The following is a 141131-nucleotide window of genomic DNA, read 5'->3' as shown; positions in this document are numbered from 1 at the left end:
ATGTTTTAATTAATGAATACAAGCAAGACTCAGTAAAACATCCTATTCAAAGGATTCAGGATTGTTTTCAATCGTACGTCCAGGAAAAGAGCAAAAGAAACCATTTTTCTGACAATAGATTTTGGCTTCATCAATATCCACGCTTTTTCCCATCAGTGTTTCAAACCCAATCCTCTCTGTATGAATGATGTATGTAGTGGAGCGGAAACACGCCAAAACCCAACCAATTCCTCGTTGACCTGTGATTTTGCAGGGCCAATAAAATTCGAGCAAGTGCTGTACCATGGGACTTTGCCCAAGTTGCTGTTAAATCCCTATTCTTGGACTAAGGTAAACTCATCATCGAGTGTCTTTCTTCCTTGTTGGTCAAAAGATATCAATGATATACTGGTAGGGTAGACTCCTCTGAAGTAAAAATAGAAAGTTCATCGTACAGTAGATTACTGATCTATCACTAGTTCACTACTGATAGTGTTTGATAATGTTTCGATTTTCTGGTGTTTAGTTGAATGCTAGACTGACCATAATGTATCGTTACTTTTCAGGTGGCAAGCATAATATTTGTCGATTTGCCAGTGGCAAGTGGTTTTTCTTATGCAAGGACTGCAAAAGCTTCTCAGTCTACAGTTTTACAAGCCTGTAACCAAGCCTATGAATTTCTTAGAAAGGTACTCTCCTACCATTAAATGATCATTAGTCATCATTTTACACTGGAGAGTGCAATTGATCAAAAGCTAGAAAGTTTCCACTTTTATCTTGATGCCACTGAACCAGAGATTTGATCCCTGCCTACGTAGACCTGGACAAGACTCCAGTACCTTTGGACCAAACTGCCAGTTATAGATGTCACCTCTAATTACTACTCAGGAAAATGCCATATTCGTAGGCAAATCTTTTACTTTAAGTGACTGTGTATATCAATTTTCTCTGTTTATATGTCGTTATGTACTGCATAAGTATCCGTAAAAGAAGTTAACAACCGCGTCCATTATTTTGGTGATTGAGAATTCGTTACATCTTTACTGATTTAGATCATAAAATAAAGCTTGCTGGTGACCTAAGCTTTAATGATCCATGTATTGAAGCATGTAGACTTCTCAATGACATTAACATGAAAAGAGTGATGATAAATGATATTCATCTTTGCTAAGTGCCTCTCAACTGTTGATTGCTTTACAGTGGCTGGTTGATCATCCAGAGTTCATTTCCAGTCCAGTCTATATTGGTGGAGACTCATACTCGGGGATTACTGTGCCAATTGTCACTCAAATTATATCAAATGGTAGGACCTTAATTTGGTTCTTTATGCAGGCACCTCTTATTGATTAGGCTCTAGTACATTCCGATGATAACAGTTATTTACTAGCCTTTGTAAAAGACTTGAAGGTATTGCAAATGCTTTTGAAATTTTAGATATCCCAGGCATCTTTAGTAGACATACTGCCTGCTTACACTTGAAGTCAATGTTTAGCAATTTAATGACCGAGCTTTGAGAGAAATAGAAATAGAAAGTGCCTCCAGAATCTGCATACAGTTTATTTATCTTTGAAGCATTACTCTTTCGAGTTGCACTGTTCAATGTCCTTGCACTTGCTCATGTTGAAGAATTCTCTCAAAGGATTCAATGGCTCTAAAACTAATAATGTTCTGGTGTCTCTGCAGGAAATGAGGTCGGTATCGAGCCACATATCGATCTTAAGGTTTGTATTTTTCACAGTCTTCTCTCTTTCATCTAGGGATAGCAAGATAACTATTTTCCTGGACAAATTTTCCTCATAATGAGGTTGACCATTGTTTAAGAGATGCGCTTCATTTACCAATCTGGCGTATCAACACCATGTTTCAAAGGCTTGGCCGAGTCGTTACCGGAACGGGGCTTTCCATTCCAATACCGGGACGAGATGAATCCGAGATAATGGATCACCAAGAACTCGGGCTGAGACGTCTCTGAGACGGATAGAAACGGCCGAGTAGTCTCGAGTCATCTCGAGTCAACTTGATTTTTTATTATTTTTGCTAATTTTTTAATTATTTTTGTTTATCATATTTTTTTACAATTTTTAGAATATTAAATATTTCAAAAATTTGCGTCTCGCCGAGACCGATGTGGAACAGTCCGGACCACAACCGCAACTTTCAACCATTATCAACACTATACTCATATTTTGTTATTTATGCTTCACTGCTAACTTGTCGCAACCCTCAAATGGCTTCAGGGATACTTACTAGGAAATCCTACCACCACTCCAGGGGATGGAAACTATGCAATCCAATTTGCTCATGGGATGGGGCTAATTTCTGATGAGCTCTATGAGGTTGTTTATTCTTTGAATACCTGAGGTCTTTTAGAACTTTCTTACGTACTCAGTACTAAATAATTTCCATAGTTTTCTAATGGGCCAAGATAACTGTTGTACAGTCCTTGAAGCTTTCCTGTAAAGGAGAATATCAAAATATAGATCCCAGCAATGCCCTCTGCTTACAAAATATGCAGGCATACAATCAGGCAAGCAACCACTTTTCTGCAAGTTTTGTGCTTCTCTATTTTGAGAAATTAGTCACTATCCAAGTCCATATACTCAACTTCCCAAACCCCTCCCCCTCTCCAAGAAAAGGGGGATAACTAAAAAACTTGTCTTCAATTTCAAAATTAATGTAATCAATGCGTTTGTGCAGTTACTTACTAACATTGACACAGCACATATTCTGGAGCCTGACTGTCCTTATGCTTCCCCAAAGCCAAACAATTTATTCATTGGCAGGAGATCGGCCATTCAAGTGTTCTGTAAGAAGACTCGAGAGCTGAAAATTCAGGAACTTACTGCACCATTTACGTGTCGTGTAAGATAGTAATATCTTCATGAATTTCTGCATAAACCATTTGCAGCAACTCTTGTGGTTAATTTGAGTTCTCGCAGCAATTATGGATTTGTTTCTATGCTTGTTTTAGATGGATGGATATAGACTTGCTTATCATTGGGCTAATGACGAGAGTGTCCAAGAGGCCCTCCATGTCCGGAAGGTATGTCAACAGAAAACAAGCAGCTAAATATGCGTGTTGTGTTTGCTTGTCTCTGTGTATGTAATTTTGTGGAATCACATGGCAGGGGAGTATTGGAGAATGGATAAGATGCAACTGTCGCTACCCGTACATAAGGAATATAGGAACTAGTTTGCCATACCATGCAAACCTCAGCATTAGAGGCTACAGATCTCTCATATACAGGTTTGATGCCTATGCTTCACAAGTTCAAATATTAGCACTTAGTGCAACCATTGAGTAAACTTTCAATTCTGTTAATTGTTATTCTCTGATGAAAGTAAAAATTTGTGGTTCAGTGGTGACCATGATATGGTTGTGCCACATTTTGCAACTCAAGCATGGATAAAATCTCTTAATTATTCCATAATAGATGATTGGCGCCAATGGATTCTACAGGGCCAAGTTGCCGGGTTCGTTCACAAAATGGATCTTTTACTAATTTGAGATAAATCTGCAATAGAAACAACTCACATGGATTTATTTTTCTTGAAGTGCAGTTATACGAGGGCCTATGCAAATAAGATGACGTTTGCAACAGTAAAGGCAAGAAATTCTCATCTTCCTTTGCTTCAATGCACAATTTAACAGTAAAAATTGAGAAAATACCTGAACCAAGCATACTGAATTTTCACCAGGGAGGAGGCCATACTGCTCCTGAGTACAGGCCTGCTGAATGTCAAGCAATGTTTGAAAGGTGGATATCTTATCAGCCTCTATAAGCAAAAACTCCAGTCCTAAGTATGGCTGCAACTTGCATCCCAAAATTCGCTGTCTAAGTTATGTTTATTTTCAAGGGGCTGCTTTCTTATCAAAATAGTCTGAAAAAAGAACACAAGTAAAATGTAGTCGAAGCTCGAGTCAGCAAGAGGTGAGGTAGCGCGAGGTTGGAGTTCTAAGCTAAGCCAGCCCCTGCAATTCCTTTATAGATTAATTAATTAACAAGGCGTGGATATATGAAACACGTCTTATCTATGTAAAGAATTTCCAGATTGTGCTGATGATATACGTTGATTAACACACTGCTTTATTCAGCTAAATATTGCTTGTACTCGGTTACGGCTTGAAAGTTGGAACTGGGGATCATGCAATTTATATGATCAACTGCCAAGAGGGTTGTTTAGCATTTATATGTTCCGAAAGAAGGTTGGCATAGAGCAGCTGCTTTGTCCTTTATAAATAAATGGTCAGATGTTAGGGCCCAAGACTTTACAGTTTTACCTAATTCCATATTATGTGATATCCTGAACTTCAAAAATCGATAGCAATTACCATCCACCACCACCATCCCCGCCCTTTTTCTTTCTCCTCCCTCTCCCTCTCCTCTTCCTTCTCCCTCTCTTTCTCTCTTCCTCCTCCCTCTCCCTTCTCCTCTTCTCTTCCCCTTTCCTCTTCCTCGGAAAAGGGAAGAGGAGGAAGAAGAGAGAAGGGGAGAAGAAAGGAGGGAGGGGGTGGTGGTTATGGTGAGTAGGGGTGGTGGTTGTTGTAAGTGGCAGTATTAATTTTTAAAAGTAATTTATTTTTTTAAAAGTTATTCGAAATATATTTTCAAAAACGCTACAAAAGATATCTACAATAAAAACTTTTTATATATTCTGTTATAATAAAATATTTTAAAAATACTTTCAAAAACAGCTAATGCAAAAGGATGATGTTTTTTGGTGCGTGCCTTTGTATATGCAACTTATTTTTATGTGTTCCTTTGTATTTTGTCTAAATTTCATGACGGGAGTATTTAAGATTGGATCTGGTGCAACTATGGCCTGCCATACACAACATTAGTAATCTTAATCTTTATACGTATTCAAGGCAATTATATGTATTGAAAGTACAATATCTTGCAATTCAGTGGTGACCATGGCATGCTTGCACCGTACCTTGCAACTCAAGCGTGGATAAGATCTATAAATTACTCAATTGTTGATGATTGGAGACCATGGATGCTTCGAGGCCGAGTTGCTGGGTTCGTTCAAATATAATACATTCTGTTAATTACTATTGGCTTGAGATATAACTTAACAGAAACTCTGTTGGATTTATTCTTGTTTTCCCACGTGCGGTTATGCAAGGACTTGCGTGAATAAGATGTGACATTTGCAACAATGAAGGCAAGAAATGACAAATGACAATAGTGTATTACAAGCTCCTCATGGTCAGCTCGGTTGGTCTCAACAAACCTCCTTAGGAACTGGTGTTCAGTGCCCGCAAGGGTTCGAGTCCCGTGGTTACCGTGTTCGGGGGGATGGGGCCTCTCCTCTCGAATCGGAGTGGGATTAGTCGGGCTCCATAAGGATTGACTCGAACACCCACTCCGTCAGAAAAAAAAAAAAAGTATTATAAAAATGTTGACTTTTAACACATCTTTGTTTAGCGTGGCAAATGAAGGCCAAACTACGTTTAAGTTCAATTGCATGCTCCCAAAAGTACCATGTCAATCGTCAAGCAATATAAGCAGTGAGGTCATGTTAGGAATTGGGATCCGTTTTTCTTAAGGTCCGCCAACGAGAAGCATCCAAGCTAATTTACCTGTCTTATTTCACAGGAAAAAAAGGGAAGACAAGAGCACATTGTAAGGAGGCACATTTGGATTCTAGAGGAATCACTGCTAAGTAGGTAATTGTACAAGTTAGGGTTGCAAACGAATCGAATCGCTTGTGAACTAATTGTTAGTGGCTCGAGTACGAGTTCGGCAACATGAGTTCTAATCGAATTTGAGTTGACCAAATCAAACTCGAATTCGAAATCGAATTCAAAAATACTAAATTCGTTAGCTCGTGAGTCGGTTCGAATTCGATTACATTTATATATATATATTTTATTTTAATAGTAAAATGACATATATATCCTTAATATTTCATTATTTATTAAAAAATTATTATTTTATTCATTTTTAAAAAATAAAATAATAATTATTGAGCTCGAATTTGATACTTTGAACTCGTCGAGTTCGAGCTCGATTTCGAATTTCGTAAAATTATGTTGAGACTTACCTCAATTAGGGCGAAAATTGACTCAATTCAACTCGTTTGCATCCCTAGGATAGGCGCATTTGGACTTTGAAGAAGCCACTGTTTTTAGTGTTTGGATACCAAAATTATCTCAAATAATATTTCGCTTGCATCACAAACACATTTCCCAACCTACCTTTTTATATTCCCAACTACTTTTTATCTTACATACATCACATCACAAAAAGTGCTACAGTAATTATTCCAAATAATATTTCAAATAATACACTATCCAAACAAACTATTAGGGATAATTTTAGAAACCTCCCATGAAGTTTTTGATTATTGCAGAAAACTCCTCTCTAGTTTAAAAAATTACACCTACCTCCCTTATGATTAGTATTTCAGTAACAATATAGACTCAATATGCTAAATTTGTTCTTCAAAATTCTAAAATACCTCTTTGTTACTTAGAAGGGAGAAAACACACTAACTTAATCCCCACATTCTCACAATTTTGACAAACCTACCATTGCTGCTCCAAAGCTTCCCATGCAAATCAACTGTGACAATTAAAATTTGTATTCAACCTAATCTTTAGCCTCAATTTTTTTTGTCTAAATTTAATGTTTAAGTTGACCAATATCACTATCTAAACTCAATCTAAATGGCTGCAACCATGTTGATGCTAAAATAATCTAACCCACCAAAAATACCAATACGGAGCAACTAAAAGCAATACTAGAGACCATATCCCATGTCTCTAGGTAAATCGGATTGCAATTTTTATCCCAAAATTTTTTTTTTACATAATTGGCATAATAACATAACCTTTCTCAATCTAGGTTTCCATTTTAACTATCACTTTTATTTTCTTGTCTATGCTCTATATCACTACCATACTTTTCACCTTCATTTAGTTTGACAACAAATTTGATCCGATAACTTGACATTTGGCAATTTCAATTCAATAATACTTACAAAAAAAAAAGAAAAAAAAGATAGGAATTATTTTCATAATAATGAGAATTCGAGATGTATTAGATAGTTGTGTAAGATGCATGAGAAAGAAAGTAGGAGAAAAAAATAAGAGAGAGAGAGAATAAGAATTTAATTTATGTGGCAACCGTAACTTTAAAATGAAAGGGCAAAAGGCTAGTTGTAGTTGTAGGGTTTCTTTTTTCTGCAGGAATTTTATGGACAGTGCTACAGTGCCTATAGTTATGGTAACGATATTAGGGAAACCTGCTATTATAGGTTTCTATTACCTTTAGTGACAGATCAAATCTTTTAGCGACTTTTAAAATATTATAGTAAAATAATTAATATTAACTTTAGTAAGTTTTTAATTAAAACTAGTAAGTATATGCCTGAAAGATAAGTTTTAGTCAGAAACAGAAATTTAGACCTTGAGTAATTTAATTTACTTATTATTTGACAAAATTTACTTATGTTTAAATTAAACTTACTAATACTAAAAGTAAAAAATGTACATATTTAAGTAAAAAAAACAGTTTGGGTTCCTGAAAACGGTTTTGGGTATCACCTTTCTCTTTAAAGTCATCTACCTTCTTCTTATTCAGTTCTCAGTTCCAATGATACGATTGAATTCCTAGGCAATGGTTTCCACTTTGGTCCACACTTTCTCTTTGTTACAATTGAATAAATCTTCTCACTTCAAAATTTTCATCTTTAGTTCACACTTTCCCTCTATCCTTTCTCATTGTTCGGTTGGGTTTGAGTGCTGCCATATGCAGACACAACAAAAGGGTTAGCGACGGTGGTAGCCAGCCAAAGAGCATATGAAAAATAGCAGTGACGAAGTTAGATCATCATGTTCTCTTGAAATCGTTTGATTATATTGCTGTAATTTATTTATATTTCATTTGTTTTGTTTGTCAAGATTTTCTTGGGAAATCAAGGCTGAGAATTTGAAGATTTTATTGCAATTTTGGGGCCGAAAATGTCCGTTGAAACATCGAGGAAATGGTTGTAGTTTTGATTGTCTACGGGTAAAATATGCTTAATAGCCATGTGAAACATCTAGGAAAGGACTTGAGACCAGGCGTTTAAGTTAAATGTAATTAATTTGTGAATGCATGTAAGATGTTTGGTGAAATGTCAAAGAGAAATTTGTATGTTGTGATTGCTACTTTGTGCGGGTGAGAATTACTAATGTATTAGTAACTCAACATGAGCTTTATAACTTGAATTCTTCAGGCAAGAGAGATTTCTCCCGTTTTGGAATTCTAAGTTGATACGCTTGATGGAGCAAATGTTATTGAACTGAACTGATCTAGAATCATTGTTGTGAATATGTTGTTTCTATGGAAATTTATTATCAGCCTCTTGAATTTTTTACTCCATGTTAACGTCTGCAATGCCACGGAAATTTGGCCATCTATGGAAATTTATTATCAGCCTCTTGAATTTTTTACTCCATTGTAACGTCTACAATGCCACGGAAATTTGGCCATTATTACTCTTGTAAATCTGTGTTGCAGAAGCAATTCTTATTACCATCCTATGATACATGTAGATTTTGTAGAATCACATCTTCCCTCTTCTTCAGTCAGGAAAGGAGAGAAAATTCATAGAACAGTTTCCAAATGTAAGCAGTTAAGATTTCAAAAATAAGAGGGATCACTAAAAGGGAGATGATATTTCAAATACTAAAGGAGTATATGAATAAATTCAATCTTTTTGTTTATGGATTGTGCTTGGCAATTTTTTTCCCGCAGGTCATTTGGACATGATAGACGAAAAAGTACTAAGGTGTGCACAGATGCATATGAAACTCACAATTATGATCATGTTGGGGCACCCAATCATGTTGAGAATGTAAATTTGAATCTGATAGGATCATCCGATGGCCTATTGCAATCAGATTCACAGCATGGAAGCAATAAGGAATTAATGGATAGTAATTGGTTTCAGATCATTCCTCCTGGTCAGGTAATGTATAGCTTGCTTTTATTTATTTTTGTGTGAAGGCATGAAATATAATGGTGCTCTATTTGCATTTGTATAGGCATTAATGTGGGCATGCAATCCTTCATTAATCCAAAGTCATGTACAAAACACTAGCTTGTTAGGAGACGAAAAGTATTCAGGTACATTTTTCCTTCTTCACGCCTAAGTTTTATGTTATTTATTTGCTATGATTATGTGTTGTTGTGGCTTTTTTTTTAATACAAATCTTGTGATGGTTTTGTAGTGAATGAACCAGATTTCAGCCAAGACCATTAAGGAATTTTATTCTTGAGAGAGTACAAATGTTTTTGCACGTCTTTGCTCAAAGCTTTTAGGATGATTTTAGTTTCTTCGAAGATAGTTTAATGCGTTTTGATTGTAAATCTGAACATAATCTCCTTAGTTTGCAATTTCTGGTGTTTACTTGTTTTAATGTGAATAATTTCAGCTTGCTTGGAAAAAAGTTTGGTGATTAAATTTCAGATATTGTTAGCATCCAAGTGCTCTTGGGTTTGTAAACCAGAAATTTCAATCCAAACTGAAGCTTTTGATAGTGATATCAGAGCCCTTGATGCTGGTGATCAAATTCTCAAATCAAGTTACTAGCCTTTTGATTGCTTCAGATTTCTGAAGCCAAAGTCTTTGTGCTCTAAATTCAGTTCTTGGCCATGTAATCTTGTCATGCTTAGATAGCTATATCTAGTGTCCTGCCAGCTTAATTTTGATGCGTAAGTATCAATTATTAAAAGCTAGTAAATGATATTAAATCTCAGGTTGCTATTTTTGTTAGTGGTTAAACATTCAAACTACATGCATGAACCTGGACAAGCAATAGAGACATAAGCCGATGCAAGCATCAAATGATTGATTTTCCTTATGATGATATGCTCTGATTCTCTACCGGCTGTTGCTTCTTTCAGATTAATCTAGTTGCTGCAAGTGCGGTTCATTATAATTAGGCTGAAATTCCGATATTATAGGCCTTAGGTGGAAGAACACGTTGCATGGAAACTTTAAATCCAACATTGTATTTCAATGTAAGGAGGTGAAATCCTATTTTCTAGTGACTTGTTGGCCAATTTGAATTAGATGGACCTTTGTTTATTCCAAGTACTAAATAAATAGGTGAGTAGATTCATTCTGATGCTCAAAATGAGCTGTTTTCTCCTATTTTGAAATACCAATTTCATATCAAATGTCTTGTGCATGTAGATTTGGTTGTTTACTTCAAATTGGACTGGCTTACTTGATGAGCAGAACTCGAAAAGCAACTCAAATACTCCATGTTATACAATACTCAGCACACGGTTTTTAGGCTTTAAACTGGATAGATCTCAGAAAACTTGAAGATGTGTTGTGGAAGTGTTGTGACTGCTATGCTATACTAATAGTCTGCAATTTCCTTCTAAGAAATAAGCACGACATGAACTTTCCCGTGGAGTTTTTTGCTGTGTTAACCAAGTACCTGTGCGTTTATGTGATTTGCTTGTATCCATAAAGCAGGATTTTCGAAACTCTGGAGCTTTCGAAATGAGTTTTTGAGTTTGAAACCAAGCATATGGTTCGTTTCTAATTGTGATTTAAGTTCAGGAGGATGCCCTTACCACATTAATGGCGGTGTAACATACATTCTGTTGTAGGAGCACGTACTCTTATTTATTTCTGCGAGCATTAGAAGTTTTTACTCCTAAACGACAATCTGCCTTTCTATTTAATGACAATCTGCCAATTAGGAATAATGGGACAAACTTTTAGCTAGGCACCTGCCTCATATTAACAGTTAATTCCTGCATCCATGGACACAGAAGAACCAAGCAGGTCAACTTTCCAATCCCGCCGAAAAGAGGTGGATGGATCACTGTTCCCTTTAACTAGACCCATTTCGGGTTGGCAGGTTAAGTTCGGATCAGCGGGTTTTCTATTATACCCGATCTCAACCCGACACACCAATACGATTTGGACTCGATTGCCACCCCTAACTATATTGGTAAAAAAATAATATATTTTACAAATTGTTCCAATTAATTTAGAAAATGTTACTAATTTCATTACAAATTATGAAATGTAATCATGGTTTACTAATTTTGTACTAAACATAAATACTGCATACAAAAGGAAAAGATATTTGACTTTGTTTTACTTTGATTAGAAAAAACTTGTGGTAGTAATAACGAAATAGTGACTTTGGTGCAAATTTCAAATCAACAAACTAGTAAATTTATGCCACAAACTAGTAAGTTTTGATGATTAACCAAATTTACTATTCTTTCAACAAGATTTACTATTAATCTATAAAAACTTACTATTACTTGAACTAAACTTACTCCCCACAAAACTAAGTTTCGAATGTAGAGTAGTAATTTAATTTTTAAAAAAAGTAACTTTCATTCATTTTTATTTCGATTTACTTTTTGAAACATAAATAGGATAACACTTATATGACCATTTTTAATTTATTTTTTATTTACTTTTAGCGGCCATTTGATTATTTGATAGGCCTATCCACCTAAATAGGATAATACTTAAAAATAAAAAAGTAAGTTTTTCATCTAAAATAGTAAGTTAACAGTAATAAATTAGTAACTTTTATACTTCAAAATGTAAATTGGAATAAACATTAAACTTACTTTCTAAATAAATAAATTACTACTTTATATCCCAAACTTACTTTTTATAGTGTAAGTTTAATTCAAGTAATAGTAAGTTTTAATACATAAATAGTAATTCTTACTGATAACATGGTAAAAATGATTAATAATCAAAACTTACTGATTTATGAGACACATGTACTATTTTACTTTAAAACATATTTCAAACTAGTGTTAGGGAATTTATTTGAAATAACGATAAGATGTTTTATTAATGATTAATTTTTAGTACCTTAGTTAGTAAATACTCATAATATACCTGTATAATACAAGATTATAGTTATCATTTAAAAAAAATTTATTTACATATTTTAAAATACTATGGAAAAAAGTTTGACTTTTCACATAATCTCGTAAAATATGTAATAAAATTTTGTCCTATTATAAGTTTTTAATTATTTTCAATTTTTGAAAAGTTTGAAAGTTTGGATAATAATAACAACAAATCTTCCTAGTTATATATAGAATATTACTTGTTTATGTATCAAAATTTTTATAAATTAACACCTATGAATACAATAAGATGATAAAGTTTTAATAAATTTACATTTGAGACACAAGAAATAATAAGAGTAAAAGCCTAAACAAAATGAGAAATAATATAATAACAAAAATGATAAAATTAGTATAACAATTAATATAAGAAAATTAAATTAAATTTAGAAGGTAAATTAAATAACGATGTCAAGGTTAGAGGTCATGTTAATGTTACAAATTTTAGGAGAAATTATGTATTATAAAAATGGTTTAATTATTTTCTATTAAGCATAACTACTACATACAAAAGGAAAAGATATTTGATTTTATTTTGCTTTGATTAGAAGAACTTGTACTAGTAATAAAGGAAATTTCAATTCAACAATCAACGTGCACATTATTACAGTAATTTTTTAGTCATTTAGACTAATATGTGCCATAAAGTAGTCAGATTTAGTCGTTTGTGAATTCATAATTTTAACAGTTTACATAAAATTCATCTATTAAAAATTATGATTATTATAAAATGCCCTTTTATAATAATTTACTTACCATTTGCCAATAAAAAAAAAGTTTGATAGAAAACATATGGATACAAATCCATAATGTAAATGACACAAAGTATGTTTGAAAGTCACAGAACTTAACATATGGGTAATTTTACTATAATTTTCAAAGATTATGCTATGTTAATACAACTTTAATTTTTATACTTGTGACCCAGAAAATAAATTTATTAAGATTTTACCATTTTATTAAATTCATAGGCATTAATATATGAAAATTGCGTACCATTTTATTATATTCATCGGTGTCCATATATGGAAATTGTGATGTATAGATAAGTGCAATTCTATATATAACTCGAAAGATTTTTTTTTACTGTCATCCAAACTTTTTAACCTTTCACAAATTCAAAAATAATTCAAAATTTATAATATGACAAATTATTCTTACATATTTTATAAGGTCATATGCAAAAAAAAAGTTTTCATAGTTTATTTAAAATGCTTAAAACATATAACATTTATAAATGATACGTACAATTGTGTATCATACATTTACATTACGAGTAATTACTAACTATAATATTAAGTTTCAATTATTAATAAAAAATCTTAGCATTATTTCAAATAAACTTCCTAATACTTGTTCCATATAAGTTTCTTTAAGTAAAATAGTAAATTTATGCCATAAACTAGTAAGTTTTGATGATTAACTAAATTTACTATTCTATCAACAATATTTACTATTAGTCTATAAAAACTTACTATTATTTGAACTAAACTTACTCTCCAAAAAGTAAGTTTTAGATATAGAGTAGTTATTTACCTAAAAAAAAAAAAGTAAGTTCCATATTTCTTCAAATTTACTTTTTGAGACATAAAAGTTACTAATTTCTTGAGTTAATTTACTATTTTTAATGTAAAACTTACTAACCATATTTTTAGGTACTATTTTATTTAGATGACCAGTACAACAGGTAATCAAATGGTCGCTAAAAGTGTTTTTACCTGTTATATCAGGTCAAAACAGTTTCGTTTCGTTATCATAACGCTCGTTTCAAGTTTGGCCTCGTTTCAAGTTTTTTGATCAAATACTCTTCTTGATCTATAGTAAATATTCTGTACTCTTGACTCATTTTTCATTCTTCCATTTCTTTTTCTTTTTTGTTGCATATCCATTTTATTTCTACCCGCTTTACTTTTTTTTTTTCCAATGCATTTTCTCTCCACTAAATTTTCATTTTGTCTCCACGCAACTTATTTCCTTTTTTCCTTTATCCATCTCTTTAAAAATCAAATTTTAGCAGCATTTAAAAATCATATCTACTTTAGTTACTTAAGTGTACGAGTCTGTCAATTAGTTCAACATATATATTTATAGCTAATTGGTTTGGAGAAGAGAGTGTAAGTGAAAGGTTTTGGATTCGATCCCTCCTATTTATACTAAAAAATGTTAAAAAATGAATTGGAATATTATAAAAATTCTCACGGAGTGTTTTGTTTATATGAGTGAGAGCACAAACTTGTAAAAATTGGAGGTAAAGGCAAAGAAAAATTAAAGTAATTCAGCACCTAAACTAAATTGGCCGAGATTAGGGAGTTTTGTGAAGAACAAAAGGAAACAATAATAAAAAAGAAAATATAACAAAGTAAGGAAAGGATTTGATATGTTTTAGAGGTTTCTAATACAAGCATAACCACGAGATGAGAAATATAAAATTGAACTACTAATTCGCTTCAACTCAATATTTTTGCATCAAGATCGATAAATGAACTAAATAAGTTTTCGATTTATTGATCAATCGATTTAACCAAACACGACAGACTTTTAACTTTTTTAAATTTATTTGACTGTAAAAAAAACTAAATAAAACTGAATTTAATAAAATTAGTACTCAACTAGTACAGACATCCCAACTGGTAAATTAACCATATATTCTTAGTTAGTTCATTAATGTTTTTAAGTAACACTTTATTTCCATTTTTTGTTTCAAATAGCATTATAAATGACATAATTTACTCTTTTGTTTATATGACAAAATTTTTAGATAGATGTTAATCAATGGGAGGTTGTATGCCTATTAATTTTAAACAATAAATTTTACTTTTAGTCCTTATTTTTCAGTAAGAAAAATAAGCAAACCGACCTTTATTTTTCGACGAAAAAATTGTGCTCTCTTGACTCTTTCTTCTAATTTTATCTCAAAATATTTTGGAATTTTGAATTAGTTAAATAATGTAGCGTCATAATTTGATTCTCTATGAGTAAACTAATACATTTTTATTATGTAAATCACTAAGGCGAGCACATGTTTCATAAGATGACAAACATAACAATTGTCTATAATTTAATGATATAATATTTTTCAGATGAATTGCTACACTGACAAAATATATTAGAGCATCATAACTTGAATTTGAGTTTCACATTTTATATGCACGATATGTATCTAGACCCAATAGTTTGTATATATAGTCAGTACAAGACATATTTACCCATATTTTTTAACATAATAGATTTAAAAGACCAAATTTAAAAAATTTCTCACTTCTATGAGACTAACCTGAATTATTTAGTTCCATGCTTCAAATTGAGATTTTATGTTAGGGACCAAATTGATACTCGTTTGAATTAAGGGATTTGACAAATGATTTGACATCTTCTCAAATCTATCTAGTAGTTAAAATTATTTAGGAAGTATTTACATTTGTAAGCTACTAATTATTCTAATATTTAAAATATATTTTAATAATTAATGTATTACAAATCCAAATTCCTATTAAGCAATCTAAATAGTACTAGAGTATTTCAAAGGACCAAATTGAACTTTTCCAATTTGACTGACTGAATTAAAGTTTTGGAGTTCAAAGGACCAAATGAAGTTTACCAACCCCAAATAGCTGTCTTTTATTACTCCACTATTTTGGGTCCCTGACACAGCACCCGGGTGTGTAAATGCCACGTTCGCATCGTACATGAATCAATTGTGTCGGCTAGTTTCTACCGCTTTTTCTAGTTTCTGGCGAATGTGTGGTCTTAGACTTATCGATACTTTATCGTCCTTGTCATCCGGATGGTAAATCCTTAGCCGAGCTCCCCCGGCCCCTGTAATTCCCACCAGCCCCCCCGCTCGCCCACAAACATACCCCAGGCCCCGAGAAGCCCTGGGAAGCGATCCCGCAGAGGGCGGGGAGAATCCCCTCGGCGCGGGATTGAGACTATTCGTGGCAGGTCCCGAAACGTACGAAAGTCGGACTCACAAGCAGGTATAAATGGTAACGCACATCCACTGCACAAGGTACGCTCACTATTCGCCAATTACTCTGGACCATTTTACTTCCCGTGAACCTCATTCACCGGAAAACTAATTTGATCGTCGGAGTGCCTTCGGGGACGACCTCGGGGCTCCCCTGCGAGATCACTCTCTTGTTCACTTTGCAGGTTTGTGACACGCTCTTCTCATCAGCACGTCGAGCTCGTCAGGTCAGCTCGGTCCGGACAAGTTCAGTGCTTCTTCAATGGCTAAAAACGACGTTTAAACTCAATTGCATGCTGTCAAAGTACAATGTCAATTGTCAAGCAACCTAAGCAGTGAGGTCACGTTAGGGACTGGGACACGTTTTTCTCAAGGTCCGCCGACGAGAAGCGTCCAAGCTAATTTACCTGTCTTATTCACTGGGAAAAAAAAAAAAAGAAGAAGAGAAGAGCACCTCGTACTTCCTCCTACCTAGGTAATTGAATAGGCACGTTTGGACTCTGAAGGAGCCACAGTTTTTAATCTATTTATTATGGAAAGAAGATGTGAGAAGAAACAGCCAGAGTGAGCGTCAGTGCCGGGCATCAGCAGAATTGTAAGCATATCCATTGTTGGAGTTGGAAAACTACAGTTACTCCGCCAAGTAAAGAGATGACAGAACATGTTAGGCCAAGCTGCTCAACTGGGAAGCTGCGCATTCTCATTCGATCCTCTCTCTTCAGCTACCTGATTTTGCCGCTAGTTCTTGTGCAATTATGTTCAAACCTTGCTTCGGCTGGTTCCCCTGTTAAGTTTCTCCCAGGATTCGAAGGACCTCTGCCATTTGAACTCGAAACCGGGTGGGTAACTCAATATTTTTGTAACAGTAAGTTAATTTCTGGTGCATTAACTTGGGAAAGATTGAAGTAGTTTTGAGATTGTACAACCAGGTATATAGGAGTTGATGAATCAGAGGATGTGCAGCTTTTCTACTACTTTGTCAAGTCAGAGTCCAGTCCTGAAACAGACCCTCTTGTGCTCTGGTTGACTGGAGGCAATTGCTGCACCTCATTCTCTGGGCTTGCTTATGAGATAGGTAGATTTAGTGCACGCCGATAATAAGTATGGAGTGTGAATTAAGAGCATGGATTATACGTAATCCCTTTTCCTGATTTCTTCATAATTCCACCATACCCTTTCATCTTTGACTTTTGCACAAGCTTGAAATCTTGAAAGATCCCTTTTTGCCAGTTTCAGAAACTTAGCTTCATAAATTATGTACTCTGCGATTCTATATTAGGCCCCTGTATTTTTTTCTTCTTCCTTTTGGTTGTTTCACCAGACATATATCTAGTTGGGGAGGCCCGTATATTTGTATACATGTTTTAATTAATGAATACAAGCAAGACTCAGTAAAACATCCTTTTCACAGGATTCAGGATTGTTTTCAATCGTACGTCCAGGAAAAGAGCAAAAGAAACCATTTTTCTGACAATAGATTTTGGCTTCATCAATATCCACCCTTTTTCCCATCAGTGTTTCAAACCCAATCCTCTCTGTATGAATGATGTATTTAGTGGAGCGGAAACACGCCAAAACCCAACCAATTCCTCATTGACCTGTGATTTTGCAGGGCCAATAAAATTCGAGCAAGTGCTGTACCATGGGACTTTGCCCAAGTTGCTGTTAAATCCCTATTCTTGGACTAAGGTAAACTCATCATCGAGTGTCTTTCTTCCTTTTTGGTCAAAAGATATCAATGATATACTGGTAGGGTAGACTCTTAAGTCAAAACAGAAAGTTCATCGTACAGTAGATTACTGATCTATCACTAGTTCACTACTGATAGTGTTTGATAATGTTCAATTTTCTGGTGTTTAGTTGAATGCTAGACTGACCATAATGTGTCATTACTTTTCAGGTGGCAAGCATAATATTTGTCGATTTGCCAGTGGCAAGTGGTTTTTCTTATGCAAGGACTGCAAAAGCTTCTCAGTCCACAGTTTTACAAGCCTGTAACCAAGCCTACGAATTTCTTAGAAAGGTACACGCCTACCATTATATGATCATTAGCCATCATTTTGATGGAGCATGGAGACCATGTGCAATTGATCAAAAGCTAGAAAGTTGCCACTTTTATCTTGATGCCACTGAACCAGAGATTTGATCCCTGCCTACGTAGACCTGGACAAGACTCCAGTACCTTTGGACCAAACTGCCAGTTATAGATGTCACCTCTAATTACTACTCAGGAAAATGCCATATTTGTAGGCAAATCTTTTACTTTAAGTGAAAGTGTATATCAATTTTCTCTGTTTATATGTTGTTATGTACTGCATAAGTATCCATAAAAGAAGTTCACAACCGCGTCCATTATTTTGGTGATTGAGAATTCGTTACGTCTTTACCGATTTAGATCATAAAATAAAGCTTGCTGCTGACCTAAGCTTTAATGATCCATGTATTGAAGCATGTAGACTTCTCAATGACATTAACATGAAAAGAGTGATGATAAATGATATTCATCTTTTGCAAAGCGCCTCTCAACTGTTGATTGCTTTACAGTGGCTGGTTGATCATCCAGAGTTCATTTCCAGTCCAGTCTATATTGGTGGAGACTCGTACTCAGGGATTACTGTACCAATTGTCACTCAAATTATATCAGATGGTAGGCCCTTAATTTGGTTCTTTATGTAGGCACCTCCTATTGATTAGGCTCTAGTACATTCCGATGATAACAGTTATTTACTAGCCTTTGTAAAAGACTTGAAGGTATTGCAAATGCTTTTGAAATTTTAGATATCCCAAGCGTGTTTAGTAGACATACTGCCTGCTTACACTTGAAGTCAATGTTTACAATTTAATGACCGAGCTTTGAGAGAAATAGAAATAGAAAGTGCCTCCAGAATCTGCATACAGTTTATTTATCTTTGCAGCATTATTCTTTCGAGTTGGACCCTAATGACTCGAAGTTGCACTGTTCAATGTCCTTGCACTTGCTTATGTTGAAGAATTCTCTCAAAGGATTCAATGGCTCTAAAACTAATGTTCTGGTGCCTCTGCAGGAAATGAGGTCGGTATTGAGCCACATATCAATCTTAAGGTTTGTATTTTTCATAATCTTCTCTCTTTCATCTAGGGATAGCAAGATAACTAGATACCTGGACAAATTTTCTTCATACTGAGGTTGACCATTGTTTAAGAAATGCGCTTCATTTACTAATCTGGTGTATCAACACCATGGTTCAAAGACTCACCCGAGACTAAGATGACTCGGCCGAGTCGTCACCGGAATGGGGCTTTTCGTTCTGATACTGGGACGAGATGAATCCAACATAATGGATCGCCAAAAATTCGGCCGAGACGTCTCCGAGACGGATAGAAGCTGCCGAATCGCTCCGAGTCAACTTGAAATTTTATTATTTTTGCTAATTTTTTATTATTTTTGTTTATCATATTTTTTTACAATTTTTAGAATACTAAATGTTTCAAAAATTTGCGTCTCGCCAAGACCGCGACCGATATGCCAATACTGAAGTGGAACGGTCCGGGTCACACGACCGTGACTTTCAACCATGATTCAACACTATATTCGTATTTTCTTATTTATGCTTCACTGCTAACTTGTCACAACCCTCAAATGGCTTCAGGGATACATACTAGGAAATCCTTCCACCACTCCAGGTGATGGAAACTATGCAATCCAATTTGCTCATGGGATGGGGCTAATTTCTGATGAGCTCTATGAGGTTGTTTATTCTTTGAATACCTGAGGTCTTTTAGAACTTTCTTGCGTACTCAGTACTAAATAATTTCCATAGTTCTCTAATGGGCCAAGATAATTGTTTCACAGTCCTTGAAGCTTTCCTGTAAAGGAGAATATCGAAACATAGATCCCAGCAATGCCCCCTGCTTGCGAAATATGCAGGCATACAATCAGGCAAGCAACCACTTTTCTGCAAGTTCTGTGCTTTCTCTATTTTGAGAAATGAGTCACTATCCAAGTACATATACTCAACTTCCCAAACCCCTCCCCCTCTCCAAGAAAAGGGGGATAACTAAAAAACTTGTCTTCAATTTCAAAATTAATGTAATCAATACGTTTGTGCAGTTACTTAGTAACATTAACGAGGGACATATTCTGGAGCCTGACTGTCCTTATGCTTCCCCAAAGCCAAACAATTTATTCACTGGCAGGAGATCAACTATTCAAGTGTTCTGTAAGAAGACTCGAGAGCTGAAAATTCAGGAACTTTCTGCACGATTTACGTGTCGTGTAAGATAGCAATATCTACATGAACTCCTGCATAAACACATTGTGATTATTTGCAGCAACTCTTGTGGTTAATATGAGTTCTCGTAACAATCATGGATTTGTTTCTATGCTTGTTTTAGATGGATGGATATAGACTTGTTTATCATTGGGCTAATGACGAGAGTGTTCAAAAGGCCCTCCATGTCCGGAAGGTATGTCAACAGAAAACAAGCAGCTAAATATGCATGTTATGTTTACTTGTCTCTGTGCATGTAATTTTGTGAAATCACATGGCAGGGGAGTATTGGAGAATGGATAAGATGCAACTGTCGCTACCCGTATATAAGGAATATAGGAAATAGTTTGCCATACCATGCAAACCTCAGCATTAGAGGCTACAGATCTCTGATATACAGGTTTGATGCCTATGCTTCACAAGTTCAAATATTAGCACTTAGTGCAACCATTGAGTAAACTTTCAATTCTGTCAATTGTTATTCTCTGATGAAAGTAAAATTTTGTGGTTCAGTGGTGACCATGATATGCTTGTGCCACATTTTGCAACTCAAGCATGGATAAAATCTCTTAATTATTCCATAATAGATGATTGGCGCCAATGGATTCTACAGGGCCAAGTTGCCGGGTTCGTTCACAAAATGAATCTTTTACTAATTTGAGATAAAACTACAATAGAAACAACTCATATGGATTTATTTTTCTTGAAGTGCAGTTATACGAGGACCTACGCAAATAAGATGACGTTTGCAACAGTAAAGGCAAGAAATTCTCATTTTCTTTTGCTTCAATGCACAATTTAACTGCAAAAACTGAGAAAAACCTGAACCAACCATACTGAATTTTCACCAGGGAGGAGGCCATATTCCTCCTGAGTACAAGCCTGCTGAATGTCAAGCAATGTTTGAAAGGTGGATATCTCATCAGTCTCTATAAGCAAAAGGTCCAGTCCTAAGTATGGCTGCAACTTGCATCCCAAACTTCGCTGTCTAAGTTATGTTTATTTTCAAGGGGCTGCTTTCTTATCAAAATAGACTGAAAAAAGAACACAAATAAAATGTAGTCGAAGCTGGAGTCACCAAGAGGTGAGGTAGCGCGAGGTTGGAGTTCTAAACTAAGCAAGCCCTGCAATTCCTTTATAGATTAATTAACAAGACGTGGATATGAAGCACGTCTTATCTATGCAAAGAATTTCCAGATTGTGCTGATGATATTCGTTGATTAACGCTCTGCTTTATTCAGCCAAATATTGCTTGTAATCGGTTACGGCTTGAAAGTTGGAACTGGGGATCATGCAATTCATATGATCAACTGCCAAGAGGCTTGTTGAGCATTTATAATTTGCGAAAGAAGGTTGGTATAGAGCTGCTGCTTTGTCCTTTATCATTATCATTATCATTATCATTATCATTACTACTAGAGAGAAGGCCCATGCAAAGCATTGGAGTTTATACCTGTGGTGTTGTTAAATAATTTGGTAATGTTGGACAATTTGTTTTTACCTTAAGTAAGACATATTATTATGGTAGCCAAAAAATGTCATGCCATGTGTGGATAAAACATTGCATACTATTATAATAGATAATCAGTTGAGAGAATTATAGAAGTTTACGCAACCATAGTTAAGGGATAATAGACATGGTTGTAGTTTAGATTGAGAGTTGATGCTGAATGGTTCTTGATAGGGTGTAATTTTATCATTTATTTTATTATTAATTTTCCCTATTACCTGACCCGATGTGGATTAATTGCTGGATTCTACTCATTTTTAGTGTTTGGCATATATTTCAGGGAGTAGAACGAAAATATGATAACAAGTGCCAATTTGATAGAAAAGAAGTCTAAGGCACAGAGCTTATCCCAGGGACATTGTTGGCAAAGGCAAACTTGTGCCCATTTTAGTAATTGCCGAAGACAAAAGCATTAAAAAGAGGAACGAATGGCTGAAGTCAGGAGTCTTCTTCTTCCTCTCCGGAAGGGGAGCCGCCGCACAGGAGAGCGAAGGATTAGAACAGGCAAATTGTAATTGCAGAGAGAGGGCATTACCTTTTTCTCTTTTCGTCCTGTAGCGTAGTAGTTAGACTAGTGTTTAGCTTTAGCTCCAGTTCACGTAGGTGAGGAGCTTTCTTAGAGAGCTTTGACCTTTCTTTTGTCTCTTAGGAAGCTTCAGTCCACGCATGACAGGGACTCTTTGAAGAATTGAATCAATCATTGTTTTCCAAGCTTTTCTTTATTCAGTCGGTCAAGGTGAAGTCTCGTGAACAAGAATAATGGTTGGGATCGTTTCTTCACTTTCCTGTGGGATTTGTTCACGGAAAATGAACTAATTCCCTTTGTCTAGTCAAGGGACAACGGATGCTTTGGGTCATCTAAAATTGTGAGATCGATCTAATTTTATCTTTTTTTTTTATTTATTGGTATTCGCATATTTCTTGATTGCTATGCTTATGATTATTTAATTAATTAATTGTCTTGGATCCAGATAATTAGTTGATTGGATAATCTATTGTCAATTAGGGCATTAAATCCGTAATTGTTTAATTGCTCTAAAATAGTGACAACTGGCATGATTAGGTTTGTGTCAGGGGAATACGCGGGCTAATCTAAAATAACCCTGGTAGTGCGTTATTTGGTTAGAATAGGGCTCCTCTAATACGTAAGGCAATTGGGGAATTAAATTCTACGGGCGTACCTAGGATTATTTCTCAATTAGAGCAGTGATTAACGGGCGTACCTTGATCACCGACACAGTAAGGAGGGGTTGGCTGCCATCGCTTGTTTAGTAGTTATAACCTATTTATTAGTAAATAATTGGAATTGCCTTTGCTTATCGATGATCAATTGGGTGAACCATTGCTGAAGTTATTCCTTGGCTAGATCCTTAATTATCATTCATTTGATTTTGGTAATTTGTTATTTAATTTTTAGTAGCTTCTTAGATTTTATTTGCATTTATTTGATTGTCACTTTCTGCATAAAAACACCCCCCTTGTCACTGTGAACTTGAAAAGAAACAATTACTCCCAGTCCCTGTGGATTCGATCCTGCTCACCGCTATCTACAGAAATCACTTTTAGTTTGAGCAGGTATTTATTATTGCACAGGCTTCGACAACCTGTCAATTTTTGGCGCCGTTGCCGGGGACTGGTGTCAGATTAATTTGTTTCTTTTTGAGTTCACCTTGTTTTCATTTTTAATTCATTTTTTTTTCTCTTATTTTTTTTATGGCTTCTAACACTTCGTATTTTGGTGAAATACTGGATTTTCTTTCCGGAAAATGCGATGTGACTAGTTTTATTGCTGAGTCTGCATATGCAGAGGCAGTAAACTCTATTAGAAAAAGAATGGCTGCTGCAACTTGTAAAATTTGTTATGCCAGGGATCATTCAACAGGTATGTGCCCCGAATATCAAGATAATCAGAGTGTCCCATTCAATAATTACGGAGATTTTTCACCCTGGTCTCAAACGTGGTATGACCCTAATCCATACGGGTATGATCAAGGATGGTGGGAAAACTCCAATTATAATTATTCAACGGGGCCAATGAATTTTCAGCAGTATGAGTCTCAAGAATCGTCATCTATGTCAGGTATGTATCCTGAAGAAATAGTTGAACCAATAGCTACTAACACATACCAATTCCAACAGGAGACACAAATGGAGGATGAGATGATGAAGGATGCAATGAATTATCTGGCAGATCAACTATGTCTATTGACATCCAGAGTGAATCGATTGGCTTCTCAAAGGGAAGAATTGCCCTCGGAAACCATTGTTGATCTAGAAGAAGATGAGAGTGCAATTGTCCGGCCAAATGACATGGAACTGCAAGAGTTTCAAGAAAACGGATTTAAAGATGCAGTTGAAAAGGAAGCTGAAGTGCAAGAAATGAGACTCCAGGATCAACTCATTCAAGTGAACGATTCCAGTGAACAATCTCCAAATGCGGTGACATCTTCTCCACTCCTTAATCAATATTTTCCTGACTCCTATTCTTCAACTCCTGTTACTGAAATTGATTTTATTATACCAGAAAATTTAAAATTTCATGACAGGAATAAGTTAAGAGTGGAGATGGCAAAATATCTTGAACCAATGAATGCGTGTGATGGAGGAGTGAGTGGAGAATGCAGATCATTGTTGACTTGTTTAGCGCCATTTATTAGTCCATGGAAGCCCGTAACTCGTGTGCCCAAGAATTACTCCATCTACGAGGGTTATCAGGACTATATAGAGGATGAAACATTAAGACGAGCTACAAGATTTTATCCGCCATGAGCAAAACGTGATAATGTCTAGCCAAAGACATTAAAGAAAGGCGCTCATTGGGAGGCAACCCAATTGTTTCTTTTAGTTGTTTGTTGGTTTCGTGTCATAGTTTAAATTTGTTTTCCTTGAATTTGACTGATTTTTGGTGTTAATTTTCGTTTTTGCTGATTTGTAGGTGACCTTCAGTCATGACGCGCCCGCGTGGTGACGTGCATGAAGCTCACGATCAGAAACTTCTGGGAGCTCTCTTGCCCTCATGACGCGCCCGCGTGGTGATGTGCAGGAAGCTCACGATCAGAAACTTCTGAAACTTCTGGGAGCTCTCTTGCCCTCATGACGTGCCCGCGTGGTGATGTGCAGGAGCTCACGAACAGAAACTTCTGAAACTTCTGGGAGCTCTCTTGCCCTCATGACGTGCCCGCGTCACGTTCGCGGGAAAGGTAAGGATTCAAATAAAAAAAAAAAAAAGAAAAAATATAGGAAACTATTATTATTATTTCATTTATTCAATTAATTAAAAAAAAGAAAAAATTTTTATAATAATAAATCAATTAAATATAGAAAAACCAAAAAAAAAAAAGAAAAAAAAAGGAAAAAAACAAGAAGAAGAAAAATTTTCCTTCACCGTAGCTAGTTTTGACTAAAAAAAAAAAAAAAAAAAAAAAAATTTCCTTCTTTTCTTTTCTTTCTTTCTTTTTCTTTCTTTCTCCTTCTTTCTTTCTCTTTTCTTTCTGCTCCCTCTCTGTTGTCCGGATACCTTGACCAGCCGCCCGCCGCCGTCCACACGCCGCCACAGGCACGGGCTCGGCCCACTGCCGCACGCAACCCCACCGCTCCACTGCCGCACCTCACGTCAAGCAGACGACCAGCTGGTGCGCCGCCGCTTCTCTCCACCGCTCGTGCTGCCACCGGATTTCCTCCAGAGTCTCGGCCTCATGCCCACAGCCGCGCGCCACGAACTCGCGCGCAACTCAGACTCTCAATCGCACGCGACAGACAGCTCCCCATGCCGCCGCTGTCTGGTTTCCCCTCGCACAGCCGCGGCCCTCCTCACTTCCAGCTCCTCCGCGTCTCCGCCTGCTCGACCAACCTGCGCCGCTGTTCATCCTTGGCCGCCAACCCATCCGACAGGTTTGGAATCAATTGGGCTCCCATCTGCTGCTTTAATTATTGCATTAATTCGAATAGTTGTTAGAGATTGTTTGGGTTTCGATGACCCAGAGTTTCTGTGGCGCAGTTGGATTATCTCTGTGGTTGTGGGTTGAGTTGCGTGGCTTTTGTGCCACTTGAGCTGCTTGTTAAAATCGGGAAAATTTATTGCCATTGTTTGGGGTGTTCTATCCTTCGATTCCAGTTCGGATTTCACGGGAGTTTATTTCAATTGCCTGTTGATTTATATCATTGAGTTGGGACCAAGCTTTATCTGTAATTCTGTGCCTAATTATTTGTGCAAGCCTCTGCCTCCTAGCCGGATTGGTTTTGATTATTGACTTCAGTGCACTAGATTTCCACCTAAGGCCCCTTTGCTTGCTTTATTCCCTGGAATTTCCGTCCTCTGATGCCTTCCTTTAGGGGTTTAGCCTCTGTCTTGTGCCTGGGTTAGTACTTGAGGCCATTGCTTTACTACTACTTTGCTTTGCTATGGCAATTGGTGAAATTTCGGAGGACATTTGCTGACATTTTAGTTGAGCCAAGTTTTCTTTTGACTGTGAGTTGAGATTCTTATTACTTTGGGTCAGCCATTGGAATTGCTACGCTAGTAGCTTCTCCTCGATTTGTTCTGCCCCTGGACTACCTTTGCTGGATTTCGAATATTATTAGTGCACTAACTTTACTTCTCAATTGTGCGTTGGGGATCACTGGCGCCTACTGAATTGCATCTGCTGAGGTTTTGTGATTGGGTTGTGATTTTTCAATTTCTGAAATGCTATCACTGGTATGCCATATTATTGGGGCCCTTGTTACAATTTGACTCCATTGGGTGGCACATTCTCTTTCTTGGGGTTGGATTAACATTTGGGGCTATTACTTTACTACTGTTCTACTCTGCTATAATAATTTCATAGATTTTGGCCTACGTTTTGCACCAGTGGTACTAGTTGGGGTATTTTGACTAGCATTTGTTATTTTCAATTGGTTGGCTACCTGATTGTGATTGTGTGGTTGTTCTCCCATTTCTATACTGCTATTGCTGGCATTGCCGCTTTTGAGTTGAGAAATTAACTGTCTACTTGGAGGCTTTGTTGAGATCTTTGGGTGGACAGAGTTTTGCATTTGCTGGTTGAATTGATGTCTCACCGCCTCGATTCCCCTCCGCCATTCCCGCCGACCCCTTAGCTTCTCGAGAGGGAAGTTTCGTTGTCCTTTTCACTTTAATTGCTTTATTTCCTCCATTGAGGACAATGTAGGATCTAGGTGTGGGGGGGACAGCTATACTAGTTCTTTATTTTTAGTTTGTTATTTGTCCACCTCTCGTTCATTATTTTTTTTTTTTTTTTTTTTTAGTGATTGGCTCGTAAGTGCATGCCAAGGTTTGATGTTGGATTATTGCCTCTATTTCTACTATTGCCAATTTTAATAATAAAAGGGTATCAAGTTAATGTGGTTGAATCCAAAAACATCTCTTTGGTGAATATCGATGATTGTTTTACTCTTATAATTTTTGGTTAACTTTCCTAGGCATAGGGAATGATTATTGGCATTTTCATGTGAATTGGTCCGGTCATTAACTTTAGTTCTCCATGTTTGAAAATGAGGCTAGCTGATGCAAGTTTTCTTTTGGTTCTTGTGTTATATTGAGTTTTTGTGATTTTTAGCTATGCATAAACTTGACTGTACTCCGCTATTAGTTACTACTGAGTAACCGGGGATCTGCACCTAAAAGTGTCGATTCCCGCGTCAAAAAGTAGTAATTGCTATGAGTACGTGGTCACGTGGCGATAGAAGCTGAGTAACCGGGCTCCTTCATCTGGCCAATGTTGGAGTTCGCGTCAAAAGGCTCTAATGGCTAGCGACTAAGTCTTTTGTTACTATTCAAAAAAAAAAAAAAAAAAAGAGAGAGAGAAAAGTAGAAAAAAATGTGAAAAAAAGTGAAGGTTGTGTTAGTGTGTAATAAAAGTCAGCTTGCCGAATTATGGATTTAATGTTGAAGATTTTGGTTAATAGTTGGACCATTTGCTGATGAATGTTGTGTGTCATTCCTTTTTCTTATATTAGTTAACCTGAAATTAGAGGAGTTTGTGGTTTAGAAGCTAACCGAAGTGATATTTCTTGGACTTGATCATTGATGCTTGATTATTATTTTTCTTGATATCTTGGCAATTTGGTAGATAGAGCAATGGCCATTATCACATTTTGGTATCTGTTTACTATTCTTATGCTTGAGGACAAGCATGGTTTAGGTGTGGGGGGAATTGATAGGGTGTAATTTTATCATTTATTTTATTATTAATTTTCCCTATTACCTGACCCGATGTGGATTAATTGCTGGATTCTACTCATTTTTAGTGTTTGGCATATATTTCAGGGAGTAGAACGAAAATATGATAACAAGTGCCAATTTGATAGAAAAGAAGTCTAAGGCACAGAGCTTATCCCAGGGGCATTGTTGGCAAAGGCAAACTTGTGCCCATTTTAGTAATTGCCGAAGACAAAAGCATTAAAAAGAGGAACGAAGGGCTGAAGTCAGGAGTCTTCTTCTTCCTCTCCGGAAGGGGAGCCGCCGCACAGGAGAGCGAAGGATTAGAACAGGCAAATTGTAATTGCAGAGAGAGGGCATTACCTTTTTCTCTTTTCGTCCTGTAGCGTAGTAGTTAGACTAGTGTTTAGCTTTAGCTCCAGTTCACGTAGGTGAGGAGCTTTCTTAGAGAGCTTTGACCTTTCTTTTGTCTCTTAGGAAGCTTCAGTCCACGCATGACAGGGACTCTTTGAAGAATTGAATCAATCATTGTTTTCCAAGCTTTTCTTTATTCAGTCGGTCAAGGTGAAGTCTCGTGAACAAGAATAATGGTTGGGATCGTTTCTTCACTTTCCTGTGGGATTTGTTCACGGAAAATGAACTAATTCCCTTTGTCTAGTCAAGGGACAACGGATGCTTTGGGTCATCTAAAATTGTGAGATCGATCTAATTTTATCTTTTTTTTTTATTTATTGGTATTCGCATATTTCTTGATTGCTATGCTTATGATTATTTAATTAATTAATTGTCTTGGATCCAGATAATTAGTTGATTGGATAATCTATTGTCAATTAGGGCATTAAATCCGTAATTGTTTAATTGCTCTAAAATAGTGACAACTGGCATGATTAGGTTTGTGTCAGGGGAATACGCGGGCTAATCTAAAATAACCCTGGTAGTGCGTTATTTGGTTAGAATAGGGCTCCTCTAATACGTAAGGCAATTGGGGAATTAAATTCTACGGGCGTACCTAGGATTATTTCTCAATTAGAGCAGTGATTAACGGGCGTACCTTGATCACCGACACAGTAAGGAGGGGTTGGCTGCCATCGCTTGTTTAGTAGTTATAACCTATTTATTGATAAATAATTGGAATTGGCTTTGCATCGATGATCAATTAGGTGAACCATTGCTGAAGTTTTTCCTTGGCTAGATCCTTAATTATTACTCGTTTGGTTTTAGTAGTTTGTTATTTAATTTTTAGTAGTTTCTTAGATTTTATTCGCATTTATTTGATTGTCACTCTCTGCATAAAAACACCCCCTTGTTACTGTGTATTTGAAAAGAAACAATTACTCCCAGTCCCTGTGGATTCGACCCTACTCACCACTATCTACAGAAATCATTTTTAGTTTGAGCAGGTTTTATTATTGCACAGGCTTCGACACCCTGTCAGTTCTACTATTCAACCTCATATTATTCACATAGATAGATAGACAAAGTAGTAGTCCTGAGATGTAATTAGGTAAATAGCTGAGATAGCAGTCTCGCAATCCTTTCTATTGAAGAGTAGGTGATACAGGAATGAGAGAGGACACGATTAGATTTTTGCTTCTCTAGCTACGGTATTTCTTGGTTGGTGGCTAAGCAGCTTCTGCAGAGTTTTGAATTTTAGTAATTGTGGTCGGAGCTTGGTTTTGTGGTTACTTCTGAAGATTTATGTTTCATGAGTTCAGCTAAATTTAGTAAGAAAATAACATAACATATGAATATAGAGACTTGTCTATCCAAATAGCAATTTCAATCCACACACAGCGACTCATGCACTTAACTATTGATTAAAAAATTGCATCACCTGTAATGTAATTTTAAAATTGGATCAATCATTCACACACTTATTAATGACGCAACATAGTTGTAATCAATGCAATAAAATTGTAATTACATATAAACAACAGATGAAATGCAGTAAGTGGAAATACACAATTACCTTGTACCTTGAGGAACAAAATGCAATATAACAAGAAAATTTGCCTACACTTCACCCAATTGCAATAGTTATGACAAAAGCTAATTCAAGAATTTTATTGTGCAAACAAAGCTGTACAGTTCACGAAGCGAGAAGCACGAGTGAAAATGAGCATACCTCTGCAAATCTGACTCTGATGGTGTGAAAGAGAAACATCTAAACCCACAATTTTATATATTAATGACTACCATTACTGCCACTTAGTTCAAAAACTAATTTCCAAATGGTGGAGAAGATAGGGGGTCTTCAGTTACAGTTGTAATGTTGAGTTCAAATGATTGTTAATCTCCCACACTTTAATGGACTCTTCAACATGCTGCAATTACTGGTCCAAATGAATGTGTTATGTTGGAAGAACTCAATTAATGTTTCTTGAGCTTTAACGATGAAGAGCACAAAACTGCCTACGATTACAATTCACAAGTCGTCTTCAAATGGTCCTTTTCCTTTAGCCCATTAATATTGTCTTAAACACATTCAATTCAATGGGATGGCTTTACCCCAATTCACCCTACTTCCTTTCTGTCTTACCATTGTACTCAATAGGTAGTTAAAAGGGTGAAACTATCACTAATAACACATAAGTACCATTTGCGAATGTAATCATCATCTCACAAGGGATATTTTTAGTAAACTCATACTCCAATAAGGATGGCTTGCTTGTATTCTAAGATGGATTACTTGTATGATACTTATACAATCCCCAAATTGCCCTTAAAATGTCAGATGTAAACCACCCAACAGACAAATTATATAATATATATATATATATAGGATATAAAGAGTATGAATTTTGGTATTAGAAAGTGCAAGTGCAAGTATGTTTTTATCTTAATATTTGTTATCCCTAAATTACTCTTGTGTTTTTTAATTAGAATTATTGCATTTTAATGTGGTACTAATTAAAAGAAATAAAACATTCCAATTGATTACATCTTAATAGTATTGGTAATTATAATTAAAAATTGCTCACTAAAAACTATTTACCTACCATTGGACTCCATCTCCAATTATTATACGTATCAAAATTTCTTAATTGAATTATAAAAAAAATCAATTTCAAAAAATAGATACTCTCTAGAAAATGGAGCAACATACAAGGAGAAATTTTGCATACAATTAGGGACATACAACTATGCTCTTTTTACCAATATAAAGAATTTTTCATGTTGCACCCAATGGAATTTCAATATACAAAAAATGATGATACTTTTATAACTAAAATAGCAATATTAAAATGGAAAAAAGAAATCCAAAATAGTATCATACAAACCACTATTATCATTAATAGTAACCAATCAAAACAAGAAAAACTGAAAAAAAAAATTGAACACTCTTTATAAAATGACATAAAGTAAATAACTGATGAATTAAAAAGTTAGAATCCAATTCAAATAATACCAAAAATAACATCCACATCATTGATATCTAGAAGAAGATAAACATCTTATCGACAATAATATAGTTATGCTTCAGCTGTATTGGTTTAAGCAAACCAAATCCATCCATCAAGTTAGAAGCCCTCTCCAATGACAAAATAAGAATTATAATAAGAGTAAATTTAAAATGAAGAATGATATCCAAATTATTTTTGGTGATGTGCAAAATACCCTTATGTTTCTAATGATTACATATATTTATTGTATTGCAATATTAGTGAATAACGGAAGTTGTTATGAAATGAAAATATTTAAAATTAAGTAAATTTCATTTATAGTGACAATTGTAATTAGACAGATTTAGTGCATTTCAATAATTAATAATAATGATAGTGGTTATGGATTAAAAGTTGCCAATTAAAAAATAAAACACTGTAATATACAAAAAATTAATATTAAAGTTGTTAATTAGCCACAATTCTCATTCCAATTCTATGATCATAAAAAAACTAGTACTAAAACGAAAAATATTGTGCTCATATGAAAAAGTAGACTTTGCTTTTGTTTTGCATTGGATTGTGCTAAAAATATGAATAAAAGAAAAGAAAAATAGAAAAACTCCAACTATCTCTATCTATAAAATTTTAATTGTCAGGATGTACAAGCCAAAAAAACTTTAAGTGGTGGATCATTTATACTCCATTATTGACAAAAATAGAATTAACATAAATTATGATTAAAATTCAGATATAAACAGGTTTTAATGCATGCTGCCTGAGACCTTAACATGTCCTTTAGATTGCTATACGTACAGATTGGATAGAATCTGATCAAAATATTGACTACAGACAAAGATAATGGTTTTTAATCTATTTCTAAAAATTCTTTTTTTTTTTCCCTTCTCTAGTTATCTATTTCTTGACTTGAACAGCACTTACCTGAAGTTGAAGAAACACCATATAATTATTACGTGTTATAGACACCGAATTCCGCCTAACTTTACGGGTGATTTTTGAAATTAGTCATACATAAGAGGTTAACAAACCAATAATAGTCCGACCTAGACTAGGAGATCATGCATATCAGGACATGTTATATATCGACATTAATTGTCCATGAAAAAAATACCTCCCAGCCAATTTATTGTCCAAACGAGAAAAATAAACGACCAGTCTTATTGACCAAAATCATAGAAAAGAGCTACCCGTCTCTTTCTCCCATCTAATACTCGCACGTTCAGCGGACCCACAATTTTTACATATAAAAATTGCTCGTCAGTATACTAAAATATTTTCCAAATGAACCTATCTAGGTCCATGCACTGTTCCCACCGTCCATCCCAGCCTCAATTTTCTTTTTGCTTGTTAGGTTGCTACAAGTCGATCACCGTGGCCAAGACATTTATGCACCTTCATCCTCACTCACTGTTGCACGAGTAGATATAAGTTTTCTTGTGTTCTGACAGCAAAAGATGTCAGAACAGAAATGGAAAGGAAGGCCGTTTTTCATGTTCTTCCATCAGCCTCTTTACTTCCACTTGTTCTTTATTCTGATGTTATTACAAGGTTGTTCCAAGTTTGCTGTTGCGGGTTCAGCAGTGAAGTTTCTTCCAGGATTTGAGGGACCGCTTCCTTTCGAACTTGAGACTGGGTAAGTACTGATACTGATCATAGAAACATGTATGTGGTTCATAGTTTCTGAATTTTCATGATCAGACAAGCTGGTGGCGATTGAATTAATGCGTGATCAGGTATATAGGAGTGGGTGAATCAGAGGATGTGCAGCTGTTCTACTACTTTGTTAAGTCAGAATCAAACCCTGAGGTAGACCCTCTGGTGCTTTGGCTAACTGGAGGCCCTGGCTGCTCTACATTGACTGCACTGCTGTATGAATTTGGTAAAAGCTCACATCTTGTTGAAGTCGTTGTTTCAGCTCTGCAAAACATTGGTTGGTGTGGCAATCTAGTTAGTCAAAGCAATAATTTCAATAGTAGAGAATGCAGTGACGCTCATGGTTTTGTTTTGACTTTCCTTCCCAATATTAACTACTACTTGTCTGAATTTTTGGCATGATAAATATTAAAAAAATATATAGTGAAGGCAAGACTGGCATGTTGGAGTTTTTGCACACAAAAAAAAAAAAGAAGAAAGAAAGAAAAGGTTAAGAACTCAGCAATAAAAAATAGATGACTTTGATGTTAATTTTTAATACTAATTTAGCTACTTTTACAAAACTAACTTTACATTTTACACAAGTAAATTATGTCAATACACATGAACAGATAATATGAATAATATGATTATATACCGCTCCCGAAATCAAATAAATAACTCGTGGTTTTTTTTTTTTTTTTGGGCACATCAATTTTTTGGCATAATAGGGAAAACGAAAATTAGCGCTCCAAGAAAAGTAATAATTTTACCAAATTGTTTAGACAGTTTTGTACCAAAGCTCCAAAAGGGGATTTTTCTTTTTAATTTCTTTTTCAATTTTCTTCCTTAAGTATCCGCCAAAAAGTTGCTCAGAGGACACTGAGACAACTGTTAACAGTCAACCTCTTCAGGACCCATAAAGTTCGAGGAAGTTGAGTACAATGGCAGCTTACCCAGATTAATTCTGAATACCAACTCATGGACTGAGGTAAGTGTCTTCTGAATCATAGAACTTTTCACCTTATGCATTGTCATGGGAACTGAATTATACTTGGAAGTGCCAATAAACTTTTAGGTGGCAAGCTTTATTTTTCTTGATTTCCCAGTTGGTACTGGATTCTCCTATGCAAGAACTCCAGATGCTCTACAATCTAATACTCTGCAAGCATGTAATCAAGCTCTCGAGTTTCTCAGGAAGGTAAACCTCTTGACTGCACGTCCGTAATTATGTGAGGATCATTTCAGACTAAATTTTCTACTATGTATTATCTAAGCAAACCCCAACATCCCCTGTTCCCAAAAAAGAGAAAAAAAAAACAATCTTTTTTGTTTTTTTTTTCTTTGTTTCTCTTGTGGCCAACAGGCATTAGTTTTGTGTGTTTTTTGCTGTCTGGAATTTGAATGTAGCTTTTTTAATATACCTAATGCTAGATTTCACCATACAATCATATCTGTGACAACAATTGAATTGAAACATTTTGACCCTAATGTTTCCACGATTCAGTAATCAGTTTATCATCCTTCAATGCATTTTGGCAGTTCCTGATTGATCATCCAGAGTTCATCTCGAATCCTTTCTATGTTGGTGGAGACTCCTTTTCGGGTCTTATTGTTCCAATCATTACCGAATTAATATCCGAGGGTAAGAATTTTAAGAGGTTATTTTCACAAATTGTGCGGCCAAAATCAGTTGATCCCAGGCATGTAAAAGAATTCTTGCCTCTTTGGTCTGATATGCATTATAATGTGTATTACCATCATGGATTGTGAGATATTGTGCCTTTTCCTGTGTCAGTAATCTTCTTGCATTCCTGGGAAAAAAATCTGCTCATACCAATTGGCAATCTCTTTCAACTGCTACTGTGGAGAATTTGCTTTCGTATTGTTTGCACACGTTCTGAGCTTTTAACACGTTATCTGGCTTCTCCTGTTTGATTATTTTTGATACAATGGACAAATAAGTAGACAACAGACTGCATCAATTGGAAAAGCAGGTCTTTGAAGGGAGTGACAAAGAATTAGTTGTTGGTGCAAGATTAAATCCAGTTTACTTCCTCTGAGTGAGGAACTTGCTATCAGCGCATAAATGTCGAAAAAATATTGAGCACAACTGTTGTACTTGGAACCAGTTTCCATATGTTTCCCATATGTATCCAGCTATACCCCATTTTAGGTATTCCAAGGGACTTTATGGGATGTGGACTAAGTCAACCTGTTGCTCATTCATGACACTTGGAAAACCAATAATATCAGATTCTAATTCTTTCTGTTTACAATTTGACATTGCATTCTGATGGTGCTGTCAGTTTCCTTTTCTCCTTTTAGCGTGAGTCATAAAATTTTATTAGTAGAGGCACTAGCATTGGAATGTTCTCATGCTTTTGTTTTTTTGATAATGCAGGGAATGAAAATGGAATTGAGCCATCAATTGATCTTAAGGTCCTAATTTTATTATCTTTATCACTTTATCTTTAAATGTCTAGAATTTTATCATGCCTTGGTCCTTTAAATAGCACTTTTAGATTGGAAGGTCATCCGTTAAGCAAGTTTCATCCTGTCAAACCAATTGACTAAATGAGTCCATGTTTGGATTTGCTAGTTTCAAAAACACTGCCATATTTCCTTGCCTTAAAAGATAAGGAGACCACAAAAAAGCTTCAATTTTGCTGTTTGTGCTTTTTACCTAATTTCTCTAATGTGGCATAGGAACACAATTTCCATGTCTGATCAAAGTATTCTTCTGAAAGTTTCTAATGTGGGCCTCAAATATCTCCAGGGATACCTAATTGGCAACCCAGTAACAACTCCAACTGATGACAACTATAGAGTGCCGTTTGCTCATGGGATGGGACTAATTTCTGATGAACTATACGAGGTAGCATTTTGATTAATTTCCCTCATTGTTTCTCCTATGGTGTTTTCATTTTGGATGTTAAGTAGCTTATGAGTCTATGATTGTCTTGAACAGTCCCTGAAGAGGAATTGTAAAGGTAAGTACCAAGACATAGATCCCAGCAACTTTCCATGCTCACAGGATTTGCAGGTTTTTAATAAGGCCGGTATTTTTCCTTTTGGATACCTTTTCTCTACTTTCCCTTTGTCGTTTCTGTATATTTATTTTATTGAAACCAATCCTGCACTTATTTTGCAGTTACTTGACAATATACAAACTGCAAATATTTTGGAACCAACGTGTGATTTTTGGGCACCAAATCCACTAAATCTCTTCTTAGAAGGATCTCTTGATAAAACGTTCCTGGGGCTGAACAGATTTGAGAGATTTCTTGCATTTAGGTGTCGTGTAAGACCTTACTGAAGATTCTAAGAAGCTAAATCAGTGGTTTATTTTACTTCTGTGGAGCCTGATAATTCATATAATTCAATCAACTATAACATATTCATTGTTCTGCCTACATTATTAGGCTGACGGTTACAAGCTATCCTACGCATGGGCAAATGATGATAATGTCCATGAGGCTTTGCAGATTCACAAGGTACATAATGCTTCTTGAGAATTACATACTAACTAACAGAAAACGTAGACATTCTGCTCTCAGTTACTCTATGGGAAAGGTTGAATGCTAGTGGTGCTTCTCCTTTTGCTCTCTTGTTGAAAGTGGCCATTGATAGATATAGTTAACACTTAGGATTTGTTTTAACTTCCATGACCTGTTGGGAAAAGTAAGAGAACAAGCATCTATTGTTCCAGCCTTCCAGGTGTATTTGGCTGCTATCAGGGAAGATGTTCAGTAGGATTCCTGCCCAAATAGCACTCGAAGTTGAGGGAGTAGGGGCAATAGGTTTATATATTGGTTTCAAAAGATACCTACCAAATGCTAGTGGTGCATCTCCTTTTTCTGCCTTGTTGAAAGTGGCTATCTTTAGATATAACTAACACTTTGGATTTGTTCCATGAAATACTGGGAGAAGTAAGAGAACTAGCATTTATTATTCCAAATGTAGTTAGCTGCTATCAGGAAAAATGTTGGTTAGTGGGATTTCTGCCCAAATACCATTCAATGTTAAGGGAGCAGGGACAACCGATTCATACGATGATATGGGAAGATACCTACAGATTGAGACACTTCATCAACATTTTGATAAAGGAAGCAAAAACTCTATTTGCTAGTTAGAATACACAAAACTGAGTTGGATCACGAATTAAGGGACTTTGCATGTCCTACCTTGGATATGTACAACCTAAAATCATGGCTTCTGAGCTCTTCGCGTGAGAACTTCCTAAATTTGGTTAAATTTAGAAATTTAATTTTGCAGCTGGATTTGGTAATGCTGGTCGAATGCAGAGTATCAAACACGGAGTGTGTTCCACTTTAAATCATAGTACTGATTATGCAAATGCATCATTGTCCTTTTGTTCAAGCATACGTGTCAGTGTAGTTGTTTTAAGGCTGTGACTGTTTGCAGGAAAGCATTGGGTATTGGCGACGATGCAACAATGGTTTGCCTTACACCACAACTGTTCGGGACTGTGTACCGTATCATGCAAACCTCAGCAGTAAAGGTTATAGATCACTGATGTACAGGTTGAGTAACTTTGGTCCACGCCTACTAAACAAACAAGCTCATTAGTCTATTGACAGAACTGAATTAGCAATTCAACCTTTTCCTGAGAGTATCAATTTTGTGATTCAGTGGTGACCATGACTTCATTGTTCCATTCTTTGCAACTCAAGCTTGGATTAGGTCTCTAAACTACCCTATCATTGATGACTGGCGACAATGGGTGGTTGAAGGGCAGGTTGCAGGGTTGGTTGCAAAACTTTTTTTTTTTTTTTCAAAAATTAACTTTAGACATTAGCCCTTTTAAAGTTAAACTGATTAACATGAAATATCTATCCTTGTAAATGTGATAGTTATACGAGGAGTTATGCCAACCGGATGACATTTGCCACAGTGAAGGCAAGAGACTTGCTCCTGTTAATTTGCTGATTAGTGGTATGACCTGAATCATGATTGAGGTCTAACCTGCACTGCTGATTGCAGGGAGGAGGCCACACGGCTCCAGAGTACAGACCAGCAGAATGCAAGGCCATGTTCAAAAGGTGGATATCTCATGAACCTCTGTAGGGTGTAATCAATTGGTGAATTTTCACACATCTAATCCATCCCTCAAATGTCCTGTGCTTTTAATCGTGTATAGGCGACCAATATGTACTTTTTTTTGTGTAAGATTGCTTACAGATACTTGTCCAACAACAAATACTTAATTTACCTAATATTGGTGAAAATGTCTTAGCCATGCTGTGGAATACATCAAAATAAAAAAAAAATTTCTTGTTACTTGTTTTTTTTGGAGAGTGCATACTTTTATATTTTAGAATTCTTAACTTATTTCAAGGGCCTTTGACCATAACGTCTTAGTTCTAGCTTGGATAGACTGTCCACTGATGGTTGTCACATTTTTACCTAGTCAACCCCGCATAGAATGAGGCAGCCACTGGGCTTTCTTTGTGCTGCTCTCTGTTTTGTCCACCTTCTTGCGTACAATACATGTCTATTTTGATAGGTAGACAAGAAAAATGTAATGCGTGTATATACTTTAGTAAAACCCAACTCGACTTAGGTGATTCGGCCATCAGACAAAACAATGCATACGATGCAATTCAGAACCAATACTGTTGCAGTTAAATTTACAGTGCGTGTAGTAGTAGCACCCTTGGTTCAGGTGACTCTCTTCCTAAATAGATTAGCAAGGTGTCAAGTAGATGTTATCAATTGACATTAAAAAAAAAAAAAGAGTTATCTTATAATAAATCCTAGGATGGAGTGGGGGAGGAGGGGAGGGCGAGAGGGTTGGATTGGATAGTATAGTGAGAGAAATTGTAGATAGGAAATCTTAAATTTAAAACCTCCCACTTACTAAAAAAAAAAAAAGTTTTTTAAGATGGACTGGATATATAATGAACTTGAAACAAGGTCCGTAAGTTGGGAGCGACAGCATTATGTCATCGGGCCATGGCCATAAATATATTACTTATCATAAGATATGGTATCACAAAAGTATATTATTTTATCATAAAAAATGATTATATATTATCAACAAACAGTAATTGATCCCCAATACATAATTTATTAAGGACTTTAATCAGATGACGACAGATTCTTCCCCTTTGCTGCAGGACTTAGAATCTCCTTTAAATAATAATAATAATACCCAAAACAATTTGAAAAAGCTCTCATCTTTTTCCGTTTCCCTGGTAAGATTTAAAATATAAACACAAAGGTTAAACAATAGTTTGTTGTGAAAAAGCCATTAAAAGTCATGTTTAGCAATAGTTAGGAACAATAACTTCTACATACTTCATTTATCAATAAGAAGGGGGAAAATGCAACTTTAACTTCATTTTGAATTTGAATACTTGTCATTGACACGAGGATTGCCAGCCAAGCTCTCACATACTTCCCTATAGCTCATCAAAATGTCATTAAACAGAAAATACGAGTTCTACTTGTGGAGAAAATAGAAAATTTTTGCAATAATCTATTCTAAACCTAACGCTGTGTAGATAAGCAACGATTTGTAAACAGGCTTCTCCTCAGTCCTCACCACGGCTATGAAATTTCGTCCATCTGACACGTCACACATATTTAGTCGCTATATATATTAGATTAATTGGAGTAGAAATATTTGTTGTAATTTAAAGCTCAAGTTCATACTTCATTACAGTCCTTTATCACAAAAACAAAATTTGGAGCTGGACTGTTAAAACAAAAATTTTTAAGCCAGCGCCAAATGGTTGCTTTAACTAGTTAGTGCATATAATCTTATATCTAGTTTAGCACTTAAATGCAAAAAGACACATTTATTCTCATGTTATATTCAAGGGAAAATTGCACTCACCTCCCCTCTGGTTCAAGAAATTGTATTGACCACCCCTGAACTTAAAGAACCCGTTGCAAATTCGGTTCAAGCTAGAAAGAGTCCCATTAAAGAATTGTATTAAAGATTGAGACGAGAAATTTATGCCAGATTTGCCCTTCATCTTGCTTGCCTAATAGTATTAGCAAAGGAAAGACAAAAGTTATTAAGGATCAACAAACTTCAGAAGGTATAAGTGCAAACCATTTCAAATGCACCTGTAACAGTTTAAGTATCATGTGAAAGTAATGGCCAGTTAAATGGCTAAATGAGGTTTGAATTTGCACCAGCTTATAAATGAGATCTGGTTTAGCAATCCACTACTCAAAACACAGCTGGTTTCCTTGACTTTAATTTGGTAGTTGGAGGTGAAGTGTTTGACTTTAATTTCTGAAAACGTTACAAGTTAGACTTATTTATAGCCTTACAAGATACAAAAATCTAATCCAAGATGGAAACAATGCAAGTTCCCTAATTGGATTTGACAACTTTACTTGACACAATTTTCTAAACTTTAACAAGACTCAATTAACGTGCTACATAGATTAGATATGCCTTAGTAGACTTACAAGATCCAAACAGACACTAGAAAGTAGAAAATAACTTAAAATACAAAAATCGTTTAAAATTAAAACAACGAAGCCCAACACATAATGGATTCTGCATTTTCTCCACTGATTTCATCAACCACTTACAATCCGTTCTATGGTTAGCTCGGATTGATCCACCAGATTTGTCCAATGGTTTAGGATCAGAATATTGGTTACTCGGTGGATTTTCCTATAATCAGTAACTGGCCGACGGATTGAACACTTTGTCCCCCAGTTAGGTCCATTGGTTACATTTCTTCCAAACTTGGATTCGTCCACATTTTTTAAAGGGTAATACTAAACAATTTGTTTAAGTTACTAAACATTTTTTAAAGGGTAATACTAAACAACTAGTTACTCAATTTGTTTAATTAGTAATTAATTAGCTTATTTACTCCCTTAATTCGTTCACAAGCAACATTCATTCTTTTGTAAAATTCGTTCATCAGATAACCACAAATAATTGGGGATAGCTAGGTTAATTCACACACTCTTTTGACAACAATAAGGCCCAGTTAGTTCCTAGAGGAGGTCAGTGCTATTTTGTAAATCATAGGGGAGGTGAGTGCTACTCAAAGAAATCTCAAGGGAAGTTTCTGCAATTATCCCTTGTAAAATTCCTTCATCACATAACTACAAATAATTGGGGATTGCTAGGTAAATTCACACACTCTTTTGACAGCAACAGGCCACAATTAGTTCCTAGGGAGGTCAGTGCTATTTTGTAAATCATAGGGGAGGTGGGTGCTACTCAAAGAAACCTCGGGTGTGGTTTCTGCAATCACCTTTTCAACGCGGCCGCCGAAACAAGAAAAAAAAGTTACGAGGGCCCGAGACGATGACAAAAAATGTACTTCGTCGTGTGAACTGACACGCGTCTGCACCCTAACTCTGCATTATGACTGAATCAATGATTGTCGGCTGAAGCCCGGAAGCTCAGATAGATATTTGTGCCCGTAAGCCGCACTGCAAATGTAATTGACAAGCAAAAATGGCGGAACCGAAACGGAAGTCGAAGGGAGAGTTTGTTGATTTCATAGTGCTGCTGCTTTCGCTTGTATTGCAAGTTTGTTTCAACTCAAACTCGAAGCTTCAAGTATGGGCCGGTTCTGAACTCGAGTTTCTTCCGGGTTTTGATGGAAAACTGCCTTTTCATCTGGAAACAGGGTCAGTGCGTACGTGTTACTTGTAATGATAGATCTTTTTTTCTTCTTTTTTGTAGCTCCTTCTGTATACCCTGCTCATTGCTAATCTATGATGGCTCTGTGATAATTGGATGATATATATATATATATACTTCGGCTACTTGTGAGCATCAATACAAGCAGATTAGAATTCAATATCATTATAATGAACTAAAATACAGTGAAATATACACTAACAATTAATTAAGCTAAACTTAGTACGACTTCTAAATTCCGAAACTCCAATCATGCGAGTTTTTAGTCTCTAAATATTAAGGGGTAGAGATATGTCTGAACTCAAGACATGTTACTAATGTGTGAGAATGCTTACATCAAGTTGTTAGATTGAACTTTACATATCTTTTTATAGTTTTAGAATATTTTTGTTAATTCCTATCTGGAATGGTTGATCATTATAAATCCTGGAACTTTACGATTGTTCTATCACATGATGGAGCCTAATTAGCAGTAGTTATGTTAGCCTTTCTTTGCAGTTTAAAGATGAGAGTTTGAATCTTACTCCTTCCCTCACCTTATCCCTTGCCGTTTTTTTTCCGAAGTTTGTAGGATCAGCGCATATTTTACTTGGTCAAACTAACAGGGTGAATTTTTAAAGCTCAGGTACATAGGTGTGGACGAATCAGAGGATGTGCAGCTCTTCTACTACTTCATTAAGTCCCAATCAAATCCAGAAATGGACCCTCTGGTCCTTTGGCTTACCGGAGGCCCTGGTTGCAGTTCAATTTCCGGTCTCGTCTATGAAATAGGTATACAATCTTTAACTGAGAGTGAATTTGTGTATGTAGGGAAGTTCAGTATTGGAGTTTATGTATGTCTTGCAATACACGCAATGTTTTGAAAACCGGACCGGACCGGCCGGTTGAACCGCGAACCGGCCATGACACCGGTCCGGTTCTATGCTCTGGTTGACTTTGCCAGAACCGGTGAACCGGATTGAACCGGATTGAACCGATTTTTGAGTTTTCCTTTTTTTTTTTTTTACTTTTTGCAAAATGCTTCTATCAAGATTCGAACTCAAAACCTTTGTAATAAAAGACCAATGTAGTAACCATTGCACCATCACATCTTATTTGCTTTTTTTGATAACTTATTTATATAAAACAAACATCTATATTTCATTTTTCCATTTTTCTTACAAAATCTCATCCTCTCATACTCTTTCTTTTTAATCTTCAACTCTTTCTTTTCTCTCTCATCTTTTCTTTTGTCACTCCATTTTTAATCAAACCTCATTAGTTTTAATTTATTGATGTTTTCTTCTATCTTTTAATTTTGTTTTTACCCATTAAATTGGAAAAAGTTAAAAAAGAATTATTTTTCTTTAACCCAAATTATTTAATGCCACAACCACTCACTTTTATCTCATTTTTTGTTTCTTATCAAGTTTGCATTTCTATTTTCAATTCTCTTAACTTCTTTCGAACTCCAAACTTTCTTTTTTAAATTACAATCTTTAAATCTCAAAGACGTAAATTAAAATTTAAGTTCACAATATCAAATTCTCATAGACGTGAATTTGTATAATTTCAAAATATTGTGATATTTTTGGGTTGGATTTAAGATTTTTTTGGTAGATATAATTGAAATTGAGATGAAATTTATTTGTTTTAACTTATAATTTAAATAATTTATTTTTGAAAATCCAAATTATTCAAAAATAGTGAACTTTTCATCATATAAAGTTTTAAATTAGTCCATTGCATGTCTTATTTTGTGCATATATATATTTATATAAATTATTTTTAAAAAAATTCATTGAACCGAGGTTGAACCGGTCCGACCGGTTGAACCTCGACCCTTTCACCTCACCGGTTCAATTGACGGTCCGGGTTTTAAAACATTGCTTGCAACTGATAATTTGCTTTTGTATAATCAGAATGTTTAATTCATAATGCTCCCTTCAACCATTCATGATTGGCTTTCAAACTGCCTTTTCCACATTCAAAAATGACGTGAATATAAAAACTCTTTTGCCATTCTTCAGAATAACTCCAGCAACCTGTCATGGCTGTCCACATCTCAGCTTTTCCTTATTCAGATGGTTACACTGTACGCTGTTCATCATAATAGGAATTAAAACTCGATGAGATAACATCATTGTAAATTTCATTTTCTGTATGTTGCATTATGTCTTCAACTGCAGAATCAGTATGGGGGTATTTTTCTCAGTCATTTAAATTACTACTACATGCTAATTACCTACCAAAAAATTGACAGGACCATTTACTTTTGAGGCAGTGGAGTACAGTGGCAGTTTACCCAGATTGGTCTTGAAACCTTATTCCTGGACAGAGGTTTGATGTGTTTCCTTGAAAGGAAATCAGATACATATATGTATAATAGTAGTATAACTTTGTATAAATCATGACATTGAGATTGGCGGATTTCATGTTTAGGTGGCAAGCATAATTTTTTTGGACTGGCCAGTAGGTACTGGATTTTCCTACGCAAGAAATCCAGAGGCTCTTGAATCTACTACTTTGCAAGCAAGCAATCAAGCTTACCAGTTTCTTAGGAAGGTGAGCCTCTTTTACTGTCAATTCTTCTGGTACAACATCCACCATTATAAGGAATTCGTAAGGTTATGGTCTCCCAAAACAAATGATGCAAATATTTTTAAAGAAATCTTCCATCACTTTGTAATTCGGGTTCCAACTTGGATTCACAACTCAATAATTATAAAACATGTGGGATTGCATACCATCAAGGTGGAAAGAATGCTTATGATATTGAAATTGCCTGCATAATATATTTTATTTCTGATGTTACTGGTTCTATTTAATTTCCAGTTTCTGATTGATCACCCGGAGCACTTGTCAAATTCTTTCTACATTGGTGGAGACTCGTATTCAGGTCTTCCTGTTCCAGTCATAGCACAATTAATATCAGATGGTAAGAACTTTTGACGGATCAATATTAATCAGTTGAAAGACCGAAATCACCTAAAATTTGGCCCTGGTTTTGCGAGTGGTTTATAACTTGCTTCAGTTTTATACTTGCTTGACTGCAACTATTATGTCAGTTCTCTCCCACTGTGAAATATGATACTTTTTGCCTAAGCCATAGTGGTTTGTCTACCTCCTCCTTTTAATAACTTCTGCTAATTTTCTACAGTAAAAGAAACTTTCAACTGGATAACAAATGAAAAATGTTGCGAGCATGAGATGAAATTTTTGTCATGCTGCTCAAAGATTGTAAGGGAGATTTAGATTATTGATGGTGTACATTACATCAGCTGCATTTACTAGAGGATCGAATGTCATGTTCCTACTTGGAAGTCAATCCCTAAAAGTTCTCTCAAGACATTGCATCTTTGCAGCCTTTTAAATATGAGATATGAAGGGAGTCTTTTGTGGAAATCATCTCTGTTGATATGATATGTCATGGTGCAGCCAGTCTCTATATGTATCATGAGTTAATTTAGATCTCATTTTCATGAGTGGAGGTGGTTGCTTTAGACGGTTCAAACACTTCGTTTTCTTGGCACTGCAGGGAATGAAAATGGAAATCAGCCACTGATTGATCTTAAGGTATCAAATATTCATATGCCAATCATTGATAGAGTGATGATGGCATTCAACAAGATAACGTAACCAGTGTCATAGTAATTTATCGGAATGGTTTTCAGGGATACTTACTTGGCAATCCAGGAGCAACTCCATTGGATCACAACTATCGAGTGCAATTTGCTCATGGAATGGGGCTTATCCCTGATGACCTCCATGAGGTGGCATATTTCTTGATTTCCTTGATCATCTTTTCTCTTGTACTCCTCCTGTTGATCATAATATTCATCATTCTTAAACAGTCCTTGATCAGGAATTGTAAAGGAATGTACATAACTATAGATCCTGAAAACTTTCTGTGTATGAAGGATATGCAGAACTTTAATCAGGTACTAGCAACTGTTACCTTTTACGAGTCTTCAACTACTACATACTTGTAATATTCGATATCAAGATAATGATGTCAATTATGGACCTCTGCAGTTAGTTGAGAGCATCAAATTTTCGAACATTTTGGAAAATTATTGTGGTTTACGAGCGCCAAAGCCTCAAAAAACCTATGCTCAGAGAAGAGATCTGGATGAAACATCCCAAGAACTTAGTGGACATGACCTACTCCTTGCATTCAAATGTCGTGTAAGATCTTGTCATCTGCCACAACTCCCATAGCAATAGCTTCATATTCACCAGTTAGTTTTCTGGATCCTTACGATTCATTTTAACCCATTTTTTGGAAGGAACAAGCATTTGTGCTGGCTGAAATTTGGGCTAATGACCAAAGTGTCCGGGAAGCCCTCGACATCCCGAAGGTACTTTCAATCACCTTAACTTTAGATGCAGTATGCTTGCTCACTCAAGCTAATGCTTCTCCCTTTTCACTTCAGTCTTGACGACATTATGCATGCGGATGCAGGTTTTACTTTTACTGGGCTACTGTATTGAGTGAGAATTTGACATAATGTTTTGTGGTTATTTACAACATCACAGGAAAATAAATTCACGGCAAATGGAGCACTCTAGTTTCCTAATAATGAAAGATATCCATGTTGGCTTATTAGAACGTAATCCATGTTGAGACATATTTTTCTTACGCAGAGAGGAAAGAACGAGTGAAAGTGCATCTCAGTAGAAGAAACAAAAACAAAAAAGAATCTTCCGAAAAAGAGCATGACGACATTAGCTATCCACTGTTGGAGATTGATACAGCATGTGGAATAAATCCGATTGCTGTCTCATTGCTCCTAATTTCTGGTGATGTGAAACTTTCAACCATTAGTAAGTAAACTAGGCTGCAAAAATATGTGATGAAATTTGGCGAGGAAATAAAATCTGTAAATGCAGGATGCAATAAAAGAAATGGGCAACAGGTACTATAATGGAAAAATTGCAGTGCCAAACAGCTTTGGCTCCTAAAATTATTGCTCTTACACAATTCCGCTCCTTCTAGTCCATGAACCAGATTTCCTCTGATATCGCATCACAAACTTTTGTACACTTCACGCAGAAGCATGTTGGATATTGGCATCGATGCAACGACAACTTGCTTTATACAAAGACAATCCACAGCAGCGTACCTTATCATGCAAATCTCAGCACCTTAGGCTACAGGTCACTCGTTTACAGGTAGAGCAATTTTATTTCCACAGATGCCTTAATCATGACTATATTTAGAAGTGAATCCTTATAAGTTAAGTTAGCCAGCAGAGCAGTACTGCTATATGCCATGAAAATTCTTTTTTTTTTTTTTTGTAAATCAGTGGTGACCATGACATGGTTTTGCCGCATTTTGGAACTCAAGACTGGATAAGATCTCTAAACTACAGCATTGTAGATGAATGGCGACCTTGGTTTGTTGAAGGTCAAGTTGCTGGGTAGGTTCCAAGAATTAGCTTCTTATGCATTTTTAACTCGACGTTAAGCTCTTAACAAAACCCTAAATTTGAGGCTTTCATAATATATCCTGTGATTGTGTAGATATACGAGAACTTATGCCAACCGGATGACATTCGCGACAGTCAAGGCAAGAAATGGACTCTCTCTTTATCCCTCCCTTTTAACTAGAATAAAAATTCCCTGGGGACAACATAAAACTTTGGAATGCACATCTCATTACATTTGATTTGAGGTCTTATATGCTCGAGTTCTTACTCAGTCTTGCGTCTGCCTACAGGGAGCTGGGCACACGGCACCAGAGTACAAGCCAGTTCAGTGCAGAGCCATGTTCCAAAGGTGGATATCCTACGAACCTTTATGATTGACCCCAGTGGAGGAAAGGAAACTAAACTATAATAAAATCTCCTGTCGTCCGACTCCAACTCTGCGATGATGGTCAGACCGACGGCTATGGTGGTCGTCCTCTTCTGAGTTGAATGAATTTTATTTTGTTTTGTTAAAAATAATAAGAGAAGCTGACGAGCAGTCCGCCGCCTTTTCTCACTTTTATTTGGGTTGATAATTTAATAACGGGTCGGGGCGTTCTTGATTTTCATTTCTCTTTTCCTTTTTTTTCTTTCCTCAAAGTAAAAGATATTTTAAACTAATGTAAATATTAAATGTATCCGTATACTCCAAATAGACATACGTAGTAATGATTTTTATACTCCACTTACGGATTCACATACATAAACCTTCTCTTAGTTAGGCAAAAAGTTTGGAAGAATATTTATTGTTTACGCTCGCCAATTGATTATTATTAGTTCATATGACAACTTCTAACCTGCTTCAATACCATGTGGATGAAGAAGACGCAAAAAGAGTCGCTACGGCATTTTACGTTGCCAGGGACCCAATACCCAGAAGGGCTTTCGAATCCTCACTGGTGGCAGCTGAATTGCATATGAAAAGTTGAAAAGTTTAGAACTCATGGGCAGTTTAGTTTTTTTACATAGTAAAAAAAAAAAAAAGGAATTATATGAAGCTAAATGTGGAATTGTACGAAAAAATTTTAAAAATGTGGAATTAATAAATGATTTTTCTCTACATGTCCAATTTGTATTCTCAGAAAATAATCATGGATAAGGAATACTTGAAACTCCCCAAAAGGGAAGGAAGAATGAATAACGCTTTATAACTTCGAAAATTATTGTGCCATCAGTAATTTTGCTAGTTCCGAGATATAATTACAATCAATTCGCTCCGATCCCTGGAGCGGTCACCCACCAAAACAGTCAACTTCTTCCGTAACTGGTCAAAATTGATGCGGAGAAGTGTAGCTTTTCCAGCTCTCCTCTTTGTGGTTACAAAACTACAGGGCTTTCGAACCATTAAAACTACAGTATAATGGATATCCAGAGCTCAGATGAAATCCCTTGCAATACATAATGCAAATTCCAATTCGCCTGCAGATGAGAACATAAGCAAGTCATGTATCTGAGATTAGATCATACGCACTCACAGCTGTATGCAACAGAAAAGATGCAAAATACCTCCATCAGAAAACTTAGGAGTTGGCCAGCACTCTTTGTTACTTGTCACGCAACTCCTTTTTTGGAAGTAAATCTCCTCTCCGAAATCTAAAGGTGAACCTTAAGCCTGAACCAATCGAAACAACAGGAGGAATACGAAAAATATTAATGATGTATCAAGAATAATACCCTACCATAGAAAATTATATCTCAGTCATTAGGGAAGACAGAAAAAGAAAAAAAAAGAAAAACGTGAAAACAATACTACCAGAATTTCTTGAGAAGAACTTCAGTATCTCATCAATTATTATAACCTGAACCAGAGGGAAACTCTCATTAAAAATGTGGAATGCATGTAAACTGATAGCAAACTTGCGTTTTTACGTTTGTGAAAGGTTTACACTAGTCTAATATACAGTTTCTAGCACTTTCTTAGTAAGTGAATCTTATATCAACTGTTACCACTAATATGACATCAGAGTAAATGATGTTAGCCAGGCAACAAAAGTCGCAAGGAATTTGTTGTAAGCCAATGAAGAGGTTCTGTTCAGATGCAAATTGAATAAGGATGACTTAAGACCCCCTTTCTTCTCTTATCTTTCCAAATTGATGCCATCCCCCTCTCCCATAGAATGCTAGTAAAAACACAACTCTGCTTCATATGTACAAAGCATCAAACTAACTCAATTCACGCTATTCATTTGTCCCTGGAATCATGCATCTCTAATTGCTTTTTTTAATTATAATTAAGAAACTGAGCTTGAAAGGAACTGTTAAAGCATACATGTCCAGTCAATTTTTGTACAATTCCAGAAACTATGCAAATTGGTGCTTCTTCTTGTCTACACTCTGTATGGTGTGAAGGAAAACTAAGGGCATTAACATGTAGTACCCAAGAGCTAACACAGCTAAGAAGACTTTTTGTTGATCCACGGACAGACTTAACAATCAGTAATTAATTTAGTGAATCTGTTCTAACCTTGTGGCCATTGAGGACAAGGAATTACATGATTAGTTTTACTACTTCTGAGATATTCTTTACCGAAAAAAAAAAAGGAGATCAACGTTCATCCAGTTTATAAGATCATAAGCGAAGGTGGAAGTTCGTAATATACATAATTTTTGCATTCCCATCTATATAAAGAAATTAACCATTCATGCATAAATATTTTCAAGGTATGATTGCTCACAGGAAATGAAAGGTACAACACAACTGTCCACTCTGACCAACTTAATGGTGTAACCTGCAAATAGAACGGGTAAAAATTAGAATATCAAAAGCCTGCATGAAAATGGAGGAGCATCATCAGTTATAAATCACTTGAAATTGTTGGAATAAGAAAAAAATCGACTTACAGAGAAAAGGACTGCTAATGGCTGCACATATAGAATAAGCATGTGGAGGAGTATTGTCAGGACAATCGAAGCAACTAGCCACAAGTTACTCCAGGGAGGAATGACACTGACAATCATAAACAGCATTTGAGCCTCCATTGCAACCAGCGAAACGAAAATGCATTACAAGATCAAGAAACAGAAAGAGAGTACCATTCGAAACAAAGGCAGCTCAGAACTGAAGGTAAATATAAGTTCATATAACAAAACAAACTTTCACATATTTCAGCGAACTCACAGGAGGGACTGATTTTCACTAAGATTATTCAAGGCATTGAACATCTCGACCACAACAAGCACTGTCATTGAAACAGTTGATGGATGCCGATCGCCAAATATGCTGCATGGATAAGCAGTTTCCCTTGTTGAACAGCTATCAAAATTCATCTGAAATAATCAGATACAACAAAGAAGTGTCAGTCAAACAATTTTTGGACTTAGTACATACTACATACCAGAGTCTCCTAGTTTTAGCAAATAATTGTAAAACATACGATGTGCACAATCAGAATGGATAAGCAAAGCTTAAAGAAGAACACTAGTGAAAGTGATAAATGCAACAATTATGAAGATATTAGGAGATAAAAAATGCTTGTACACAAAATAGGAAAATAAAGTATACAGGTCTGCTTTAGTGTCTATGATACTTCACACTTCACATTTTGAAAACAAAAAATCTCAAATAGAAAGCTTACCAATTCACTGTATGGAATTTTAGGCCCACTATCAGAGTACACAAACCACCATATGAATCCAGCAATAGTAGCAAGTCCAACATATGCTGCAGTAACAAAGATCTCAATAACAACAAATAGGACGAATAAGGATAAAGTTTAGAATTTAAAAAATGCATCATCTGTCACATACTATGACTTACATATACAGCTTGACTTTAATGCAAGTTATTTGGATTCTTTCTACAAGAAAACATTATATATGACATTCCAAAATCTATCAATGTGGTACTGAGTTGGACCTAGAGAATGGGCTAGGTGCATGGCAACTCTGGGTGAATTCTAATCCAAGTTGCATAATTTAATGAGTAAACTGGTCAGATGAAAACATTAGTGTACATGTTATTGGAGTAAACTCCCAGATTTAGGACTTAGGACCTCTCTGAGGGCAGATCCCGACCACTCAGAAAAGGAGGATGGAACGGAGGTAAGGACAATGATCTCTCTCCTACCTAAACCTGTTTCGTCTCTTCTAATTGCTCATTCTTAGTTACTATAAAACTATCAAAGACAAGAACTAACCTGACATACAGGTCAAGTAATGCAGTAAATTAGGAAAACTGTCCCCAAGCAGCACTTGGTAACTTGCAGTATACTAGGAAAACTGTGCCCAAGCAGCAATTTGTAAAAATATTTTTTAGCAGCAAAAATATCTGGAAAAGATGTTAACCAATAGCACACCATAAGGGGACACAAGGAAGAGGATTTTAGATTATTTCACCAGAAAGTCCAATAGACAGCTGATAGTAAACCTCATGTGCTAGCAATTTGAAACATAACTAATCTCCTAGGTTTATATGTAAGAATATCATCTGCAAAATGCTAACAACTTGAAACACAAGCAAGCACAAGCTATGAACACTGACAAACAAAATGCATAAACAAAGACTTGTTAAGCTATTTATTTCTACCTCCAATAACCAAATAACGAAAGAACAGCCATCCAGACACCACTGCTTCATTGACCTGCCATACAAACAAAGTTGAGATGAACCTCCGATGCTCATAAAGAATAAAAAGAAAAGATAACAAAACATAAGATAATAACATCGGAAACGTGATCTCTCATCCTTCACAAATCAGAGGAGTAAAAATTAATTTCCGTCGCTTCTCCTACATAAGGAGTGATTTACCCTTTTTTTGGGATACTAAAGTTTTTGCCACACATCAATAGGCGAGATGTTAATTAAATATCTTGAACATTGCAAAAATTCCAAAAAGAAAAAACAAAACACACATACTGCACTGACAGCATATTTACATCTGATCTTGAAAGAAAAGTGAAGATTGGGATCTCATTGGTTACAATAAATATTCGACAAAATTAACCTGTTTGCAAAAGCAAATTAAATATTCGACAAAATTGTGCCTTTTCTATTGGCCAAAAAAAGGAAAAAGCATTTCTGGATAGACATCCTCAATTAAACAGCTCAAGTAACTAAATCATACTTGATATGATCCTTGCACCACAAAAGGGTAATACCATGCTAATTACTATACAGACAATGGCCAATCAATCTTTACCCAGTGCAAATAACCATCAACTAGAGTAATACTTCAAAAATGAAAAGAGAGGAGAGATAAAGCTACCCCAACGAGCTTAAATTTTGTAACATACTCATTAGAAAAGATATAACCTAAATTCATAACCCCCCCCCCCCCAAAAAAAAAAAAAACCTAAAAGGACCCAAACAAGAAAATATGAAGCCCCCTTGCCCCATGCATAGGCCCATGACCAAACAGGAATCTAGACCAAAGAACTTATTTTTAAGCAAACTCATTGTAAATACCTTACGGGGTTTAGCCTTCATAACATCCGAGTCTTGCTTATTGAATCCAATTGCTGTTGCAGGCAGCCCATCAGTGACCAAATTTACCCAAAGCAGCTGGACCTGCAAGATAATGAGCCATCCAAAAAATGATTTAGCACAAGTTTCAAACTTTTGTTACTTTTTACAAATGCAAACTGAACAATGACAAATGAACACCAAATGATCATTCAATATTCCATGAATTTTGCCAGTAAAAGAACAGTCTCAACTTTCAGATACTATTAAACAGCCCACTCGCCAAAATACTTGTTTGCCTTTAGGATACATTTAAGAATACTGATAAATGAAATATCACAAATTAATGAATCTGTAGAATTCTCTCAGCTGACATTCCATCTAGGATCAATTTGAGAAATACATCAGTCAATGTCGGCTTTATTAGGTCCATTTCAATACCCAAACCATCTTAAAAGATCTCTACTTTTCTGTTATAGGTGCTATTTGCGACATATGGTTGTCCCCATCTTTTCTAGCTTCACAATCCAATTTTAAAACCTTAAATTCAGCTGCACCATCTCCGTCAATGCATTGTTTCTTAGTTTCTCAGTGCTTTTTGTAATCTAGAATCTTAATTTCTGTTTACAGATATGTCTTGAACAAAATCCGCTCACACTTCTCTACCTGCTTTAGTCCTGTTAGTGAACACTTTTTTCATCTGCCACAGTGCATAGAAGAATCACGAATTATGAACAGGGTGTCCAACAAATGTCAAGAAAGCATTGTAACGTGAAACAGACATTTAAGCGTGTAAGGCAAGTCATCTTTGTTATTTGTCACAAGCCCAAAGTGCAGCACCATGATCATCAACTGGTCAAGGACAAACTACTGTAACCATGCCAGAGAGAGAGAGCGAGAGAGAGAGAGAGAGATTGGTACAACAGAAAGCAAGTTTTGAGGAGATAAACCAGGGGGGTGGGGGAGCATTTTCCTTGACTTATATATAAAACTCAATAGAAACATGAACATGCACTTGACCAACTATTGAATCAAAAGCAAGGGCTTAGCAAAGTGATAATCTATTTAAAAAGCTGGAAAAAAGGAACTTAAGAACAATTGCTATGAAAACTTAAAAAATGTAGCAACCAATTGAACTCACAGGCATAAGGGTATCAGGTATCCCAAGTACTGCTGCAAAGAAAATACAAACTACTTCACCAATATTTGAAGATATCATGTATCTGATGAACTGCTTTGTGTTGTTATAAATAGCCCTTCCCTCTGCAACAGCCTACCAATGAATAAAAAAGGTTAAATAGATAATCAAATTTATGGTGTAAGTTTTGCAATATTAACTTATGTCTAAAATCATTCAGTACGCAAAGCATAAAACCGCGAGTCTATTAAAAAAACCGTGAAAAGCAAGGAAAGAAAAACTCACTGCAATGATTGTTGCAAAATTATCATCAGCCAAAACCATATCTGATGCACTCTGAAAGGCAACCATAGAAGCAAATCTGACTTAATGACAAAGGTCTCTGAAGATGCACTCAGAATGTGCAATGCTGTTGTACAAAATAAAGCTTGGCCAATTGCAAGTAAATCCGGTTAAGTAGAAGTATCAAACTAACCAGACATCATCCAAGTTTCAGTAAGGCAATTGTAATAAGCACATGTTGATGTGCTTATTACAATTGCCTTACTGAAACTTGGATGTTCCCCTGCAAGCCCCAAAAAAAAAAAAAAAAAAAGTTCCCGTACAAGGGCACCTACTCAGACCATCAGGTTTATATGAGTTTCGTCGTTCGAGTAGCTGTGAATTTCAAACTGAACTTGGTTTACTATGATGGGTATATAAAACACAGTTCGAAAAATTTTGAACTTCAGATAATTAATGCTGCAGCAAAGCCAATTTTGATATTTGAGACAGGACTAGTGGTGCAATTATGAAACAGAAATCCAGCAAGAAAGAGAAGCATTTAGGTCATGGAAAGTAATAAAGCAGAGGTAGAAAAACAGAAAGCCATTTTGTATTTTTTAGAATTGGAAATGGAGAGAAAAGCTTGAATTTGGCTACAGAAAGAGGCCCACTACTATATTAGCTTCCAAATAAAAAATAAAAGAAACTACACTAGAACAGTCCAATTTTCATTCTGTAGGATTGCACTGACAAACTGGCAAGGTTAGTCTGTTTAAGGACATTGAAGAAATCTGAAGCAGGATATGTAGCACATTCTGCTTCAGAAACCTAAACACTTAAAGGATTGCTTGTTTTGTAGTGAATAAAAATAGTAGAACAGGATAGGCAGTCAAATCAAAAGCAAGTAGCAACAGCAAGTATAGGCCAAAACAGATATTGCCATTACTCTTGCTCTCTGTAAAGGGATATGCCATTAGTCTTATTCACTCTCCGGAGAGGGATATTATACGCTAAAATTTCCATCGCTGCCAGCAACTTCTACAGCTGGAAATCTAGTTGCTATTTCTCCATCAGGACATAGCCAAATCATTAGGTCCACACAGATGGTAGCAAGAAGTAAATAAGCATAACAGTTACTTCAATTTTCTTCATTTCTCATATAGACAGCTAAAAGTCAAGTACCTTGGCAACAGCTGTTCCTGATCCCATTGCAATTCCAATGTCTGCTTTCTTCAGTGCAGGGGCATCATTGACTCCGTCACCAGTCATAGCAACCTTAAAAATTATGGTTTAGTTCGTTTTGCACAGGATAAATATTCAGAAAGATATGTTGAAGTGCAACTAGTGTCTGCTTTCTACACTGCAGGTGCATCATTTACTCTGTCAACCAGTCTGCCAACTTAAACTTCAGGGCTTAATTTCTTTTGCACAAGATAAAGATTCAGAAGACATCGTAGCACAATTAGTTTCACATGCTCACATTCATGTGTTCACTAACTCTACTAAGGCCAAATCTGTGATACTTTATTTGTCATATTCCTAAATTAAAGTGACTATGCAAAGGAGACAGGAAACTTAATCCACTAGAGAAGGCGGAAAGGTTGAATGGAAGAAAATTAAGCCTGCAAGGAAAACCAAGTGCTCTTAAACAGGTTTGAACAACTACATGCTTTACTCTAAACAACCTGATTGGGCCAGTTAGTCAAAAGTCATGATAAACTCAACTCACAACCACTACAATCACGGTAGTAGTGATGGTAGAATGCCTTGTAAACATCATCTTTTCCCTACTAATCAGAAATCACAGAAAAAAAATTACCACAATAGAACTCTTCTATCATGTTATTGGAAAATATCATGCATTAACAGTTGCACTAATCGACCATCCAAAATGGGTGGCTGCAATAAATGCCATATCAAAGAGTTTGGTCAAGGCATTAAATTCGAGACCCGATTCCCAACTAAAAAGTCGCCTCAATGACATGAACGTTTTTTTATATGTACAACCCAAACCACCCCCCTCCCCTCACTGGAAAAGGACAAATGAAAGCGAGAAAGATCCTATATGGTTAATCAAAAAATGCAGGACTCAGGAGACTACCAAGCTTTATATTAAGAGCCGAAAAAACAAAATCAAATATATAAAATAAAACAAAACTGAATTCCACAAGCAACAATTTCTTGATGAAGTCCAAACTAACATGGTAGCAGTGAAACTTTAACCTCCCAAGCTATAAAGAGGCCAGTGACTCTCAAGCATTATGACCATGACAAGTAGTAACTTCCTTTGTTCAATTCATGAAAACAAAACTTCACTGAAGTAGTCATAGTAGTCATGTGCATTACAGGATACTAACCACCTCATTTTGATGTTGCAAAGCTTCAACAAGTATCCTTTTGTGAGATGGTTCAACCCTGACAAGGAAACAAATCAGAAAATGTCAGTTAAACATATTAAACCCCAACTAGTACTCTCTTCAAACAGATTTTAAAGAAGATGCAGCTCAAGATAAAATCTGAGAGGACCTGGTAAAAAGTGACATTCGTTGCAATGCCATGGTTTTTTGCAATGCTGGAAGTTGTTCAAACTCAGAAGCAGTGTAAGAGTGCCCTGCAAAATCTTCTAAGTGATTGAAGGCACCAATTTTTTGGCACACAGATTCTGCAGTGGTCTAACATTGCATCCCAAATTAAAATCAGTTCAAAAACATATGACCTAGCTCAAAGACATCCAAAATAAAACCAACACAGTGGAAATAGAATTACCTTATTATCTCCAGTGACAACAATAACACGTATACCAGCAGTCATGCATGAAGCTATAGCATTTCTTACTTCCTCTCTTGGTGGATCAAGCATTCCAACCTTCATTTTAACAAGAAAATCAAAGATGAATCTTGTAGAGGGAATATACTGTTCGAAAGGGAAAAACAGTGAGCAATAGAAGCATCTTAACCATCCAGCTAATGCTGTTACTCCTGTCAATTTGTATGCTAATAAAGCAAGAAACACAAAAAACAGGAGGGTGGGAAAAGAGAGAGAGAGAGAGAGAGAGAGATGCATCTTGTAAGTTAACAAGAATGGAGAAATGGTGATATGACTAGACATAATGACTGTTGGAAACCTATGCCCCTATTTCTCCACACCTAATATAACATTTACATAGAATCTAGAAGAACAGACTCATTGAGTTTGCAACCATCCTGAATTTTCAAATTATTTACATAACAGATGGCATATACAGATGCTATAGCTTTTATCACAAAAAATTACAAAATTACTGATTTCCCTAGGATGTAACAAGTGCAGTTGATCACAAAGTTGACTACATCACAACCAGTTGATAAGCAAGAGACACCAACATCTGGTCTTACAGCATTGCGAGTGGTACCAACAATTCACATTTTCAAAGCAAACATTTCTAATTTTTTTCCAGCAAAAATATCAGGATAGTGAACAAAAAGTCTGGTTATCAGGTCAGTTTATTGACATGAGAGTTGAGATATTCTAGTCTAGAGATTAGTAGTATATGACGAAGACTGGAAGAAATGTTAAAGACATTACTGAACAGAAAGCATACCAACCCAATAAATGTAAGTTCCTTTTCATCATGAAACGAGAGAGCCTGTTGACCCGTAGGCATCTTTTTCCAGGCCAGAGCCAAGCATCTTAAGGTTTCTTTCCCTGCAAAACTGGTTGAAAGAAAATCTCTCAGCACCAGGCCAAGGTTAAGGTAGAGTACTTAAAATAACTAGTACCCCACTTATAAACGGGTCCTAGTACAACAGAGTAAACTATAAACAGGTAGAAGATCAAGAAAATCAAACATGACTCCAACATTTACAGTATATCCCAAAGTTCATTATTCATTTCCAGACCACAAGACAAAACTCATATTCATTGCCGGACACATTTTACTATTGAGGCAATTCAATAGAGCCACTTAACAATGAGTTTAAACTCAGGTTTAATGCAAATTTCCACTCTTACTGATTTAGTCAAATTCTCAAGTTTATTTGTTAAGATCATTAGTAAATCAAATGTTAGTGCAATATGGACTAGTTACAAAGACCAACATATTAGACTATCATATAGACTAGTATATTCACGAAGCAGCCTGATTTAGTGCAGCACATCTGGATGGATTCACAGTTGACGAGGGCTGTACGTCATTGTGTACAAAAAATCCATTCAGAAGTTAAAAAAGTTGGCTGTTGAAGTATAGTCTATCATCTTTGGCAACAGAACCAAGAGATTTACAATTCACAGAATGTTATTCTTTAGTATGACATGCAGCACACTCATCATCAGATACAATGTAGGAGTGGAGAAGGAACAAGGAAAACCAGATCTTAGTGACTGGTCTTGATCTTAGGAAAACCGGAGCTTTAAAATTCCCTCCCTCGATGCACTAGGATAACTGGGTGTGTGCCTTTCTTGTCTGCCAAATTTGCTTTCCTATCAGTAAACTAGAGCCAGTTTATATAAAAAGAAACAATTGTGGCAAAATAGCAACAACAAATTTATTCAACCATGTGTCATTTATTCCGGGGTAGTTCTAAGTTGTTTTCTCAATGTATAAACAAGAAGACTCAGATAGGTGAGAAAGCCTATGGCCCTAACCTATGGAATCTTGATTCCAGCTCGGCTCTTATTGCTGCGGTTAGAGGAACAGTGGAACCATCATCATTGCATAGGATAGTTGTACATCGAGGAAGTATACTCTCTGGAGCACCTTTAGTGAGCATGATATCCATCTGCTTCCGGCTACAAAGGGCACTCATCATCTTGCGATCACGAGAAAATTCCAACACAGATATCTGAAGAAATATCCCAAAGAATCACTCCCTAGAAGTGCATCCAATGGCAAATCACAAAGGCATGCTTTAGGAACTAATGGTAAACAGTGTGTATACCATATACAACTGACCAAACATCAACTGAGAAAGGAGAATTGGTATTCTATGAAACATGTAATCATTCTCAGTTGGCCAATCCCTTGTCCACTAATTTATGATCAAATAAAAAGGTATTAGCTGACCAAATGGCTTTAAAAGAAAGCAAAAATCAACTAGAGTAAAAAATTATGTCTCTGAGATAGCATACCAACAGGCAAGAGGTAGGAAGTAAGTAATAGCGATTTTTCAAAGCTTTCAACTGAACATTAGTCATTGGGAAGATGGATAGGCACAATTATAGTCAGGATATTCCACTTGCCTTTTTACCCCCCTCCGGGGGGAGACTTTTGACCTGGAAAATTCATCAATGGCATTTTGAAGAATTTTACCCTTACATTTAATTATACTTAATCCTCTTGAACCCACCCTAGTATCACTTTACCTGCTCAATTTTTTCAGAGAAAATTTACCATATATTTTTGTTTGAAGATGCATTTCATGCCATATTTGCTGAATTTTGACTCACTGTATCCGAAACCAACAGTTAGAATTGGTGAACGAAACTTTTCGTGTAGTTGGCAACAACATGGTATTTTCTTCTTAGAGTATATGAGGCAGTAGTTAAGGGTTTTTTATACATGATCTAGAATGAGGGGAAGCATGAAACCAGGAAGGGAGAATGAAGACTTTGACAACCAGTTCTAAATCCTAATACAATGAAACAATGCTCCTGACTACTTTATATTTAAATCTCATATTAAAACAATATGAAAACTAGAAGTACGGGTGAAGCCTTCAAGGTAGAAACAACAAGAGTTGGCCAAGCATATAACTGCAGTTCATGATTGAGCAAAATTGCAAAAAAATAAAATCTCTATCTTCAATGGTCAAACTATTGATCTAAATTTTTACAAGGCAGATAAGTGGCTAGTATAGTTTATAAAAATTACTATTTACTTAAACACTATAGGATGAATTTGCAAGCATACACTGGATTGCCTCAGAATAACTTGACAAATTCCAGACAAGTCAGCACTAAACATCTCGGCCCCAATCCTCACAGACTCAAAATAAAGTAATCCATATCAATGCAACATGTTCACCAAAGACATCAGTTGGAGAAATAAAAAAATCCACAAAACTCAAGGAAATAATGACTATCAAGTAAAACATTGTATTGTTTGAGGTAACTTAACAATTTCCATGAAAATAAGAGCTACACATTTTCCCCCTAATGCCATAAAGACTCCGAGTTTGGTAACTACTAGCAATGCTACATATTCACCAAAGATGCCAGTGGAGAAACTAAAAGACACATAAAAGTCAACCAAATAATTGTTATCATGCAGTAAAACAGTATATTGTTACCGGAATAAGCTTTCAATGCCACAAACATGATATAAGATGGCACAACATCAACAAAATGAGTCCAAACCTTTTTGAATTGGTTCTCCCAATAACGGTTACAATAAGATGCCCTTTCATGCTTGCTTAGCATATTCAAAGCAGAAGGCATGGAATCAAACCCAGGAAGACCAATCTGATGCCAGGATAAACAAAGTTCAAACTCAATATGGAGTTCAACAGAAGATACAGCTGCAGGTTTTGGAAAAACAAAGAGAACAACCTTTTCTGCTAATACCCGGAGGGCGACTTCGGTTGATTCACCAATTTTTTCATAGTTCCTCTTTTCAGGATTGTATTGTATCACAGACTCATTACAAAGAGCTGAACACATTGCTATGTGGAGGAGACAATGATACTGGGCGGGAATCTCAAGCTGCAGAACAATATAAATGAGTAAATCCAACAGTAAACAACAGATCCTAGAAGAGCCACAATTCCCCCAATGACAGTTCCAAAGAAAAATCCAAAGTCCACTGCTTGCTAATAAAAATAAACATTGTCATGTTCTTTCAGTATTGTCAACAGAATATTGACTCAAAAAAAAGTAATCTTGGCAGACATGATACATACAATAAAGTTGGGTGCTGAGATGAAACCTACTTGCGCTTTTACAAAGTTGCACGCGAGATGATCAGTGAGGGCAATAGATATTTCATTTTTACCTTTTTACAAGATAAATCCTGAATTTGTAATTTAATAAAGAAATTGGTGCCTCTCCAATTTGCTAAACAGCATTCATCCAACGAGCATATGCCTCCCACTACTCCAAATTTCTGCTGCAGACTCAGCAGAGTTTTTAGTTTACATGAGATAGTCCTCAGCTAAATGAAACTCTACTCCAACATTCAACTGTCTTGTGTTATCTGTAAATTAATAGGCATTGATATTCTTCTTCACCACTCAATTTGGTCATTTATGTTTCCCTGAAGTACAAACACTAAAGAAGGACAACTCTTTCTCAATAGCTCAATACACCAGCTAACCTTTGTCTCGTTTTGGTGCCACACTACATCCAAGTTTGTTCCTGTTCTTAGATGCACCTTACTTGTACAATCGATAGCAACTAAAAGATTGCCCCAGTAGTACTTAATATTTTTTTAAACTGTATCAGATATATGCATTGCTAAAATCAGAAAGTCAACAAGCTCTCTGACAAACATTTAACAGATGAAAGACTATATTACAATAAAAGAGCGATATGGCCCTAAAGATATGTGAACATTAAAGCCAAAGTGAAGCATTGTTTATAATAACATTTACCTGAATACCATTGCTGTCAAAGATAAAACCTTCTGGGGCATAGGTTGTGCCACTCACACTATACTGGGCAGCAATGGGACCATGATTTACAGACTGAAGTACACATATCTGAAAAGGAAATTGACTCAATACCATGTTTGCTACATTTCATTCTCATTAGCATATATACATTAAAAAGAAAAAAGAAAGCTGGCTTCAATCTTAAAAATGTGAAACATATTTTAGCAAATAATCAGCAATAGCTAGAACAGCTAGGTTGTTTGGTGGACTGTTGAATCACTCTAAATTCAGATAGAGATCACACAGATTTCTCTCCCCCATATCAAGTACACTGGGCATTTGGTTAAAACTAAGATTCAAGTTACTCTACAGGCTGTTCAAGACATACACCTCCAATTGCTTCACAGGTTGGGTAAGTGTACTAACAAACCAAGAACGTAGTCTTCATTCTTCAAGGGGGTGGTGAGTGCTAGCAGGGGAATGAACTGGTCTTAAACTAAAGCAGATACATAAATTTGATAACTTATGCAAAAACAGAATATGCAATGCCATAATGGAGCACTAAAGAAATGCATTCATCTAATAGGAAAGCCAAAATGCCATCTGGTATCCTGTTTATGAAATGTAACATGTTACTCTCACTGGAAATGCAGAACAAGCAACTGCCAAGAATACACCACTAAACAAATTTACCAGTATGACTAGATAAGTACTTCTAAAGCATCTATTTTGCTGATATTGTCAGCTTAAGGAAAAAATAACAGGCAGAAATACAAAACTGACGAAAAAAGACATGATGTTCACCTTTGAGACGGACATCATATTGGTAGTCAGGGTACCAGTCTTGTCACTGCATATAACTGTTGTGCAGCCCAAGGTCTCTACAGATGGCAAGGATCTTACTATAGCATTTAAGCGAGCCATTCGCTTCGTTCCAAGTGCTAAACACCTATGGAAGTTAGTAGGGAAACCATGAGAATAGTAGACAAGCTGCAGAAAGTTAATTCTAAAGGAGATTAGCTTATGGCAAGAAACTTTTACACAGTAAATATATGTGTCCTCAGAACGAAATATCAGAAGCATTACAAATAACTTAAATAGGAACTGAATATCATTTCAGGCCTACACTACCTGCGATAAACCAATGCAGGCATGTGATCCTATGATTGCACGAAAATGAAAACTAAAATTAAATCTATGCATTCACGATATCATAAACTACGTGAAACTGTCCTGCTTTTAAAAAGAAAAAAAAAGTAAAGTTTATAGAAGTCATTTACTCCCACAGACGTTAAAACCAGTTTCAGGCTTTAACAGAAAATGCAAAGGTTCATTTCTTTTATCCATATTAACAGTGCTTACACCAATTCTATTAAGTACATTTATGAGTATCAACACAGACAAGACATGTAAAGCATCATAAATATCTTCAAAAACTCAAATAGGAAGCCATGATAACTCAGACCTAATACAGTCTTACATTAAACAATGCCTATGATGATAGAAGTGCATCAACAGTTCAACAAACTCATACAAAATCTCACAACTAAAAAGGTCCTAGACTTCAATTTTTATCGATGAATTTCAATGCAAAATGTGGATGAAGCAGAAAGTAAAAAGATTTAGGGTAATTAAAATTTAGCCCCCTGTGGTTTAGTGCTTTTTCACATGACCATTCTATGGTTTCTAAAAGCTATACATAACTCCCTTGTGCTTTGAACTAAAGTGTCAAAGTGATGGATATCGTCCTCCAAAAAGGCACCAGCTATAATGTCAATGTCCCCCTATTTAAAAACTGAAATGACTACAGTGGTCAAGATATATAAATTGTGTGAATTACATTTTAGCCCCCTCTGGTTTAACTCTTCTTCACCAGACCTTCCTATGGTTTTAAAAACTATACATAAACCCCCAAGCTTAACAAAAATTTTCTATCCTGACCTGAGGGTACTGTTAACATCAGCTGGCTCGGTTACAGAGAATGATTTCTGTAATTTTGAAACTTAAATCTAACATATGGGGAGGTTATGAAAAGCCATAAGAGGGCTATGTTAAAAAGCGCTAAACCACAGAGTGCCACATTGTAATTTTCCCAAAGATTAATATTCCATAATAATTGCAATTTGCAGTACTAACATTTTACATGGAATAAACATAACAAAAAGGTCTACCCATAAAAATGAGTATACCTGTTCAGATGAAGACGGCATTGTATGAACAGTGGTATCAAGTAGAGTAATTTATCAAGCTTTATGATCGGAAAATATGCCAAAAGTTTTCAAATTAAGCACTCACGTTGTAACAACAGCAGGAAGCCCTTCAGGAATTGCAGCCACTGCAAGTGCAACAGCAATCTGTGCAGTCCAGATGTGTGAAAAACAAAATGTAAGTGACATGAATCATAACTTTAGACAGAATGTGATCATTTTAAAAAAAGAAACTCATCCACAAATATTACCTTAAAGTAATGTATAGCACCTCTCAAAAGACCGCCATGGGCAGGATCCCGAAAATGACCAATGTTCACAATCCAAACCAATAAACATATACCAGCAATAACCTAAAAGAAGAGAAAAGAGCAAATCTTGGACAAACTCAAAGAAAAAATGACATAAAGAAAGTTCAAAGATAAGCTTTCATTTCTCTCATACAAGAAACAAGTCATACGATTTTAGAAGATACTCTAATCTAATTTTCATAGTCTAAGGCATGGGAGCAAGACTAGTCAAGATAACGGATTCTGTATGTCTACGAGCAATAATGTAAAAAAAGTTGATACATTGTAAATATGCTCAAACCAGAGTACATGTAGATTATATGATCCCCTGATACATTGCATATATGCTCAAACCACACCATTTGTAATCCGAATATGAATTAACACGCCATTGAAATGATAAGCACATACCATTTGTATCCCGATTATGAAATGACACGCCATTGAAATGATAAGCACATACCATTGGTCATGTTTACTAAGATTTGTCTATTGAATTTCATTGTATTCCCTACTTTAAAATATTAACTGACATAAATCAAGGCAAAGTAAATAATTTCAAATAAAAAAAAGTGCATTTTCTTGTTCCAAAGCTGAAATCAGAAAGAGAAAAGTTTTGCTGATTATATGGTTTGAAGTTAAAAAAAAAATTATGTCCTGCGAATTTCAAAGGAAAATGTAGTTCAGGAAAGATATCTAACAGGTGCAGTGGTCTAAATAGCTCTATGGAGATTTTTAAATCTGAAAGTAAAGTCAAGTGGGAACACAGCAGCTTTTCTTAAAGAAAATCTACAGCAAATTGAACTGATACAAACAGATATAACAAAGAAAACACTGAAAGCCAACTAATAAAAACTACTGGAAGGGGTAAGAAGCAACTGGAAATTCCATTGCAACAAGGTGATAAAAAAAGAGCACATATGTTCAGTCCAAATTGGTATTTAAATGTTCAATGTGCTAACACAACAAATACAAACAACATTTGGACCATCTCTACTCGTGACTCTGGTTGCTGCAGACATTTTCAGACAGTCATTCGCAATAAATCTTTAGATGCTACCAAAATTTTAAAGATAGGCGATTTTAGCTTCAAGATGATATTGTTCTGAAACTTCAAAAGAAAATTAAAAAAAAAAAGGAAAATATAGCCTGTAGCTCCAACATTATACCAAAATTCCAGAAAACTCTCTAGTCATTCCAGAAAACTACAACATAGTACTGTAAAGGCTTAGGCAGTAAGACAAGGAAACAAAAAATCAATGTTTATGCAAGTTTTGTATTCTAGTTACAGGCAGGAGGTACAATCTGCAGAAAGAAAGAGAAACAAAGACAGGCAAGAGATGCACAATCACCTTGGCCAAAAAAGTTCCAAATTCATCCAACTTCTTCTTCAATGGTGTCACTTCCTGCACCAAATAAAAGATTTTTTCAAAACATTCATCATAACACATCCTACAAGAATAACTACATGAGAAACAACTGACATCCTCAGTTCTCAACATGGAATCACGTATGCTTCCCATCGCAGTATTAGAGCCAACACCAACTACAACAGCCTTTGCCCTGCCAGCAACAACAACTGTTCCCTGGCCAGCAAAAACCTTGGATTCAGTTCTTCTGGCAGTATAAAAGGGGCTTTCGAAATGAATATGTTTGGAAGCCAAAGATCTTCGAACAGTCTTAATTCATGAATTGTCAAAATTAGTGTAAAGTCATGAACACTAGTGACCATGTGCAACAAATCACAGGCACATTGAATAAATCCAGGAGCATTTTAAGTCCCCATAACACTAAAATGATAAAGAGTTCAAGCGTTATATCAGAAATTCCAAAATAAGCTCCAGCCAGAAAACTTCTGCAGTGCATATACTTTCTGTTCTACTATGTATTTGATCCAGTCATGTTCATATGAACAGAATAGGAAGTCTCAGACTACCTATACAAGTCACATCAGAGTGCAAAAAACTTGACAGAACACCAGGAATCAAATGGAACAAATCTTCATATTATCCAAGCAAAGTTGATCTATCCACCATTTTGTACAGCTGAAGTAGGTAGTGAAGTTAAAAAATGTATCCATTGAGAACCCAGGCTGGTTGCAACGCAGGAATTTGCAGTTGAAAAAAGGTTGAACTGTTTTGCATGTGCTGTAACATCTAAGATACGTTGATTCAGTTTCTCTATTGGTGCAGGAGTTTTTACTCATATGAAACTTCAACATGCAGCACATCCTGTCTACCATGCACAATGTGTGAATCATCATGCTACTGTACATGATGTAAGAGCACAGCTTGCTCTGGCATTCTGGCCATGCATGTTTTAACTACATCTTTTTGAGGAAACAGAAATTTCTGAAGTATTAGCATCACCATGGTTTTGGAAAAACAAAAAAAAACTACCCATAGATCTTGTTACTTACTAATGGCATTTTACCTTGTAAAGAATTCAAAATTTGAAAGTCAAGAATGTATGGTAGTTGTACAAATATATACTTTAACAAAACCAACACACCACAGGTCTGCCCATCTTACTAGAAAGTACTGCACTAAATCTCCTCAGACTACAGTATATAGTGCAATTTAAAGTAGCTTCAGAATGTACCGAGAAAAGGATGTTTGTCTTATCCTGGTATACAGCATTTGTAGCAATTGTAGAATCAAGCTCTTTCTCCACAGAACAGCTCTCACCTGTAATGAACCACTACAAGTATTCATTGCCTGTCATCAGAAAGAAAATGCAGGAGGAAAAGGAAGCAGCAAGGCAGATACAGACTGAAATCTTAGTAACTATGCAAAACCATTGGTACAAAAACACAAAGGAATCTACATATAACAGCACTTGTAACAAATCCAATCATTGGATACAACAATAAGGCAGCCAAGAGCTACAGGAGAAGACTCCAGTAAACTAGCTAGAAGAATGTACCCTGATGGTCTTGCAAACATCATCAATATAGAACACGGAAGAATCATGATTGATTTGAAGCACAAGTTTGACAAGGAAAAAATTGAAAGCTTGAAGAGACAGCAGTAGGTAGATAATAAACAGCCCATATCCACCAGATGGAAAAATGATGTATCAAAACAAGGAACAATTCGGCAAAGAACCACAGGAACCACAACAGTTTACTAAGCAATATGCTTCTAATGTACTCCTTCACAATACAACAAATAGCAATGCATAAAAGCTCGATTTGACATGACTTTAATGGATATATACCTGTCAGAATAGCTTGATCAACACGTAGATGATCACTAAGCATCTTTATCATTCTCATATCTGCTGGAATTTTGCATCCAACTGCTCTTCCAACAGAGAAAAAAGGGAAAAAAGGATATTTACTTCATAGAGAACATTGAAACAGAAAATCTCCTCTACAGTTAACTGAATTACTACTTAAGCTGCGAATATACCACAAACTTCCACAATATCTCCAGGAACAAGGTCTGTTGCAGGTAATATTGAAAAGCAACCTGATAACATCATTGCCATAAAAAGTTCAAAGAATTAGTAGATTCAAAGTCTCCTACAATAAAACACAAAAATGTGATTACCAAGACAAAGCATTCCATGAATTGCAAATGATTTGAGAAAGAAGCTTGATAACCAAGGGTGTCAGATGCATTACTTCACAATTTTACTAGGAATGTAGCATGGTGGTTTTAAAACAGGCCACACAAGCTTGAGATCGTAATTCAATATCAAAAGGAAAAGTGGAAACAAGTAAAGATAAAGTTGTGATTGAGTGGATGGAAGATATGTCAATCTATACACATTAGGAAGTACCTTCCACCAACTTCTTGCTTATAATGGATAATCTAGAATTTTATCTTGCTTTGGTGTGGAACTAGTTTTAATCAAACATGCCAACAAAATAAAGCCACTGAATATACTAATATTAGATACTCATAGTGGAGTCAAAACAGGACCTCTTAAACCGTACCAACGGATAGTTTTGGCAACACAAAGGAGGCAAAATTTTTCTCATTTTCTTCTCTCCTCACATTAGAGGTCAGGAACCTAGTTTCATCTGCACTTAAATAAAAACCCTACCCTTCTTGAGCATCATTTATTTTTCGTAAATAAAAATTATTTGCAAAACAACAACAGCAGCAGCAGCTACTAATACTACATGAAAGTTTTCCATCTTCAAATCAGCCACCAGATTGAAATGTCAAAATGGTAAATCCAAGGGCAGTCTTCTCATTGTCAACAATTCAATATGTAAAACCATGCTCGGATATTACGGATGTTGCAAAGTTAATGTCTGCAAAGACACAATTCATGTCATTCAAATTAACAACTCAATATGAAAGACAAAATAACAACTCAATATATCCATTACTGCCTATCAATCTGAACCAAGACCTATTAGCTAAATCATAACAGCCTAGCTAATGAGTACACCCAAGCCAACCTATGGTGGTCCTTAAGCGTTTACCCCCTTGTGTTCTTATCTCTATCTAAGGAACTAAAGCAAACAGCACCTGATTGGGGTAAAAAGAAGTGAAAGTAATCAAAAGGAAAATAAAAAAGCACAAGCTGGTTAAATAAATTAATCCTTATTTATTCTCATTCATGAATTCTTTTACAGGTATAAACTGGAAATAGAATAATTAAAGCTATCCAACCAACAAGAATTCATCAACATGGCAGATTAAAAAGAAAAACATCAGACTAGCTACAACTACTTCTCAAGAAAATTAAACGTTGTAGCAAAACCAGCATTCAACATTTTTGTGGGAGTTTTACAAATGCTTTCTTTTACCATTTCGCAGGACAGTGGCAACATCAGCTTGGTAAGCACGCAGTTCCTGCATCCAATTTTTTAAGCAATGAGCAAAAAGCAGGAAAGATGAACAGATTTGAACATCCAGTAAAATAAGCATATAATGTCCACAATGGAGAGATAGAGAGAGCTCATCCACCAAAGATAAAACAACAGTATTTTTAAACTTTATATGCACCTTTGCACATGGACTTCAACACCTTTGCTTTAATATTACATAAAATTTCTTGAATTATGAAATATTCCAGATACTCCAAAACTTTCTACTCTATCCATCAATAGGACAATGTTTAAAAAGTCCCAAGAAGGTTAGTAGTGAAAATAAAAGGCTAAAACAACACTCTTACAACGAATATGCAATGCCCTAAATGCAGAGTACAAGACTGCCAAAGGAACAGAGAGAGTGAATACATTACGAACAGAATATCCAACTTCAAATGATTTCCAGAACAGAAACAGGTAATTCCCTACAATAAACTTGCATATCTTGAAAAATGTAGATGATAATAGGTGAGAATATGACATTTTTTGTCATAATTTATTACCATTAGATGCTTAAAAAAACAAATCTCTTGCGAAGTAAGGTAAGTCTTTCACAAGCATTCGTTAATTTAGCATGCTTTGTAGTTCAGAAGACTTGTACAAGGGCAACAAAAGGCAAAACTTAACATCATCCACAACGAACTTATGCAAAAACCACTTCTTTCATAAAAAATAAACAAAACTAACAACTTGCGTCACAACCAATTGTCTATACATGCAGTAATATTTGCATCAGACAACTGGTTTTCCACCATCTAAGGTTTCAAACCACGAGGGCCGAACAACACAATCCAGAAATATTAAAACAGTAAAACTTCAGTAAAAGGTCAACGATTCAAAGTACATCAAGCAAAAATGATAGAATAAAAATGAAACCCAGAAATGAAAACAGCAAAGAATGAGAAGGAACTAAAGCTCAACACTCCAACCACCAGTCTTTCCCATCCCAAGAAACTGCTCCATTTCTTTTCCAGATATCAACTGGTGAGACTTTTAAAAGATAACAATGCAATCCAACATGGAAATGTACTACCACAGGAATCAACAAATGAAGCAATATCAACCTTCAGGTACCTTTTCTATTTGCTACAGAGATGTTTCAGAATTATTCCTCCCTGCTTAACCACCCCCCCCCCCTCCCAAGGCACTGAAAACTACAAACTAAGCAAGCAATATATTTGAAATGGCAGAAAGAAAACCAAACCCACTCTGATGTTTCAATGATCATTCCTTCCGGCAAGTAAGAAACCTCACTCAGCTACCATGTTTAGCAGATATGACCTTCCACAACCTAAAGTTCATCAATATCTGTTCCTTGGAGCTTTAGCAAGCACCAAGAAAGCTTAGAAAATGCAGAACCTACTAACTTTATGACAAAGAACTTATGCAAGGAAATTCATATTCTATGTGGGGATGCAACATATGCATTGAAATCTGCTCTATGGAGAAAATGACTCATTAACAATAGCAGCTGGAAAGTCACTAGGCACAACAGATCAATGAAGTTAATATAAGCAAAAACCAAAGGTTGAGCTGAAATACATGCCGAGCAAAGAAAAAACAAAGAAACCATGATGACATTTAAGTAGTACATGCAAAAGACAAATTTGTAACAGTCCAACTCAATGTATCTGTCCAAACTTCTCTATGTTTATGACAGTGATCAAATACTCAAAGATGAAAAATGACCTCAAGAGCCTTTTCAGCATTTGTTTCTGTAATTACTCCTACAGCAGCATTTGCAGCCAATATCATCAGTATCACCTAAAAGACGAAATTGTTAGATCACAAAATGCAACAAGGTGTAGCAGAGCATGATAATCCGATCCATAGAAGCATATGTAAAATATGACATAACCTAAACATCGAATTTCAACAGGAATATTGCAGCCCTAGAATATAGGTAACAGGATCCTCAGCAAGCATTGTCTTTGTTATAGAAGCAAATAAAAAATGAGAACTGTAAAACATTTTGCAATCAAACAACAGCATGAATATCATGCTTAATATCGAAGGGGAAAATGGTAGGAAACTGAGTAGCTGGAAAGTTCAAGAAAAATGAATGCAAAATAGATAGAGAAGGTATATCTTATGTAGAGTGGACGCAAAGTTCAAGCAAAATAAATCAAAACCCATAAAGAAGCTTCATCTTACAGAGGGCTCCACAAAGGCTGATAACCCTGTCTCTCCATTCATCAATGCCAAAAGGAAGGATACAGCAGCAGATGCAATTAATATTTTAACCAGCAAATCGTCAAACTGCTTCAGCACTAATCTCCAAAAAGGAGTGCCTGGAAAAAAAATGGATACACATGAGAAGGTATTACCAAGAGTGATTTACCCTTTTTTCAATAAAATAAGGACGGCAATAACTAACTGGCAATGGAAACATTGAAACAGATGGTTTAATTCTCAATGACAGTCATGCACTTATACCTTCCATATGGTAGAAGCCTAAGAAATAAGCATCAACCCATCAAAAACCTAAAAACCTATCAGTGAATCAAGTACCTAAAAGAGTTTATCAGTAGTGGCAAAAACTAAAGATGCTGCAGAATTGCAAATGAATATGTGCAGCTTTTGAGGATACAATTTTATTTTCAATTATGGCGCTTATCTTTTTCTTCCCAGTAAATATTATGGATGATGAGGAATACCCAGCCTTGCTATACTAGACAGTTCATATTATTGCTCAATGGAAGTGTTTACAAGAAAAGATGGGGCCTTACAGGCTGAGCCAGCCAAATATTCATGCTAAAACTATGGGGGTTAAGACACTGAAATATTCTGGGAATGACTGAATCATGAACAAAAAGTGACGTCCAACATCTCTTTCAACAAATGAGACAGCTATTAAGCATTATTGGGAGTCTGCTCGTTAACTGTCTCTCTCACTCTCCCTCTCTTACCAGCCCCTCTTTCCTACATTGATAGGATTATAATTGATAATTTAAAAACCTTGAATGCTATTGGAAGCACAATTGGGATGCACACATCCTGACGAGAAGAAAAATATGCTAAAGCCAAAAAGTCAGAATGACCTGCAGAATCTCCTTCCAGATTTCATAGATATGATTCTATAACAGGTATTGGTCATTTTTCTTTTTGACAAAGTGACATGAAGGATATATTTCTGACACTACGTGTGAAAAAACTAGTATTTACTTCAAATATACAAGATTTTAACATAGTAACAGGCTTTATTGTATAAGATATGTTTTTGCGTGACGTATATGTTTCTTTTTAAGGAATAGCTTTTCAAGCCAACTTTTGAACCACGGCAAGATATAGCTTCTAAGATAATAACAGAAGTGCCAAGATGAGCCATTATACAAAATAATTTTTAACTTAAGGGGAAAAAAAAGAATAACAAGGGAGAACTCCTGCACTACATTCAGACTATTGCAAGAGCATTGCTCGAACTTACTTTGTTCTTGAGGCAGCACTGGACCATCCATGACATGTCAAAAAGTGAAACATGCGTCAGAATATATTTATTAGAAATAATAAAAATTTGGCAAGAAATACTCTAATGAAAACAGTATGAAGCAAACAAATGTGCATTTTGCAAACACCATTTGAGGAACGAGCACCTCCACCACTTCATGACTCCAATAAAAATCATTTGCAAAAAAAAAATGTAAATGTGGTTGGTTCTCAATGTACCTGGTATCTAAAACAGTATTTGAAGAAAGAGGAAGAGTATGCAGCTATGCTTTTCATTTCTTTGTTAGGGAAATTGAGTTTTAGTCTAACAGCAAATATCAAGTATGTATCAATCCATGCTTTTCATTTCTTCATTAGGGAAATCAGGTTTTAGTCCAACAGCTAATATCAAGCATGTATCAATCCAACCCATACCACCCTACATGTCCAAGTAAACCCGAGTCCCTTCTTTAGCTCATAGTGCACATCAAACAATTAATTTTCTTTTTTTTTTAACTTCATTAACCGAATTGCCAATCATGCACTTGTATTCAACAACGATCCCAGGAAAAATTCGAACTTTATATCCAGCAAAAACAAAGCAAAAATGAAAAAAAAAAAAAGTCTCAATTAATATAACACAGCCTACCATTTCGACCATATAATCTGGCATGCTCTGCAACCTATAGAACCAAATAATTTAAAAAAAAAAAAAGTAAGCAAAGTGAAGTAAAATATACTTAATCACCTATATTTAAAGCAAGAATTGAACTTTGAATTACAAAAAAATTGACAATTGAACTTCACATTTTCCAAAAGAGTGCTACTAGTAATTAACTGAAATACCTGAGAATCCGTAAGACCTTTGCTTGGGTCCACTGCAAAGAACTCCAGAACCTGCAGAAGCAATCAATCACAAGCTTCCTTATTAAATCAAGAACATCAAAAAAAACCGACACAACACAATACGAATGCAAGGAATGCTTAAGAACCTCGGAGACGGATCTAGCGAAGGCGTCCTCCATTGAGGAGGAGAGTGCAGGTTATAGAGGGAGAAAGTATGCACTTGATTGAGCCAATTAAACGACAACTCAATACAATTAGGTGATGAATTTGGAGCCTTCCTTCGTCTTCGTCTGTCTATCTCTCAAATTTGGTGCTAGTAGTGCTCTTGAAGAAGCGTTTTGTGATTACGAGCTTCTAGAGAAGAGAAACTGATGAATATATATACAAGCCGTTTAGTCGTACTTTACTGGCAACTGGCAGAATTCGGATCTGATGTTGAAGTCTTGTGCGTGCTTCTTGTGTAAGTGTCACGTTTGTCCTCGTAGTAACTGGTTGAAGAGAGCGTGTTACGGTTTTATTTTTCTTTCGTTTTTTTACTATTAACTAATATTGTACAATATGTTTTTATTTTGGGGGTTAATAACTCAGATTAACATTTGAATTAGCTGCTTACTAGATTATTGTGTGTGATGACTAGCCTGTCATTATCTTGGTATTCCCGTTTGGGATAGTCGATTAAAAAAGTAATTCTCTCTGTATTTAATTTGAATATTCTTAGGCACTTAAAAGCATTTACCAATTTGACAATTTTCATTGTATCAATTGCTCAAATAAAATATTCTTTGTGAAAGCTTAAAAGGTTCGTATATTAGTCCACAATCAAATGAATTAAGACTGTGATGAAGACTTATGGTCTTGTTTGGTTTGTAGTTTTTAAAGAAAAATTTTTACGGATTTCATAAACATATTTTTATTTCACATATATTAAATCAATGCAGTATGTTTTTATATGAAAATTCCAAAAAATAACAATCAAAATAGGGTCAACACCATGTATATATTTTTCTATCTACCCAACAAATGAAATCTGTGAAGTGATTATTGCTTGGTCAAATTATATATACTTGCCCTGGCTACAAATGCACGTAGGTTTAATGGCATGAAAATAATTGGTCAAATTAAATATTGATAGCTAAGGTGATTATTCAAATTTACAAGATGCACATTTGATCCATGACCCCGTTTGGCAAGTGAATTTTTTGGGTGTTTGTCTAAAATTTTACTGTAGTTTATTGTAGAAGTTGTAGAAAATTTTTTTGAAGTGTGTAAATTTTTTAATATTTTAAAGTGTATAGTTTAAAAATTTTTAAAAGTTTTTTGAGATTACTGTAACTACAGTTATTAAAAAAACTTGTAACAGACAAATTTGACAAAAAACTTGTTTACCAAATAAGGCCCATATGTTTGATAATATCCATGATAGATTAGATTTCACATTTCACATAAAAATAAAACACCGAGTATTGTAGTTTCATCCCTTAAATGTTAGTCTGAATACTATTGAAGTTTGCACTATTTGAACTCCAGTGGAATTTGTGACATTTATGAATTGAAAGCATCAAGATTCTTAAGGCTTTTATGACGTCACTCCATAAATTTATAAAATTTTCACATTCATTGAAACATTGACCAGAATAGTTACCATAAGTTAAATATGAGAATATATTCATAAGAAAGTAAGAAGTGTTAAACCTTAAATTCATGTTTTTGTACTCTTTTTAGGGAGAGATCATTGTTGAAGCTGCCATACAAAAGAATATAAAATAAAACAATTTACAGCATAAATATGTCTACGGCCTTTCGTTGCTCAAGTCATGCACAAATACGATCTCAGTTAAAAGAATTTGATTTAATGATATCTCATATAAATTACAACTGCAATTGTATTGTTCATTATTCTTAAGTCAAAACAAAAAGGGAAAAAAAGTTATAGCATTCAGATTTGTATATAGAATCTCTAAATAGATGTAAAAAAGTTCCTTTTTGCAAAGATAATAAATTTATTACATGGTAGATTATACGAAATAAGCGGCATTTGAAAATAGCAGAAACGTATAATTATAGTGAGTTCGTTCAGTATATAATTTTTTCATGTTGAATTGTGATGATTAGTATACTAGAAATACGATGTAATGTTTTTCTGTTGAATTGTAATGATTAGTATACTATAAGTATATTGATTTTAGTTGCATGAATTAGCTTTTTAAACTGAATTAAATAACAAACAAAGAGGACTTGTTATCAATCATCCTCCATTGCACTTTATAGGATTTTTTTGGATTTATAGGACTAAACTTGCTATTTTTTTTTAATTTAAATTCAACAAAATTCTAATCCTTACCAAAAAAAAAAAAAAAAGGAAATGGAGAAATGAGTGAGATCGAGCAAATGTAGGGCTTTGGCTTGGGCTCCCGGTTCAGATTACACAAACAGGAGCGGTCCAGATATTGGCCATCTGGATCCAGGATCGCTCCATGATCCAGGGGAATCGTCTTCACGCACAGTCACACACCCATACCCGAACCAAAAACCCGCAGGGAGCAAAGATAGCGCTTAAACCCTCGTCTCCAGTTCTATTATATTCCCGAAAAATACCTAACCCTTCTCTCAATCGCCTACCTTTTTTTTCATATGCCTCCTTCATCCCCTTTTTCTTCCTCCGCCGCGTTCCCTTCACTTGTTTCTCCCTCTACTTCCCCCTTTCTCTCTCCCTTTGACACCCTAGGAGAGAGTTTAGTTGAGCCACCGAGATGCCGGAAGTCTATCGGTGCAGCTCGGTAGAGTGGCGGCCGTCGCCAGTGGTAGCTTTGGCCACCAGTGCCGATGATTCTCAGGTGGCCGCGGCTCGGGAAGACGGAACTGTTGAGATTTGGCTTGTCTCTCCTGGCTCCGTTGGCTGGCACTGTCAGCTGGTACTTTCATTTCTTGTTTACTGTTCATTTTCTAATTCTTTCTTCTGTTGAAGAAGGAGAATTTAGTTGTTTATTAATTTGATTGAGGTTGCCACAGACGATACATGGAAGTCCGAATTTGAGGGTATCGTCTTTGGTTTGGTGTCGGCCGGGGTCGGAAGGTGCACAGTCTGGACGGTTGTTTTCGTCAAGTATCGATGGATCAGTTTCAGAATGGGACCTTTATGACTTACGGCAAAAGGTGATACTAGTTTGATTCAGGCCCTGAATATTCTAAGATGTAAATGTGTTGTTTTGAATGTCCCTGCTTCTTACATATGTTTGGTGTTTATTTAATTCTATGGGTGGGTTTTCAGATGTTCTTGTCTTAACACTTAGTGCCACGTATGTTTCTTGTCTAAGAAGGTTTTATTGAAGTATTTGTGAGGAAATAAGAGGCTATTGCAGTAATTGCTTAGCTGGTAGGTCTAGAATAGAATGGGAAGATGTGTAAATGCTGGTGATTATCTGTTATTGTGATTAGTTTAGACTTTAATAATATAGCTGGAAATGATGCATACTTCACTTTACTATTTTGTTGTCTATCGAATAATCAGTCATTTATGGATGATCATGATTTGCTGGGAGTCAATGTTTAAAATACAATACACACTTTGCTCTTGGCGGTGACACGTGTAATAAATAAACCATTCATGGATGGTAATGATTTGCTGGGCTTAATTGTTCGCTGAACAGAATATAGAAATTCGTTCGTTCTTATGGCACGTGGCCTTAACCTTGTATATTGGTGCTTCTCATAAATGCAGCTGCTACTTAAATATGAGTTCTTTTAGATATCTCATGCGCAATTAGTTTGCACATCTTTGTAGGTTTCAATGTATTGCTTAATATAGTGGTACGTCTTCTAATGATAAGTAATGCATATGTTGTTTTATTTTGTCTGCAGACTGTGCTAGATTCTATTGGCGTCTCAATTTGGCAGATGGCAGCTGAGCCTTGTAATAATCTGAAGCTTCAGTTAAAGCAGGACTCTGGTTCTCATGAAAATGGCCATGTTAACGATATGACTAATGGTGTTGATGATGATCGAAGCAGTGACAGTGAAGAGGATGATGATGATGATTCGGTGAACCTTCATGAGCAACCAGTTTCTGACAATACACGTCTTGCAGTTGCTTGTGATGATGGGTGCGTGCGGATCTACACTGTTTCAAGCGCAGATAGACTTACTTATAGTAGATCATTACCAAGGGTCAGTGGTGAGACAGCTGCCCTTGCTGAAACTTTATGCTCACTATTTCTGCTTTGACAATGAGAATATTAATTTGCATTTGATATGGCTAGGGCGTGTTTTGAGTGTAACATGGAGTCCTGATGCTAGCAGGATATATTCCGGGAGTAGTGACGGGTATGTCTTATTCTTGAGATGGTAGAACTTTTCATTGAGTATTTTAAACTTCTTCTGGTTGCTTTATGGGAATCTTAAAGAGTCTTTCAAATGTTGAAGCTTTATATATGCTTTTTAGTTTTTGAGACACAGTCATGTTTTTTGCAGATATATTAGATGTTGGGATGCTAAATTGTATCATGAAATGTATCGTATAACAGTTGGCCTTGGAGGATTGGGCAGTGGACCTGAACTCTGCATATTGTCATTACTTGCCTTGAGGTAGATGCCTGGTGTTTTACCTATTATGATGTCAGAATGAAGGAGTTGCCGTTGCTCTGGTGAAATAATGGTTTTTTAATCCTATTTCTTGTTTTGCTTTTCATTTTGCTTCAGATGTGGGACCCTTGTTAGTGCAGATAGTACTGGCAGCGTTCAGTTTTGGGACATTAAGCATGGGACTCTTCTCCAAGCACATTCCTACCATAAGGGAGACGTGAATGCTTTAGCTGCAGCTCCTAGTCATAACAGGGTGTTTTCTGCTGGATCAGATGGTCAGGTAGTGTCTCTCCACTCAGTCTTACAGCAGATACACTGAATTGGGTATTAAATGGGAAGAAATTGTGCTCTTGCTTCATATTATCCCAATTTGTTTAAGACGTGGGATGACACATTGAGAAGTATTTTAGCCTTGTGACGATGTAAGCATTAGTAATTGAATAAGTAGGATTCATGTTGGTGGGCGTATAGGTTTAGGAGTTCAGGGATTCTTATTTTGGTTTGCTTATTGTGAAGCCTAGATTACTATTTTCTTGATTAGTATTGATAGAAATTGCTAGTAAAGTGAGTGTAAGAAGGCAAGTAGATGGGCCAATTAATCTGACCTTTACCGACTAGATAAGGGGAAGTTGCTCATTTGTTCGATGCAGACTTCAAGATGTGTAGGGCAAGGCTCGGTGTTCTTGTTTGTGCTAGACCCTTTAGCAGTTTAAGCCTCTTTGGCTTTGTCCCAATATGATACTTAATAGACAGCAACTTTGGTGTCACAGCCTTGAAGTCTTTTGAATGCATGGTTTAGCAGAAGAAGTGAATTAATTCTTCTTGGGCTGAAGCAGATCAATGTATCTCTTAGTCCTCTAAATTCTATAGGTTCTTTTTTGCACTCTGGAGTTGATCTTTTGATTGCAAAATTGAGGTGTTTGATTAAATGCTTTTCATTTTTGGGTATTATAGAGACTATATGCGGGTTGGACAACTGAGGTAATGCTAATAATCATGTACTCTTGGAAACAGGTTATTTTGTATAAGCTCTCTGGTGAAGTAGTTGGTTCTGGTGAAGTGATGAAGAAGTGGGTCTATGTTGGTTATGTAAGGGCCCATACGCATGATGTGAGGGCCTTGACCATTGCAGTACCCATTAGTCGTGAAGGTAGTTCATCTTTGTTTCTCTTTTTGTTTTTTGGTTTTTCCCCCTTCCTGTGTTGCTTGGCCCATTGGGAAAGTTTTGCTCAACTCTCCTTTGTTGGTTGCTAGGTTAAATTGATGTTTCTCACATTCTAATGGCAATCTTCCTATTGACAGATGCATCTCCTGATGAAAAGTTGAAGAGACCTCGTGGTAAGGAGAAGCCACTTGAATTTAGTTACCATAAATGGGCTCACTTGGGTGTCCCAATGCTTATATCAGCTGCTGATGACACGAAGCTTTTTGCATATTCTGTCAAGGAGTTTACAAAGTTTTCTCCACATGATATATGTCCTGCACCGCAGAGAGTACAAATACAGTTAGTGCAAGATACGGTTTTCAATCAAACTTCTTTCCTTTTGGTTCAGGCTTCTGAGTGGTTGGATATTCTTTCTGTTCGTCCGAAAAATGGTACTGTTTCTGACATTGGATTTGGGCCTTCTAGTGGACCTACACCAACCGATCTGGTGGCCCGAGTTAAGTGTAGGGCTTCCAGAAAAATCATATGCAGTACAATTGCTTTTTCAGGCTCGTTATTTGCTTATTCTGACCACGTGAAACCAAGCCTATTTGAATTGAAAAGGACGAAATCTGGAAATCAAGCATGGACTGTCAGCAAAAGGCAGCTACCCTTGGATTTACCATATGCTCATTCTTTGGCTTTTAGTTCCGATTCTTCTCGGTTGATGATTGCTGGGAATGACAGAAAGATTTATGTAAGCTGTGATATTTTTCTCTTTTAGCTTAAATTTTTTGCTGGCGTTCCTCCTGTGCGTCTTCGCTGTCTTCTGTTTCATTTCAATTATTCTTGCAAAGGTCTCATGTGGTGCTTTGATTTCAATATCTTGAGATCTGCCTAACTAGATGCATAGAAGTATCTTCTTCTGCACAAGGGTATGCACATGACCAGGTTTTGAAAGTTTCAGTCTATATAGAGAGCGTAATTGTATGGAACTGTGATGAAAGCACATTAATAGGTTCTTGAGATTGACCAAGTTGAGGATGTTATCTCCTTTGTTTGGGAGATAGAAATACTAATGTACCAAATTGTACCTATACAGAGATACAACTTTGTTGTGACAAGTTAAGACCTGAGTCAGTAGCAGTTCAGTGCCTTGATTCTGTTACATGATGACCAGTTGAATTAGATGGAAAGTTTGTGTAGAAGTCTTGGTGTTACCTGTTTTGAAAAGTTGTACTGCAGGTCATGGAATATCTCCATTAAAGAGAAATGGGGTGTTATTGGATCTAAGGGAGTTTAAACTAGTGGGGTGGTGATTACTTGTCAAAATTTTTGCTGCAGATTGTATCTTTTGCTAGATATTAGTTTCATTTTATTGATTATCCTCTTTCCTTGATGCTGTTGGTTAGTTTCTGTAGCATAGATTTGATCTTTGGCTTCTATGATCTTTTTCCTTTTTTCTTTTCTCTTTTCATATCAATCCTATGTTCTTGGTGTCTGTGAAGTAAAATGTTATGCCTCTTTTCAGCCACAATTAGAGAGTTGCATAATTTGTTGAATTTTCTGCTATAAGAGGACTAACTGTTGAATCATAATGTTGCATTTCGTGTGATGTATGCATCCTCCCATTGTTTACTTTTCCATGATTTTACGTATATTGCATTCGTCTCACTCTGATGAGTCAGATATTTCTGGGGTTAATTTAGCTATATAAGATATTTAAAATTTTACTAGAGTTCTTCCTTGAGAATGCCTAATATTGGGTACACAAGTGTACTCCTTTTTGGATTCGTTCCCTCCCTCCCTCCCTCCCTCCCTCCCTCCCTTGGAACTTTCATATAATTTCTTCCATGTCTGCTGCAGGTTGCGGACATTGAAAGTTCGAAGCTGGTTCACACCTTTGTACCTTGTCGTAAAGAGTGTGGAGATGGATTGCCCCCAAGTGAACCTCCCATTACAAGGATGTTTACCAGTTGTGATGGGCAATGGCTCGCTGCTGTCAACTGCTTTGGAGATGTATATATATTCAATTTAGAGCTTCAAAGGTGGGAAACACCACTATACAATTTGCATATAATTAAATTTTATGGTATACATGATTTTAAAATGCTAGTGTACCCTAAGTTTCAGAATGTGAGTTACGTGTTTGTCTGCTTCTTTGCATGTACCCTATGTACCTTCTTTTAGGTAGCTATGGATAGCTTAGTTGTGTTATTCTAGTTTTGACCGTTGAAGTTGAAATATTTGTGCTATTGCTGTCAGTTACCTTTAATTCTGGATTTATTTTTGGTTACCAGGCAGCATTGGTTCATAGCAAGACTGGACGGTGCTTCTGTCACAGCTGGTGGTTTTACCCCACGAAGCAGCAACGTGCTAATAATTTCAACTTCTTCTAACCAAGTTTATGCATTTGATGTGGAAGCTAAGCAACTGGGTGAATGGTCTATGAGGCATACATTTTCACTACCAAGGAGGTATCAAGAATTCCCTGGAGAGGTTATTGGGCTTTCATTCCCGCCTTCCCGTAGTTCATCATCGGTTGTTGTTTACAGTCCCAGGTACTAATATGAGAGAGACTATTTTTTCTTGTTCCTTGTTTCTCTCTTTTTTTTTTTTTTTTTACTCATTTTCATGATTATTTATTGGAGTGCTAAATGTACAAGGTTTTTGCCAAAACAAGGGGAAAACATAGACACAAAACACACAGAAAGAAACATCAGTTGAGGGTTGTTATGTAGAAGACTGAATTACATAGAAATGGTTTCATCTTTGATAGTTGTTGAATCCCTGAAGATTAATCACATAGAAATAATATGTAGGACCACCTGCAAAAGTGTTTGCAGGGTGCAGGAATTGACGTGAGAACATGTGTTAAGTGCAACTGTAAGTGTACCGTGTCAAACTAAAAGCTGACGTCTTTGCATTGTTTGGATTCAGGGCAATGTGCTTGATTGACTTTGGGATGCCAATAGATGGAGATGATGATACCGATCTGGCAAATGGCCAGGACATAGCGTTAAGGAAGTTGCAAATTGGAAAATTAAAGCGGAAGTTGAAAGGCCATGAATCAGAAACTAAGTCGAATGGTAGAAAGAATTTCGAGTTCTACGCTTTTAGAGATCCCGTTTTATTTGTTGGACATCTGTCAAAACACTCTCTCTTGATCATAGACAAACCGTGGATGCAAGTGGTCAAGACACTTGAAGCTCCACCTGTGCACAGACATATATATGGAACATAACTGCTTTTTTTATTTTTATTTTTTATCCTGGCCTTGAGGAAAAGTTCCAACATGGCTGAGGTTTGAAGCATGTTGTGCAATGTATTCCCAAATTAATTTTGTAGCCCGTGAGAGTAATGTTTTTTAAATGTTTTTTTTTATTTATAATTTATATTTTTTTTCTCCGTGTATGTTGTTTTTTCTGTAGTAAACGTTACATGAAAAATGGAATCCTGCGTAGTTACATTTCGAGTACACTGAAGTTTGCTAGGGGCTCTAATTTCCTACTATTTTTTTTTTTTGGCCCAAAGGCGTTTAAGGTAAGTTGTCGTTTGTCATTACACACTTGCTGGTAGCATTCCTTTCTCTAAGGATAACGGTACCGTGAAAATGATTTTCAATACGAAGTTATTTGTTCCTAGACTTAATCAATGCTACGGTGTTGGCTGTACTGGTAGTTGACGAATGAACGAATAAGAATGCTAAAGACGTGTATTTGTTTTATTGTTTTTTTTTTTCCTGTTCCCCCTTTCTTCTTCCATGTTCCTTTCCTCTTCATGAATCTCGAGTTGAAGAAAAGACGTCTTGTGGAATTTTGCGTGCGAACTAATTTAATATATATGGTGGTGAAATTGATTTAACGACAAAGCCGGCCGAGGCCAGTGACTGTGAAGACTTCGTTGCCTGTCCGTTTTCAACATTGGCTGTCTTGCCCCGGGGATAGGATATGGGGTCTAACTGATCCGTCTAATACTCAGAAAGTGAGAAGCGAATACATTCCGTTCGAGGGAGAAGTCATTGTGTCCACTAAAAAGTTAGTAAAACAAATGGAAACCAATCATGACATCCGGGTGGAGATCTACAGGTTTTTTAGTAAGGTCCACCTCCAGCCTTCAACGTCTTTCTTTCCTACGAGGCAACTTCAAAACTTTGTGGGACTATCTTTTTCAACTACGCCTGAATGTCCTGGGCTATTTTAGTTTACAAAGGAGGAGTATTTAAAGAATGCCCTTTTCTGGAACATTATTTTTCAGCTGGAACATCGAATGGGACAATTTTTTACCATGCCATCCATCCGTTGGAGTCTATTTTGTATTGCATGTCTTTTGTCTTTGTCGAATTTGTTTTCCAGCTCTCCCGGATGTGGTTGATGTGGAAACATCATCAATTTCGGATCATACAATTCATAGTCGTATCTTTCTGGACTTAAATGGTCTATCAAGTTGGCTTTCTAATTTCCGCGGGCCACTGCTAGATCTGCAACCAAATTAAAAGACCACTGCTTGAAGAAGTTACTTGGACGAATTTATTGTGAGATTTTGTCTCGCTGAATCTGATCGCTAGTCTCAGATAAAGCCCCCCTTTTTCTTATGCATATTCTTTTTCTGTGAGAAGAGATAAAAATGGAAAGATGATTACGACCTAAACTTTCCTATACTGTTGCATCACCAGAAAGACTTGCAACTTATAACGGACTTACACTTGAGAGTCCTTACAATGGTAGTTTATATGTGCTCTTTATTCTTTCCTTTTTGTTTTTTTAATCTCCCACCCTTCCCCACAGTCTTCCTGTTCCCGACTGCTAAATATAGAATTCGAACCCTGAACCTAACTGTGAGAAAATTTTAAAAGCCTCCCTTAGTCACTGGACCAACCCCAATGATTAGTTTACGTGTATGGAGTTTTTTGTTGCTTAGGCAACGTATGGGTATATTTTTTAGCAACGTATAGGTATTTCAGTTTATGCATGCTGCAAATCATATGAATAAATGGGCCCTTATTCCAGAGCCAGAGACGTAGGTAGATGTAACAGTGTTAGAAAGGACGGATTGTTTTTCTTTGTCAAAACCACCTTCATCCAAGTCAAAGTTTCATATTTGTTTCGTTCTGAAACCGTGAGCTTATTATTGATTGGCTTTTCAATCATTCAGTTGATGATGAAAACGAACAAAAGCAGATGATAAAGAGATGTGACCTGAATGATCTGATGGGGAAAAAAATGCCTGATGAAGCATGTGAAGAAAGTTAGAAAAGGATTGTAGTTAGAATGCAGTCAAGAATGACGACGACGACAAAGTGATTAAGATATCAGCTGCATACGAGTTGACTGCAGTAATTCACTAATTTGTCAAGAAAAATAAGAGCTTCCTTTACTGGGGAGATGGCCGATATTTCAGTCCTTAGCTCTGCAGGTCTAATGTCTTGAAGAACTAAGACATCAGTATAGCACATGAGGAGGGTCCATGTCCAATTCCGTTAGCATCTTTAGGACCAATTGTAGTACTATCCTACAACTTCTCCATTCACGTTAGAATCTGCAGAATCAGATAACAACTGGACAGCAATATTTTTTTTTTTTTTTGTCGATGTTGTATTCTGAATTTTCAATTTTATGCATATGAAATAAAAAATAACTACTGTTGAAAATGTAAATATATTTTGGTTCCCTTTGATCAGAACAGAGATTAAAAAGAAAAAGCATTAGGCCCTTCAAAGCTTTCTACAATTTATTCAATAAATTGTTAGGATTGAGAGCATTGGGATTGGTATTTGGTAATGCAGAGTTCAGATTTGATGCTTCTTCTAGCTTGTACAGCTTTTGATTTGAGAAATTAATGTGATGACCTAATGTACGTAATATCTTCAACGGTCCTGTGCGGATGTAGAATTTAGACATCTTCCACCAATTAGCATAGACGGGGGACGCAGTCCGAAGATTCCTTGCATGGGATCTCCAAACCCGCCCTAATGTGCGGATGTAAAGGGCACAAGTATGTTCTGCAACTAACTATTGGCAATGAATTTTAATCTATTTCTTCTTCTCAATTTCCATAAGATACTTAACGGCGGCTATAGAATTGTGAAAGATGTTGCAGCATAATACTCTCGGGAGCCTAACCTTCATGTTTTAGCTTAAACAGTGACAAAAGTACTATCCTCCCTTTCTCACTGTCTGCCTTTGTGAGCGCACAATTTAAATGCACGTGTGCTCATGGAATTATTCAATTATTGATCCCAGAAAAAGGAGAAAAGACTAATATGTGGAGTTATTGGTGAGACCGAGCTCTTATATTTTAACAGAATGTGGACAAAGATTTCTGTCAGTGTGGAAACATGGTTTGACTTAACAGGAAATATCAATAAATTATCCATTCAAGTGCTTGATTTACTTAGGTTAGGCTAATTACAGGCTAAAAGCTGTAGTTACAAAGCGGACGGACATAAAATAATGTACGACTCTAGCTTATAGGGTTTTAGACTGCGTCGGAATGGTAACATTTTTTTTGATTAATACTTTTCAATACGTTTCTGGTTTTGAACATCAATCTCATGCATGCAACTTTGCAAGATTAGGAAGATTAGTTTTGCCTGCAATGAGTAATGGCTCTAAGGAGGAAAAGGATAAAAATTATGGGCTTTTGGTAATGCTTATCAATAAATTAACTCAGAACCCTTTTTTTTTTTTTTCCAAATTCATGGGCTTTTATTTGATGCCGGTATATCTTCCTAGGTATATCTTACTGTTGCATCCTAAATTGCCATTCAAGGTGATTCTTTTGGAGGAATTATTCTCTAAGGTAATCACAATTACTACTGTACTAGAAAAAAGAGTGTCAGGACACAGGACACATAGCTGGAGGGCTCGTCTTTTTCTTGGAATGGGTGTAACTCTCTGAGATATGGGTTCATTCTAAGGATGGTAAGATCTTCAATGAAGATTTGAAAGAAATCCCACAAGAACAAATTCAATAATTTGGACTCCTTTAACATATATGTGTCTTATTTTATTGAGTAGCTGTCACAAGAGGTGGGGTCTTATTTTTGGTCCGTTTGCTAGAAATCAAGAATAAAACATCAGTTTTCATCATAGATATTGTCCTCTTTGAGATTGAAGAGATTATGTTACCGGATTCATCCATCTCACTCCACCTCATGGAGTTTTCTCTAGGCTGGCGATCCTCAGGAGTATAGCATTGTTGTGGCTTCCTTAATGTCCCTTGAGCTTTGTCTGTGCTCGATGATGGCCCTCCACTGGCCCCTTTTTTTTGTTGTTTGTGGGTGCTTGTCCTTGTACACAGCTTAAAGTCGCGAATTAATATCTGCATGTGGCCCTATAAAAGGCATTAAGCCTTTAGCTAAATCGGGTTTTCAGTGGTAATAGTACGACCTGGATCTGTTATTTACTCCGAGCCGGTTCCCTAATAATAACTTTGGCATTTACAAAATCACATGATTATAGCTTTTCTAAAGCTATAAGCTGTGATTCTTTGTCATGATAATATCCCTGCTTGATCACTATGGATTCTGACCATTGGAGCCCCGCAAACTTTTTGTTGTATCAAGCAATCAATTAATTCTTGGCTACGGAATGAAGTTCCACTATTGCAATTAAATCCAATGTAACAATATCTTGTTCAGACAGGAAACAAACTCTATGTGCTTTGATTTCTCTGTGCATGTATTCTTAGGATAATAATCTGTAGGATCAAATAATGCACGAAATTGTTAGATTTCTAACCGTTCAAATTGCGTTAATAATTAACGGATCTGCTGGAGGCTGATTAATTATATTTGGGTGCTGTCATTATCCAGAGCAAATGAAAAATAGATAGAAAGAAAAACTACTATTGACATTTATGTTCTGAGGTTGTTTCCCACTGCATAGACAGGAAGAAATAACGAAAAGAAGAGTAAATAAAGGTGGGTAAATACAAGATCTGCAGATATATTCTGTCTTTTACTTTTACACGGAGAAATTCTGTCTTGGTAACTCTTGCTTCACATACAGAAAACATACTTTGCCTCCTCCTTCCTTTCGAATCTCCTGTTTACTCCCACAAAGATAAACAGGCACAATTAGGATTAAAGCAGGCATGAAATCAAGAGGTTGACTGTATATAAGATGACTTACTGGATTCTTCTTAATCATCTTTTTCAGTTATAGATGGCTTAAAAAATCCAAAGTGCTTGCTCAGAACAGATTTTCCCTGAAAGAACATAGAATATGCAGAAACACTTGAAAAGAGAGAGGAAAAAAATTGAGGAAGAAAAAGAGAATTCAATAAGGAAGATCACGGATTGTTTTTATTTTTCAGAAACTAAACAAGCAAGAACCTTGAAATGTGTTGCAGAAAAGCCTTGAGACAAGCATGAATCATGCTCCGTCGAATAGTTGTCGTTATAATTAAGAGCTGCATTATTGTTCTCAAAGAAAGTCCCATGAGAAGCCTGGAACATGAGAATTCAAGTCAACTCAGTTATACTAGCATCAAAATGAACTAGCATAGGTCCATTACCTGTGCTTTGGACTTCTGTGGAACATATGCGCTGAAGAAAATTAAAAGGGGCTTCTAACTCTACCACATTATTGTTTTGTTATATGTACTACTTGCCTTCGAGAAGCTCAGTACTGGGGAGCTAGCAGTATCATCGAGATGAAGATTCTGTTGCTTCTTCCTCTGCTGTTTTGCTTTCTTTTTATGCTTGCTCTTTTTTGGTTCTGAAACTGAAATACCGCTAGCATATCTGGTCTCTTCAGAGCTGTCTTCATCCTGATGGATATGTGGAGGTCCAGACGATGCATCTGACAGCATGGACAAATCTTCATCTTCTTCATCCTCATACAGGTATGCCCCTTTGCCTAGAGAATAATCATTAAATGGAAAACTTCTGTTGCATTGATCTGCAGAACTTGAAAATGGATCCAAATACCTAGTCCATCCAGACGCACATCCATTACTATATTCAGAAGCTGATAAGTTCATGCTTAACAGGCCTTTTGGAAACACAGTTGGCGATTTAATACAGATTTTTATGATGAAGAAGAGCCAGTAACACTCAGAGAATGACCTTTCTGTTCTTCCTTTGTTGGTTCGATATATATTAAGTAAGAGAGTAGAAAGTATAGAGTGATGTTAATCCAAACAAAACGTGTATTCAAATCCTAGACCATTTTTGTCCTATGCTCCATCCTTTTGCCTTTATTTTTTTATCTGATTTTGTGGAGAATCAAATTGCCAGTTGGCTTGTCATTTATTTGGTAGGGTGGGGAAGGACTCGAGGGGGAAGGGGGAAGGGTGGGGGATTGATTATTGGCAATTGGTAGTGGTAAATTATGGTAAGGTCTGTTACATTTTTTCTTTCACACCTCTATAGACGATACCAAGAAATCTTTCGCGTTTTAGGGGAAGGCAAATTGTAAAGAACCCCAGTTGTCAGGAAGCCATCGTCTCTTCCTGAACAAGTCCACAGACAGTTTTCCACCAGCCAGCACCAAACCACTTTTCAATGATATTATGTCAACCTTAAAATAGTTTTAAGCGAATTAGTACTCATCACTCATTTTAAAACTTTGATCGACAGTGTACGTGAATGTTAAACTCTGAATGCATCAGATACGGCTAATTAGTTCCCCACTTTTTTAGCATTTATCTACATTGGCCTCACTGACTGACTGTCTGAAATCCCTCATAAAATGCTAAAAAAATGTGAAATTTTTGGTACATTTTTAGGTATTCTGACAGTGCAAGTACTTCTCTGACTAGTCAATTCAGTTTAAGATTGCTTTAAACGTCTTGCATGAGAGCATGGATTAGCTTAAAAAAATCTATCTCTTCATCTACAAAATAGGATTGTATAGTTCAAAAAACCGACAGTGTCTTCCCTTAGTTGCTAAAGGAATTTACCCGTTCAAACTCTTGACTGTGTCTAGTGTCTTTCTCAAAAGGGTTTTGAACGCAGCAATCTGTCCACTCAAAAACTGCATCATATCTGTCCGTCTGGATAAATGGCCATAAAGAACACCAATAGAAGAGCTTGGATTCACCAACTACTCTTGTAGCAATCTGGAATCTAAAAGTCATGCAGTTTTCTTGATTGTGCATTTCTGATGTTTGGTCTTCTAAATTCTAATGCGTGTTTTCTTGATTGTGCAAAGAAAGCTTTTCTCTGTCGAACATAATATACAACCTACAACAAGTGCTATGCAGTATAAATTACCACAGCTCAAAATTCGGTTGGTGGTATTACGAGGCAAAAAAGTAGATGATACATTGTAGGCCGAAATTGGGGAGTGCAAGTCTCAGTAGTTGAGTGCTTCATGGGGCGGTAGTAGGTTATATTTCCGAGTCAGCTGGTCCCAGACCCTAAAATCATATGCACATGCCCTTTTGCTGGCTTTGTTGTAATGCTGAAAGCCGTTCCCATTCGTCATATGTACAGTGAAACCTTAGTCTGTCATGATACATGATTGGAATATTTGTGATGAAGATATTCCAATAGTCATTTTACGAAAGTATAAATCAACACAGCTAATTGATGGACTGTAAAGTGAAAAATTGCCAACTTGATGATCATAGAGATGAATGATGACAAAGTTGGGAAATTTGGTTTAATTTTCCTTTAGGCAAGTAATTATTTTCTACATTTTTGTGGAATATTGACTATTGAGTATGCTGTTTCGAAATGGAAAGTCCTACCCTAAGCTACATATGGTTTAAATACATAAACTAAAAAATTACTAACTTACTTCATGGTTTATTTCTTGATTTTTATGAGTTTCAGTACTTGCATTCGTGGCATAAGCATATCATGTTTTGAAAGTCGTTTTTTATAGGTGAATTTATGTGAGGTTAATTCCTTGCAGGACTAATTCCACTTGACTTGGCAATGAAATCACTGGTTTAACTGATAACCTGTTGATACAGTGGCCTTCATGGGTCATTGTCCGCCGGGTTTTTATTAAATATTATAACTACTATATGGTTTTTGACGAGAATACCAGGAAATTGTCGCTTCGCCTTGAGTTGGAACTTGGATGCCCGTTGACGTCCCTAACGCTTGGCAGACTGAGAAGTTCTGATATGACAACTGAAGAAATTTAGGTTGTCAACTTGGCTTTATCCGGACAAAAGCACAGACCGGGGGATTGGGATAAGATTCGTTGCAGTTTGTCAAGAAAGAACTGAAATCCTGTCTTCATTTTAACATCCAAAAAGCTAGGAAAACCTCCATTTGACTGTGAAATTTTAGAATTGCATGTATCACTTCCTAGGGCAAGAAAGTCAACCGCCGTTTGGTACCCATTCCACCGTCTTGTAAAGTGTTCAGTGTTGGCTCATCTCTGCTGTAAACATGTCTGTACACTAGCAATCTTCAACTTGACCTTAGCTTGCTGCAGCTAATTGGGATTTGGGACTACACTAGAAGAGAGTACTCGCTCCATAATTAGGGTGGTGCAGAGATCTGCAGTCATGAACTTGCCAACGTGGTCCCTTTGCATGCACAGGTAAGGTTGAATTTGGCTGTTTGTTTGTTTACTTCGTCATGAGTTCAAACTTCAAACCTGTGGAAGAGTCCCCTCTCTCACAAGAAGACATCTTGAGTTGAATCTTGATGTCTTTCGCATTCAACACTATTTAAGACCACATCATTTAGTCAAATCTCCATTCCCCACTGTTTATGTCAGAAGAAAAACACGTCCCTCTTGTAAATTAATGTAGCTGCTGCTAATTTTCCATGCTTTACGTATCAGCGAGGCCCAAAATGTTTCCTCCATGTAAGAACTAAGAACATGCATATTGGTTAATATAACGGTCATTAGAATAAAAGAATTTGCTTTACATTGGTGAAGTTAAAAGCAATTTATCATCAGCGAAGAAGCGCCAAAATGCCCAGTATATATGAAACAGGCAGATGTGTAATGGGATGAATTGGTCGCTCAATAATGCAAGCCATCTGAATGGACGACGAGCGGTATTATTAATATTTGAGTGGACCAAACAGAAGAGAAAGGACTACCGTTCTCTCTCTGTGACAGCCGATCTCGTGTCCCGTTCCGTTTATTGTCCATACAAATGCCCAGAGAAATGTTCATTCATTTGTGATCACGTCAACGTCAAACTGACACTTCCATACAAGCATCAAATTTGCTAGCAAACCCTGTATAGCTCATTTCACCTGGACAATGGTTGTCATTGTTCGGCATTAAATGGTTCTAACTTTTACACTTTTTAGGTGAAAAAAAAACACAGAAAGAAGAAAAAGATTCAAGAAACTGTCTCATGAGGTACAACATGGATCTTAACTTTCCGAATAAAGAGCTAAATATTAAGTTAGCCCGTCATCACTTTAGCTTAATTAAAGAATCCATGACAGAATGATTGAGGAAGAGGAAGACAACATCCAAGAATCATTAACGTGTGGTGTGGGGAGAAGTTGGACTAGAAACAGCTAGCAGCTCTTTTGGGGCTTTTATTCTGACAGCAGTAAGAGCATTTACATACAATCTGGGGCATTGTCCTCCTGCATTCTTCTTAATTTGTCCTTTAATTTTGACTTGTTCTAGAGATCACGTGAAAACTTTTTATGGGTTTCGATTGGATTTCTGATTTTAATTTGACAATTGTAAGCAGCAGCAAAAGGGCGCGGCATGATTAATTGTGCGTCTGATTTGTATATGTCAAAAAACTCACGAGGACAGTGGACCAGCATCGTACTGGGCTACTAAACTCGTCTTAGTCAAGCGCCACACGTGCGCTGTTTGAAAGCCGTGTGCCCTACAATTATGTCTCGTTGCTTCTCAATCAACCCTTGCTGCTGCATCTGCAATTTGCTCACAAAAACTGAAAAGTAAAATGAAGAAAGAAAGGATTTCAAGGTTGCTGCTGCAGAGAAGTTGTTGGGTACAAAAGCACATTCATGGTCTGCATAATTTCACAAAGCAAAACCTCAGATTCCGGCCCGAGTACCCCATTTTTATGACAAAGTTACTGAATTCAAGCGTTCCTACTCAGGAATGATTGGTGGATATCAACTTTTTCTGGTGACAATTGAATCCATCATGTTCATCCATGATCCAATTATCGATCATGTTTGCCTTTTCAGTTTTCTCCCATGCCTTTCTTTTTTTTTTGGGGGGGTAGATTATAGACCACAGCTTGTTCAGAAGTAATGCAGGAACATATAATTTGTGTTACGTGAATTATTTTAGAAAGCAAGAGCATGACAAAATGTTGAAAGAGGTTTCTAAGCTACATAATTATATGTTCTTTTCAAGAACTAATCACACACATCTCATGAAATTCGAGCTACCTTCTTTGATAAAAAGAACTAAAAGTAGAAACTTTAAATTCTATATTGTCGCGAGAGTTTTGTGCAAAATGTGTTGCATCGAGGCATTAAGCTCACGTATTTATCAGTAAATCTCCTCATAGGAATCGCATGAGAGTTCTCCTCCATTTTTCATTAGAGCTTTCGATTATGGTTGTGATTGTTATTCACCCAACAGTCAAATTCTCAAAGCTGGTTTAACAACACTTATACCATAACTTAATTCATATATTTGTTCTCGCCCAAGTAAAAATTGATCCAAATGATAGTTCTTATTCTCATCGCTAGTATTGCAACCCACAATTCCAGAATTCCCTTTTCTTTTTTTTTTTTTTATTTCAACGGACACTGTATAGTGAATCAGTTATGTAATACTTGGAATAAATCTTATATATATTGTTAATGTATACACTACCCCCGTTAGATCCATAACACATGTACAAAAGTTAGATTTAAAATTCAAAATTTGCATAATTGTCATTGATTTAAAATTAATAATGTTACACTATGTATATATAGATGATTAATCCATATACTTATTATTATTCAAGTAACATATGGTGCCTTTCTAGGAAGTGAAACTGGACTGTTACTATTGTGGGAAAAAAAAAGGACTGTTACAATTTATAATTGATTATAATATTTGGAAATATCGAAAAACATCTGCTTTCTTAGCTCAGTTGGTTAGAGCACCCGTTTAGTAAGCGGGAGGTCTTGAGTTCGACTCTCAAAGAAAGCAAAGGTATTTTTCGTTCTGGTCTAGTTTTCTTTGCGTGTGGAAAGCGTGGTATTGCTTTTGCTAGTCTGTTTTTCTTGGCGTTGGGCGCAGACTATCTGCCTTTGTATATTTTTTTGGTGGGGTTGCTTTTGCTAGTCTGTTTTTTGCGCAGACTATCTGCCTTTTTTTTTTTTCTCTTTTTGTTTGGGGGTGGTGTGGTGGGGAGGTGAGGAAGTGGAATATGGTGTCGGCAGAATGTCGTGGCCCTTTCTGAGGACGGACAAAATCAAAATCAAGGCTCTACTCATATGGTGAGTTGTCATTCTGGAAAATTATGAACATCCAAGAAATGTTCTCTGAGATAGCATTTATGATTCCAGACGCGGATGAATCCTGCAGAAAGGTCCAGAGTCGAGAGTCGAGACATTTATTCTCTTGCCAACTCCTCCAATTCAATGTCTAGCTCATTTACCTTCCCTCTTAGATGCAAACTTAGTCCCTAAAATCAGAAAGAAAAAGCTTAGGATCATAAATGCGACTTCAAACAGAACCCATTTCTGAAATGCCAGGTTTCGCTCAATCAGCCGTGTTGGCAAAGCTTTTGCTTTATAGCTGTCTTTAGAATTTACCATCAAAGAATTACTCCTATCACTTGAATCAGAAGTGTGATTAGCTCTAGTTACAACTTTAAGTTACTCGTTGCCTTCCCAGATAAGCTCTTTTGGATGATTAGAAGAACCGATTATTTGGATGCCGTTTATTGAGTCTGAAATGCTTTAATCAGGGGCTTCAAGAGCGGCCGTCGAGTGCCTGCTAGAGGAGAGACTATTGTCTATTATGATACTCTGGGCTCGCACCTAAGGATCTGGTTTACTTGTCCAATCTCATTAAAGCGTTGGATTTGTCTACTGCCCAATTCAACGCCAAGATGCGCTTTACATGGACTCCACAACAGCAGTTACGCTGTTCCTTTAGTCCATTTTGTTTTGGGCTTGTGTAGATTGTGCCTTTATCCTCCAACTTCTTGCAATCTTTAAAACCCAACTCAGTTGGTTTGTTTGTTTACCATCATCATAAGATTCTTGGTTTGGGTTCAAACTCTTCCTTTATCATTTTTCTATAAAAAAAAAGAAAAGAAAATCTTACATTTAGTCACCTATTTATCTAGTATTTAGTTGTAGATGTATTTCACTTGGTCTCACCAGATATTCATACAAATTAGAACATGTAATATTCTTATTCTCCTACGTATTAATTAGCAGAAAATGAATAATGGTACATGAAGCCAGAAAATTCCTTGTTCTTTCCGACTCCAAAGCCTAGTTCATTAGTTTTTAGGACATTGAGAATATGATGATTTGGTCTTGATCAGAGAGTAATAACTAAAAAAATCGCCTTTGAAAGCGGCTATCTGAATCCCAAAACGTCATTGGTCCCTTATTCCCTCAAAATATTCTCCATTCTAAACTTAAACTAAAGGGTCATTTTCCAAGTGTTTTCTGTTTCTCGACTCAGCATTTATGCAAACCACTTGGGGCTAACACCGTGACTCCGGCTGGAATATTTGTAGTTTCTGCATGGACTTGCTGTCATAAATCTTAATATGTTCTCCTATGACGGTTGAGTCTTAGTTCCCATCGAGATTTCGACATTTGGCATTTACTCCCGTCTTCTTGCCTTCCTTGAATCCAAAAAAAAGGCCGTGGTCATGTATCCTTGTACCCCTTAGTTACACAAATTCTTGAAACATCATTCTTCTCTCTTTCTCATTGTTCTGTAAACCAGATTAACAACGGCTATGGAGCTCAAAGAAAATGATCCAACGCTTTCCAGATTAAGATCAGCCTGTGATGATCTCAAAAAACTTGTTCATACCTCGGTTAGTGTAGATGCAAGCTTAGAAGAAGCGGATAAGAAATTTGTTGTGATGCATGAATCTCTAAGTATGGCATCAAAAAGAGTTGCTCCTTTACAAACACTTTCAATTGCTAACAAAGCTCTTGATACCAGAATAAATCGAGCAATTTCTCCTGCTCTTGCCCTTCTTCAAAGCTTCAAACTCTCCGAGTCCCTGCAACGTAAGCTCCTTGAGCTTGCCGCGAAATTATCTAATGAAACGGTACGGAAGAAGAGGCTTAAGAAATTGATCAAGTACGTGGAGTGTGTGGAAAAATTGAACGGGTCGATCGATTCTATTAGTCAAGAGTGCGAGCCAGCAATCCAGAAGTTGCAGGAAGTGGTGGAGTTTCTGAGTAGGACTAAGGCCACAGATCAGTACAGGACGCAGCAACTTAAGGAAACTTTGATCACTCTAAAGGCTCTTTATGAGACAGAGGTTGATGCAATGAAGTTTGATGGTTTGCTTGATGAGGCTTTACTGAATCTGCAAGATGAATATGAAAGCTTGTTGCTGCAGCTAAGGCATGAGGATATAGGCCAAGCAGAGAAGGATGATGTGCAGGAGATTGTGCCTACAGTGTTGGGCAGTGAGCTGGAAATTGAAGTTCTTGAACGAATTTCAAGGACCCTGGCTTCCAATGACTGTATGGATATATGCATCGATATCTATGTGAAGGTAAGATCTATCCCTCTCCACGACCATGTCCATTCCATGGAGGGCAAGAAGCAGAAATCCAATGAAACCATTAACATTTATTTCATTTAAGACTTTCATCTAACACACAAAAATGCTTGTTTATAATTCTGTTGCTCTTTTGCTTCGTATTTTGGCCCTCATAAGAGCCCCATTTAGGTAAGGAATTTGTAACCAGCAAGGAGTTTCAGCATAGTCATTCTCATTTATCCATCTCAACCATTATTTTTCAGGACTCTCTAACTTGATACTTATTAAATTATTATTCATGAGAGAGGAAAACTTCAAAACTTACAAATGAAGAAAAAAATGGGGAGGCATAAAATTAATTAATACTAAAATCTATACAGGATAAGAAACCTGATATACTTGGTGTAGGATATCTCAGAGTGGATCTCCTTGCAAAAAAAAAGGGTTGAAAATGCAAGGATGAGCGCTTGTTACAATTATGATGATAACAGAGTATTTAATTCAGAGGATATGGTGTGTTTGAGTTGGAGTAAATCCGAACCAGATTGTGTAGATTTTAGGGCAATAAACAGGAAACACGTTTGCGTTTCAAAGTGACAGCTTTTAAGAAGCAAAATAACTCCATGAATATCAGAATACTGTAATTGATTCTAGTCTCAAGTTTTAATTACTATTGCATTATAATGCTGTTCCTAAACTGATCCTAAGAATGCGTTTCACTTCATCACTAGGCAAGATATAGAAGAGCAGCCAAAGCATTGATGAGACTGAATCCAGATTACCTGAGGACTTACACTCCCGAAGAAATTGATGAGATAGAATGGGAGAACCTAGAGACAGCAATATCCCTTTGGATCCAACACTTTGGACTGGCAGTGAAATCTGTTCTTGTATCAGAGAAGAATCTCTGCAGTCAAGTACTAAGAAGCATTATGGAGGGAGTTATATGGCCTGAATGCTTCACCAAGATTGCTGACAAGATCATGGCTGTCTTCTTTCGGTTTGGTGAAGGGGTTGCGAGATGCAATAAAGAACCACAGAAGCTATTCAAGCTCCTAGACATGTTTCATTCCTTGGAAAAACTAAAACCTGAATTCTCAGAGACTTTTGATGGTGAAGCTGGTGCTGATATCTGTGATAGATTCCGAGAACTTGAAAAACTTTTAGTTCATGCTTCAACAAAAGTCTTTTGGGAATTTGGCCTTCAAATTGAAGGTAACCAAGACGGTCTACCTCCACCACTAGATGGCTCAGTTCCAAAATTAGTTCGATATGCCATTAACTATCTCAAATACTTGGCATCAGAAATTTACAGTAAACCCATGGCTCAGGTATTCAGGATTGAGCAATCATGGAAAGCTGGCATTCTTTCAAAGCCAGAAACAGACGAGAACTTACTCAGAGATGCTATTGCCAATGTCATGGAAGCGATCCAGAGGAACATTGAGTCAAAGCGATTACGTTACAAGGATAAATCACTTTCCAATGTATTCGTCATGAATACTTACTGGTATGTTTACATGAGGACAAGAAATACTGAACTTGGGAAGCTTCTGGGAGACCAGTACATGAAAAGGCAGTACAAAATCGTTGCAGAAGAGTCCGCATATTTGTATCAAAAGCAAACTTGGGGAGCTTTAGTGAGACTACTTGATAAAGAAGAACTCAACAGAGTTAACAAGGATGGTATTGGAGCCGTTGCAAGGGGGAAGATGGAGGCCTTCATGAAAGGATTTGACGAGATGCTGCAAAAGCATAGAAGTTTGTACAACATTCCAGATGCAGACTTGAGAGACCAAATGGGAGATGCAACCATCAAGCTTGTAGTTCCTGTATATGAAGAGTTCTTGAGCACTTATTCTTCTGTTTTACAGGCCAAATCCTATCTATCTCCGAAGACAGTCAAAGGATTGTTAGGACAAATCTTTGAGGGTGGCAACCAGCAAATGGGTACCGGGAGATCATCTCTCCGGCAGCGCGATCAAAGAGATTATATAGGTGGAAGGCTGTCAGTCTCACTCGAGAATTCTCGTGAGACGAAAGTTGGAAGGCCATCAGTCTCACTAGAGAATTCTCGCGAGATGAAAGGCTATAGCCGCTCCAGATCAAACAGCAGTGCCGTGTGAAAGCAGTCAGAGAGATAGAAGGCATCGTTACAAGACCGTTTTGCAGATACCTTCCATCTTCTAAAAATTTTGATTATGGAGATGCCAAAAAGACTAGTGATGAGATTTGACAGGGTTCAAATTTTCGCATCCTAACCAAAAGCTTGTTTTGTATTAAGGTTTGATGGGTTGGCTTTCCATCAGAGTAGGAGCTCGGTTTCTTCAATAACTGCTAAATAGCTCTATGTGGTTATAGAGGAATAGGTAAGACTGGAAACGCATCAGCTAGACATTTGCATCTGTGCTTCCAAGGATCACTGAAACTTCTTTGCTTGCTACATCGTATACTTGTTACAAGCCATGGAATTTTTGTGCAAGATTTGTGATATTTTGTACGGAAAAGATAGATTTAAAGTATGCATGAGAAATCAACTCAAGCTATCTCTACATACCCTATTGGTTCCGGATCAACAATCAAGAAAAGGGTTGAATCCTCATCATCCTAAACCATTATATAGTGCTGACTAAAAGTAACTGTAAACACAATTATGCTGTTAAATGATCTTAACGAAGAAGAACAAAATCCGCCCGCCCATACGGTAAATGCTTGTGGGAGCCTGATTCACCGTTTAATCAAGCAAAAACATAAACAGAACATATTAACAGAATTTAAACTTCATTCATTTTCGAACGAGTTCAATTAGCATAAAATTTATAGGTTATATACTAAAAAATTCAAGCAATTCGAGCTCCAAATTATACGAAGATTACAGACTAAAAAATTCAAGCAACTTGAGTTTAAATCGATGAAAACTTGTTTGAATTACTAAACAGATAAGCTAATATTGAATAAAATTTAAATATCATTAAAGTAAATAATTTTGAGCATCAAATTTGACAGAGGATTAGGGCGGTAAACGAGTCGAGTCAAGTCGAATTTTGGTTCAATCAAGTCGAATCTCGGATTAATTTTATCAAACTCGAACTCGACAAGCTTTCAATTTAAATTCGAGTTCAATTTCAAATTCAAGTCGAATTGAGCTCGAACTTGAGTTTAAAAAATAAAAATAATTATTTTTTAAAAAAATAAATAAAATAGTTATTTTTTTAATAAATAATAAAATATTAAAAATATATATAATTTTAATATTAAAATAAAAATTATATATATATATATATGGAGACACATATATATTTATATACACACACAATACACATACATACATATATTTTTACACACACCCATATATATATATATATATATATGTATAATCAAGTCGGATGGCAAATTAATGAAGTAAATATCTTTGAACTCAAGTTTAACCTTGAGCTCGACTGCGATTCGGGTTCTGTGTTAATCGAGCTTGAGTTGACTTTTGACTTGAGTTGCTCCGCTCGGTTGAACTATTATGCAACCTAGAGAGGACAGAGCCAGAACAGGGCAGGGATGTTTATTACGTGTATCGGGGTGGAAGCCCAGGTGTTCTCAGTTACTTACTACTTGTGAGTCTTATTGCTATGGTTTTTGAATCCATCCAACTGCCAACTGCCAACTGCCAGTCAGCTGTCCCAAAGGTAGGAAGCTTCTCTCTAAACGCAGGAATAATCCATTCCCCCCTGAAGAATCTTCTCTCCTTCACCTCATCCCACTTCTCTCCCTAACCTGCCCCCTTTGCCTTCCAACCGCCTTCCCTAATCTCCCAGCTCCAAGGGGAGGCAAAAAACGTATATAAGCAAAAGCAAGGAAGTGAAATACCCAGCCCAAAAAAAAAAAAAGGGATGGCATCAAATGGAAATGATGGGGACATAAAATCATCATTTTCTTTCTCAGATTTCCCAGAAGATGTGCAGATCTGCATCTTATCATTCCTCGACCAATCAGAGCTCGGCACGTTCGCTTCCACCTCAAAACGCTTCCTTTCTTTGTGCCGCCACGACCAGCGGCTCTGGTTCTCTATGTGCGACCGCAGGTGGGGCCGCTCTAAAACCCTCATCAATAAATGGGGCAACGGTAAAATCTCTTATAAACTTCTCTACAAAACCCTTCTTGAATACGAAAATCTAATTGGATTTTGGCGCCGGTGTGGCACCTCGGCCGGCACTGCCGTTCAACCCTCGTCGCCGCTGGTTTTCTTCGAGTGGGGCCCCTTTTATATCACGGGTTCAAGGGTTTCTCCCTCGAAAACTCGTACTTATGAGGTAATAAAGTTGCCTTTCTTATGGATTAGTTTAACATCTAAAGGTGAGTCCATAAATTATCTTGATCCCGAGGGCAAGCTGGAATTATCTGAGAATTTAGTTGATTCAGGCGAATTGTCGGTTTTAGATAATGATTTGATTCCTGTGAATGTGAGTTTTATGGGGAAATGTCATGTTGTGCTTGAGGAAAGTGTGATTTCTATTGGCAATAGTTTGAATTCAAGTTCGAGTCCAAATGGGAGGTTTATTAAGGTGCATAGTTCAGGAAATGTGAGGGGGAAGGAGTATGAGGATGTTAGTGGATCCCCTGGGAGCTTACCAGATCGTTTAATGTCAGAAATTTATCAGCATTTTGCAAATAGGACGAGTCCAGGTGGTAATGGTTCGTCAAGGAGGCAGAGGAGGAAGGAAAAGGAAAAACAGGGAAGGAGAAAGTTGGAGCCAGAGCATTTTGTCAAGATCGTTAATTGCTCGCCCACACCTGCCCGACCTTTGCAGGGTTTGTGGAAGGTGGTCTTTTGTCCTCTGTATAATTCATTCTTTAGAAGTTAACATGTGTTGTGTTTTTGATATTGTGCGTTTAGCATTTCAAGTATTGTTTAATCAGAAGCAGTTTCAGTTTTCTATCAAAGAACTAAAAGATTCGAACTCTAGAGTGACTACTGATTTTCATCAAGTTTGTTTTTCCACCTCAATTGTAGTAGTTATTTGGCATTCCCACTCTTGCCACACCCAAAAGACTCTCTTTTTTCTGACATGATAGTTGAACTTGGTAATGATGTATGACTTTGGTTTCCTCTGTCCACTGTTTTGGTGGTGCATTTCCATGAAATGTAGTAAATTATTTCTTGTTAAGGTAGGACTTTTCTTTTCAATCAAAGCCTTGAACTTGGTATTAACTCTTTTTTTTTTTCCCCCTTCCATTGTCTTAATGCTGCAACTCGTTTGACTTAGTTTTTAGAAGTGGTTTGCTTTTTCAGGTGAAGGATTAGCTAGTAATGATCTATGACTAAGTGCTTTCTGTATCCATGTTCTCGATGCCTCACTTTATTGGATTTGGTTAGTACTGTATCATATAAAAAAATTTGCATCTTCAAGAAAAGGATCCAATTGGTATGTACTACAAGTTGCTTGGTAGATTAGTGTGGAAATACAAATTGCTTTGTCTATAGCCTTGTCATCATCTGTGTTGCCTTGTTATGTACATCAGCTGGAATTTACTGCACCATTTTAAGTTTAAGTGACGTCTGTTAGTAGAGATGATTGCAGATGTAGGATTGAACTGGACTACCTATGATTCTTCTTTTTTGAGTGGATATTTCTAACTTACTTTGGTAGAGTGTATAATGCTTTCTCCTATTTGTTGCTGCAGGGCATTGGTGATGATATGAGTTTGGAATTTTATTTGACAAGCTATGATGACATTGGGGGTATAGCATGCCGAAGGATTGAAGACTCATCTAGACCATTTAATGGTTATAACCCAGTATTTTGGACGTCAAGTACGACCTTGATTGAGCCTCCCTTTTCTGCTGAAGAAGAATATGAGTATCATAGTCGTGTACATCTGAGGCCACCTGCGGAGGCTGATGACTGCCATGATCATCTGCAGCGTTCAGATCATGGTGCTGTGTCACGCATGCTTCACATGACCTCAAGTTATGATTTGGTTATTCCAGGCACCACTATAAATCCTCGGCAGGTTGAGGGAAGAATTTGGCAGTATAGAAATGGGACGTATGGATTTGGATTTCTTCGCAACAATTATGTTATAGATCTCAAACATATAGCTCAAGATGGGCACCTTCTTGATACAATGGAATTTTCTAATGATTGATCCTTCATGGATCACCCCAACTACAGACAATGAAACGGAATATGTTATGCTTCATTCAATTGTCATTGTACAGATTTTTCTTGCTGTTATTAGGTGCCCAATGGGCCTTTGTGACGACTTATTTACTGGAAGAATCTCTCTTCTGAAACTTTTCTAGTTTTTGCTATTTTGCACTGTATAACACCCCACTATTTTGAAACATGTCCTTTTATTTCTCTTTATATTCATCGATTTGATTCTTCCCCTTCCCTCCCTCCCTCCTAACCCCTTTCTCTTCCAATTTTATTCAAATAACACCCCATTAATCTGAAGCATGTTCTTCTACTTCTCTTTGTATTAGTTGATCTGTCCCCAACTGCGCACCCTCAAATGTATGTTGCAAAGTATGTGCTACTAAATTGCTGTGAATCATGAATTATTTACCATGCTTCTCACATTGTCTCTACATCAGTATGATGTAACTTGGTACTCTTGTCTCGTTCAGTTCTCTGCAGTAGTATCATGTAACTTGGTACTCAGTATTGTTCCCAAATAGTAAAACAAGAAGCTGCTTTCAGGAGTTAAGCTGTAATAGTTGAATAACCTTGAATCATGTGTAGCAGCTAATTGCTCCTGGATCAGTTAAGACTCTTGCTACAAAGGTAAAGTTGCTGCTAAAAAAGCTTATTATATAAGCTGTAGCTCTCTGTTTCTCTTTTTCTTTGTGTCATTTAACTGGGATTATTAAGCTTGTCATTTTTCTCTTGAATCTTTCCCTGTTGAAGTGGTGTCTTCCAAGTTGGAGCTGGTGTTAATCATTCCGAACAAGAAGCTCCTTCTCTAACCAATTCCCTGATTAAGTTTTGTTATAGATAACCAGGCTTTAGAAGGGTGTATCGGTTGGTTATGTTCACATTATGACAGCTGCAAGATCATTTCCTGTATTAATGCATGAGCAATCACTCTGGACTGAAATTTGAAGCCTTCAGATATCAGTTTTCAACGGTTTACAAGATCACAACACAAAGCCAAGATTAGCCATCAAAGGCCCACGAACATCCACAAAAGACATTGACAACTCCGACTTTCTTGTGCCTGTAATCAATATTCTTAACTTGATGAAAATGCAGGCTCTAGAGAACCAAATTGATGTTGAAGAGAAGGAAACCAAGAGGTAAAGCACTGAAATTCAAAGTCTGCAGATGGTAAATTATGATTCTGCAGCTACTTCTGTGCCTCTGGCTGAATTCTTCTCATGGTCACCCTCAAGCTGGCTCAGGTTGCCTTTCTCCTTGATGAGTTGAATGTGATGGTGTTTACAATATAGGCGCCCTTCGTGGGCAATGTAGTTGGATGGGCTGATGACACATCCTCCATGAGTACATTTGAAGCAGCTCTTGTGGTATGCAGTCCCATTTACAGAGACCTTAAAGTGAAATTCATGTTGAGTAAAAAAAAAATTATGTGATATTATTTGAGGGTTTATTAGCTAAGCATGGAGGAACAGGAAGAAAATAAGAACGATAGAAAAGAGTATAATACTACATGAATATGTAATTAGTTCAGTAAAATAATTACTCCAAGTCTTTACCTTTTCAGTTGGATAGACAGTCTTGTTGCAGCCGACACATTTATCTCTTGTTCCAACAAACATGCTTGAAACTTTATTCGCCAGTGGTTTCTGTTTCAACAGATAAGTTTAGAGGAGGAAAAAAGATTGCATGTGGTGGAATAAAAGACTATCAAGTCTTTTGATCATTCCTGGACCAGACTTACCTCAAAATCAACAGGTTTCTCTGGTTTTGCAATTTTTGGTGTCCCTGAGAAATTGTTAAATGAAATTAGTTCCTTTGGCCGTTCCAAACGTTCTTGTTTTTACTTTGGTTAGTTCGTGTTTACCTTCAAAGCTTTTCTCCAGGCTGCCAGTTCTTTTGAAGAGCTGATCAAAATGTGGCCTGCAATACAGAACTCCCTCGAAGGAATTGTAGTTGCCAAGCTGGAATTTTGATGCATTGATTAAAAGAGAGCCATGAAAAACTACAATTACATATGAGGTTATCCTATAGTTGATGGAAAAAGATTTCTGAATGAAACAGAATAGATTTAATAATTGAAACTAATTGTAGAGAATATCCGAATTTGCTAAAATGAAAACCTTTCTGGACACAAAATGAAAGCAGTTTGAAAACTACAAGTCATAATCAGCCACTGATTCGGAAACAAAAACTAAACAGGAAAATTTCACATTATTGTTAGCCAATCTAAAGAACCGGCGAGACCAAAGTTGGAATCTGAATCAAAGAATTGTAAAATCAGATTTGCCTGATTATCAGTTTATTCTAAACACAAGAATCTTGACCGACAGTGAAGATCTGTGTAGGAAACCACGATCAAGGAAAATGAACAAATAATGCAAGAAAACTTCAACTCTCTGCCTACTGAATTAGGAACATGAGGAGAAAAAAGCGAACCGAAGAACAAAACTATGAAAGAAGTGGTGTTTCAAGCAACAACCTTAAGGGTGCCCTTGCAATGGTGGCATCTAAAACAAGCCTTGTGGTAGATTCGATTGTCTGCAGTTAACTTATCCACCAAATACACAGTCTTGTCGCAAGCCATGCATTTCTGGGTTGTGCCTGCAAATGCCATTGGCTATGGAGGTATGGATATTTCTCTGTTTCTACCTCTTCTCTCTGCTAAGTTTCTTTCAGTTTAACAGCTAAGAGCTCCCTGGGACACTAAAGCAGAGGAAAGGCGGTTAGATAAGGATTGAGACGGAGGAGGTAGATAGAGTAATGTGGAGGTGACCAAAAGCTAAAATGTAAATAATTATACCACAGTTGGAATGGCGACAATCATTTCCACCATGCACCATCCAACTACCTCTTGCCAGATACTTACTTTGTTTCCTCTTTTTCTTTTGTTTGCGTGGGGTGGGGAGGGGTGATAGGGGTTGTTGGGAACAATATACTTTTAATGTTTTCAATTAATTTCTTTACCATTTGGATTGAAGAAGCTAAAAGGAGTAAAAGAACAGTACTCCCTGTGTTTTTGTCATATTTCTGAATTCCAACATTTTAAAAACAGTGAATTGATGGTGATGCTCATGAATTTGTTTTCAAAATTATCTTAAAAAATTAAATTTTAAATTTGAATTTAATATGAAATATAGATAAAAGTGGAGATAATATTGGAAAAAGAGATCAAAAGTAACTTTGACTTTAATAAATTAACAAATATTTTGGAACATTCTAAAATAAAAAGTATGATACTTTTAATAGGGCAGGAGAAGTATTTGTTTCTGCCTTTTTGGACTATTTCTAGAAACTTATGCTTAACAATTAACTTAAAAATAAAAATTATCTTACTTTTTTCTTAAAAGGTTGTTAATCCAATTGATGAATTCAAAAATTCCAAGGTACGTTCAATTTCCCGATTGAATATTGTTTTTTCTTTATTCTTGTAAAATTTTACTACCAAATTTTGGATTGGTAGTTTTGCGGATCTGTCTTGTTTGAATTATCATTTTTTTCTAAAAAAAAAAAATTTACATTTTAATGAATAATATTTTTTAATTATTTTCATACTTCACGTGCGTCAAATCACTATAGTATACTTTTTCTACAAAAAAAATTCTAGAAAATCACAATCCAAACGCACTCTTTTTTGCGAAAGTTGCACGGAAATTAGTTGCCTTTGAACCAAACTCATAATTGTTCCTTACGAACCCATCAAGGTCACATGCCTGCTGGAGCCCAAGTTTGTTTGACAATTGACGTTGTTGTTATAATGTTCAGTCACATGAGCAATCATAAAATGTCCCTATTCTAGTGAGATTTTTCCTCTGGGGTGTGCTTGTAGTTGTGGGGTTTGGGGGTTCTCTAAGTTGTGACAAATGATAAGATGCTTAGCCAGTGAAGAGGTGGAGGACCATTTAGTTTTATAGTTGAAAATTTTCAAATTCAAATTGGAAATAAATGTATGTTCTCCTCCCAAATACGCCATGCACCACAATTTCTACAGCCCCTCAATGAAAAGGACTGCATTCATGCTTGAATTTCCTTTCATTTTCTGTCCCAAACTAAGGTCACAGCATTAGATTTTGAATTAGGCATTACTATTCTGCCAATTATTGATAGTCTACTGGTTTAATCTAACCAAACTGGACATAATGAACTTATTCTCCATCAACTCTACATCGACCCTAGTTTGCCCTGCAATGTTTCATGCATTGCATAAAAAAAAAAAAAAAGGGGGATGAGGGGAAAGGTTTCCTAAGTCCTAACATCTGCAAAAAAGTGATATCACCGTTGGGTTGTAGATAGTACTACATATATGAATTGGAAAGCCATTTTTCGTCAATAAATTTTTTTTACGTTTTTCGTGAATACATTTTTCAATAATTTTTTTACCTCACATATATCAAATCATTACAGTATATTTTCTACAAAAACTTCAAAAAATTACAATCCAAACAGCAACATTTGCAAATATTTCTATGGAATATTTTTTGAATCTAATATACTACATTAATATTATCAGTAAACTCATTTCTCTCTCCTGTACGGAAGAGAATTCATAGGCAATTGATTAATTGGATCTACCCATTTAGCATTCAAAAGTTTTCTTCTAACAAACCAATCAAAATCAATCTCTCTCTTCTAAAAATTTTTACCCCTTCATTTAATTTTTTTTTTTCATTCTAACGGTATAAAGGCACTTAATTTGGTAGATTTGTATTGAATAATTGAGTGTTGATGTTTATGATACATTTACACAATGATAAATAATTGATATTCACTAAACTTGTACGTTTAGCTAATTTTGTGAAAAAATTTCTTCAATAGATTAAAATTATTAAAACCCGACATGGTTATTATTTAAAATTAAATAATTTTTTAAAAAAATTCATGGACATCCTAGATGCAACTAAAACAATTTCATGCTTATCCATTAAATTTTGTTGCCCTGTGAATATATCAAAATCTAGTTAATATTTGGATCCTGGCTTCCCCAACCGAGTGAAGTATGTACTATGCAGTACTTCAAGAATTGCAATGTAAAAGGACGTCATTTTGCCGTCAAGAAGTTAGATGGATGTCATTAAATTTCCAAAAATTTGCGCGCTCTCTCTCTCTCTCTCTCTCGTGTCATCTTTGTTTATTTATAAAAAGGACATCCTTTTGCCGTCAAGAAGTTAGCCGGATTGAATTTCCAAAAATTTGGTCCCTCTCTCTCTCTCGGGTCATCTTTGTTTTTTACTCGAATAAAAGCAGCAAAAGGATACAATATGGCCTACCACATGTGTAAGAGAGAACTTTCCAAGCATACTTTTTCGGGGCCGAGAGCTAAATCATCAGATCAAACAAGTGCGTATACTATTGCATTCTCTGAATTTTTAATAACAACAAGCATTATTTTTTTGTGTGATGCACTTCGCAGAGTTTGATCATAAGCACTATATTTTTTGTGTAGGGGCATTCTCTGAATTTTTTAAGAACAAGAAGCATTATATTATTTGTGTGATGCACTTCGCAGAGTTTGATCATAAGCACTATACTTATTGTGTAGGGGTGCAAACGAGTCGAATCAAGTCGAGTTTCAACCTAATCGAGTCGAGTCTCAACTTGAGTTTATGAAATTCGAGCTCGACGAGTTCAAAATGCAAAGTTTGAACTCGAGTTAAAAAAAATAAAAAATAATTATTTTATTTTTAAAAAATAAATAAAATAATAATTTTATTTTCTTAAAAAATAAAATAATAATTTTTCTTAACAAATAATAAAATATTAGAAATATATATGTAATTTTACAATTAAAATAAAAATATATATATATAATCGAGTTCGAGTCAAATCGCGAGCTAACGAGCTTAGTGTTTTTGAATTTGGATTCGAATTCGAGTTTAACTTGATCAGCTCGATCTCGATGTTGACCGATCTTGAGTTGAACTCAGACTCAAGCCGCTCGCGATCGATTCGCGAGCAGTTAGATTCGTTTGCAATTCTATTCTTATGTGATGCATTATGCGGGGGTTTGAACCCATGCACTTTCTATTTTTTTAAGAATAATAAGCATTATACTTCTTGTGCGATATACTAGACGAGTTTGAACCCTTAACTTAGTGCATAAGAGAGTTTTAAAAGGTCTCTTCTTGCACATGGGATCAAAACTAATGATTCTTTTCAAGTTGTATGCTATGATAGGTTTCCATATTATCAATTGTTAAAGTTTCATTAGCCCCATATATTTTAAGTGCGACATTTAAGTCAAGCAAAAACAGAGTGAAAATAACCATATACCTGCTAACTTTAATGCATTTCATGGTGGAGAATGTGAGGCAACTTAGAGCTCACCTTGATGAGTAGAGTTAATGGATTGAAATATTCGTGACCAACTGCAGAATTTCTTCTTTTAAAAAACAGAGAAATTGATTCTCACAATTTTGAGTTAAATTTGTCCAATCAAGTTGATTATAAATAGCTAAACTTGGTTTGAAATTAAAGTCAAACGTGACTAGTTATGATTGAACTTGAAATCAATCTGAATAAATTCAATTAATACTTGACGTTGAATTTTAGCTCAGAGTTCTTTAAAATAAAATACTAGTAAATATGCTCCCGTTTCTTTATCGACTAGGCGATTATTCCCAGAGAGGAAACTCAATTAAGATCAAGGAGGATACATGCTAGAATATTCAAATACTAAAGCACTACTCGAATAGCATGATCCGCCCCTCCTAGGGTAGCTCGTGTGGTTTCGGTCCCCTCTTTAGGGTATGTCGACTACGGTTCGAGTCCCAGGCGTACCTCGTTCGGAGTTTAGGTTGGGCACCTTCCCCGGGCCCTTACGGCCTAGACACCCCTAGGTGAAAAAAAAAAAAGAAAAAAGAATAGCATGATCCGAATTTGGCCAAAGCCAAGTGTCCATGAAAATGCTGCTTGGATAGCTTGAAACGAATTTGGCGTAACTAGTGCTGCAAACGAACCGATCCGCTCGCGAGCGGCTTGAGTCAAGCTCGACTCGAAGTCGATCAATATCGAGCTCGAGTTGACTCGAGTCAAAATCGAGCTCGAATTCGAGCTCAAGATATTAAGCTCGTTAGTTTGCGAGTTCGAGTATATATATATTATTTTTATTTTAAGTATATATATTTTTTATTTTTTTATTTTAATAGTAAAATTACAAGAAAAAATATTATATTATTTATTTTTTAAAAAATAAAATAATTATTTTTTATTTTTTTCGAGTTCGAGCTCGAGTTTTAAATTGTTGGCTCGTCGAGATCGAGTTGGAGTTCGAGTTCACTAAAATTAAGTTAAGACTTGGCCGACTTGGCTCAACTCGTTTGCAGCCTTAGACGTAACCATCTTAAAAAAAAAAAGAAAAAAAAGAAATGGCGTCACCGCCAAATGGATTAGCCAAAATTATTTTCGTCGGCTCGACTTATCTAACGGTATGATTCTAGCAAAAGGTGGGCACTTGGTCTAGTGGTATGATTCTCGCTTTGGGTGCGAGAGGTCCCGAGTTCGATTCTCGGAGTGCCCCTTTTTAAGTTTTAACCTTTGCTCCCCTAATTCAATAAACAGAACCTTGGAAACTTCCAGCGATTCGATTCCAAACCAATTTGGAAACCCGAAACCCGGAAACTTCTGCTGCTGCTCCTTCTTCTTCCCATCTCTTTATTGCTTCAGACTCCACCTTTCTTTCTCCGGTTGTACCCTATTGGCTTTCATCCTTTGACACCCTTTCGACATTAATCCCTTCAAGTTTCTATCAAGAATAGAAAGAGAGCAGAACCCTAAAAAGGCAAAAACGAAAAAAAAAAGAGAAGAAGATGGTATTTGGTCAAGTGGTGATCGGTCCACCTGGCTCAGGCAAGACTACTTACTGCAACGGCATGTCTCAGTTTCTAAATCTCATCGGACGGTAATTTCCCTTTCTCTTCTATACCCTTTTGTACGACATAATAATTCTCCTTGCAGTGTTTCCCATAATCGATTTCTCCTGCTGTTATTAGTGGCGTACGGTGAAGAGCAATTGTATTATTTTTCTACCAAAAAGGTTACATTTTGCTGCTCGACAGTTGAAGAATGCAATGTGGTAGTTAATTCTAGATGGAATACTTGTTGATTGTACTGTTTTGGCGAAGAAAAAGAGTTTTTTTTTAGCTATGGTTTTATAGTTAAAAGGTGCCCTGATAAGTAAGATAACGTCCATTTTGCTTCATTGCAGAAAGGTTGCTGTTGTCAATCTAGATCCTGCAAATGATGCTTTGCCGTATCCTTTTCTACTTTCTCGTGTTTGTTCGAATTGTTTATGAATTTACTGAGTTTGTTTTAGTGGTCATCTAATTCGTGGAGTGAGATGTTATTTAATCAAGTTAGTACCTTATGATGTAATGAAGATATGAATGCGCTGTGAATATTGAGGATCTTGTAAAACTTGAAGATGTTATGGCTGAGCATTCTCTTGGTCCGAATGGAGGTAATGGCCCCAACTGCTTTCTGTTGCTATTTTCCTGATTCTTCTACAAGATATCAGTTAAATTGTAAAGATATGACGAAAACAGTGGGCAAAGCTATCTATTGTCAACAAGGGATATTGTTATATAATGCTATTTGTCAAGGGCTCCATTGTCATAAGAAAAGAGGGAGATGGAGGGGAATAACGAGCACTTGTGTGAGTCAATTGTGGCTTACCTGACCTTTATGTTTTTTACATGTCAAATTGATAGGTCTTGTTTACTGCATGGACTATTTGGAGAAGAATATCGACTGGTTGGAATCCAAATTGAAGCCGCTTATTAAAGGTTTCTGGATTATGCTTGTCTCTTGTTTTGAGTTGCTATCTCTTTGTCTCGGTGTCTACTTCAGCTAGCGTTGATATTCACTATTGTCTTTTAGAAACTTGTGTTTTCTAAGGTTTTGTACACAGATTGTTAAGCTATATAAAATCACTTTTGCTGTGATTACTCAGCATCTGTCACAAATAATTGCTAAACTATTTCAAGGGACTGCTTGCTTCTTGGTTCCATTTAGATTTTATAATTCCTTTGGTAGATGTAGAAACATTAGTCAGATTAGACAACAATCTGCGTAAACTGGACGATAAACTAGTCTCATGCAGCATTACCATTGGGTCTTCTACCTTCAAAATCCATACATGTTTGGGAGCAATTCATGGGGTTGGCACATTACTAAGGGGGTAAATATGTCTAGTTGAACTACTTTGTTCTTAATCTGATTTCTTTTGTCTTGGCAACCCTGACATTTCTAAAAGTATAATCATCAACTTGCAGATCATTATCTTCTGTTTGATTTCCCTGGTCAAGTGGAGTTATTTTTCCTCCATGCGAATGCAAAAAGAGTCATCATGAAACTCATAAAGAGATTAAACCTAAGGGTATGGTTATGTATTTAAATGATATACCATAATATTAACATGCTTGAAATGCAAGGATTGTCAACTTCATCTTCTTTTTTAGCACATAGAGTTGCCTGCTTCCTCAATGGATTCTACTTTTTGCGCAGTTGACTGCAGTGCATTTGGTTGATGCTCATCTTTGTAGTGATCCTGGGAAGTATATCAGTGCGTTGCTTCTGTGCTTATCGACCATGGTGCACTTGGAACTTCCTCATGTTAATGTCTTGTCTAAGATTGATCTAATTGAAAGCTATGGAAGGCTAGGTTAAGCCAATGAAGTTCACTTTCCGCTGATTTCAGGAAGTAACTATTTCTGTTGTCTCTTCTGACACTTTCCGTTTGCTGGTGTTTACAGCTTTCAACCTGGACTTTTATACAGATGTACAAGATTTATCTTATTTGCAGCATCACCTTGATCAGGATCCCAGGTCAGCTAAGTACAGGTGAGTAAAATTTTTCATGCAAGGGCTTATTTATAAGAGATGTTGATTTTGAGTCTGTACTGGTGCTGATGGTATCATAAAATTAAAGGAGTGCATTTTTCTACTGTCTAGACCAAGTATGAGACATGCAAGTTAGTGGCACAAGTTGGTGATCTGAGTAGTTATTTGTTGCCATAATATTATACATAAGGTTATAGCGTACCTTGGTGCATATAAAAGGAAACTAATGTAGCTTGGTCTTGGTATATTCAGGCAAACTTAGTGCTTGTTATTCCCTGTTAGAATTTAGCATTACTATTATTCGCTACTAGTGTAACCATCTAGTACCTTACAGCTTGAGCTCCAATTCATCACTCAAATAATTGATGACAACAATAACTTTGTTTAGAGAGCTGGAAGCCTTTTCTAAGTTTTGTGTGCAAAAGCATAAGTTAAAAGAAAGCTGAAGGCTTTTGGCTATTTGTTTTTTATTGATTTATTTCTGATGCAGAAAACTTACAAAGGAGCTCTGTGAAGTAATAGAAAGTTATGGACTAGTCAATTTCACGACATTGGATATTCAGGTTTGCTGGTATTTTTGAAGTCAAAGTGACTTGTGATTCTAAGTTTTGGCTTCCGTCTTACTCAGTTTTTTTTGCCTTTCCAGGACAAAGAAAGTGTGGGTAATCTAGTGAAGTTGATTGATAAGAGCAATGGTTATATTTTTGCTGGCATAGAAGAAAGCGCTGTTGAGTTTAGCAAGATTGCAGTTGGCCCTGTTGATTGGGATTACTATAGATATCCTTTTTCATGAGGTTATTTATTTTATGTGGTTAGTACATACTAATTTGAGATGATGGATTTCAGTTACCTAAAGGATATTGCATCATTAATGAATGAAAAATCACTTGAATTGGAGATGTTGCTAGCTGACGGGTGGTTGGCTGTCCAGTTCTAATTGACTTGTCTCAGAACTAGTTTTGGTTTTTACATCCCGGCCTCCACCAAGGAAATTGAAAGAACTGTTATCCATCTCATACCATCATTTGCAACTCTATACTTTTTGTGTGCTGTACATTCTTCACAGTTTTTTAACTATTTGCAATTCATAGTAAATGCGCTTTGGTTCTCTTTATCCATCAAAATAGTACCGGTCCCTTTATGTGCGTGTAAGTCCAGATATTCTTCTCTGTGTCTTGGGAGTTGTTAGATTGGTTTCGCTTAACACACTTGCTACAGTTGCAGCAGTGCAGGAGAAATACATGAAGGATGATGAAGATTTAGATCTTGGCAACAACAAAGACTGAACCAGTTGATGCTAGCCTTGACTGAACATATGGTATCCAAGTGTTTCCCTTTTCTTTTCTTATTTTAGCATTTGGTGAACCCTTTTCTTTTTTGCACCCACTTTCTTGAGCGATATATGTGCTTGCACTTTCTACATGGTCGCAGTTTCACTTGGTCAGATGATGCGAACGCCCTCAAGTGGTGGATATGTAGCTTTTGAATTTTGAAGCTGCTTTATGCATCGGTCGAAAAGTTAAACATCCTAACTTCAGGTGGTGTAGTTGTAGAGTGCAGAGATCTTTGCAGTCTATGCACATTCTGTATCAAAAGTGTTCTTAGATGGTGTGATGCACAATGCTAGTTTTGCATGTTACGAAAGCAACAGAAGCTCTTTCAAACCAGAAATCTCAGAATTCTGGTGATCACACATGGATTTGCAAACTAGTCTTAACATGGACCCCCTTGTATATGCGGATTATGAAGGATGAAATATGTGTAAGATTTGCACGCAGAGTTGTCCATCAAAGAATGGACCACATAATATTCAAAATCACAATTCTGAGTTATGTTCAATGTGATCATCAATGCTAATTACAGAACCATTAAGAGCAGCGGTCAGAGTCTTCTTGTGTAGGAATGCCAAAACTAACTAGTATGGCAGCAAGGAGGGAAATATTCATGTATGGACTATGGACGTGATTGCCACAAAGGAGACCGCCAAACCTACCCCTGTTTATTGAAAGAAACTACAAATTCTGAGGTCAATTTCTTGAGTTGGTCGGGTCCAGAGACTGAGGGAACTTGGTTGCCTCTCCGCATACATCCAATCCAAGGCGATTTTGGCTGAGAAGTGGTAGAAGCAGGCTCCTGGTATTTCCTTCTCATATCTCATGGACGACCGAGTCATTTTTGACCGGCGAATCATTTAGGTTGGTTGACTGGCGAAGAACTTGACTCTGCATTTAAGGATGCAGAATCGAGTTTGTTAAATGCAGAATCGAGTTTGTTGGAATCCTTCAAATCCAATTCGAGTTTCAATATACTGAATTGGTATAACCACAAAAATCAGAATGGTAACACGTGACTTTCTTGTTTAATCATGGGGACCAATAGGCAAAAACATATGTGTTTGGATTCACTAGTTTTTTAAAAATTAGTTTTTCAAATACTGTAAAAATTTTTAAAAAACATTCTAAAAGGTACTCTAAAAAGTAGTATACATTTTTTTAATATTCAAAAAATATTTCAAAATATATTTTAAAAACTCTACTACTCTTAAATATTTCAAAATATTTTCTAAAAATATCGCAAAATATACTCTAAAAACGCTGCTATAGTAAAATTTTTCAAAAATACTTTCAAAAATAGCTAATCCAAACGGAAATAAATTGCATTTTTTCCTTTTGGGGGAAAAGTGGGAATAAATATCTCTCTTTCTCCCTTATTGGTTGTACAGGTGCTAAAACTGTGTAGACTTGTTGACCCAACTCTCTTAAATTATGGTGTTGGATTATGAATGATATAAGAATGAGTTGTGGTCGAAGGGGGTTTGAATTCCAATCTCATAGATCGATGCTTTTTGGGAATATGGAATGTTATGTAGTTTTTTTTTAAAATTTTCGGTACAATTGAGAGCAGCATGTGTTTAGGTATACTTACCGAAATGTCCTCATTTTGGTACATTTAAATCTTTGATTTATAGAGACATTTGAGTATTTTTGGAATATGGAATTATTTTACAACTGTTTTGCATCGAGTACAACTCATATAAGTTTATGTGTTTGTGTAATTATTGAAATGGTGTTATAGACATATTTAATTGAAGTGTGACTTTTGTTGTGCAATTAACATAAAAATATATTAAAATATTGTGCAATTAACACGTTGCTATAACTAACCATTGAAGGGTATTCCTTTGTCTGAAACAACTTATATCTCCTCTTAGGTGATTTTTAACTGACATCTGTAGGAGACTTTTGGGAATGGTAAAATTGTAAAAATATTGATAAAGTAAAGTATACAAATGTGTGTTGTAATTAGAATGTACTATTATTAATTTTATCATATTTGATGACTATTTTTTTTCCAAAATATACTATTTTTTGTCTAATGAAAAATTTTCTTTAATCATAGGTACCATACAGCCGCGCGATGCGTGGGCACTCCCACCTAGTTAATGGAAATATTATTGTGCTCATCCAATAGAAAAACTCCAGAAATGCTGCTAAGGTGTGATGTCGTTGTTTTACTAGAGAGCACTCCATATTATTAGCATGGGTTTCAATTGACAGATATCTTAATCATGGGTGGAACCAAATTGTATGATTAATTCGAAAGAAAATGGGCAATCAATCAAGTACTCTCTCTGGCTGGGTTCAGGCTGATGGCCACCACCAAGCCTTTAAGGCTTTGGTGGGGTGGGAGGCAAGGGTTCGAACCTTGCCTCCCACCAATTTGCCACAGTTGTGGTTCTTCAAAAAATCCAGATGGGTGCGTGGTGCACCCATCTGGTCTGGTGGTGGTTCTGTCCCCATCGGTTCCCCCATAGGCCCAGTTGGGTCTCCCCTCTAGTTAGGTTAGAATAGAGTAGAAATAGGAGTAGGGTTGACGATTGACAAAAAAAAAAAAATCAAGTACTCTCTCTCTCTCTCTCATTGTTTGTCCTGGCCAAAAAGTTCTAGACTTTTTGTTTTAAACGTCTAAAAAAATGTGACTTTAGATTCACATGCTTCTAAGGTTTGGGACTTATCCTCCCTCAGCCAAATGTGTACAAGTGTTGCTACTACTTAGAAAAAACAAAAAACTTTCTAACTTGAAAATGCCAAAATGATGGGACCAGAATAAGGTGGTTTTTTCTTTCTTGATATTCTAGAAGTTGGAACTTGGAACGTGGAAATAAAGTCGAGTGATGACTGATGAAGCAAGCAGATTACATGTGACAAATGATAAAGATTATCTAAATGGTTCATGACAGCTAGAGATATCATCAGAAACAGGGAAAGGTGCTGCAACATTTCCAAATCATCTAGACGTTTTAGAGAACTACGAAGCCTAGCCCTGGACGGTGAATGAAGACTTTGAAATTTGCCAACCAACAAAGAAAGAACTCCATCAATATATTCGTTACCCGAGAAAAGGACCAAAGTAATTCATGAGTCTTATCTGAAATTAAGCACTGACAAGTACTGCTATAAATAACCACTGGGCCAATGGCTCAGTGGTCATCAGGAAGGGACTTGGATTGTTGGTGAGGGTTCAAACCTTACTAGTAGCGAAAAAAATCTAAGGATTGTGCCATAACACTCCCTTGATTTAGTTGGGTCTGTATACCCACTAACCCTTACCACAACCTCCTTAGGCTCCCCCTTCCCCTAGATTAGGATAGAGTAGATTATACAAATGTATCGTTACTGATAAAAAAAAAAAAAGTACTGCTATAAATACTCTAAAAGATTTGTGCAGCCCTACGTGACAATCTAGTGTGGCTTGCCATTTTGACCAACTGGATGGGATGTGGTCCATGTGGATATTAATTTTAATTATACACAACTTTCCCGCTATCTTATCCGAATGCTAGAGAAACTAATTGCATGTTTTACACTTTTCTTCGTTGAAATGACTGATTAAGATTTTAAGAAAATAATCACTTAGAATGGCAAGAACGACAGGGAACTATAAAGATTAGTTGTTTTTCCCCCAAGATATCATCTAGTATAAATTAGAATAACTTGGAAAGAATGATTTGCCTATGACCTTACACAAAGTAGAGTTTTCTTTTTCTTTTTCTTTTTTTTTGGAAAAAGCACAAAGTAGAGTGTTTTTAATTAAGGATTCCGTAAAGATAATTCAGTCTCTGCATTTCAGTAATTAATTGCCATCGCTATTTGTCCCATCATATTGAAACTTCGGCCCCGACGCCGACGGTACATTTTTTTAGTCAATAAATGAGACAAGCGATATTTTGACCCAAAATTAAAAAAAAAAAAAAATGAGACAAGCGATAGTAGTATTGATTAGAGGTTTACGAAGACTATAGACTCTCGACTCGTGACTCTCGACGAGGCCTGCAGTAATAAAAATAAGAGAGTCTAGCAGATGAGACAAAGGGGCTTTATTTTCTTCACTCCTCGAAACAAATTTCTTCCCCCGGCATTAGCTCTTTCAGAAGACTGTATAACCTGGTGGAAGCTATTTTACGCAGTAGCCAATAAATGACTAGGGCTCTTCCGTGCATTATGCAACTTGACTCAAAAACTAAACTCATATATAATGCTACAAATGAGGTATGTACTAACAACTCGAATTTTTCTGTGTAAGATTACTTTTTTTTTTTTTTGTAATAAGATTACACTTAACCAACGACCAACATGTTACGATTCACTGAACATCTTAGCAACAGTTAGATCCTGTTCAATAACTCAGTTCAATATTTAAATTTAATAGATTCAAATTTTAATATTTTCAGATTTGTTTGATTATTAAAAATAGAACATCTGAATTAATTAATTGGTACTTAATTACCTATGCGAAACTTATTTTAAAAAATAAGTGATAAATTATCCACTTTATCACTTAATGTGACGTACACTCAAATGTGTCATATTTAGTATTTAACAATTCATTGACTTAATGGATTCAGATTTCAGATTTTAAATTTCAATTTTCAAACTGTAATTTGATCAAACACACCCTTAGTCTTAACATGAATTCTGTGGGACATATTATTAGATTCATAGCTCACATCTAATGAGATTCAAAGCCAAAACCTATGCAATTACCAAAGGCATGTTGATTACTTGCTTTGGAAATTAAAACTTTTACAAATTCATTTGGACTGCTACTTTTTGAAATTTTTGTAAAAAAATAATAATAATAATACTGTAGCTATTTGATGTACATGAAATAAAAATATGATTGAAAAATATGTTTACGGAAAACTTGAAAATTTTTTTGGAGAAAAATGGTAATCCAAACAATAAGTTTTTTTTTTTTTTCCAAATTCAAGTCAAAAGAGTTCTCTTTTCATTAATTCTTATTGAGGCATAATGGTTCTCTAGAATCTCCATTTATATGGATGGTCAACCGGGCCAACATGCACTTTGCCCTGATACCACGATACTAGTGCACAAGGATTTTGAGACGGAACTAAAAAGGAAAGGTACAATCCGGCGTCATCGGAGGCAGCGAGTACATACGCTAGTATCAAATCTAGGCTTTTACATGTAAATAATTTGTTTGCATGAGTGAGAAAGTTATAACTAATATGGTTTTGTTAATCAGAAAATTACGTATGAACACGTATTGTAATCCACCACGTAGATATTTCGTATTTGTAACCTTGGAAAAATCTTGGCCCAACGCGTAAATTGACGTTCAAGAAAAGCGAACTGGTGATTTTGTGGGACTTTACTAGTTCTCGCTGTTCAACGAAGACTTGCAAATTATGGGGATTAGAATGAATTGTACCTTTTACATGTTGAAGCCAAAAGGATTAACACGCCAACTCGGTTTTGTTTTAGTTGTCCAACGTTTATCTAATTTTTCCAATCCCTAACTTTCTGGAATGTTTTAGGTAATTATCTTGAGCCGGAAATGTGGATCAACGGAGAAGACAATTGCTATTATTTGACATACAACAAAATCACCAAATTATTGCCATTCATCTGCTTTAGTTAGCCTGTATTTAGGAGACATATTACGCTAAGGCAACCTTTATTGTCCCAATACAATATTCAGAAGTAAAAAAATATATATATTTTTTCATCATCTTAATGGGTCCAATCAGTAACTTTTTCTTCCTATTATCAATCATGAATAAAAACAAAAACTAAAAGAAACAGATAAAACTGTACTAACTTTGACAGAAGAGGTTTTTCTTAAGTGCTTCAAGGGAAAAGAGTGATACACCTCCAAACAAGCGGCTAAGATTGGGACACATTGAAGTGGACACTGGCCATTTGGTCCAGTGGAAAAGAGTGGTACACCTCCAAATCAAGCGGACTAAGATTAGGGGACATCTATTGCGACAAAAAAAAAAAAAAGAAGTGGACACACCAAGAAAAAAGCTTGCATTTTATGAATGCAACAGACAAGACAAAAACATTCTTCATTTACCACAAGATTGGTGTAATCATCCAATTTGTCGATTTTTGATATTTTCAAAACTGATGACACAGTTTTGATGATGTTTAGAATTAAGTAATATTTGAGGTGACTTTGCCGTTCAGGCAACTGAAAAAGAAAAAAAAAAATGTGCCAGGCTTCTACGGTCTTTAGCTTACCATACACTTTAGTTTGTATTCTGATCCCACAAATTTAGTTTGAGCAAATTATTCGGATGACTACTGAGCTTTTGGAATAGTTGGATTTTAACCACTGAACTATTAAAAGTCTGGTTTTGATCACTGAACTATTTAAAGTTTAAATTTCAAGTCATTTCGTCAAATTTAATCGTTAATTATGCCTCTTTCTTTTGTCTCGTGAGTCGTGTGAACACTCAAATCTGTCATGTTTAACGATTAAATTTAATGGAATAGCTTGATATCCAAACTTTAGACCAGATTTTTACTAGTTTAATGGCCAAAACTCAACAATTCTAAAATTTGATGGTCATCCAAATAATTTGCTCGTGTAGTTTGTGCGCTTGTTTTGACTTCTAGGCAACTAGCCGATAAGGCAATGATGTAGTGGCTAGAATTAAAAATTAGGTACTAAACGATTTGGATACAAATTCTTTCTCCCGCTTCTTAAATACTTTTCCGTTGGAAAACAAGTTTAGAGAATAAAAAAAAAAGACCTCCAGGCAACTAAAATTGTTTAATCATGAGCACAGCCGTTGAACAAAACAAAAAAGATGACATGGTTTGCGATTGTGACTGCATGCTTGGTAGGGTGTATACAAGATGTATAGCAGTAACCGATATGCATAAACATCAAATTGGCCGAAAAAGAAAAGAAGAAATGAATCAAATTGGCAAAAATTAGCAAAGTTGGTAAAATTACTTTATCACACAACACACACCACTAAAATAGATAGTAGCCCTCATTCTTGCTCCGCAGCCGCTCCTCTTGGTTTGGATTGGATGCAGAGGAAGTGAAGAGGTCTTTATCCCCTGTTTGTCACCTCATTTGTAATCCACACATTATCGTATTATTATCCACTCTTGAATCAACTAACCTCTCCTTCTCTTGCCAACTGACCAGTGGAGAACGGAGACAGTCTAGAAGTGGTATCATTAGTTTTTAATGTACCAAACATTATTATTATTATATTTTTTTCGGCCTGGCGTGACACGTCATTGCTGGTTTAACTTACATGTGATACCAACATTAATTAATGAACCAAGATTTTGGACCATTTCAAAAGTCAAAACCCCTCATCCAAGACTTGCCACTAGATTTAAATCTAAACAAGCACGTAATAAAAATTCTAATGTCCATATACTGTTGATTATTATAATGTATGCAAAAAAAGAATTGTATGGTCAGCAAGGAATATTTCAATACGGTTTTGTGTAAAGTTCTGTACTTCTATTAAACCCCCATCCAAGAAGTCAAAGAAACACCAAAAACTCTATAGAAGCTTCCACCGAGTAGCGAATACTGAGTTAATTTTCTTGTACCGCAATTCAGTTTGACTCTTCCCGCTTGGATCTAGTCAAGTCTTCGCAGCTGGCTCTTCCTCTTTATATATGCTACCATTTTATTTCTCCCTGCCCCTCTAGATTCAATTCACTTCCATACTCAATCCAAGATTATTAACTGTAATCCCGTATACAATCCCTTCTCTCCACTGATTCCCTCTTCATTCCAGATGTTGCCTCCTCTTGTTTGTGGCAGTTTCAGCGGTCAAGAAGATGAAGATGATATCGATGAACTTCTCGGCCCGTGCTCAACGCCAAAGAGATCAAGAAAGACGAGTTATTCCAGTAGAAGTAGAGATAGCAATAACCCTTATGCAAATCGAGGTCTTGAGAAGTTCTCTGCAGTTTTGGCCGAACTTGAAGACAAGAAGCAGAAGATTTACACACAAAAAGGCTCAGAAGACATCTCCTTTGTTCGTTTTGTATATTCGAATTCCAACGATTGGAAACCGATTGTTGTGAAGGCCAGGGACAGGAAACAAGGCAATGGTAACAATCATGTTGGCAATGTTAAAGAAAAGCAGATGTCACGCATGAATTCATTACCATCAGAAGATAAACATGCAATTGAGACCTCAACCATTGTTAAAGAAGTTCGACAACAACAGAAAGAGGAATCCAGCCAAAGACCTGTAAAGAAGAGCATTAGATGGAGCTTAAAGTTGGAAAATTTGAGGCGCCCTTGTTGGTACATGCCGGTTATGATTGTCTTGATTGTATTGCTCTTGGTCACGTATGGAAGATCATTTGCGATACTATGCACATCCCTTGGATGGTATTTAGTACCTATGATTAAACAAAGGAGCTCAACTTCGGAGGAAACAAAGAAGACCAAGAAAGATTATGTGAGAAGATTAGGCGAAAAGAATATGGTGAATGACAAAGTGGCATCTCCAAAAAGTTCTGGATCGTCTTCTCCTAAGAGTGTGCTAAGTGAACCAGCAGAAAAACCAACTGGGCTTCATGCTCATAGAAAAAGCTGGTAAATCTGAGAATGATCGTCCCAATCTTAATTTCTTGTGTATTCCTTTCTCTGATCCTCCTCCTTTCTTTTTTATTTTTTTTCCCCAAGTTTAGTTTTGAGTAGAATTGTTTTTGTGATTCATGTAAACGTACGTTAAGCGTTTTTGATTGGATTGAAAAAGCAATCCATCTGTTGACGTGTTCACCGGTGTAAATTATCAAGAAACCAATCTGTATTCATGACCTGTTCAAGCCTTTGAGGAAATTGTCTCTACTTAGTTTTAAGTACTCGTATATGTTTCATTCGCTTCATTTAATATATGGCACTCCCCTTAGGGACTGGGAAATCTGATGCTGCGGTCCGGTGATTGATGACGAAAAACTCTGAGCAGTGAATGGAGAACTTATGTATGCCACAAACACAAGAATTAGATGCAGTAGTCAATTTGTTACATGTTTTTATCATACGGAAAAAAGATATAGATGCAAAAATCAAAATTTATAACAGGAATATCTTGTTGATTACTTATTTATTTATTTAACTTTTTTTTTTGGTGAAAAATGGTAAAGTAGGTTGCACTTAGTATTAATATGTTTTCAATAGTTTTTTTTTTTCATATATCGATATTGTAACTGTGCTTATATAAGATCAATCTATATTTGGCACTAGCTAAAAGAGGAGTTCAAGCATTAATATATAGAAAAGAAAAATTAAATACCAAAAGTTTATAAATACAAGATAGAATAATAATTCTTAATGTCTGCATTCACATGGGAAATTATGTGCGATTTAAGCATAACGCGTATCAATTAGGTACCAATTAGAAGAGCCTATACATGATTCAATTATAGATCTGCCAAAATTGCTGGTCTTACAAAGTGGGTGGATGAGGATCAGCCGAAATGGCTTGCTCTTTCATGAATCAGGACCATTCAATCTCTGCTTCATTTCTGTTATCTTCGACAACCTCAAGCAAATTTATCACATTAATTAACTGCATTTCGGTAAAACGTTTGAAGACAAAATGTAGGACTTTTGAACAATTAGCGTGTGCAGTATGTGATTGACTTTTCATACGATGATGCAATTGGAACATCACTTGCTTCTAATAAGGAAGATTTGAAACGGCAATGGGTTAATTGCAACGTACCCTCGCCAAGAATGTCGATTTCTCACTATGCTCTCTAATTTGTTCACTTGGTTCAATTTACCCTTTAAGTAGCCAACGTAAATATGATCTCACCATGTGACATGTGCCCTTCGCATATAAATCCAAATAAACACTGAATAAAAGAAGTTTTTTTTTTTAATTTCGATTGAGAAATAACACATGAGAGCATACTTAGCTCACTTTTTTTTTTTTTTGTGTTCACAAATTGTTAATTGGGTACGTATTTTTCGTTTCAATGTACGACAATACATGTTCCCGACCCAATCATTAATTTCATCGAGGGCGTATTTATCCTTTTCTGGCAACATATACGTCTCACATGGCAAAAACCTAGTTCTTTTATTAAAAAAAACAAAATTTATTAACGAATTGCTGGAAATTGTTCAGCACACTATGCAACCTTGATATTCTTTTATTGAGAAAAAGGCAACAACGATAGGGATTGGATGGATTCAATTGAAAATGAGGGCGGGTGCAACAATAGGGATTTTTTGTTGACCTGATTTTTTAATGTGGTTATGACGATTGAAAAAATCAATTACATCAGTCAAATCTCGATATCTATAGAAACGAAAAAATAAAGCAACATGGACACAACCATCCCCTCCCACAAAAAAAAGGGGAAAAAAAATCCCACAATCCTTCATTTCAGTCAAATTCAATGAATTTATACTCAATATACATGTCGTAAATGCGTGAAAGGGGATAGCCTGAAGTATTTTTGCCGAAGAATTGAATCAAATAAACTAATTCTATTACCTTTCCCAAGGACGTTTAAGTGAAGCGCAAATCTTTACGAAGAAAGTGTGAAACACCCGATGGGACCTCATCAAAGTCGGCATAAGATAGGATTGCATAGGCTTCAATTTTCAGGCCATGAAATTTTTTTTACCCCCTTTATTTTAGGTCTGAAAGAAGGCCAAATGCCATGAAATCTTCCTTATGGGAGACAAAATAATTTCGGTTAAAATTGATGCATCCCATTCGTAGTTCTAGAACTCGGAGCTGTACAATATTACCTGTAGAAAATTCAGAGAGATGCAAACGGAATAATGGATGTTAACTTCCTCCTTTTTTTCCTTTTTTTTTTTTTAACATGAATGAAGGAGAAACTCTAGACTTTACAAGTAAAAAGGGAAGACTGAATCGGGACCTCACGGTTGCCTCGCGGAGTTGGGTTTCTGGGATTAATGGATATTAAGGGTGCGTTTGATAAAATTTAAATTTAAAAACTGAAGTTTGAAATCTAAAATCTAAAATCTGAAAGTTGAATTTATTGAATTGTCAAGTGTTAAATCTAATATATTTGAGTATATATCACATTCAGTAATAAGTGAATAGTTTATCACTTAATTTTGAGAACAAATTTTATCTAGAAAATTCAGTGTCATTTGCTATCAAACGAGTTTGAATATATTAAGATTTGAATTCATTAAATTTAAATGTTACATTAGATTATCAAAGAGGGTCTAAATCTTTTTCTTTTTCCAATACAAGGAGAACTCTTTGGAAAGGGAGGGCTTAATTAAGGACACGTGATTGCCCGACAGACACATATTTGCGGACAATGGACATGAGGTAGCTGGGGATGCAAATTTATCACATTAATAATTGATCACCAAAGGTTAGATGTTGGGGACAAATGGGCTGTAAGTAGTGGTCTCCCCAAGGTTAACACAGTATTTACTTCTTTTTATTCTGAAAACATGTAGAGAAACCAGTGACCCAATCCTCTCTGGCCTCAACCCAATTAGATTTTTTTTTAGGGGAGTCTGGTGAACCATCACCAGTTTAGACGGGATGCCCATGCATCCGCTAAATAAACATTTTCAGGAAAGCTTGAATGTTAGAATGTAGGGCAAAAGATTTGATTTCTTGACCTACATCTAAGTAGAGCATTGAAACTAGAGGTGGCAATTTGGATTGAAATCCATTTATCCATCCATATAATCCATAATTAAATGGATTTGGATTATCCATTTATAGTATTGGTTTTAAATGGTTGACCAAAGTAAAACCATTAAATTAAATGGATTTATATGGATTATCCATAAAAACCATATATATCCATTTACTTAAAAATCAAATAAATTTGAAGTTTTGGTGGATAGAGAATTGGGGATCAACTGTGACCGGATTGAGGTGGGTGAGATGCTCCAAGTTGCTCTACTTTGCACTCAATACCTCCCCGCCCACCGGCCTAAGATGTCAATGCTAGAAGGAGAGGGCTTAGCAGAAAAATGGGCAGCCTCCCATAATTATACAAATCAAGGCACAAACCTTCCCACCCTCAAGGCTGTTTTGTGTTTTACCATGTATGTATATATCGTTTCACAGTCAGAGATACTGATTGCTCCAATGAGTAAATAATATTTAAATGGATTATAAATGGATAATTGGTTTTTATTTAATCCATTTAGATCCATCCATTTAAATCCATTTATTAAATGGATCTAAATGGATTGGATAAATTTCATCCACCATCCATTAAGTTAAAACCAATTATGAACCATTTATCCGTATTGCCACCTCTAATTGAAACTCTTTTAATGGTCAACTATTCTAGAAGTGGTTGGTTTGTAATGACAATTATCCAACTTACTCTTATTCTTAGTCTATGAAGGGAGTTTAAAGAAACTTGCACGGAAGTTGGGATGAACCACCCAATTAAATGAAAGGATACTTACCGAGGGGGACGAGCTGGTGACTAGGATATGAAAATGTTTCCAGTCCAAATCAGGAATTGACAAAAAGAAAAACAAAAAGAGAGTGTTCTGTGTATATTAGGCTTTTAGTTGTATGTTCTATCTCTATCACCAGATTTGAGGATTTTAACAAGCCTCTAAGAAATAAAGTGTCATAGTTCTAGTAAGTATACAGGAAAAAAAAACTCGAGCAAATTATCTCCATAACTGGAAGTGTGCGTCTGTAGTTTACATTTGAGCGATGATTCCCAGCTACACCAGTCTAATCAAAGCCCTGCCAAACTCCTGAGAAAATTAAAGCAAAGTGATTTGACTTCCAATCTGCAACAAGTAATTCCACAAACCACAAGAAGTCAAGAAGTCATGTCTTACGAGATACGACTCATACTATCAAAGTGGCTTGACTTCCAATATGCAAAAAGTAGTTCCACAAACCACAAGAAGTCAAGAAGTCATGTCTTACGAGAGACCACTCATACTATCTATGTATTCCTCTGCTTTCTGCCATGTTTGTCCACAAGAAGTTTGCATGCATGTACTTGCAAAATTACACTTCTCCAACTCCAATGGGTCTATTCTTTAATGCTATCTTAATTTCTATTTTAGCTCTGTTATTAGCATTTGTATCATCCTCGAAAAGCACTGATAGTTTGACTACAGGATCATCACTTTCTTTTAAAGATGTTCTGATTTCAAAACCGCATGGAAATTTCACTGCGGGATTTTTCAGTGTTGGCGAGAATGCGTATTGCTTTAGTATATGGTTTACTGAGCTATATGATCATGGAAATTACACCATTGTCTGGATGGCCAATAGGGACCGACCGGTTAATGGAAAAAATTCCAGGCTTTCCCTGCTCAAGTCTGGCAGTCTTGTGCTGACAGATGCAGGGCAGTTTACTGTTTGGACAAGTAGCACGCAATCAAACTCTTCTCTTCAATTGCAACTCCATGACAATGGCAATCTTGTGCTGAGCAATATAGAGGGCGGAAATCTTTGGCAAAACTTTAACTCCCCAACAAACACGCTTCTTCCAGGGCAGTCGCTCACCCAAAACTCTGTTCTCAAATCTTCCAGAAGCCTGACGAATTATTCTTCTGGATTCTACAAGTTATACTTTGGTGATGATAACGTCCTTAGCCTATTGTACCAGGGTCCTCAAACAGCAGGTATTTCATGGCCTGACCCATGGAAACATAGTTGGGACAACGGGAGGTATCCTTATAACAACAGTAAGGTTGCCACTCTTGATTCATGGGGGAGATTCCAGTCATCAGATCAGTTTGACATTATTACTGTTGATTATGGTCCAGGCATACAAAGAAGATTGACCGTGGATTTCGATGGCAATGTCCGGGTCTATAGTCTTGATATGGCAAGTCGGAATTGGAAAGTTACGTGGCAATCCACACTGCAACCATGCACAGTTCATGGGATATGTGGAGAAAATAGTTTGTGCACTTACGCCCATGAGACCGGAAGAAAATGCACTTGTGCACCTGGATACAAAATCAAAAGCCAGAAAGATTGGGCTTATGGATGCGAACCAGATTTCCAACTGCCATACAATGATAGTAATGCATCAGGTTTTCTTCTTCTCCAAAATGTTGAATTTTATGGCTATGATATTGGTTTCTTTAGTAATTCCACGCTTGATAATTGTCAAAATTTATGCCTCAACTATTGCAGTTGTAAAGGCTTCCAATTCAAATTTGATAAAGATAAAGGCTATTATAATTGTTACCCTAAGGCCAGTTTGTTCAATGGGTATCGTTCAAGTGGTTTTGATTTCCCAATTTATCTAAGATTGCCCCAATCTATTATAACCTCATTTGATCAAAAGCCTCTTCAACAAACCAACATAAAGTGCACAGTCGATGCTGCTTCACTCGGCCGAGCATACCAGAAAAAAGGTCAACATGGGTGGGTAAAGTCATCCTTGCGGTGCACTTTGGCAGTTGGGACTTTTGAAATCATCTGTTTCTTCACTTACTTGTTCAAAACCCGACGAGGACCTAGTGCAAGAATACAGGGTTACACTCAGGTTGCAACAGGATTCAGGAAATTCACTTTTGCTGAGTTGAAAAAAGCATCAAAAAACTTCAGCGCAGAAATAGGACAAGGAGGGGGAGGCATTGTGTATAAAGGCGTGTTGACAGATAATCGAGTTGCTGCCATAAAGTGTCTCAATGAAGCCAACCAGGGAGAAGCCGAATTTCTTGCAGAGTTGAGTACTATTGGCAAGTTGAACCATATGAATTTGATTGAGATATGGGGATATTGTGTTGAAGGTAAGCACAGGCTATTGGTTTATGAGTACATGGAGCATGGTTCTCTAGCAAAAAATTTGCATTCTGGCAGACTTGATTGGAAAAAGAGGTATGATATTGCTCTTGGTACAGCCAAAGGACTTTCTTACTTGCATGAAGAGTGCTTAGAGTGGGTTTTGCACTGTGATGTGAAGCCTCAGAACATACTCCTAGATTCGAATTACCAGCCGAAGGTGGCAGATTTTGGCCTGTCCAAACTATTGAATAGAGGTGGGACAGATAAATCAACGTTTTCTAGGATAAGGGGAACTAGAGGCTACATGGCCCCTGAATGGGTTTTCAATCTACCCATAACCTCCAAAGTTGATGTTTATAGTTATGGAATTGTTGTGCTGGAATTATTAACCGGAAGAAGCCCAGTTGAAGGCCATTCTATGGAGGAAAGCACCAGTGCAATGGAGCCAAGGAGACTAGTTACGTGGGTGAAGGAGAAAATGCACGAAGCTAATGGAAGAGCATCACCAATAGCAATTGCAAAAATTGTAGACCCTGTCATAAATGCTGAATTTGATATGGCAAGGGTGGAAATTCTTGTTCAAGTTGCTCTCCAATACGTAGAGGAAGACAAAGATGCAAGACCAACAATGAGCCAAGTGGTGGACACGTTGCTCCATCAAGAAAGTGATGAATATTAGGATACATCTCACATACTTTTCAATGAGTTGTGATCATCTTAAATTGCTGTGTGTTAAAATTAGATATTTGATGTTCATATAATTTATATGTTTCCACCTTACTGTTGTAAATAAAATATTAAAAGTAAGAAATATTTCTCTTTCTGAATTTAAGGCAAATAGTAATTTACTTTAAATGACAAAGCAATCCTCTTATTGTTGAATAATAGAAAGAATTGTGGTTTTGATCTCAAATGTTTAGGGCATGAGCAGTTTTAGTTCATAAAGTTTAGATGAAAGTAAATGTGGTCCCAAGTATTTCAATTTTTAAGCACAATTAATCCCATTGACTGATTTTTGTTAATTGCTATCCAAGTCTAGTCACGTACCGTCATGTGCTAACAACTAATTTTTTGAAAAAATTAATAAAATATATGAAAAATTGTTTTTTAGCTATAATCTTTTAATAAAATAGGACTAATTACCCACGCAATCACGTTAGTAACAAGTCTTTAGCTCAGAATAGAATAGCACTAATTACTCCAGTGTCGATCACGTTACATGGGTGAAAGATAAGATGCTTGAAACAAATGGAAGAACGTCACCAACAGTGATTGTAAAAATTGCAAACTTTGCCATGAATGTTGAACTTGATATGACAAATATTGAAGTTCTAGTTCGAGTTACTCTCCAACTCTTAGGGGAAGACCTAGATGCAGGACCAACAATGAGCTACGTAGTTGACAAGTTGCTCCATCAAGAAAGTGAGGAATGTTAGAATGCATTTCATATGCTCTTCAATCAGTTGCAATCATCTTGAATTACTGCTAGTATGTGTGTTAAAGTCAGATATTTTCTATTTATGATTGTGGACGAAATATTTGTTATTCAATGATTTTAACGTAAATAGCAATTTCCTTAAAATACCGCATAATCCTCCTATTGTTCAATAATATCCCTATAAACTTTCCACCTTGTAGATTAATATAAGATGTAAAATGTTTAAGGAAATACCTCTACTTAACCCCTAGTGATATGAATAAAGATGCCTTTTAGAATGTGTTTGACTCTAAATATTTACAGAAACTAGGAAGACATGGCTATTTCTCCTCCTAAACATAGATAGGAAGTCAATTTGTGTAAGAAAGAAAGAAATAATTAATTCATAATTTAATTCATAATTGTACTCTTCATCGTCTAAAGTTCTTTTGGTTCTTTTTACCAAGCTGTTTAGAGCATATATAACTGGTTATATTCTCCATTTACAAGAACAAAGGACAAAGAGTAGAATTTTTATTCTTTTTTATGGATCTATCATCATTTTCCTTTTTAATCAATTTTTAATAGATCTATAAATAAATACCAAACAAATATCATAACTTACTTGTCAAAGACCATATTATTTATAGTGGTTTAGAAATCATCATTACAAACTGTCAAAAAATTTAAATAAATTGTATATTATTAAATTAAGGCCAATTGAATAAATAAAGTTTTTAAGCTATAATAGGAAGTAGTCCCTTATTTTCTATTTTTTAGAGTTAAATAGGAATCTGTTCGGCATTTGTGATTTATGGTCTTCAATTGATACAACTACATTATGTTCTATATTTTATAATACATGATAAAAGTTAATACAATAAATATCATAAACGTACATATAATTGTATTTTTTTTAGCATATTTCAATTTAATATCAACCACCTTACATGTGTATAAATAAGTATTTGTTATGTATTGTCTAAATTAGTAGATATTGTTGTCACACTTTATTGGTAGAAAATATGTGTTTCACTCCATAAAACACAAAACATCCAAATATCATCATCCATTTTGCAACTTATGCATGAGATGCTATACATTTGACAATAATAAATAAGATCTATTATACAACATATCAGAGTGTATAATAAATAAGAAACAATATATTTGTTAATGCATGTGTATTTTTTTCATATCTTTGTATGTTTGTTAAGATTAGTTAGGGTGAATTATGTAATAGATACTGTTGATAGGTTGGGGGTTTGTCGATTTGAAAAGCCTAAATCGTGGTAAGCTTATCTAATGAAGTTGAAGGATAGCGAGATAACAAAAGATTTCTGACTATTTGCATGTCAATTTCACTTGGGATGCAAAAACATATTTTTGATCCATGATTATGCACGTCCATGATTGATAGGAAGTAGAAAGCAAGCCACGTCCATGATCGATAGGAAGTAGAAAGCAATCATTAGAGCCGCTATCATCAAAGATTTTACAAGAATGTTTCAATCCTACCCTAACCCTCCTCCTTCAATTAGAGATCCCAAATGCGCCCCAAATATTATGAGCAAGCATAGAAAGTATCAACTAAATCCAATCCATCATAGGCTTCAACCAGAGACATGCATGTCAGTTCTTAGTCATTTGCCATCGTGCCCAACAACAAATTGTTGAACTCCTACCCAAGCCCAACCATGATAATTACCAGCACATATGGACCACGTCATTATCACTAGCGAGAGAAAAGATTTTTGATCTTCAACTATGCATGCGCCTAGATACATAGCGAGAAAGTAGAAAGCAACCCCTAGGACAGTTTTTGCCAAACATTTTACCACTGAAAAAGTTTTTGTCCATTTGTTTTTCTTCAACCTAGAAATCACCAATTGCATAGAAAACACTACCAACACACCCAGAAGGCACAAAAAAAACACATTACACCACAGATGTTCACTAGAGAACTTCATATGATGATTCAAGCGTTTGCCATCAGGGCCAACGACAAATTGTCGAACTCCGACCCCAAGCCCAACCATAATAATTATTAATACATATGGCTAGCGGCTGAACTTAACCAAAAATTTATAATTTTTCCTTATTTTCCTCAACATGCCAGTTGCCATGACAAGGTGGCTTTCAAGTTTATATAATTCCCAAGATCACCTCAGGCAGGAAGCTGTTAAAGCAAGCTTATGGTAAAACTATTGAAGAGTATATGAGAAAATAGGGTTTGGATGGCAAGGGTAGACATCTCAAGTAGAAGTACCAGGTGAAGCTGCCCACCCCAAGTATGTTAACCTCTAAGGATTATACTTAATCTTCTCTATTTAGATTACTGGATAAACTGCTAGGCATTTCATGTGCACCCATATTTATAATATTCAGAAAATATCTTTAAAATATGTATCGTGCAAAGCACAAACAGTACACTACAACCAAAAGCATTTATTAATCTGCGAACATGTAATTACAGAAGCTCTACTACTTCGACTTACATGGTCAAAATACGAGCATCATGCTATGTATGTGCTGAAAGCTTTACCAAAACCATTATCTCAATTGTTGGATGGACTATGAATAGTCATTTTTAAGTTCTTCCATCTTAAAAAAGGGGAAAAAGGCAATTTTACGCATTGCAATCTGGAAATTTCACTTTCAGTCAAAACAAGATATGATTGAATTAGTTCTCAAGAAATGCAGGCCAAAGACAATATTGAATGACTAACCAAGCAAATAAAGCACCATTAAATCACCAGCATAACAAAATAAATTTTTATTTAGAATAAACCAAAGGAAAAATGATCAAAAGCTTAAACAGACTCAAAATTGCTGAGTATGCTTGGAATACGAAATAGCTCAGCCCAAAGAAACTAAAAATAAAACTTTCACTTTGGAAGAGGCGGTTATGTATTGTCTAAATTAGTATTGGTAGAAAATATGTGTTTCACTCCATAAAACACAAAACATCCAAATATCATCATCCATGTTGCAACTTATGCATGAGATCCTATACATTTGACAATAATAAATAAGATTTATTATACAACTTATCAAAGTGTATAATAAATAAGAAACAATATATTTGTTAATGCATGTGTATTTTTTTCATATGTTTGTATGTTTGTTAAGATTAGTTGGGGCGAATTATGTAATAGATACTATTGATAGGTTGGGGGTTTGTCGATTTGATAAGCCTAAATCGTGGTAAGCTTATCTAATGAAGTTGAAGGTTAGCGAGATAACAAAAGATTTCTGACTATTTGCATGACAATTTCACTTGGGATGCAAAAACACATTTTTGATCCATGATTATGCACGTCCATCGTTGATAGGAAGTAGAAAACAAGACACGCCCATCATCGATAGGAAGTAGAAAGCCATCATTAGAGCCGCTATCATCAAAGATTTTACAAGAATGTTTCAATCCTACCCCAACCCTTCTCCTTCAATTAGAGATCCCAAATGCGCCCCAAATATTATGAGCAAGCATAGAAAGTATAAACTAAATCCAATCCATCATAGGCTACAACCAGAGACATGCATGTCAGTTCTTAGTCATTTGCCATCGTGCCCAACAACAAATTGTTGAACTCCTACCCAAGCACAACCATGATAATTACCAGCACATATGGCCAGAGGCCGATATTAACCAAGTTTATAATATTTTCATATTTTGATCAAGATGGCAATTACCATGACAAGGTGTCTTTGAAACAATGGGTGTGTGAGTTTTGAAAATGCACAGAACTTGGGTTTGAAGTGGCCCTGACTAAGTTTTTTTGGGTTTTGGAATGACGGTTGTGGTGGCTGCATGTGGTGTGATGAATTTGAGAAAATGGATGGGAATAAATATGTAGGTAATTGGAAAGACTAAATAGCTGATATGACAATTAATGCATCAAAGAAGAAGACACTAGTACAAAGAGTAGGAACTCCAGTCAATCACACTATAAGCTGTACCTTTGTCTGATGTTAGTTTCTTCACTTGAGTAGGAAAACCGTTATCCTTCCAGTTATACAGTTATAGGTGCCTAACTCCATGTAAAACTTACTATTTTCATCATTTTTTACAAAGACATTTGCAACATAGGAAAACTTGATTATCCCAGTAGCATTTTTGAATCCAATCTATGGCCTTAAACAAACTTTTGCAGGTAAAACTTAAAGCAAACCTGTAGCACACAAAACCATATCCCCCTTAAGTCTCACCATTTGTATGGCAAATACTGCATAATAACCACAAGTTTCATGTCTCTGAAAAGTTACACACTGACATCATTTTGCATTACTATCAATGATAAGCATATCAAACTTTATTAACTAAAGACCATTTTATACCAAATATGACATACTCCAAAAAATATATACAAATGCAGAAGCTTGAAAGATGGCAGGACACACAATTTGAGCTGCAGTGATATTAACTCATAATAGCTTTTAAACAAACAATAGTAACAAACAAAAATGCATATTAGAAAGGGCAAAATATCCCAATGTCCCTCAAACTAGTATAAAATTTAATTTTTGACCCTTTAACTATTAATTGATAAGTTTTAACCCTTTAATTAATTAAAATATATAATTTTAGTCCTTTTGTCAACTTCAGTCGTTATGTTTAACAAAAATAGCATGACATGCACAACAGTGGCCTTCAAACACCCTCCGGGGCTTGGTCTGGCGGTTGAGATTGCTGAAGATGGAGCCTTAGGTCCCTGGTTCGAACCTTGCTGCCAGCAAGTTGTGGAGAGTGGGGAATAGTCTGTAGGGTCCACTCCCTGTGGGGGGTGTTTTTGTCTTCACAAGACATATGTTAGGGTAAAATTGTTTTACCCCATTTGACTCACAAACTAATTTACCAAATCTCCAATTGTTGAATTTGACCAAAAGGGATGATTTAAGAAATTTCCCCTGAGATTTTTGACAATTACACAAATACCTCCAATATCAAAAATTACACTACTCTTCCCTTGATTGACATATTTGATAATAAACTAAATTCATGTTACAAAAATTAATCTTAAAAGAAATGAATCAGTCTTGTTAAACAAATTATATTCCATGTGTGCCCTCATTGAACTTACAAGAAAATGAGTTAAAATTTTGGACAAGAAAAATGGCAATAAAAAAAGAAGAAAAATTGGCACCAAGTTGATCCACTTAGGACATGAAAATAACATTAAACAAATCAATATTCTGGATAGTAAAGTCCTACAACAACCGTTGGAAGTGCAACGGTACTTTGTGGACAATATATAGCATAAAATGCTGATGAAAAAGGAAAAAATAAAGGCCAATTTCAACTGAATACAAAGGCAACCAGAGAAACATGTTTTCATCAAACTATCACCAAAGCTCATTTCATGCAAGCACATTATTGAGGATCAAAAACAGAAACTACGGGTGTTAATGCAAAGCAATAATTAAAATTTTCGAGTCGTTTGATGGCATCGAACCTAAAGAAGTAAGCAGTCGAAGACGAGAAGATCCAACGCAAGTTCAAAAATCAAAAAACATTGGCAGCAATGTAATGTCACCTATCCAAATACTGATAATAATGAACATGAGTTTACTAGCTATATTCATTTTCATTGAGATTGTAAAGTCCATTTGAAATATGGATAAAATTATAAGAATGTACCAATAAAAGTTGAGCCTTTGATAGTTATATAGTGGTTGAATCAGAAGGCCGCGAAATGGTGGATTTAAATTCATCTATAATATTTAGGAGTTTATTTATTATGCTTCAAAATCAAAGATTCTAGATGTACAAAGCACTATAAACTAAATAAACTAAAACAAATATTAAATATGATAAATAACAAGGTCATACGCTTCAAATTGGTTGAATACCCATAATAACCAATCCAAGGCAAAAAAATCATCTCAACAAGGTCATACACTTAATAGTGTCAAATTGCATATAAAAATACTAAACTTGGAAGACTTATATTTTTCCCATATTTCTAGTATTTTAGGGACTGATTTTGTGAGGGTATTTTAGTCACTTTATTACTATTGAATATGACATCTGGTCACATCAAAATGAAAGGAGGGCAGTGTAATTTTTGATATTGGAAGGTATTTTTGTATAATTGTCAGAAACCTCAGGGTGGTTTTTGAAATTATGCCTGATCAAAATCAATTGAAATCTTAAATCCAAAACCCTGAATAGAGAAATTTCAGTAAGGATAGGTAATTTAAATTAATTGAGTTGTCTTCAAATTCATTGGGTTTATGTGCTTCTCTTGATGACATAAATCTAGCATACCATTCATTTTCTGAGAATATTTTAACAAGTCTTGGTTTACTTTGTAATAGTTTGAGAGTGCAAATCATGAAAGAGTAGAATTATACGTTTTAATTAGTTAGAGGGTTAAAACTTACTAATGAATAATTTGAGGGTTAAAAATTGAACTTTGTAATAGTTTGAGGGCCACTAGTATCTTATGAATCCTTTATCTTTGTTAGATATAACGGTTCAAGTTGTCAAAAGGCTAGAATTATATGCATTAATTAGTTGGAGGGCTAAAACTAATCAGTTAATAGTTCGAGGGTTAAAAGTTGAATTTCATAATAATTTGAAGGTCAATGGGGCATTTTGCCCTATTTGAAATGTTTTTCCCGGGAAAGAGAAAAAGAATAGGTCCAAAATCACTTAAGCCAAAGTTACATTTCTCATGATGGAATTAAAAATTCACTAATAACATAACAAGTTTAAAGCAGTACATTTCGTGACAATGCTAATTGCTCAATTACCAATATGGTTTTCCTTATTCTATGTTGCCCTTGGAAAAGGCCCGCCAAATAGTACAAGCGACATTGAGAAAACACGCAGCATCTTTGAGAGAAATAGAATCAAGAACCTCAAAGACCTGACTAGCTGGTACCACCACTTTATCAGCATACCCTTCTCCATCAAGAATCGCACAGACCTGTATAATATGTTAATAATATTTCCTAAGCATGCCCTAAACATAAAATGGACTGACATGACATGAATGACTCTTGTCATAACCTATGGTGGAATGGATTTAGTTTATGATTCCTATGCTTTTGATAATATTTGGGACATAGTTGGGAAAATGACTGGGATAAGACTGAAACACTCGTAAAATATCAAGTCAAAGGATTGTGTTCTATTTCTTGTCAAGTCAAAGGATTGTGTTCTATTTCTTGTCGATGTACGTAGGGACGTGCATAATTATGGATCAGAAATTTCTATTCCTAATGATATCTAACATGTAAAATTTTTTATTCTCTCTATCCATCTCAAAAATTTGAATAACTTAATTTCTTTTTTTAAATAAACTCGTTTAAATAATACATTATAATTGTTGAGTTAAAATAATAAAAAAAATCATTTTAATCACTATTGTATTGATATTCATGGTGCTTTGTATGAGCAAAGGTGGAGCCAATGACTAAAGAACACTTTAGAATAAATCACATCATAATCACACCGTGAATATAAATTCATCTGTGATTGGGTGATACACATATTTTTACCAACAAAATGTGACAACAATATCAACAAGTTTAGACAATATATAACACTATGAAAATGGTCAAATTATGGCTTTAAACTATCATACTTATATGCATATAAATTGAAGAGCATCAAAAAGAAAAAAAATACAATTATATGTACATTCCTCATATGCAATATATAACATTTTATGTTATATTATATTATAGAAAACATAATGTAATTGTATTGAATGGAGATCATAAATGTAGAATAGATTCCTGCTAAACTTTAAAAATGAAAATAAGGGATCACTTTTGTATTATAGTTTGGAAACTTTATTTACTTGATTAATTCTAATTTAATAAAGTATAATTTTTTGACAAAATAAATTTTGCAATGATAATATTTAAACCACTATAATTAAGATGGTATTTGACAATTACATTTTGGTGTTTAAATCTCCCTTGCCCTTTTTAAATCCTACCTTTCTCCTTCAAGGAACACATTATTTTTTAACTGGTGCATTAAGTGTTTACATTTATTTATAGATCCATTGAAATTTGATTGAAAAAAGGAAAATGATGAATAGTCCTCAAAAAAGGACAAAAAACCTACTCTTTGTCCTATGTTTATGCAAATAGGGAATCATAACCATTTTTTTAATTTATAAACACTTCATTTTTTTAAATGAAAGATCTTGAATTCAATATCTCCTACGTATAACTCTTTTCACTTTTTTACCCAATTCAACCTTCTTCCCAAAAACATTTTTTCATATCACTCCAAATGAGTCAAATCCCCATGGAACATAGCGTTAATACAGGAAGGCATTGCCTCAAACCACTCCACTGGTAATTCACTCATATACCGACTAGAAAATGTGCCATTTCATTGGCCTGTCTCTGAATCTATTGAACTCTATATTCCTGGATATTGAGAAATGACTTGGTATCATTTACTCCCTCCGTCCCACTTTGATAGTCCTGTTTTCCTTTTTCGTCTGTCCCAAATTGTAGTCCAATTTCCAATTGAAGAATGTAGTTGTATTTTAATTTTTCTAAAATGCCCTTATTCAATGTAAGTTGTTGTTATTATAAACCTACCCCATTTAATGAGAGTTGATTCTTTTTTTACCATCAATTCAAGTTCCCATAAAGTTGTACTCTATTTAATGTGAGGGTATTTTAGAAAAATAGCAATCTAAATTTACTTTTCCAACAAAGTTAACTACTTTTTCTTAAACTGTGTGAAAAAAGAAACAGAACTATCAAAGTGGGACGGAGGGAGTATTAAACTATGTTATCTATATGCAATACACAGTTTGGTAGAGAGAGAGACAGAAAAGAGAACTTTATGCAACGATAATGAATTAAATTCTATGAATCAATTTTCCCATCTTTTCTTACACAAATTGACTTCCAATCTATGTTTAGGAGGAGAAGTACCAATTACGTGTCCTTAGTTTTCCATGAATTTAAAGTCAAACACATTTTAAAAAGCATCTTTATTTATTTCACCCTTGGGTTAAGTAGAGGTGTTTTCTACTCATTTTACACCATATGTAAAACTATAAGGTGTTTATATGAATATTATTGAAGAATAAGAGGAGTATGTGGTAATTTAAGGTAAATTAGTATTTACCTTGAATTCATTGGAAGACAAATATGTCTTACTTTAATGTTTCATTCACAATAATATGGTGGAAACTTGTAATTACAGGACCAGAAAATATCTAATCAGAACACACATACTAGTCAGCAATTCAAGACTAAGCCATTTAGTCTAACTACTTGATTGTTGTTGTTGGTGTGCATCTGAAGAGCACATGAACTGCATCTTAATATTCCTGGATTTTTTGATGGAGCAACTTGTCCACCAATTGGCTCATTGTTGGCCTTGCATCTTTGACTTCCTCCAGACACTGGAGAGCAACTCTAACTAGAATTTCCATACTTGCCACATCGAATTCAGAATTTATGGTAGGCTCTGCAATTTTTGCTATCAATGATGTTCTTCCATTACTTTCGTGTATTTTCTCCTTCACCCATGCAACTAGTCTCTTTGGCTCCATCACATTGGTTTTTTCCTCCATAAAATGGCCTCCAACTGGGCATCATCCGGTTAACAATTCCTGCACAACGACTCCATAACTATAAACATCAACTTTTGAGGTTATGAGAAGATTGAAAACCCATCCAGCAGCCATGTAGCTTCTAGTTCCCTTAGTTCTGGAAAGGTTGAGTTATGTCCCACCTCTCTTCAATAGTTTGGAAAGGAAAAAATCTGCCAGCTTTGGCTGGTAATTCGAGTCCAAGAGTATGTTCAGAGGCTTCAAACCGCAGTGCAAAACCCACTCTAAGCACTCTTCACGCGAGTAAGAGAGTAACCAACAGCAATATCATACCTCTTTTTTTTTTCCTCCAATCAAGTCTATCAGAATGTAGATTTTTCACTGGAGACTGGAGAACCATGCTCCATGTTCTCATAAACCAATAGCCTGTGCTATCGGTCCACTCAATACTATTGGGGAAATCATTAAGTTTGACTAAAAAACATATGCGCAAAGATAACCAAATCAACCTGTGAAACAGTATAAAATATAAAATAAGGGTCATGAATTGGAGTACACAGATTTCAAGCATTATTTGTTGCCTGCTGTTTACATTAAAGAAATTACAGTCAACGTGTAATTTCAAGAAAGTCTTAATTATGACTAATAATAGAGGTCTTAGTTTGCCTAACAATATTAATTAAATTATATATATAATGTGAATTTTTCAATAGTATAACTAATACAATTAAATAAATAATTATATATATTTAATTTTTAAAATTTATTTATTTATGCAAGGGATAGGGCAAATAATGTGGCAGGAGGCCCACCCCGCTCCGCCTGCCCCCACCGCCACGCCATCATTTCTATGCGCCCCAATTGCCATCCTTACCTCCGACCTGTCACGCCATCCCTACTTCTGACCTGTCCCAATTGCCATCCCTACCTCTTTATGCTGTTTACATTAAAGAAATTTCAGCGGTCAAGAAGATGAAGATGATATCGATGAACTTCTTGGCCCGTGCTCAACGCCAAAGAGATCAAGAAAGACGAGTTATTCCAGTAGAAGTAGAGATAGCAAGAACCCTTATGCAAATCGAGGTCTTGAGAAGTTCTCTGCAGTTTTGGCTGAACTTGAAGACAAGAAGCAGAAGATTTACACACAAAAAGGCTCAGAAGACATCTCCTTTGTTCGTTTTGTATATTCAAATTCCAACAATTGGAAACCGATTGTTGTGAAGGCCAGGGACAGGAAGCAAGGAAATGGTAACAATCATGTTGGCAATGTTAAAGAAAAACAGATGTCACGCATGAAATCATTACCATCAGAAGATAAACATGCAATTGAGACCTCAACCTTTGTTAAAGAAGTTCGACAACAACAGAAAGAGGAATCCAGCCAAAGACCTGTAAAGAAGAGCATTAGATGGAGCTTAAAGTTGAAAAATTTGAGGCGCCCTTGTTGGTACATGCCGGTTATGATGGTCTTGATTCTACTGCTCTTGGTCATGTATGGAAGATCATTTGCGATACTATGCACATCCCTTGGATGGTATTTAGTACCTATGATTAAACAAAGGAGCTCAACTTCGGAGGAAACAAAGAAGACCAAGAAAGATTATGTAAGAAGATTAAGCGAAAAGAATATGGTGAATGACAAAGTGGCATCTCCAAAAAGTTCTGGATCGTCTTCTCCTAAGAGTGTGCTAAGTGAACCAGCAGAAAAACCAACTGGGCTTCATGCTCATAGAAAAAGCTGGTAAATCTGAGAATGATCGTCCCAATCTTAATTTCTTGTGTATTCCTTTCTCTGATCCTCCTCCTTTCTTTTTTATTTTTTTGCCCCAAGTTTAGTTTTGAGTAGAATTGTTTTTGTAATTCATGTAAGCGTACGTTAAGCGTTTTTGATTGGATTGAAAAAGCAATCCATCTGTTGACGTGTTCACCGGTGTAAATTATCAAGAAACCAATCTGTATTCATGACCTGTTCAAGCCTTTGAGGAAATTGTCTCTACTTTTAAGTACTCGTTTCTGTTTCATTCGCTTCATTTAATACAGCACTCCCCTTAGGGACTGGGAAATCTGATGCTGCGGTCCAGTGATTAATGACAAAAAACTCTGAGCAGTGAATGGAGAACTTATTTGTATGCCACAAACACAAGAATTTGATGCACTACTAGTCAATTTGTTTAACACGACATGTTTTTATCATACGGAAAAAAGATATAGATGCATAAATCAAAATTTATAACAGGAATATCTTGTTGATTACTTATTTATTTATTTAACATTTTTGTCTTTTTTGGTGAAAAATGGTAAAGTAGGTTGCACTTAGTATTAATATGTTTTCAATAGTTTTTTTCCCCATATATCTATATTGTAACTGTGCTTATATAAGATCAATCTATATTTGGGACTTACTAAATGAGGAGTTCAAGTATTAATATATAGAAAAGAAAAATTAAATACGAAAATTTATAAATATAAGATAGAATAATAATTCTTAATGTCTTCATTTACATGATAAATTAGGTGTGATTTAAATGTAGCGCGTATCAACTAGGTACTAATATACTTGGCAATTGGGCGGATTTTGGGCAGATTAATATTGAGTTTTCACTTAAATGGGTTATACCCAACCCGTCCAACTTTAGATTTGGTTGATTTTGGGTTGGGTTATATTGGGTTGTCTCAAACCTATGACCCAACAGATTAATTAATAGATTTTAATACATAAACTTTTTCACATGCATTTTAACACACAAAAAAAAAAAAAATTTCACACATATAAACAATTTTCACATACATAAATGTAATTTCATGCACACAAACACACACTCACTTCTTATACTAAAAAAATTTAAAAAATCAGGAATCTTGTGATTACTTAAGATTATAATACCTGATCGAGAAAAGTAATACTACTACTATATCT

At 35.9% G+C, this 141131-nt stretch overlaps 13 protein-coding genes and 2 non-coding genes across 19 annotated transcripts in view; 12 read left to right on the top strand and 3 right to left on the bottom strand.

Moving 5' to 3' along the window:
• Positions 1-4245, top strand: part of LOC113748968 (serine carboxypeptidase-like 7) — a 5133-nt gene extending 888 nt beyond the window's left edge. Inside the window, exons 3-14 of the mRNA XM_027292579.1 lie at positions 254-330; positions 546-668; positions 1180-1282; positions 1663-1700; positions 2217-2315; positions 2420-2506; positions 2677-2841; positions 2951-3022; positions 3108-3226; positions 3340-3453; positions 3541-3586; positions 3679-4245. Of these exons, the coding sequence (XP_027148380.1) occupies positions 254-330; positions 546-668; positions 1180-1282; positions 1663-1700; positions 2217-2315; positions 2420-2506; positions 2677-2841; positions 2951-3022; positions 3108-3226; positions 3340-3453; positions 3541-3586; positions 3679-3762 (1127 nt within the window). The 3' untranslated portion in view covers positions 3763-4245. The remainder of the gene's footprint in view (positions 1-253; positions 331-545; positions 669-1179; positions 1283-1662; positions 1701-2216; positions 2316-2419; positions 2507-2676; positions 2842-2950; positions 3023-3107; positions 3227-3339; positions 3454-3540; positions 3587-3678) is intronic.
• A 12048-nt stretch (positions 4246-16293) lies between these two features.
• LOC113748969 (serine carboxypeptidase-like 7) lies at positions 16294-21490 on the top strand. The gene is made up of 14 exons (XM_027292580.1): positions 16294-16688; positions 16779-16924; positions 17462-17538; positions 17750-17872; positions 18394-18496; positions 18894-18931; positions 19479-19577; positions 19682-19768; positions 19940-20104; positions 20224-20295; positions 20381-20499; positions 20613-20726; positions 20814-20859; positions 20951-21490. Exons 1-14 carry the CDS (start codon positions 16501-16503, stop codon positions 21032-21034), a joined length of 1461 nt encoding a protein of 486 aa, XP_027148381.1. The 5' UTR covers positions 16294-16500; the 3' UTR covers positions 21035-21490.
• Positions 21491-32467: 10977 nt separating this feature from the next.
• On the top strand, positions 32468-38108 carry LOC113750086 (serine carboxypeptidase-like 2). 2 transcript variants are annotated; one of them, XM_027294018.1, is made up of 14 exons: positions 32468-32824; positions 32925-33070; positions 33738-33814; positions 33902-34024; positions 34366-34468; positions 35228-35265; positions 35603-35701; positions 35795-35869; positions 35978-36127; positions 36249-36320; positions 37252-37370; positions 37480-37593; positions 37701-37746; positions 37831-38108. In XM_027294018.1, the coding sequence occupies exons 1-14, from the start codon at positions 32646-32648 to the stop codon at positions 37912-37914; spliced, it is 1425 nt and encodes a 474-aa protein (XP_027149819.1). In that variant the 5' UTR covers positions 32468-32645; the 3' UTR covers positions 37915-38108. The 2 variants fall into 2 exon arrangements, with proteins under 2 accessions (XP_027149819.1, XP_027149818.1); XM_027294017.1 differs by having other exon boundaries at positions 32470-32824; positions 35795-35881.
• Positions 38109-41200: 3092 nt separating this feature from the next.
• On the top strand, positions 41201-47495 carry LOC113748991 (serine carboxypeptidase-like 18). Of its 2 annotated transcripts, none has more exons than XM_027292608.1 (14): positions 41201-41463; positions 42102-42247; positions 43719-43795; positions 43898-44020; positions 44291-44393; positions 44994-45031; positions 45130-45228; positions 45310-45396; positions 45491-45643; positions 45745-45816; positions 46512-46630; positions 46765-46878; positions 46982-47027; positions 47178-47495. In XM_027292608.1, exons 1-14 carry the CDS (start codon positions 41288-41290, stop codon positions 47259-47261), a joined length of 1437 nt encoding a protein of 478 aa, XP_027148409.1. In that variant the 5' UTR covers positions 41201-41287; the 3' UTR covers positions 47262-47495. The 2 variants fall into 2 exon arrangements, with proteins under 2 accessions (XP_027148409.1, XP_027148408.1); XM_027292607.1 differs by having other exon boundaries at positions 46455-46630.
• Positions 47496-48029: 534 nt separating this feature from the next.
• On the bottom strand, positions 48030-73249 carry LOC113748990 (calcium-transporting ATPase 3, endoplasmic reticulum-type). Its single transcript, XM_027292606.1, has 35 exons — positions 73041-73249; positions 72895-72945; positions 72698-72731; positions 72050-72067; positions 70777-70913; positions 70312-70386; positions 68560-68605; positions 67205-67264; positions 67011-67091; positions 66393-66478; positions 65276-65377; positions 65144-65197; positions 63753-63854; positions 63590-63648; positions 62099-62243; positions 61295-61402; positions 60255-60407; positions 60063-60167; positions 58353-58549; positions 57310-57421; positions 56496-56594; positions 56256-56401; positions 56087-56144; positions 54912-55004; positions 53751-53801; positions 53469-53600; positions 52331-52432; positions 51452-51506; positions 50502-50587; positions 50045-50193; positions 49768-49873; positions 49602-49655; positions 48680-48725; positions 48433-48538; positions 48030-48345 (listed from the first exon to the last, which is right to left on the bottom strand). Exons 1-34 carry the CDS (start codon positions 73071-73073, stop codon positions 48471-48473), a joined length of 3003 nt encoding a protein of 1000 aa, XP_027148407.1. The 5' UTR covers positions 73074-73249; the 3' UTR covers positions 48030-48345; positions 48433-48470.
• A 2249-nt stretch (positions 73250-75498) lies between these two features.
• On the top strand, positions 75499-82095 carry LOC113749481 (WD repeat-containing protein PCN-like). Its single transcript, XM_027293237.1, has 11 exons — positions 75499-75806; positions 75904-76047; positions 76753-77065; positions 77151-77214; positions 77362-77475; positions 77590-77752; positions 78487-78622; positions 78775-79373; positions 80483-80664; positions 80917-81177; positions 81557-82095. Exons 1-11 carry the CDS (start codon positions 75645-75647, stop codon positions 81858-81860), a joined length of 2442 nt encoding a protein of 813 aa, XP_027149038.1. The 5' UTR covers positions 75499-75644; the 3' UTR covers positions 81861-82095.
• A 4354-nt stretch (positions 82096-86449) lies between these two features.
• On the bottom strand, positions 86450-87788 carry LOC113749796. Its single transcript, XM_027293648.1, has 4 exons — positions 87233-87788; positions 86955-87068; positions 86752-86827; positions 86450-86664 (listed from the first exon to the last, which is right to left on the bottom strand). The coding sequence occupies exons 1-3, from the start codon at positions 87602-87604 to the stop codon at positions 86762-86764; spliced, it is 552 nt and encodes a 183-aa protein (XP_027149449.1). The 5' UTR covers positions 87605-87788; the 3' UTR covers positions 86450-86664; positions 86752-86761.
• A 4826-nt stretch (positions 87789-92614) lies between these two features.
• On the top strand, positions 92615-92688 carry TRNAT-AGU. The gene has a single exon. It is a non-coding gene; the product is annotated as a tRNA-Thr (tRNA).
• A 1777-nt stretch (positions 92689-94465) lies between these two features.
• On the top strand, positions 94466-97356 carry LOC113749280 (exocyst complex component EXO70A1-like). Its single transcript, XM_027292965.1, has 2 exons — positions 94466-95242; positions 95962-97356. The coding sequence occupies exons 1-2, from the start codon at positions 94466-94468 to the stop codon at positions 97354-97356; spliced, it is 2172 nt and encodes a 723-aa protein (XP_027148766.1).
• A 1531-nt stretch (positions 97357-98887) lies between these two features.
• Positions 98888-101594, top strand: LOC113748829 (F-box protein At3g12350). Its single transcript, XM_027292401.1, has 2 exons — positions 98888-100044; positions 100907-101594. The coding sequence occupies exons 1-2, from the start codon at positions 99115-99117 to the stop codon at positions 101369-101371; spliced, it is 1395 nt and encodes a 464-aa protein (XP_027148202.1). The 5' UTR covers positions 98888-99114; the 3' UTR covers positions 101372-101594.
• A 700-nt stretch (positions 101595-102294) lies between these two features.
• LOC113748830 (LIM domain-containing protein WLIM1) lies at positions 102295-104161 on the bottom strand. The gene is made up of 5 exons (XM_027292403.1): positions 103865-104161; positions 103250-103346; positions 103127-103170; positions 102942-103031; positions 102295-102776 (listed from the first exon to the last, which is right to left on the bottom strand). The coding sequence occupies exons 1-5, from the start codon at positions 103997-103999 to the stop codon at positions 102561-102563; spliced, it is 582 nt and encodes a 193-aa protein (XP_027148204.1). The 5' UTR covers positions 104000-104161; the 3' UTR covers positions 102295-102560.
• A 4665-nt stretch (positions 104162-108826) lies between these two features.
• Positions 108827-108898, top strand: TRNAP-UGG. Its single transcript has one exon. It is a non-coding gene; the product is annotated as a tRNA-Pro (tRNA).
• An 84-nt stretch (positions 108899-108982) lies between these two features.
• LOC113749153 (GPN-loop GTPase QQT1) lies at positions 108983-113051 on the top strand. 3 transcript variants are annotated; one of them, XR_003464499.1, is made up of 11 exons: positions 108983-109279; positions 109586-109630; positions 109758-109837; positions 110088-110162; positions 110652-110755; positions 110884-111040; positions 111132-111219; positions 111710-111782; positions 111866-111996; positions 112436-112579; positions 112665-113051. XR_003464499.1 is itself a non-coding variant. In XM_027292824.1 (11 exons), the coding sequence occupies exons 1-10, from the start codon at positions 109188-109190 to the stop codon at positions 112503-112505; spliced, it is 915 nt and encodes a 304-aa protein (XP_027148625.1). In that variant the 5' UTR covers positions 108983-109187; the 3' UTR covers positions 112506-112537; positions 112665-113051. The 3 variants fall into 3 exon arrangements, 2 of the variants coding, with proteins under 2 accessions (XP_027148625.1, XP_027148624.1); XM_027292824.1 differs by having other exon boundaries at positions 112436-112537; XM_027292823.1 differs by having other exon boundaries at positions 112436-112537; positions 112651-113051.
• A 7247-nt stretch (positions 113052-120298) lies between these two features.
• On the top strand, positions 120299-121114 carry LOC113749278. Its single transcript, XM_027292962.1, has one exon. The coding sequence runs from the start codon at positions 120299-120301 to the stop codon at positions 121112-121114; it is 816 nt and encodes a 271-aa protein (XP_027148763.1).
• A 4645-nt stretch (positions 121115-125759) lies between these two features.
• LOC113749277 (putative receptor protein kinase ZmPK1) lies at positions 125760-127934 on the top strand. Its single transcript, XM_027292961.1, has one exon. The coding sequence runs from the start codon at positions 125775-125777 to the stop codon at positions 127932-127934; it is 2160 nt and encodes a 719-aa protein (XP_027148762.1). The 5' UTR covers positions 125760-125774.
• The last annotated feature ends 13197 nt before the right edge of the window (positions 127935-141131 follow it).

Source organism: Coffea eugenioides, chromosome 10 (genome assembly GCF_003713205.1).
Source record: "Coffea eugenioides isolate CCC68of chromosome 10, Ceug_1.0, whole genome shotgun sequence".
Taxonomy (NCBI): Eukaryota; Viridiplantae; Streptophyta; class Magnoliopsida; order Gentianales; family Rubiaceae; genus Coffea; species Coffea eugenioides.
This window is presented reverse-complemented; position numbering and strand designations above follow the sequence as displayed.

What these genes read in the sequence shown, in the direction of transcription:
- LOC113748969 (XM_027292580.1), top strand. Translation starts at nt 16,501, where the DNA reads ATGACAGAACATGTTAGGCCAAGCTGCTCAACTGGGAAGCTGCGCATT. An exon ending in ATCCCTATTCTTGGACTAAG is followed by an intron (nt 17,539 to 17,749) that starts GTAAACTCATCA and finishes ATTACTTTTCAG; the next exon opens with GTGGCAAGCATAATATTTGT. An exon ending in AGCCACATATCAATCTTAAG is followed by an intron (nt 18,932 to 19,478) that starts GTTTGTATTTTT and finishes AAATGGCTTCAG; the next exon opens with GGATACATACTAGGAAATCC.
- LOC113750086 (XM_027294017.1), top strand. Translation starts at nt 32,646, where the DNA reads ATGTCAGAACAGAAATGGAAAGGAAGGCCGTTTTTCATGTTCTTCCAT. An exon ending in TACCGAATTAATATCCGAGG is followed by an intron (nt 34,469 to 35,227) that starts GTAAGAATTTTA and finishes TTGATAATGCAG; the next exon opens with GGAATGAAAATGGAATTGAG. An exon ending in TATAGATCACTGATGTACAG is followed by an intron (nt 37,371 to 37,479) that starts GTTGAGTAACTT and finishes TTTGTGATTCAG; the next exon opens with TGGTGACCATGACTTCATTG.
- LOC113748991 (XM_027292607.1), top strand. Translation starts at nt 41,288, where the DNA reads ATGGCGGAACCGAAACGGAAGTCGAAGGGAGAGTTTGTTGATTTCATA. An exon ending in CTTACCAGTTTCTTAGGAAG is followed by an intron (nt 44,021 to 44,290) that starts GTGAGCCTCTTT and finishes TTTAATTTCCAG; the next exon opens with TTTCTGATTGATCACCCGGA. An exon ending in GTTGAAGGTCAAGTTGCTGG is followed by an intron (nt 46,879 to 46,981) that starts GTAGGTTCCAAG and finishes GTGATTGTGTAG; the next exon opens with ATATACGAGAACTTATGCCA.
- LOC113748990 (XM_027292606.1), bottom strand. Translation starts at nt 73,073, where the DNA reads ATGGAGGACGCCTTCGCTAGATCCGTCTCCGAG. An exon ending in CAGCCTTTGTGGAGCCCTCT is followed by an intron (nt 70,387 to 70,776) that starts GTAAGATGAAGC and finishes TTCGTCTTTTAG; the next exon opens with GTGATACTGATGATATTGGC. An exon ending in AGTGAAAATCAGTCCCTCCT is followed by an intron (nt 49,874 to 50,044) that starts GTGAGTTCGCTG and finishes TATGATTGTCAG; the next exon opens with TGTCATTCCTCCCTGGAGTA.
- LOC113749481 (XM_027293237.1), top strand. Translation starts at nt 75,645, where the DNA reads ATGCCGGAAGTCTATCGGTGCAGCTCGGTAGAGTGGCGGCCGTCGCCA. An exon ending in TTTATGACTTACGGCAAAAG is followed by an intron (nt 76,048 to 76,752) that starts GTGATACTAGTT and finishes TTTTGTCTGCAG; the next exon opens with ACTGTGCTAGATTCTATTGG. An exon ending in TTCAATTTAGAGCTTCAAAG is followed by an intron (nt 80,665 to 80,916) that starts GTGGGAAACACC and finishes TTTGGTTACCAG; the next exon opens with GCAGCATTGGTTCATAGCAA.
- LOC113749796 (XM_027293648.1), bottom strand. Translation starts at nt 87,604, where the DNA reads ATGAACTTATCAGCTTCTGAATATAGTAATGGATGTGCGTCTGGATGG. An exon ending in CAGTACTGAGCTTCTCGAAG is followed by an intron (nt 87,069 to 87,232) that starts GCAAGTAGTACA and finishes CTCATGTTCCAG; the next exon opens with GCTTCTCATGGGACTTTCTT. An exon ending in TTTCTGCAACACATTTCAAG is followed by an intron (nt 86,828 to 86,954) that starts GTTCTTGCTTGT and finishes ATGTTCTTTCAG; the next exon opens with GGAAAATCTGTTCTGAGCAA.
- LOC113749280 (XM_027292965.1), top strand. Translation starts at nt 94,466, where the DNA reads ATGGAGCTCAAAGAAAATGATCCAACGCTTTCCAGATTAAGATCAGCC. An exon ending in GCATCGATATCTATGTGAAG is followed by an intron (nt 95,243 to 95,961) that starts GTAAGATCTATC and finishes CTTCATCACTAG; the next exon opens with GCAAGATATAGAAGAGCAGC.
- LOC113748829 (XM_027292401.1), top strand. Translation starts at nt 99,115, where the DNA reads ATGGCATCAAATGGAAATGATGGGGACATAAAATCATCATTTTCTTTC. An exon ending in CTTTGCAGGGTTTGTGGAAG is followed by an intron (nt 100,045 to 100,906) that starts GTGGTCTTTTGT and finishes TTGTTGCTGCAG; the next exon opens with GGCATTGGTGATGATATGAG.
- LOC113748830 (XM_027292403.1), bottom strand. Translation starts at nt 103,999, where the DNA reads ATGGCATTTGCAGGCACAACCCAGAAATGCATGGCTTGCGACAAGACT. An exon ending in ATTGCAAGGGCACCCTTAAG is followed by an intron (nt 103,347 to 103,864) that starts GTTGTTGCTTGA and finishes TCAAAATTCCAG; the next exon opens with CTTGGCAACTACAATTCCTT. An exon ending in AGAAACCTGTTGATTTTGAG is followed by an intron (nt 103,032 to 103,126) that starts GTAAGTCTGGTC and finishes CTGTTGAAACAG; the next exon opens with AAACCACTGGCGAATAAAGT.
- LOC113749153 (XM_027292824.1), top strand. Translation starts at nt 109,188, where the DNA reads ATGGTATTTGGTCAAGTGGTGATCGGTCCACCTGGCTCAGGCAAGACT. An exon ending in TAAAGAGATTAAACCTAAGG is followed by an intron (nt 110,756 to 110,883) that starts GTATGGTTATGT and finishes CTTTTTGCGCAG; the next exon opens with TTGACTGCAGTGCATTTGGT. An exon ending in TGAAAGCTATGGAAGGCTAG is followed by an intron (nt 111,041 to 111,131) that starts GTTAAGCCAATG and finishes TGGTGTTTACAG; the next exon opens with CTTTCAACCTGGACTTTTAT.
- LOC113749278 (XM_027292962.1), top strand. Translation starts at nt 120,299, where the DNA reads ATGTTGCCTCCTCTTGTTTGTGGCAGTTTCAGCGGTCAAGAAGATGAA.
- LOC113749277 (XM_027292961.1), top strand. Translation starts at nt 125,775, where the DNA reads ATGGCCAATAGGGACCGACCGGTTAATGGAAAAAATTCCAGGCTTTCC.